General features: G+C 36.8%; 1 protein-coding gene across 2 annotated transcripts; it reads left to right on the top strand.

Annotated features, from left to right (window-relative positions):
• Window positions 1-26978: 26978 nt before the first annotated feature.
• Window positions 26979-113063, top strand: LOC150099852 (uncharacterized). 2 transcript variants are annotated; one of them, XM_090404377.1, is made up of 3 exons: window positions 26979-27140; window positions 64404-64662; window positions 112587-113063. In XM_090404377.1, the coding sequence occupies exons 1-3, from the start codon at window positions 27069-27071 to the stop codon at window positions 112814-112816; spliced, it is 561 nt and encodes a 186-aa protein (XP_090260503.1). In that variant the 5' UTR covers window positions 26979-27068; the 3' UTR covers window positions 112817-113063. The 2 variants fall into 2 exon arrangements, with proteins under 2 accessions (XP_090260503.1, XP_090260504.1); XM_090404378.1 differs by lacking the exon at window positions 26979-27140 and adding an exon at window positions 27215-27401.
• Window positions 113064-134227: the final 21164 nt, after the last annotated feature.

Below are 134227 nucleotides of genomic sequence, written 5' to 3'. Positions count from 1 at the left end.
TGTTGGGTGGCTGACCCCATATTTTAAGCATTTAAATTCAGTCTTGCACATTTTTAGGGCGTGACCAAATTTCTGACATCTATGGCTTTGCCCTGTTGAAGCCCTTTTCCTCAATGTCTCTACAGTAATTTTCAGTCGACAGATGGACTTCAGATCATAAATATGCTTGCAGGTTTGACTGATCGATACTAATACCAGTGGCATTGGAGTCCTGTCTCTCCTGGTCATTCTGCTGACCTTTACGGGTGGTAAATCTTGCTGGTGTAGATCTGCAGTGATTTCTTCTGTGGAAACATCTTCAGATACACCTCTACTCAGTACTTTGACGTTTTTTTCTGATCCTAGTGAACAAGTGTGGTGAACAATTGAATACCTCTGATATTCAATTCAGAGGTTAACCGTCGATAATAAATCACTGTCCTGGGTTGGATTTTAATACCGTCTGTGACATTTTTCGCTTGGCTGTATTAGATCTGTAAGTTGTACATTGTAGTCCTTAGCGACATCCATTTATTCTTTTCACGCAGAATAATCGCGGGTATCTTTTCCCTTGAAGAGCATGGAGAGACTGGGACATGGCCATCTTCTTCCACTTCATCCGCATTGGGTGATTCAGAGGCTGCAGTTTTGCGTTTTTGGCGAGTGCGAACCTGCTGATAATCGGTGTAGTCTGTAGGGGGAATATCCTCAGCAGTTGTTGCTATTTCGCTAGCGCTGTCTTGAAAAAGTTCTAAGAGTTGAGAGTCATCTGTATCAACTTCTTTTATTTCATGAACTACAACTTTTCCTGGCCATTTTGTGTGAAGCAGATTACCTACATGTTTAAATATTGCCAGAAGCTGTTTAAAAATAAGATCTTCGTACGGTGCATCCATGGTTAGACCCAAGTCTTGTTCTGTAGAGCAGGACATATCTTTCCGTTTCCACAATAATAAGTAGACAGTTTCTAATGAAGTGAATGAAGCAATGAAACAATGGCGATACTAAGAAAGCCTAGCGTATCGCCTTTGTTTTGAAATTTGTTAACTTACCTACGTAGATGATTTCTTTGGTGTATATAAAAGACCTCTTTGAAAAATAAACCGATTGTTTATAGTAGTAAAACTATTTACTACTAGTAAATTAACTAGTCAAAATTCCTTAAATCACATTTTACATCAACTACCCACACTAGACTGCAGTGGACGTCAACCTTTTTAATATCATCTGTAAGTATAATAATCATTACGAAATATATATATATATATATATATATATATATTTTTTTTTTTTTTTTTTTTTTTTCAGAATTCATTTTTATTCGGTTGGAATATTATTCAAAAAGCTTTAATGACTGTTACCGAGAGATATAAAGATGACGTGGTATATTTGAAAAGATACTCCTAGTCTACTAGTTTCTTTGAATAGATCAACATCTTCAGGCATCACAATCAAAGAAATATAATATATAATCTTTATATATTTTATATATATAATATATAAAATATATAAAGTGACATGTACTGTATAAGAAGAGCTCCTGATTGGGATAAGTTTTTTAGGAATAATTAAATATATATGGTAATTTTTTGAATAATAGAGGCTGTAAACGTTGTGCGCTACCGGTTTTATTAATGTGGGGAATTTTTTTGGCCAAAACTTAATTACGAAATCGTTATTATTATACTTAGCAAAAAATGGCGGCGGCATTGTCATTCCATGACTTTAATTTAGATTGCAGTCGTTTCGTTAAGTGTAAGGTCTGTTACATGTATTCTTTCGATTACATAAATGATTTGTGGATATTTAGTGAGGATGGAAGGAGGGTGTGTGCGAAGTGTGACCTGCACGAGGAATTGATGAATACAAATATGAATTTGATGACAGAAAGTCATCAAATTCATATTTCATATTTTGTAATTTGTTAGTAGCGAGATTTTGGCGGAGAAAATCGGTGCACGTTTGAAAAAGAATGATGGTGAGGAAGACAGGCGAAAAAATGTTTAAAAATCAGTAAAAAAGAAAAAGAGCGATTTCAAAACCGTAACGGATTTTAAAAGGGACGAAAGTGAGGTGAGAGTGGCGGAAGGAAACGAAATTGAGAGAACGATTGAAAATAGAAATGGCGTGACGCAGAAATCGAAGTGAAAAAATCGAAACAATGGATGATAGCTCAAAAAGAATGAACGATAGCGAAAGTTCGACGCATGTTGGACTGAAAGAACAGAAACAAAAAAGATGAATGAGTGTGAAAATAGGAAGAATGATAGCGAAAGTTGGACTCATGTTGGACCGAAAGTAAGGAAACAAAGAAAGAAGAATGAGTTGAAAAATAGGAAGAATGATAGCGTAAGTTGGACGCGTGTTGGACCGAAAGTACGGAAACAAAGAAGGATGAATGAGAGTGAAAATGAGAAAAGGGGGTCGGGAGTTAGAAAGATTGAATGATAGAGAGAATGTGTCGCGACATTCGGAAATTGAATTGGATTGGATGAGGCAAGAAATGAAATGCATGCGGAATGAAATTAAGAAAATTCAGGTAAAAACTATTAAAATAAATAATGATGGAATGAAAGAGTTAACGAAAGATGAGCGAGTGGCGTTGTATGGCGACTCCATTATTAAAGGTATGCTGGAGCATAAAATGCACAAGGTATGTTTTCCAGGTGCTAAAATGAGTAGAGTGATTGAGGCATTGGATATGAGGCAGGAGCGAGCAAAAGAGTTAATAGTATTAATAGGAACAAATGATTTGAGAGAGGACAAAGAATGTGTCAGAATGGATATCAGGAGGCTGCTTAGAAGGATAAAAGAGAATAGTGTGATAGGAAGGGTAGTTAGCATGTTGCCTAGGTATGACTGTGGTGAAATGAGGCAGAGAGCAAGGATTATGAATGATACGCTGGCTGAAATGTGTGAAGAGACGGGACAAAGTGAGCTGTATGGGAGAGATCGACTACATTTGAGTGGTTATGGTGTGAGTCGCTTGGAGAGGCTGCTGCTGGAAGGTAGACAAGTGAATAGAGAGAATTAATCAGATCGAGTGGGAAGTGATGTGGGATGTGGGAGAGTAAGACAGGAGAGATTGAAGAGGTGGTTATGAATGGGGAAGTGAGTGCTATGAGTATAGATAATGAGAGCATGGGTGTGCAAGAGGAGCATGGAAACGGGGAGGCTCAGGGTGGATAGGGGTACACAGCATGAGAAAGCTGGACACTCCAAGAGGAGGTGAGCATGTGCAGGCAGGAAAGGAATGGGATGACCAGGGATCAAGAGGAAACAGTTGGAATTGAAAAGGGTTTTAAAATGAAGAAGCAGAAAGGGAAATGGCCCCAGCCGAGCATGGAGAGATCACATCGAGTGAGTGGTAGTATCAGTGGAACGCTGTAGATCCAGAAATGAGCTGTTGTGTTTGTATACAAATGCTAGAAGTATAAGAAACAAGGCAGGTGAAATGGTTGCACTAATTGCGTCTGTGAACCCAGAGATTGTCGGAATAGGTGAGACATGGTTAGATGAGGACGACATCCTGACAGGAATAGAGATGGAAAGGTATGGTGTGTTTCGTGAGGACAGAGGGGGTAAAAAGGGAGAGGGAGTACTATTGATGATAGAGAAAGTGTTATGTCCATATAAAGTGGAGGTGCAAGAGGGAAATGGTCTCACTGGTTTTGAGGCAGTATGGTGTGAGATAGAGGTGCATGGAATCAAATACTTGTGGGATGTTGTTATAGACCAGGTAATGTGGATGGTGGTGATCATCAAATTAGCCAAGTAAATAAGAAAAGGGTGATTTTAATTATGGCAATATAGACTGGAATGATGAGTTAGCAACTGGAAGTAAAGAAAATGACTTTCTTGAGTTTTTGAGGGACAACTACCTCAGACAGGATGTGTCAGAGGGCACACGAGGATTGAGGGTCTTGGATTTGGTAATCTCATCAGAGGATGTAATTGTAAATGAGGTGTCAAATCCAGAGCCGGAGCTACGGTCTTTGTCGCCTGCATGCAATGTCTATCTAAGCGCCCCTGTAACGATCCGGGCATATGTCGTTCTTTTACGATAATAAAAATTTAAATTATTTGAAATTTCTTAAATAAATTTTGACAGAACAGCCACACGTTGGTCGCTAAATGTAACGAACCTGGGTTGTTGACTAGGCAGGATAATCGCTAAAAACCTGAATATTCAAAAAATTCTCAAAAGTTAAGCAAATTTTGATAAAGCTACTTCACTTTGATGGTTGAATATAATGATACAGGGATTATAGCCTTCTCACCGACCTGAATCGCTAACAAAATTAGAATGAATTTTAATTAAAGTTAAAATTTATTTGAACTAAGGTTTAAAAAATTCTTGCATTTTACTAAATTCTTAGTAACTTGTAAAAATTTTTTAATAATATTTATAAGTGGAACTATCTTTTAGGAAAATAAAAGAAGCTCAAGATAGATGAGAAAATAAGAAAAGAATTCAGAAATAATTAGAACATTTAATATAAGTATTCAAAAAATAACATCTTCAGAATAACAGAAAAATAATTAAATTACATTAATATACTTGAAATTTTTTAAATTAAAAATTTAGGGTTTTTGATTTCATATTCACAAAATTAGAAATAATGGTCTTTACGTCTAATTCCGCACATATATCATTTTCAGTAACTATTAACGTCTAACTACTAACTATTAACTAATCTAACAAGCCTTTTTTTGTGATATATATGTTCCCAAGTAGGTTTTAATCAATTTCAACTTGGAAAAGGAACGTTCACCGCTAGCTACTCTAACAGGTAAGGTTAATAGTATTCTTAAAGCAATTGAAAAGTTAGGGAAAGATGAATTATTGGACACAATAAAATTAAGAATATCGAAATGGTTTTGAATATTTAAATTATCCTTCCGAAAAATATCCTGGAAAGCACATAACTCGTCATATAGTTCTGTTGCAGTTACGTCTTTATTGTTGCCGTCCTTCAAGATAATCTCTAAATCGTCACAATTTTTTCGTAAATCTTCGTTATTAATTTGTAGTAATCTATACAAGAAATCGAAATTATCATAATATGTTTTTAGTTGTTCAAAACTTCTATTAACGAACACATTGCAACGTCTAGAAGATTATAAAGCACATTCACTCTAAACGTATCTTCTGGCGATTGTGGCGTTTCGTCATGAAGCTCGTAGTCAAATTGTCCTGTCTTCTTTCGTCGTTGGATTTCCGTACCAGTTTTAAATTCTTGTTCTCCGTCCACCTCTTCATCAGTTCTTTTGCCGTTTTAGAACTTCTTTTAAATTTGTATCTGATCGATACTCTTTTAACAATATTTTTAAGTTTTCGATAGATTCTAAAGCAAGTGTAATGTTCATATTTTTGTCTTGAAGCATTTTACTGGCAGGGTTTATTCTGTTAAGTAAATCATGCTCAGTTATAAGAGAGCAAATAAATTTGTAGTTCTTTATTTTAGCACATAATGTTTGTGCTTCCTACTGAGTTTCCTTATTGAAATTTTCATTATTTAAAATTTCAAAAAGTGCATCGTAAATTTCTCCTGACTGATATCGTAAACGGTGGATTGCATTAATTTTACTTTCCCATCGCGTTTCCGATGGCTGTTTCAATGGTAATCTTTTTACGAACTCAGCATGAAGGATATTTCATTCTCTTACATAAATTGGGCAATCCTTTAAAAGGATTGCCCAACGTTTGTAAGAGAATGAAAAAAAATTGTATATTTCTTGAATAATTGCAAAGAATCTAATTGTATCTGCATTCACTTTGGCTGCATCGTTAATGATTAAATTTTGAGTATGGGCAGCACATGGGACGTAAAATGCTCGAGGATTTTTGTTCAAAAGCAAATTTTGGAGCCCATATTTTTTCCATTTCATATTTTCCCCATTGTGATACCCTTGACCTCGAATGTCTTCAATGGGAATGTTCCATTTTTCCAGTTGTTCCATTATTGTTGCACATAAACCACGTCCTGTGGAATATGATATATCTGCAAAACCTAAAATGTTTTCCTGATCTTGACAATTCTATTGTCACAGGAAACAAAGCGAATAATAATGGTCATTTGTTCTGTTTTATTTACATCAGGTGTGCAGTCTAAAATTTAAAATAATATTTAGATTTTCGAACTGATAATAAAATTGTATCTCTGATTGCGTTACTTAAAGTTTCCAATATTTCATTTTGACTGTCTTTACTCAAATAGTGTACTCTATTGTTTCGTTGAAGGGTCCTTTCAACATAATTTTTCATAACGGGATTAAACTTCGGAAACAGTTCAACTAATTTTTAAAAAATTGCAGTTATTCCTTTCATATAATTTATCAGATGATCCGCGAAAAGCAAAATTTTGGCTACCTAGGAATTTTATAATTTCAATCAAGCGTTCTAAAACACTCGTCCAATGTTTCTTTTCCATTGAGTCTGGCAATCAACAGTAGTTTTATTTTTTAAATTTTGATCAAGTTCCTTCCATTTTAAGAAATTTTTCATGTGAGTTAAACTAGTCTCATGTATATGCAAAGTTCTACTTACATTTTTCCAATAGTTATAACCTTCTACAAGACTACTTGATTCAGTATGTGCGAAAGGTTTGCAACAAAAGCAAAAAAACAGAATTTAAAGTTTCGGAATAAATTAGCCATGTTATTGGCGGGAGCTCACCGTTTTCCATTTTTCTATTATAATACGTGTCCCCAAATTTATAACCATACGTATCTCTGGGATATATTATTTTTTTCTTTTAAACAGGCCCATTTCATTTAAAACAACTCGTAATTTTTCATCAATATTTCCTCATTCACATGGATCTTCTAAATTTACAAAGACTAACAATGTGTTAGTTTCGTGGTCAACTACAACTAAATCTTCTCGTAACTGTTTTTCACTTAAATCATTCATCTTGTTATCTCGTTCAATAGTTGCAATGGTGTTTTCATGCAAACTGGATGATGTGCACGGTTCTTCAACTCAGATTTCTGATGTATCGAGTTGGTTTCAAAACACCCTAACAGAGTAAATGCTGTTAGATCTGCATATCCAGGGGCGTTAGGTAGCAGCCCTACCACTGGACTTACCCAGCGACAGGTTAGTAACCTGCCCTGGGGAAATTCAAAATACTTTCAAGTTTCATGCAAAGAAAAGCTGGACGGACTGTGAGGAAAAAAAAGACCACAACCCAGGAAACGGTAAACGAAATTGGAAAAAGGAACACATAATGAAGATTGCAACATGGAATGTGAGAAGCATTGCACACAAAGAAGAAGAACTTGATAAACAACTAAACCAAGCTAACATAAAGATATGTATAGTAACAGAAACAAAGAAAAAACAAAAAGGTACAAAAGAAACAAACAACTATATACAAATCTACAGTGGGGTAAAAAAAGAAGAGAGCAAAGCAGGTATAATGATTATGGTACATAAATCCCTAAAGAACAATATTGTATATTACAACTATTTGAATGAAAGACTAATAGGAATTAGACTCAAGACATTAAGAGGCCACATAACAATAATTGGTGCATATGCACCAGAAGAGGGAAAAGAAGAAGACAGTAATATATTTTATAAAGAATTACAGAATGCCATAGATAAAACAAACAAAACTGACTATTTACTGCTAGCAGGAGATTTAAATGCCAGAATAGGAAACAAAAAATACAAAACAAACACAGGTAAATTTGGCGAAGGTACATGTAATCAAAATGGTCGCAGATTGCGCGATTTTGTTATTTATAATAATATGAGAATAATGAATTCAATGTTTAAACACAAGGAAATACATAAATATACTTGGTCAGCTAGAGGATACAAATCAGTAATTGACTACGTTATCACAAATTTTAAATTAGCGGAGTTAATTTTAGACGTAAGAGCATATCGGGGCTTTGAATTAAACTCTGATCATTATATGGTATCAGCAAAAATTCGTTTTAAACCAAAGTGGCTAAAAACACATAGAATTGAAAATTCTAACCAGCCAAACTACAAAATTTCTTCATTACAGGATCTTCAAGTTAGACTACAATATTAAAAATGCACAAACTTAAAAACAGAAACCACACATGAATCAAGTGACATAGAAGATGAATGGGAAAATTTGAAACAAATTCTCACAAAAGCAGCAACAGAAACCTTAGGAATAAAGCACAAATGGATTAGAAAAAGAGGACTACGAGACTGGAACAAAGAAATAGAAAATATAATAAAAACCAAAAAGGACAGTTACCAGAAATGGCTAAATTCCAAAACAATAGAAGCAGAAATAGAGTATAAAAGAAATAGTGCAATTGCAAAACGAGAAGTAAGGAAAAAACATAGAGAAAGATGGAACAATTTTGTAACAGAACTAGAAAAGGATTTATTTAAGCCACAACCCAAAACCCATAAAAAAAAGAAAAAAAAAATCAGCTAACGCCTTTTTATTCCCGTATATACGGGAGTAGGCGAGGCCATTTAGCCCTATCTAACTTTTGGAGACTGAGTGGGCAGTTCGATCTCAACTGGTACCCAATCAGAGACAGATGGCCCAAGGCTATCACTAATTAAGCGGTACGCAGTAAAGAGAGACGGCTCAAATGTGCCGCCATCTCGTGGTCTCTAACCCTAACACAATATATTTAATGTCTGAAATAATGTGGGTTCTACGGTCGATTTTCTTGAATTTACAGGACGAAAAACCCGAGTTTCCGGGAGGAAAAACCTGCTTGCCCGTGCCAGAGATCGACTAACTCGGGAACCGGTCGAAAAAAGGCTTAGAAAAATTTCCTCTAGTCGCCGACTAGACTCGAAACCAAGACTTCCTTCGTGCGGCCTAGCGCGGTGGTGTGCAAACGCCACATCCACTGAGCTACACAGGCCCAAAACCTATAAAGTAATAAAATACATGAATAAAGAAATAAAAGAAAAGATAAAAATACAAACAATAGATTTAGAAAAATGGGTGGCCTATTTTCAAAATCTCTGGACAGATGAGAACAATGAATTAAAATTTTATAAGACAAAGAATGACCTAATAGAAAATATCACAATGTTTGAACTGAAAAATATAATAAAGAAGATGAAAAATAGGAAAACGCCAGGAGAAGACAATATAAATATAGAACTATACAAAAATGCAGGTGAAAAATTTAATGCAAGACTTTTGAAATTTTTTAATATGGTTTGGATATCCGGAAAAACCCATAACTCTTGGAAAAAAGCACTGGTCATCCCAATCTATAAAAAAGGAAATAAAGACAATTGCAATAATTATAGGGGAATTAGCGTGCTGAATACAGGATATAAAATATCTGCAGGAATATTAAAAGAGAAATTAAGCAGCATTGTAGAAAACAAATTACTAGAACAAAATGGCTTCCGAAAAGGCCGATCCTGCATAGATCCAATTTTTACTTTAAAATTATTAATAGAAAAGAGAAGAGAATTTCAAAAAGAAACACATGTGGCGTTTATTGATTATGAAAAAGCGTTTGACAAAATTAGTCGACAAAAATTGTTTAAAACGTTAACCGATTTAAACATACCAAACCAACTTTTACAATCTATTCAAGAAATATATACAGGGAATAAAATAGCAGTTAAATTAGAACACACCTCAGAATGGAAAGATATATCAAGAGGAGTACGACAAGGATGTACCCTCTCACCTCTGCTTTTCAATATATATATAAATGAAATATTAACAATCTGGAAACAGCATAACCCATTTGGTATACAAATGACCCCGCAAATGAGGATAGATACACTACTATTTGCAGATGATCAAATAGTATTAGCTACATCAGAAGATGACTTACAAAGATCATTAAAATCATTAAATGATATCTCAAAGCAATATAATATGACAATATCCAAAGAAAAAACAAAAATAATGGCATTCAAAGGAGAAAACCCAATAAGAAGTAAAATAGTGATAGATAATAAAATACTAGAACAAGTAAACACTTTCAGATACTTGGGATGTGATCTATCATACGAAGAAGAAAAAGACATAGACACTAAAATATCAAACTTTGTCAAAGTAAATGGCATAATAAATAGTATATTTAAGCCATCCCTGGTACAAAAACACACTAGAATCAGACTATATAATGTCTTGTCAAAACCAACTCTACTATACGGAAGCGAAACATGGACCATGAAAAGGAAAGATGAAAAACGAATTCAAACAGCAGAAATGAAGTTCCTCAGAAAAACAGCTGGATATACCAAGTGGGACCACAAAACAAATGAAGAAATCTTACAATCCCTAAAAATCAAACCAATTAATTACTACATAAGACAGTATAAACAAAAATGGCTAGATCATTTAAATCGAATGGACAACAGCAGACTACCAAAAATATTATACAGATACAAAATAAGTGGAAAAAGAAGAATCGGAAGACCAAGAAAGAGATGGCATGAGACCGGAACAGGCCACATGGCCTATATTCCATGACAGGAAGAAGAAGAAGAGATTAACAAATTTATTAAGAGACCCAGTTTGTTTCTTAACATCTGATTCTTTCGCAGCATGACGCTTACGATTTTGTGCACCGAATAACTTTTTTTTTTAATTTTTGATTCCATTTCTATTTTATACCTACAAGAAAGTATTACACAACACGACACAGAGACGAAATAATAGTCCGCACTGCGTTGCTGTCAGTAGCCTACTGAGATGCATACCATATGATTGGTTAACTAGCAACAAATATTTGGTGCGAAAATTCGTTTCTGCACATAAAAACCGTTCACCGTTTCACTTTAGATAGACTGCAGTAGACACAACTCTGCAGGCAAGCATTTAGCCTGCTCTCGCTGCAAAATTGTAAACAGTCGGCTGATCAAAGAGGTAGCAATATGCCATTTTTTTTAATTTTTATTAGGTGTATCCTGCCTTATTTATTTTAATATTGATCATTCTAAGAATATTTTGTTTTCATGATAAAAATTTTGTTTCATAAAAATTAACTTATTAACGGTGCCCCGGTGGCGGCGCCCGAATGAATCGCATGCACTGCATGCCCGCGTCCACCGGCCCTGGTCAAATCATCCACCAATTGGTGACAGTGACCATGAAGTGATTACCTGGTTGTTGCCAGCAATACGAGGACCTCTGTGAGAAAAGGGTATATGTGGAACTACAAGGGGGATGATTATGAAGAGCTCAGGAGACAGCTTGAGGGTGCAGCATGGAATGAGGAGTTAGCTGGAAAAGATATCAATGCAGCTTGGGGGGGGGGGGCTTTTCAAAAACTGTTTAGTAGATACAATGTCTAAATGTATTCCAAGGGTGAGAAGGTTAAATAAGGTGGGTGTCAGATGGATGAATAAAGAGATTAAGCATGCAGTACAGAGAAAAATGGCATTGTGGAGGCAGCATAAGAGAAGTGGAAATAATCAATTCCATGAGGTCTACAAAGAACAAGCAAGGTGGGTGATTTGGTTGGTGTGGGTAGCTAAAGAGAGGTATGAACAGCAGTTGGCTAATGAAGCCAAAAAGAATCCTAAGGAGTTCTTTTGATATGTAGCCAGCAAAAGAAAGAATGATTATGGAAGGATGACATTGATTGGAGAAAATGGTATAAAGACAGCAGTTGCAGAATGTGTGGTGGAGATACTTAATGAGCAGTTCATAAAGATCTTCCAATCTTGTAAATGTGACTTCATGGAGGGATTGAGAGCAGTTGATGATGGGGAGGAGAGACTAACTGTAGGTGAGCAAAAGGTGTATGGGGAGCTCAGTAAACTAGATGTTAAATAAGGCTGAGGGACTTGATAATATATCACCACGTATTCTGAAAGAATGTGCCAGAGAGTTGACACCTGCCTTGACATATTTTTTTAATATGAGTCTTGCACTCGGTCAAGTTCCTAAGGAGTGGAAGGAGGGCAAGATTGTGCCACTGCATAAAGGAGGTGATAGAACTCAAGCATCAAACTATAGGCCTATCTCTGTGTCAGGTGTTGTGGTTAAGTTGTTGGAGAAGCTTGTGAGAACTAGGATACAGAGTTGGGTTGATAACAATGGTATAATCTCTGATGGATAACATGGATTTGCTAAAGGGAGGTCATGTTTTAGTAATCTACTTACTTATTACAATAAAGTGACTGCTTCCTTGGACAGAGGAAAAGGATACGCAGTAATATACTTTGATTTCGCAAAGGCTTTTAATAAAGTACCTCATGATAAGTTGACAGTCAAACTAGAGCAGATGGGGTTGGATATTAGATTAGTGCATTGGATTGGAGACTGGCTATCTGATAGGTATCATCAACTTGTGTATGGGCTTGCGATATCCAGGAAAAGGAAAGTCACTAGTGGAGTACCTCAGGGGTCTATTTTAGGGCCAATACTATTTATCTTGTATATTAATAATATTGGCGAAGATTTGGATGGAGATATTCAGTTGTTTGCAGATGATGCAAAGTTGGGACGAACCATACAGAGTAGTGAAGATGTTGTGGCCTTGCAAGAAGACTTGAATAAATTGTGTGATTTCGCACGGAAATGGGGATATGAATTCAATGTTGCAAAATGTAAGGTTTTAAAATTTGGAAAACAAAGATGGGATGCCGAATTTATGCTTGGTGAGAATATATTGTTGGAGGTAGAGGAAATAAGAGATGTGGGGGTGATAGTGGATAACGATATAAAATTTAGGGGACACATCGCCAAAATTGTGAAGACAACACAAAGGCTTCTGGGAATGATGCAGAGGACACTTACGTGTAGAAGTAGGGAGATTCTTGTTCCGTTGTATAAGGCTTTGATTAGGCCACACATGGACTATTATGACCAGATTTGGTCACCGGGTTTTCAGAAGGATAAAGAGATGTGGAAAGGGTCCAAAGGAGACTGACTAAGGTAGTTTCTGACCTCTGGAATGTCGAGTATAAGGAAAGATTCAGGAGATACAATTTGTAGAGTCGGGTGGACAGGAGGAAGATGGGACATATGGTAGAGACCTACAAGTTGGTAAGGGGTTGTTATAGGATCAATGCTGGAGAAGTTTTACAGAGTATAGTGGGAGATCAGGGGAGAACCAGAGGTCATCCCTGGAAACTCTATAAGGAGGGTGTGAGTAGGGGAGTGAGAGGCAGGTTTTTTTCGTGCAGAGTTGTGAATGATTGGAATGCCTTGCCTGAGAATGTGGTGTCTTCAAAGAGTTTGAATGTTTTTAAAACATGGTATGATGAGCTGTGTGTGTGATAAAAGAACCTCCCAGATGAATCTTTGACTTCATGAGGTCTTGGGGTGGTAATAATAATAATAATAAAGATTTACAGAGACTTAAAGCTTTTTTGAAAAAAAATGTTATATATACTGTATATATATATATATAAAATCAGCTAACTCCTTTTATTCCCTTATAGGGAGTAGGCGACGCCTTTATACCCTATCTACCTTTTGGAGACTGAATGGGTAGCTCAATCGTCACCGGTAGCCAATCAGAGATAACTGACGCATGTCTATCACTAATTATACCAGCCACCGATGAAGAGGCTGGCAAACAAGTGCTTCCATCTCTTGGTACCTAACTCTAACAAGATATGTTACTGTCTGAAATAATATGGGTATTACGGATAGTTTTTTATCCCGCAAACTTTCTTGCGTTTAGGGGATAAAATCCCGAATTTCCGTGAGGAAAAACTCGCTTGCGCGTGCCAGATATCGACTAACTCTGGAATCGGCCGAAGAAAGGCTTAGAAAAAGTTCCTCCAGTCAGCGACAAGACTTGAACTTAAGTCTGACTTCAGGTGACCAATTTATATATATACATGGAAGGATGACATTGATATAATATTAACAATGGCTTCTCTCCAAAGAAGATTGACAAATTTCTTTCCCCCAGGCACTCAACTACTGCTGAAGATCCCCCTCCCCCAAGAGCCTTCAACTCCTTGCCTTACATCAGCTCTCTTTCACCAAAACTGGCAAAGATCCTCAGGAAATTTAACTTCAAAACGTGCTACACTACGCTTCCAAAACTTCGTTCATTACTTTGCAAACATAAACAGAAACATCTTCCTACTCAGTTTCCAGGAGTCTACAAGATTTTGTGTGATTGCGGAAAGCCTTATTATGGACAGACTGCCAAATCCATCCTTCTGCGTTTGGATGAACACCGTAGAGATATCTCCTATAATAGGACTAGAGCTAGCGCTCTCTCTAGCCACGTTCTCTTTTCTGCTAACTCAGACGAAGGCCGCCAGCACATTGTAAACTGGACTCAAACTGCTAATATCCATGTGTGCTACGATGAACTCGAAAGAAAGATTGTTGAATCAAGAGAAATTTCTCTAGATTCCTCTCATATCAACAACAGCCTGAGTTACAATCTCTCGGACGCACACGTTGCTTCTGTTCAGTACTGGCGCACTCGCGACAGCTCGTAGTATTCGTTTGTATGGAACTCATACTTGCATTTTTTCAAACATGCTACTGTTTTTCACTTGTTCTGTTAATACAATTTTAAGTCTCTGTAATTTTTTATATATTTCTTTGAGTATGATACCTGATGATGTTCTTGTAACGAAACTAGTAAACTAGTAGTATCTTGTTAAATATATCTTGCCATCTTTTCTCTCGGTAATAATCATTAAACTTATTTTATAATATTCCTACCGAGTAAAAACGAATTCTCCTAATATATATATATATATATATATATATTCTTCTATATATAACCTATTCTTCTACACGGCATGTTCTGCCGTGTAGAAGAATAGGTTAACGATGAATATACGAAGTGCGAAGTTGCACGCACTGACATGAGATAGTAATATATTTTCTTGTACTTGGAAGGAAGAATTGGAAGTGAGGCTTGAGATGATACACGATGAAGTATTGGCTCCAGCAGTTTCTAGAAGGAATACGGACTCCGTGAGGTGTAGTGATATTTGGATAAGCTTTTATAATAGCAGCTTGCATCTGTTGCTATTGCTTTTCAGTTTTTGGGTTCTTCATTGTATGGCTTGTGAATGTTTTCCACTTTAGGATATAGGGGACGATGTCCCCTATGATTCTTATTCCTGCGCAGTTCCATGTAAGGAAAAGAAATGGCTGACCTGTTGTGTGATTCTTATGTTTCTGTTCGAAAATAGTGGTTCTGTATGTACAAATGTCTCTGTTGATCCTGTCAGTGTGTGATGAAGTTCTGTGTTTTTCCACCGCTGTAGAGCATCTATGTAAAAATGAGGTAGTTTAGGGGATGGTGCAGAACTGGCCATTCTAAGGTGGTTACATAAGTATGATTGCACTGAAGTATCTTTAGGAGGAAGATTATCCTAAAGGATCTAATCTTGTTTTCAAGGAAATTCAGGTCTTGGTATTCTGATATGTTGCCCAATTGCTATTGCTCCAGAGGAAACATGTGATTGCCTTTTGAATGTGGTCGAAAATTCTTGAGGGGTGTGAGTATTTTGAGGGTATGACATAACACACACGCGCGGTTATGGTTATCTGTTAATACTCTTCCTCTAAGTGAAGACATGGAACGAATGCTGTTCCATTTTCCTAGCACATGTTTAAATGGGTTGTGCATCTGTGTCCAGTTCAGGTTATTATATATTTTGGTGGTGGCAAGCTTTACACTTAACTATGTTTGTCCTTCACTTAACCAGGAACATCGAATCGGAGAATCATTTCTAGCCTTACATCTGTCTGAACACAAGCCCGTGAATTTTGCAGAGTTAATTTGGCTCCTGAGGCTGGTGCACAGAGTCTGTGTGCTTCCTCGGTTACTGCCAATTTTTCTTCATTTCGGACTCTTACAGTGACGTCATCGGCATATGCTGGTAGGGTTATTATTTGATGTGGCTCTATTATGCTGGTTCGTTTGGAGATGGTGTCGTATACTCTTTTGAGAAGGGTTCTGTGGTCAGTATGTATAATTCTGCAGAGAGAGAGAGGACATCCTTGCTCGATCTCTCAAGAGTATGACAAAGTCCGAGTGAGCCTGTTGTTGATTTTTAAACAGAAAAGTTCATCATGTATAGCAATTGCACTGTCTGTTTCAATGAAGAGAGAACCATATTCTAACGCTTTTAAGACTTCATAGAAGCACTCGTTATTTATTCTGTCGAACGCCTTCTCTTGATGAAGTCTGACGAGTGCTAGGTTTTTATGTTGGCTGTTTGCAATGCAGATGAGATCTCTTATTAAATGCAGGTTATCATGTATTGATCTTTCTGAAACAGAATAAGTTTGATGTTGGCCAATAACTTCAGGCAGTGTCGTCTTTATTCGGTTTACTATAACTTTGGAAATGATTTTGCAATCGGAATTAATTAGTGAAATGTGACACCAGCTTCGGATATCCGTATGGACTCCCTTTTTTGGTATCAGTCGTGTTACTGAGGTCGTGACTGATTCTAGGAGCCCATTGAGGTTGGCTTCTTGCAGTGTTTTGAGAAGTGGTCCGAGTTTATTCTAGAAGACTTGGAAAAACTCTCATGTGAATATATATATATATATATATATATATATATTTTTTTTTTTTTTATTAAGCTTGATAAAATATACATTGGAAGATAGGCAACAAAAAGGGCTACTTACATATTATAATAATGTACATTACAGAGAAAAAAAGATTTTCTTTTTAGATATACAATAGAAATGAGGGAAAAGATACATTAGTAATCGACAGGATTTGTCTTTTCAGTAAGAGTCAATATTACAGTTCAGTATCACTTTTAGTTATTCTTCAGCTGAAGTTTATCATAGTCGGCAATCCAGAACAGGGTACCAGTTAGATTCCACTCATCTATGAATTTTGGGACAGTTTGTGTTTGATTGTAATTAATCAAATTCCAGTGAAATGTAATTAATGGTAATTAATTGAAATGTAATGGTAATTAATCTAATTCCAGTGAAAGCTTGCTTTGTAGTTTCATACGTAGGGAACATATGAGGGTTTGCTTCGATTCAGTGATGGATGGGTGCTGGTTATTTCTTGTGCACTTTAGTTAGAAACTGTATATGACGGCCCTAGCGCAGGTGAAGTGTGTCTGTGTTCTTCTCGTGCAGACTTTCCCAATTAAGTAGGATCACTTTTTGTAGTGAGTCTCCTCCACAACCTCCTCTCTTGGATTGGAGCAACATCCAAATTCTTCCTGAAGTCCTCCTCCACTAACTCCCTCCATCACTTCTTTGGCATCCCCAAGCTTCCTCCTCTGTTGCACATCCATCTGCATGACATTTCTTCCCACATACTCTTCCTCCCTCCTCATCACATGACCTAACTATCTCAACCTTTCCTCCTGTATCTTTGCTTCTAAGTTAGTAACTTTCACTGTTCCCCTTAGATATTCATTTCTCTGATGATCCTTTCTGGTCCCACCGCACATTCAACAAAGCATTCTCATCTCCATCCTGCTGATGTTATTTTTCCTCAGGGCCACAGTTTCCATAGCTGATCTCACTACTGTCCTGTAGATTTTGCCTTTTAGATTGATCGGCACCCACTTATCAGATAACACTCCAGCAATCTCTCTCTCCAGTTCCTCCATCCTGCTTGTATCCTGCTTCCCACTTCTTTCTCAACCTCGCCATCCTCTTTCATTGTTGAACCTAAGTATCTAAAGTCTCTGACCTTCCTGTTGATATTTCCTTTCAGCTCCAGATCTGTCTCCTGACTGCCATCCACTTTGCGACACATATACTCTGTCTAACTTCTGCTCTGTGTCATACCCCTCACTTCCAGTATTTTCCTTCAACTTTCAGGTTAAGCTGCCACTTCTCTTGATTCTGCACACAGTACGATGTCATCTGCATACAACATAGTCCAAGGCGCGTCTTCTCTCAACTCCTTTGTCACCACCTCCATCACAATATTAAATAGGAACGGACTTAATGTTGACCCTTGATGAAAGCCAACTGTCACTTGAAAAATTTTTCTGTTTCTCCCGGGCAGGTCCGAACTCTTGTCTTCACATTTTTTTTGTACATCTCTTGCACCAGCCTTAAATATTTCTCTGGTACCTTCTTGTCCCTCAGACACCTCCAGACTTCTTGTATTGGCACTCTATCATATGCTTTCTCCAGATCAATAAACACCAGATATAGCTCCCGTTGCTTCTCTCGAAACTTTTCCATCATCTGTCGTAACCCAAAGATAGCATATGTCGTCGATCGACCAGGCATGAAGCCATATCAGAGAGTGGTTTACTCGGGAGTAGAGTCCACAAGACGGCCTGTGACTAGTGGTGTGCCACAAGGATCTGTTCTTGGACCACTGCTGTTTAATTTGTTCATAAATGATATAGGAAATGATCTGAGAGGAACAGTACATTTGTTTGCGGATGATGCGAAGTTGGGTAGGGCAATAGTGAATGCAGATGACGTCAAAATTTTGCAGGATAATTTGGATAGATTGGAGGTCTGGGCTAAGGAGAATTGATGTCAGTTTAATGTGGCAAAATGTAAGGTTATGCATTTTGGGATGAAAAGATTGGCGGCAGTTTACTGCATTGGTGGAACCCTGCTCCAGGAAATTGATGAGGCACGAGATTTAGGAGTGTTGGTGGACAAGGAATTGAAATTTAGGGGACATATTGCAAAAGTGACCAAAATAGCTCATCAAATCACTTGGTTGCTGAAGAATACGTTGACAAGCAGAGACAAGCAGGTTATTGTTCCTCTCTATCGAGCCTTGATAAGACCCCATCTAGACTACTACTGTGCTCAGATTTGGTCACCTAGGTTTCTTCTTGATGGGGAGGAGGTGGAGAGGATCCAGATGCGAGTGACCAAGATGATAGCAGGTCTGTGGAATGAACCGTATGAGAACAGGTTGAGGATTTGTGGGTTGCAAAAATTGGTTGATAGGCGGAGGAGGGGAGATATGATTGAGACATTCAAATTACTGAAGGGTTTCTATAAAATTAATTCAGAAGATATTTTTGAGAACAGGGCCGGTTGTGGGAGGACTAGGGAACATCCATGGAAACTGGGCAAAAGTGTGGTTAGTAAAGGTGTTAGAGCTGGGTTCTTTACTTTTAGAGTAGTGAATGAGTGGAATGCGCTCCCTGAGTCTGTAGTGGATGCTGTGACAGTGAATGAGTTTAAGGCGAGGTATGATAGATACTGTATGAATGTCAGATAGTTGTGATGAATATGATTTGGGGCCTCCCTCGATGAGTCTCATGACTCCCTGGAGTTGCCCGTAATAATAGTAATAATAATAATAGTAATAAATTGCACCTTTGCAATCTCCACATCCTTCCTCAATCTTTCATCAAGAACCCTCTCTAGTTTCATTGTGTGGGACATCAACTTTATTCCTCAGTAATTCTAAAAGTCTTGTGCATCCTCCTTTCATCTTGTAGATGGGAAGAAGGGTACTTTCCCTCCATTCCTCGGGTATATTTTCCTGTTGACAAACTTTTATTAACAGGTCCCACAGCAGGTCAATTCCCTCTTCCCCCTGTGCCTTCCATGCCTGCATTGAGATCCTGTCAGGGCCCACCGATTATCCATTCTTCATCCTCTTTATAGCCTCCTTCACTTCCACTCTACTAATGTTCTGCATCATCCCCTCATAAGGCTCCACATCTTCTCTGTGAGTCCATGCATTTTCTTCATTCAAAAGCCCTTCAAAGTATATTCTCCATCTGTTTCTTATATCCACAACCCACCGTAATACCCTTCCTCCAGAGTCTTTGTCTGCCTCACATGTACAATGTCCTTTGATGCCTTGTTTCTACATTTTCCCAATCGATAAATCTTTCTCTGTCCTTCCTTTGTTTCTAATTTATCTTAGTATTTTGATATGCCATGACCTTCGCCTGTGCAACAACTCTCTTGGCTTCTCGCTTTTTCTCTCTGTACCAATCTTGACTCGTCCCACTTCTGCTTTGCCTTCCTGTTAGCCGTCACTGCTTCTTGTACATTATTATTCGACCGCCAACTCTCTTTCTGCTCTCTAATCTTTCCAGATGTTTCACCAAACACTTCAGTTGCAAAGCTTAGAATTGCTTTTGAATTATGTCTCACCAATCTTGTTCACTTTCTAGTCTATCTGAAATCCTTTCTAACACCTTCTCCCTAAAACTGTTCCTCACACTCTCTTCTTAAGCGAAACCACTTAATTGTCTTCCTCCCACAGCTTCCAAAGGTTGTTAACTTCGACTCCATTTTAGAGTCTGCGCATGGCAGCAGGTGTTGCTGTGCCCCTTGATCTGTTGGGATTACCTTATAATTTGTTACTGCCTTAAGATATTTTCTTATAGTCAAAATGTAGTCAATCTGAACTGTTGTTGCCACTTATAATTGTTATCAAATGCTTTTCCCTCTTACAGAAATAGGAGTTCACATTGCCACATCACACGCTGCTGCAAAGTCCAAAATCCCCTCTCTCTCCTTCCTGGTTCATCATTTCACTCCGTGGCTACCATGCAGTTGAAGATGCCCTTAACGTAAGGTGGGAATCCTATGGGCTTCTTCCTATCTGGTTTGATGTGTGGAGAAGTGACTGATGATTTTTTGAGTTGTTTTAGGATTTTATCCATTTAGGATGGCTGTATTTTTGATTACTTCTAATTCCTGGTTTAAAGATTCTTCAGAGGAGAAGAATTCGTGTGTTCTGGAAACTATTGATTTAATAGTCCCAGATTTCTGAGATGGATGATGAGCAGAAGAATTGTAAATGTAGCGACCTGAGAATGTAGGCTTGCGAAAGACAGCCGTGGCGATGAAACCGTCTTCTTTTTTTTTGGATGTGTAAATCCAAAAAGGAGATACCCTGTGGAGATTCGTTTTCTAACGTAAAGTTGATTCGATGATGAAGAAGGTTAATTTTATATAGAAATAGTTGTAATTCATGTTCGGGATGATCCCAGACTGCAAATACGTCGTCGACATATCTTAACCAAATTTTTGGTTTGGGTTCAAAGTTGAATATTTTTTCTTCAAGGTGTTCTAGAAACGAGTTTGCAAGGTTTGGTGATAAAGGAGATCCCATTGCTGTTCTTTGTTGCTTGTAAATTTGACCTTTCCAGGTGAAGTAACCTGCTGCCATAACAAACGTGAACAATTCAACTGTATCAGACGGAAAATTTTGAGTTAGTAATTCTATTGTTTCTTTATGGGGAATGTTTTTGTGAAGAGGGAGACAATGTCGAAGCTGATTAACAAGTCAGTTTTTGATAGTTGAATGTCTTTAATTTTTGTGTGAAACTCAGTAGAATTTTTGATTTAAGAGACTGAGTAACCTATGTGAGGGCGGAGAAGGTTTGATAAGAATCTTGATAACTTGTAAGTTGGACTGCTGATGCAGTCTACGACAGGTCTAATTGGAACATTAGTTTTGTGTAGCTTAGGTAAGCCATAAATTCTAGGAGGTCTTGCATAGTATGTCTTAAGTTTTTTGATTGTTTCTTCGACCAGTGTATTTAATTGTCCAGAGAGAGGACATTCTTGCTTGAACCCCCTGGATTATGGAAAAATGCGTTGAACCTGTTGTTGATTTAAACAGAAGAGTGCATTTCTGTATAGCAATTGGTCTGTTTCAATGACGAGAGGACCATAGTAGAATAACTTTAGGACTTTATAAAGATACTCGTCCTGTACTCTTTCGGAAGCCTTTTCTGATCAAGACTGATGGTAAGTTTCAATTTTGGATGTTTGCGATGTGGATGAGATCTCTTATTAAATGGAAGTTATCATGTATTGATTTTGATGGAACAGAATATGTTTAATGTTGGGCAAATGCTTCATGCATTGTTGGCTTTATTCGGTTTGCAATGACTTCGAAAATGATTTTGCAATCGTTGCAAACTGACTAAAGCCAACACTGCATGAAGTGCTTGTCCGACATCACACATATTCTGTTCTAGGAAGATCAATACATGATAACCTCCATGTTTGTGTGATCTTCCTTCTATGGTATCAGTCGTGCTACTGAGGTCTTGACCGATTACTGCACTTTTGACCAAGGAAACTACAGACTTCAATTTGCAGATCATCGTACCTCATTAACAAACAAACTTCACACACTGGTAAACAATAATAAACTCATTGACGTCTTTCTGCGTCAACATCCAGATAAGACATCCTACACGTGGAAGTCAGCAATCACAGCACCAGATAGCCCTTTCTGCTAAGCTAGACTGGACAGATCTACATTTCCAAACACGCTGTTGCTCTAGTTAGAAACATCTCACACATTCCTTCCTACATCTCAGATCATTAGGTAAAGGGGATAAAAATCCCTTATTGTTTTTCAGCCAGTATGCAAAACTATAAGATCGAAAAACTACAATCTAAACGTTTCATGCCGACGAACTGTCGGCGGATCCAAGCGTAAGTGACCACTTGGTAGTGCCACACCAAGGCAACTCGATGCAAAGGTGGCGCAAGATCCCTCACTATTCTTGATATTTTCTCATAATGTAAAAACACACAGCTCCTAGGAGATCTAGTACTGCTTTACGTTATGAGGAGAGGTCACTACCCAGACCGGTTTCAACCTTTTTTGAGGTCTCATCAGTGAGTAGCTAGACCTAGTTGATATCAAAGTTTAAGTGAAAAGAACTTACATACCTTTTAAACTTTGATATCATCTAGATCTCTAGCTACTCACTGATGAGACCTCAAAAAAGGTTGAAACGGGTCTGGGTAGTGATCTCTCCTCTTAATGTAAAGCAGTACTACATCTCCTAGGAGCTGTAGTACTGCTTTTTTACATTATGAGAAAATATCAAGAATAGTGAGGGAGCTTGCTCCATCTTTGCATCGAGTTGCCTTGGTGTGTGCACTACCAAGTGGTCACTTACACTTGGATCCGCCGACAGTTCGTCGGCATGAAATGTTTAGATCGTAGTTTTCGATCTTAGAGTTTCGCATACTGGCTGAAAAACAATAAGGGATTTATATCCCCTTTACTTATCAACCTCGCTAGAAAAAATAGCCGTTTGGCTTTTATCTCATATCATTGTTTCATCAAGCTGCAACTTTCATTATCGTTGGAAGCATCCAAATCAGGAAGTGTTTATTGGATCTTTAACAATACCCTCCTGAAAGATCCAGAATACATAACGAACACTCAGGCTTTAATAACTAACCTCACTCACGTGAATCGGGACACAGAACCAATAAAAACATGGTGGCCCTACCTAAAATCACAAATAAAATCCTTTACGCAGATCTACAACGCGAGAAATGTCAACAGAGGAACATGAGCATTCGATAACTCAAAGAACAGCTAGAGTATCTCCCAGAAGAAAGGCCTGAATATCATTCAGCCCTCCTACCCATGTAAAGACGCTTACAAGAATCCGCAAAGGGTGCCCTACTTAGATCGCGGCATACGCAAAGAAATCTTTCAGATGTAACCATAAAATATTTTTTGTGTATGCATCTCCGCTACAAAAATATCAGGCAGCAAACTGCATCTCTGCTATTAGACTTCAAGATGGCCGAATCACAGAATATCCATGTAAAATCACTTCCGAAATCCTGCAATATTACAAGTATGCATAGAGCTCTAGAGGACACATCCCTTCATGCCATTCAGGATATACTGAAAGAAACAAAAAGAATCTCTGCAAAAGATCGAAACCAATTAGAAAACCAAATCACTCTAGATGAACTGAGAACTGCATGCACATCCTTGCCAAAGAACAAATCTTCTGGCCCTGGTCGTCTCACAACAGAGTTTTCCCAAGTCTTCTGGAATCAACTCTGTCCACTGCTCCTTAAAATATTGCAAGAATCCTTCCTCAATGGGCTCCCAGAATTCGTTAAGAACTCAGATAAATAGATGTAGATAGATAGTAAGATATATGCGTATGTGTGTGTATCTTTATATATATCTTCATATATATGTTTCCAAGCACGTACATAGAAGCAGTTAAATCTAAACTGACACGCTTTTAGAAAGATAGCAGAAATACCACTCGAATCTAAATAATGCTTAATTTATTTTCTATGACAATGCTGCCCTTGCTGGTCCAGTGAAGGTTACAAAAAAGTATGCTCAACTGCAATTGTTCAGTCTGGTATCCATTAGCACATGAATACAATAGAGACGTGTTTGGTTCTAAATAGCGTTGATCAGTTTGATTTATTTCACGCTCATATATATTCTTCGAAAAAAGCTTCTATAACAGGTACATCGGATAAAGGATTAGTTCGTTATCATCATCGATAAAAAGAATGCATGGAAGATACTTTTTTTCTTTAGCAACATTATTTCGAAAGAATCTCTCAATTTAGGCAGATTACTGTTCTTCATTTCTTCTTTTTCAAGTGATGTGTATATAATATACACATCATATAATATTCATCATATTATATACATGATGTGTATATAATATTCATGTACTTTATCTCCAAATTAAACAACAGTGGTTCAAGCATAGAGCTCTGCAGCACAGCACTGCTCTCCTGCCTTATCATTGATTCTGCCATTCGATATACTCCTTTTTTTGTATTTTCCAATAGCCACCCTTTCATTCATATCAAGAGTTTCATGTCCCTCTCCATTTGTTACAGTTTGCCTAATAGAGTTCCATGTGGTATCACGTTCAATTCCTTTGCAGAATCCAGCAGTATCATCTAGAAGCCATTCTCTTTAACCAACTCAGCTGTAATCCTATTATAAAAAGTAAGCGGATTATTAAGTCATGACCTACCCTTCACAAAGCCATGCTGCACCCACTGGCAGATTAATGATAGTTGGGACCCCTAGGCAAATTATATTTGGGGCACCCAAAAATAATAATGATAATAATAATAAATAAATAAAATAAAAGTTAGGTGGCAAATAAATGAAATTTTGTACTTTTGAATTTCTTAAACTTCTGGATGTATCTGCCTATTAAAGGAAGATAAATAATAAAACGTTTTATTTTTATTTTTTTATCAGTTTTTTTTACATTTTTACAAAGTATTTTTTTTTACTTGCAGTACACTCAAATAATGAAAACACGAAAAGTCACACTAAAAAGTTATTTTTGAAACAATCACCTCACTCTTACACGATTCAATAACAAATGAAGTTAAGGAGCAACCAGTCGAAACTTCCTATCTCGGCAATGCAATCAGTTTTTGTGACTCGAAGCTGTCAACAGAGTCGTGAGCCGACATTGGTAATGCCGTTTAATTTAAAGCGTAGATAGCGCCCATTGTTCAAAATACGTATTAAAACGTAATAGTTGGTTTGAAAAAAATTTGGCTTAAAATAATCAAGATTTTTGTGATGTTTACTGAAAACATTAATCTATCTTAAAACACTATAGGAAAATGTCTTGGCTTGGGAGGCCCAAAAGCCTGGGCCCCTAGGCACGTGCCTCATTGCCTTAATAGGTAATCCGCCACTGGCTGCACCTCATAGAGCATCATATTCTTATACACCCATTCCTGAATTCTCTTTTTGTCAACGTTACCAAAAGCAAAGGATATGTTTTGGCCTCCTGCTCTGTCGAGACTTTGCCAAAGCTGAGATAAATTAAACATCCTACTCAAAGGCATCAAGAGTTATCTTTTCGCACATTCTCTTAAAATGTGAGTCAATATACCATCCGATCTCACAGCTGTATTTGCATTCAGATTCTGCAATATACTAAGTACTTTGAATTCATTAATCTTTTGCACACTCTCTTAAAGTGTGACTTGATATCCCATCCATTCCCACAGCCGTATTTTCATTCCGATTCTGCAATATACTAAGTATCTTCAGTTCAACAATCTTTGTTTTCCCATTGGTCTGTCACTTCGGCCATAACAATATCTTCACCAGTATGATATACCCTTGCAAAAGGGTCACTCAGTAGCTCAACAATTTCGTCTTCCTCTGTGTTATCTCTAGTCCATCTGTACATATTAAAGTTATCCTCCCATAGTAATTCTTCCTTCTACTTGCGATATACTCTTTGGGATCTTTTTGTGCCTTTTCGTCTTTTTTTTCTCTCATAATCTGATTTTAGTATTCTCATTTTCTGTGCTCTGCTGATCTCTGCGAAGGTTTCTATATGAGGCCTTTCATATCATAAGAAAGTTAATTGGAGCTGAAATAAGTAATTACTTGGTGTTTCTTTCTTTGGTGCTTCTTGATTTTTTTCTGTGTTCTTTCTCGTGGGAGTCCTGTTTATCCACATGGAAATGTGGTTAGCATCCATAGGCTTCTAGAAGAAAGACCATTCTAATTTGGATTATGGGTACTCACCAGGACTGCTTCTAGTCTTTGTGACCAAGTCAGATTCTAATATTAGTGACTAATCAGATTCTCCTCTCTCACTTTTTCTAAGACTTTCATCGGCTGGTTCCAGAATTAAAAAACTTTTGATACAAACATGGATTTTTTTTCCTCATGTAAAATCGGATTTTTAATTCAGATACACAAGAAAAATCATAGAACTCACACTATCTCGGACAATGACAACGGTTTCTTTTCTGAGAGTGTCGCGTTGTTAGGTAGTTTTTTCTTTTCCAAGAAACTTATTTTTTAATATCGCTATTCAAGTAAATCGGCAGTATAACTCACTCTGTCTTAGACAATAATATATGGAGTGAATAATATATAGCGTGACAACCAAATTGCACGCATAGTTTTCCGTGATCTCATCTTTTGATGCCAAGTAAATTCATTGATAGGCTATTTGTGGTTCTCTATGGATGAAATTTGGTTGCTACATGTTTCCCATAGATAGCCAAGCTTAATCAACTTCGGGGTATAAATAACTTTAGTGGGATTATTTATTTTAAGTTTGGCAAGTTTTTATAATTTTTTGTTGAATTAACGAGTTAATTAATTTATTGATTAATTAATATATTATTTTCTAGTTAAGGAATATTCACGTGTATATTAATGATGGAAGTTTTTTTCACCTGGCTATGTTACCAATTATAAATTTTGTGTAATCCTTGATCCAAGTATAAGCAAACAAAGTTTGCGCCTGAAGTATTTTCAGGAGCAAACTTTGTTTGCTCACACTTGGATAAAGGATTAAATCAAATTTATAATTGTTCACGTGTATATTCCATAAATTATTATTTGTGTGTATATTTAAGGGATTTATATTTCATGTATGTTTAAAATGCTATGCAGAATTAAATAGAAAAGAAAAGGGAAATAATGAAATGATAAAAGACGTGAGAGAGGGGAAAATGGGGGGAAAGGAAAGAGACGATTGTTTAGAATTTCTGAAAGAGGTTTATTTATTATTATTTTATTTATTTATTTTTGTTGTTGTTATTGATTTTTGTGATAGATGTGATTGTTTTCTCGATGTGTGAATGCTTTATCAATTATGCTTTTGATGTGTTTACAGATATTTTGTTTCGAGCGTTTCAGTTCGTTATTATTAGTGTTTATTTCCTTTTTCATATGGTAAAGGAAATATTTTCATTTTATGTTTGATGTTGCCCATCGTTACTTCGTTTCTGACTACGATTCATCATTGTTGCATATTTGTAAGATTTGTTATTTTATATTTTATTTATCATAACAAGTTCGTAACAACCAGTGTATTATTACTGTTATTTTTTTTTACTATTCATTTATATTAATACGAGTTTGTTAGTTTAGACAATAGCCTGGAATGCAAACGGCTTGAGAAATAAGATCCTAGAACTTCAAAATTTTGTCCACAGACATCAGCCAGATGCCCTTTTACTAAATGAAACGCATCTAAGACCTGCAGATAATCCCAAAATTTATGGATATCAATCGTACAGAACTGACAGATCAACCCACAGAGGTGGAGGCACGGCAATTTTCATCAAGAATTTTATCTCTCATCACTCCACAAACATCCCTCCTACCTCCAATGTTGAGGTCACTGGCGTTGAGATTCTCACGAGTTCAGTAGGCAAATTAAAAATTTTTGCAGCATACCATCCCCCACAAAAATCATTATTATTTTCGGATTTGAACGCCTTATTTCATACTGGAGAGCCTACCATTGTGGCAGGTGACTTAAATGCCAAGCATTCTACCTGGAATAGCCATTCCACCAACAAAAATGGACAGATACTACAGAACTATGCTGATTTCAACAACCTTCATGTAATAGGTCCTGCTGATCCCACCCACCACAACACTTAGGTAGGGCTGATGTATTGGACATAGCCATACTGCAGCACATCAGACTCCAATACAATTTAATGACAATCAATGATTTATCATCAGATCATAACCCAAGACGGTTAAAATTAGGAAATCTTGAAAAATTATCCCCTCACTCATTTATTCCTTGGGAAAGGCTCTCCAAGGTGCTTCCAAAATATATTGGTCCTGTTCCCATCATTAAATCAAAAGAGGAAATCGAAACAGCTGTCAAAAATCTAACAGAGCAGATTACAGCAGCCTGTGCAGCAGTTACTACCCCTGCAACTACCCACAAATCCAACCACTTACCTGAAGATATTATGAATCTGATTAGGAAAAAAAATAAGGCTAGGTAAAGATACCACAACACCAGGGCACCACAAGACAAGCAGATCTTAAACAGGTTCAATTCTGCAGTGAGAGATGCACTCGCAGCTCATAGAACTCAACTCTGGGAAGAAAAACTGACTTCCATCTCCACTGACAATCACTCTGTATGGAATCTTATCTGAAAGATTAAAAACAGAAATAAACCTCTTCCCCTCTTCAAACAGATTCAGGTCTCATCCACACTGATGCTGATAAAGCTGAGGCAATAGCAAATCCTCTTGAAAAACAATGCAAACCTTCATACGACCACCTTGATATTAGTCATATCTACAAGATCCACCGTAACGTCAGATATTCGCTCAATTCAGCTCTCACACATTCTACTCAAATTGCACCCACCTCACCTGCTGCAATATATGCTATTATTCAGAAATTCAAGAATAAAAAGGCTCCTGGAACCGATGGTATCTCCAACAAAGTTATAAAACTTCTACCTCGTAAAGCTATTGTTCATTTAGCAAATATAATCAACTCCATCCTTCACTACAAATATTTCCCTTCCTACTGGAAATTGGCATACATAATACCAATTCATAAACCTGGAAAAGATCCCACTTTGCCTCAAAATTACAGACCAATCAGTCTCATCTCTAATCTCGGAAAAATTGCCGAGAAGGTAATTCTTACTAGGCTTCAAGATTCAGTACTCCAATTAAATATCCTGCCTGAGGAGCAGTTTGGCTTCCGACAGTTGCATAGCACCACACAACAAATACACAGATTGGTGGAGCATATCATCACAGGTTTTAACTGGCATCAATGCACTGGGGCTGTTTTCCTAGACTTAGCCAGTGCATTTGACAAGGTTTGGCATTATGGTTTGCTATATAAACTAATATCATCCGGTGTACCAATCGGAATCATTCAACTCATCAAGGCATACCTCTACGATAGGCGCATGCAAGTGAGATTAAGTGGAGCAGTCTCTACACAGAAACACATCTTGGCTGGAGTTCCACAAGGATCCTTACTAGCACCAATCCTATTTTCCTTATACTTGCATGATATACTACACAACCCATCATCTTCAATTAAAGCTCTTTACGCTGATGACAGCGATATTGGCCAGATCATTAAAGCCTCACCTAGCCATCAAGAAACTGCAAGAAAACCTACTGCAAATTGAACAATATTTTGCCAAATGGCGACTCCTGGTGAATCCTCTGAAGAGCGTAGCCGTCCTATTCTCTAGAAGATCAGTGCTTCCTAAAGAAGATATTCTCCTATTTAACACAAAAATTCAGTGGAAAACAGAGATCAAATACCTTGGTGTAGTACTTGACAGAAAACTGACTTTCAACTCCCATATCAAGACTCTCTCTGTGCAAACACATCAAAAACCATAGCTCAGCTCTACCCGTTAATTAACAGAAACAGCAAGCTGAGCACCAGAATCAAACTTCTCATATACAAACTGATGGTTCGTCCAATACTCACCTACGCCTCACCGGCCTGGAGCCATACTTCAAACTCGAATATTATCAAATTACAACGTATTCAGAACAAGTGTCTTAGAATGATCCTGGGCGCTCCATGGTTCATCCGAACTGTCCAACTGCACCGGGACATGGAGATCCCCTCTATTTATACTTTCATGCAGACTATAGCAACCAAATTCTTCTCAAAAGCAACTGTGCACCCTAACAGACTGATCCAACTGGCTGCTGACTATGATGCAATGGACTATTCTAAGCACAAAAGACCTAAAGCCAACCTCAACCCCAACACTGAGGATTAATCTCCTAGCCCACTCAGGGCGAGCAATTAGCTCATAAACCCTCTCAACTCACAGTCTCTATTAAGATAGCCGGGAATATGAAAAGCTTTTGCTTCACCTGTTAAGCCAGTAATGTTAATAGTTAATAGTTATTTCTCAGCCGGAGTTTTTTCTTCTACCATAAAACAGGCAGATATGTGCGAGACACGTGCAGAAAACAAATATATTTGTGTGATGGATTAATGTAATGGCCAACTATGATGATGCCTGGAATCTCATGGAAGTGCCATAATTCATTGCTATTCACAAAGTGTAATTAGTGACAAAGATACTTGAATGAAAATTCTTGAAATGATTTTAGTATTTGGTATATTGTTCTTTCTTGTGATTTTGATTTATCAGTAAATTTTACATTTAATTAGTAGTTGAGTACCCTCCCTGGATGAGTATACTTGGAGACTTCATATAATAATAAACATAAAATACTAATGAATATTAACCTGCTTTCAGAGTGAAGATTTATGCAATATGAATTTAATAACTGTAATGATTTAATAATTTGTAACACCCTACAAAACAAAAAGAAATTCTATTTTACATGGCAATTGCATGTACCACCAGGAATTTCTGCCATGAAACTTGTTGCAGTTAAGAAAACCGTGATTATCATTTTTTTTATTATTATTATTATCATTGCGGGTATCTCCATGGAGTCAGTAGACTCATCGCTGGAGACCAAACTATCAAAACAATATCTATCATATCTCTTCTTGAATTTATTTACAGACAAAGAACTCACAACTGAATCAGGCAATGCATTCCACTCATTCACCCCCCTCCAGGTGATAAACCTCGTTCTCACACCCTTGTTAACCACACTTTTCCTTAATTTCCAGGGATGACCTCTTGTTCTTCCATCACTTTCACCCAGCTGAAACATTTCCCCAGCATCAATCTTATAAAAACCTTTTAGTAATTTAAATGTTTCTATCATATCCCCTCTTCTCTGCCTGTCAACCAACCTCTGCAATCCACAAGCTCTCAATCTATCGATGTAGGAAGCATTTTTACGTCACTCACCAACTTACTCACTCTCCTCTGAACCCTCTCCACAACCAAGGAATCCGGGTGACCAGACCTGAGCACAGTAATCCAAATGTGGAAGTATCAGTGCTTTATAAAGGGGAATAATAACCTCTTTATCTCTGGATGTTAGCGTGTTCCTCAATAACCAAGTAATCCTATGTGCAATCTTGAACACCTTAGAAATGTGTCCCCCCCCAGAACTTCATCTCTCTATCCACCAACACCCTTAAGTCCCTAGCCTCAACAATCTCTTGGAGTACCATTCCATCAGTATAGTACATAGCTGGTAATCTTTTAATCCCAAAATGCATAACTTTACACTTTTCCACATTGAACTGACAGCCATTACCTTTTGCCCATTTTGCCAGCTTATTTAAATCATCCTGCAAAACTCTCAACATCAACTTGATTGTGCTACCCAACTTTGCATCATCAGCAAACAACTGAATATCTCCCTTTAAGCCATTTCCTATATCATTTATGTACAAATTAAACAACTATGGTCCAAGCACAGATCCCTGAGGCACACCACTGGTCACCTGCCTCATCGTGGACTCTGCTCCTCCATATGCCATCTTCTGGTATCTCTCCCTGAGCTATTCTCCTATCCATATCATCAGTTTAGTATCCATTCCCATCTGCTCCAATTTGAGCAACAGTATTCCATGGGGTATCCTGTCAAAAGCCTTAGCAAAATCCAGAAGTACCACTGTGTAGCCATTTCCTTTGTCTAACTCAGATGTCTATTATAAAAAGTTAATAAATTGCTAAGGCAGGATCGACCTTTAACAAAACCATGTTGGCCCCCATAGAGTATTATATCCTGATCCACTCATTCTTGAATTTTGTCTTCAACAAACTTTTCCGATACTTTTACCACCACTCCCGAGATGGTGATTGGCCTGTAATTAACTACCACAGTTTTAGAGCCACCTTATGATATTTGCTTTTATTCTGATTTCATTGTGTGTGTGAGAGAGAGATTAGATCTTATATCCAGTATAAATATATTGTATGTATATATTATTATATACATGCAATATATTTTTATTGTATGTATATAATGGCTCAAAATGGTGCGTTCACTAAAACTAGGAATGTTAGAACCCTGTACAAAGCAGGTAAGCTAAGAAATGCTATTCATTAAATGAAAAGACTTGAAATTGAGATTTTAGGAATGAGTGAAGTTAGGTGGCCAGGATCAGGCAAAACTCAAGTTAATGACATGTCAGTGTACCACTCTGGCAGTAGTGAAAACAACCGTCAAAATGGAGTTAGAATAATATTAAACAAAGATTCCAATAAGTCACCGTTGAGCTTCATCCCATACTCAGATAGGATGATGTTAACTAAAAGGTCAACCACTAGATATTAATCTTATACAGGTCTATGCCCCTACTGCTAACAAGAGTGATACTGAGATAGAAGAATTTTATGACTAATTAAAAGAACTAATGAAAAACATTTTGTTTGTAACATTCTTGATGTATGGAAGCGTGATTGCGTTCTTGAAATCTTGCTTTTGTGAGATGATTTTAGGAGGTGTGTTCAGGATTTTTTTGATAGTCTTCGGTTCATAACCATTTTTTTTGAGGATCTGTGTTAAATGTTGAAGTTCTTCATTTCTTTGTTTTTCTGTGCTTGAAATATTATAAGCTCTGTCCCTCAAGGTTTTAATTAAACCTATCTTTTGAGAGGGGTGGTGGTGTGAGGCTGCATTAAGAAATCTTCCTGTGTTGGTGGGTTTTCTATAGATGGAGAAGGATAATTTATTATCTTTTTCATTGATTTATATTTGGATATCAAGAAAGGGAAGTTTTTTATGCTCTTCTGGTTCCAAAGTAAATTTTATGTTATTGTGTATATTATCAAAAAAATCCTGAACACGCCTCCTACAGTCATCTCACAAAAGCAAGATTTCAAGAATGTAATCACACTTCCATACATCAAGAATGTTACAGACAAAATGGCCAAATTACTAAACAAACATAATATCAAAGTGGCTTTTCTACCTTTGGAAAAAATTTCAACATCTCTACATCCCTCAAAACCTCCACATCATCCTTTAAAAAAACCAGGTGTATATAATATTCATTGTTCCTGTGGCATCTGCTATGTAGGCCAGACGGGAAGATCAGGGGAAATTCGCATGAATGAACACCAAAGAGACATGCAAAAAAGAAGAAAAAACAAATCAGGCTTAGCATACCATACAACTTCCAATGGTCATAATATACTCTGGCAAAAAACAAACATGTCTTACATTGAAAAAAAAAATTGTTTCATAAGGAAATTTAAAGAAGCTACAAACATGCTTAGAATTCCAACGCAATGCAACAGAAACCAGGGTCTAATTCTACACCAAGTTTGATCAGCATTCATAAAAAATATACCCAAGTCAGACCTCGGACAATGCGAACGTGAACAACACAACACAACGCAACAGCATCCAGCATTGTTCAAACGTAGCATTGCACTGAATCTACATTCGGATATTCAATTTAATGAACAGTTAGACAACCGCATAGAATGAAGTATTTTGAGTAATTTCTCATTCTGTGTGTTTTTATTTTTTGTTACCTTTGACCCCTGAAGATGTAAGTCATACGACTTACGAAACTTGTCTGGTTGTTTTTTATTGTTATTTATCATAATAAATGTGGTCCAATTACCGGAATCTTTCTTATGAATATTCAGGATCTTTAAAATCTTCTGGAACTAGTGAATGAAGAGAGTGAAAAAATGGGATTAAAAATAAATATCATCAAAACTAAATTCATGGTGATAAGCAAGAAATCAATTCTTAATTCATCACTTTCTTTAAATGGGAAACAAATAGAAAGAATGGCAAAGTTTAAATATCTCGGATGCTGGTTAAATAAAGAATGCAATCCAGAAATGGCAAGAAAAAATTTTCTCCTGATGAAATCAACACTGTATAACTGCAACTTAAACTTAGAGCTTAGAGTACACATGGTTAAATGCTATGTATGATCTATACTTCTGTATGGTGCAGAAACTTGAACCTTGAAGACAACATCAATAAAAAAAAATCGAAGCCTTTGAGATGTGGTTATACAGACGAATGTTAATAATCCCATGGACAGCAAAAACGTCCAATCAGGAAGTACTGGAACAAATGGGGAAATCACATGAACTTTTAGATACCATAAAAAGAAGGAAACCTGCATATTTATCATAATAAATATGCAGGTTTTCATTACCTACTTCGTAATGAAAAATATAAAATACTTCAATTGCTTATAAAGGGGAAGATAAATGGAGGAAGAGGACAAGGAAGACGAAGAAAATCTTGGCTGGCAGACATCAGACAGTGGACTGGCATGAGCTCTGAGGGACTGTTTAGAGTGGCTGAGGATCGCTCAGAATTTGCCAAGGTGGTCTCCGATAGGAGATGGCACTCAATGAAGAAGATATTATTATTACTGTTATCATCATCTTCGGATCTTGGTCTCTCTGTCACAATCATGGATCATCATCATTATTAATATTTGACCTGAAGGAGGTCAGAGACTCATCGTAAGAGGTGCATATTGCACACAAAGCTCATCTAACCGTACCTTAAGTGGAAGCAATATGTCTGCATTCACAACACAATCAGTCAATGCATTCTGCTCACCAACCATTCTCCATGTAAAGAATCTGCTCCTCACTCTTCTGCTTACACATTCCTACATTCCTTATGCAGTTTCCAGAGATGGCTTCTTATTCTATCTCCCTCTTCCATTCTATGAAAAATGTCTTCCATGTCAACTTGATAACAACCTTTGACTAGCTTATATGTCTCAATCACCCCCCCCCCCCTCTCTTCCTCCTATTCGCAAAGTTTCACAATTTACATTTTCTCAATCTGTTCTCATATTTATTCCACACTCTAAAGACCACTGATCACCTTTGTGAATCTTCTCTGGACCCTTTCTAACATATCCTCTTTAACAATGAAAACCCAGTGACCAAATCTGTATACAATGATCCATATGAGGCCTAATGAAGTCCTTATACAGTGACATCATAACCTCTTTATTTTTGCATCTCAAGGTTCTCTGCATCACTGACTTTATCTGATGTGGTATCTTCACAACTTGTACAACATGGCCCCTGAATTTCAGGTCCTCGTCAACATTGCCACTCCCAGCTCTCTCATCTCCTCTATCTCCTTTAAAGTTTCCCCACCCAGTGTATACTTTGCATCACATCATTGCTTACCAAATTTCAGAACATTACAATTTGCAATAATGAACTGATAGTTCCACTTACCTGCCCATTTATGCAATCTATTCAAGTCCTCCTGTAAGGCTATAGCATCTGCTTGACTCAGCATTGCTCTCCCCAGTTTTGCATCATCAGCAAACAGCTGCTTATCACCAGTTAAACTCATCCCAATATCATTAATATACAAATTGAACAACAATGGTCCCGAAACTGATCCCTGTGACACACCACTAGTAACTTTGCTCTTTCAGGTTACTGCACCCCCACTATACAACTCTGATACCTATCTGACAGCCAGTTACTGATCCAACTCAGAAGTCTGTTATCCACCATCTGTTTCAATTTATTTAATGGCTTGTATGACTGTCTATCAAAAGCTTTTGCAAAATCTAAATATACCACTGTATATGCATTTCCTCTGTCCAAGACATTTGTCACCTTGTTATAGTACATAAGTAAGTTATTAAAAAATGATCTCCCTTTAACAGCTGATAACCACAGAGAATACTGCTGTTATCAACCTATTTTATCCTACTTTTCACTCATCTTCTAGCACCATCACCACAACTTCAGATATACAAATTGGTATATAATTTGTAGCCACAGCTGTATTGCCACCTTTATGCAGTGGAACAGTTTTACCTTCTTTCCACTTCCTTGGAACCTGTGTGGTTGTAAGACTGTTGACAGGTATGCAAGGGAATGACTTCTTTTTCCACCCATCTCTCACCATTCTGTGAAAAACCTCTTCATTGTTAATCTTATAAAAATCACTTACCAACTTAAATGTCTCTATCATGTTTCCTCTTCCTCATATTGACTATATTCTGCAAATAGGATTTATTATTATTATTATTACCCAAGACCTCATGGAGTCAAAGACTCATCTGGGATGTCCCTTTATCACACACACAGCTCATCATACCATTCTTTGAACACATTCAAACACCCTGCAGACACCACACTCTCAGGCAAGGCATTCCAATCATTTACAACTCTGCACAAAAAAAACCCTGCCTCTCACACCTTCTTTATACAGTTTCCAGGGCTGACCTCTGGTTCTCCCCTTATCTCCCACTATTTTCTGTAGAACTTCTCCACCATTGATCCTATAACAACCCCTTACCAACTTGTAGGTCTCTATCATATCTCCCCTCTTCCTCCTGTCCACCAGACTCTGCAAATTGTATCTCCTCAATCTTTCTTTATACTTGACATTCCAGAGGTCAGAAACTACCTTAGTCAGTCGCCTTTAGACCCTTTCCAATATCTCTTCATCCTTCTGAAAACCAGAAATTTTCTCAACCTTTTTTCATGCTCAACATTACCGATCCAAAAAACCTTAGTCAGTCGCCTGTGGACCTTTTTCAGTATATTTTTATCCTTTTGAAAACTAGATGAACAAACTTATTCAAATAGTTCATATATGGTATAATCAGGACTCCATACATTGAAACCATAATTTCCTAAATTTTCCAGGCTAGTATCCTCATCATCACCATTGTGCAATCCTCACAATTTTAGCAGTGTGTCTTCTAAATTTTAGTCCCTATCCATCATCATCCTCCAGATTTATTATTTTTTCACCTCCCCCAATATATTCCAACCAGTTGTATACTCTACATTCCATCTTTGTTTAATAACCTACATACTGCTGATGTTGATATCAGCATAGAAAATCAAAATGAAAATAATCTAGTACCCCCCAATAATGCGAGAAGAATTTGATAAAGCACCGTCCGAAACGAGTAAGGAAAAAAGTCCAGGGTAGACGATATTCCTATAGAACTGCTACAAAATCTAGGTGATGAGACAAAAACCTTACTCTATCAATTAATAGCCCAAATCTATGATAGAGGAGAAATATACCAAAGGAGTTTATGAAATCAACCATAATACCAATACTAAAAAAGAATAATGCAAACAAATGCAGCCAATTTAGAACAATAGCTTTAATCCCACATGTTAGCAAAATTCTGCTAAAAATTATTCAAAATAGAATTTATTCAAAAATAGATTGTCTATTGGATGAAGACCAATTTGGATTCAGAAAGAATAAAGGAACAAGAGAGGCAATACTCTAAGAACAATAATAGAGAGAAGATTAGACCTTAGTCAAAATACTTACATTTGCTTCCTTGATTTAGAGAAAGCGTTTGATAAAGTAAACCAGCAAATACTCCTAAATTGTCTAACTAATATCGGCATAGATTTGAGGGATAGGAAAATAATTTATCAAATTTACAAAAATCAAAATGGACAGATTAAAATCAATGATAAGGAGAAAATAATAAATACAAGGAGTGGAGTAAGACAAGAATGTATACTTTCACCACTTTTATTTAATTTATATATTGGAAAGGCCATTCAGGAAACTAAAGATAAAATAAATAGTGGCATAAAGCTAAATGATGAGCAAGTCGTGTATAAGATTTGCTGATGACATAGCCCTTGTAGCAGAAAACAGAAGAACGTTAAAAACAATACTAGAATTACTAAATAATAACCTTGAAAAATATAAAATTAAAATCAACACAGATAAGACTAACATCATTGCTACAGGCAAAATCCCCATCAATACAGAGCATATAGACATCAGCGGGGAACAAATAAAACAAGTGAAAAGCTTTAAATATTTAGGAAGCCTATTAACAGAAGACGGCAGAACAAGAGAAGACATAAGATCAAGAATAAACAACGCAAAAGCCCAATTCTCTAAGATGAAAAGCATTTTAACAGGAAACCTCAACCTACAATTGAAAAAAAAAATTAGTAAAGACATTGATATGGAGCATTGCACTGTATGGATGTGAAACTTGGATTCTAGACAGAGAAGATATAAGAAGATTGGATGCTTTTGAAATGTGGTGCTGGCGCTGCATGAACAAAATAAAATGGACAGAAAAAAAATCAAACGAACAAGTCCTGAGAGAGAGATAAACGAAACAAGAACTCTAATTAAATCGATCAAAATTAGAAAGGATAGGTAGTTTGGACATATACTTCGACATGATGGACTTGTGAAAAGAATAACTGAAGGCAAAATAGAGGGGAAAAGAAGAAGAGGCAGACCAAGGAAAAGCTTTCTTGACCAAGTCAAAGACAGCACGGGTTTGAGGAATTACCAGGAGGTTAAGAAGAAAGCCAATGACAGAGCAGAATGGAGGAAATTGCTGCTGAGCTAACAGTCCCAAGACTGATGCAACTGATGATGATGACATACTGCACCATTAAACTGGCATTCCCAATTTTGATGCCTATTCATTTGGTCTATTAAAGTGTTCTTGTAAAGCCACAACATCTACTTTACTCTTTATAGTTCTTTTATTGGGAAGAAGTGTAAAGTTCTTCCCCCATTCCAACCTTCCCTGAACAGACTCTTGTGGTGCTCCACCAGTGACTTTTTTCTTCTTGGATATTGCTTTCCCATATACAACTTGCAAAATACCCATCAGATATCAGTCTTCAATCTATTGCAATAGTATGTTATCCAAGACCATCTGTTCCAGTTCAACTGTCAACTTATCACAGTCTATCAAAAGCTTTTTCAAAATTTAAGTGTACCACTGTGTATACATATTTGTTCATGCACTTGTCACTTTATTGTAAGTAGTTTTTTCTTTCATAGTTAAATGGTTATGAGCATTCATTATAATAAAATTATGCAGCCAAACCATGCCACCCCTCAAGGACAATGCCAGTTCTGAAACTAGTTCGTTACTAACCTCTCTGTATGTCAAGGAAAATGTCAACTCTCTTGTATGTTCCCTTAAATCAAGAAGTGATATACCATTGTTCCACAGTCTTATTAATATGAAGTTTACTCAGTTCCCTATATGCCTCCTGCTTTCTTAGTCAGTCTCTCCTCCTACCTTTTTACTGCACTCTAACTGTGCATGTCTCATCCATAAGTTTAGGATAACTTTATGACCTGCTCATTTAATATATTGACCATATCTTTTTATAATCCTTTTTACCATTTTCACCAACCAGTATTATTCTTGCATAATCATTCTTTCTTGTGCTGGCTACTTATCAAAAGAACTCCTCTAGGCATTTTTAGCACTGTGTTTAGCAGTTTTGTTATATCTATTATTATTATTATTATTATTATTCAGGCCTCCATGGAGTCGAAAGACTCATCGTGGGAGGTCCTTCCTAAGAACATAAAATCTGTCAAGACTCATCGAGGGGAGATCCCCCCCTAAGAAACACAAAGTCTATCATACCACTCCTTAAACTCGTTGACCGTTCTCGCTCTCACCACTCCATCAGGCAATGCATTCCACGGTTCAACCACCCTCCACGCAAAGAAACCACTCCTAACCCTCTTGCTCACAGTTTCCTTTTGTAACTTCCAGGGATGGCCTCTTGTCATCACTCCTTCCTGCTGTTCAACCAAGCGAAAGAACTCCCCAGTGTCAACCCTGTAACCACCTCTCAACAGTTTAAAAGTCCCAATCATATCACTTCTCCTTCTTCTATCCACCAAACTCTGTAGTCCACATTCCCTCAGCCGATCCTCATAACCAAAATTGTACCGTCCTGAAACCATCTTTGTCATCCGTCTTTGTATCCTTTCCACAGTTAATTTATCCCCTTCAAATCCTGGAGACCAAATCTGAGAACAATAGTCCAAGTGTAGTCTGATCAGAGACTTATACAACGGAACGATAACCCTCTTATCTCTGCAGGTCAGTGTCCTTCTCATAATTGCAGCAATCCTCTGTGTTACCTTTACCACCTTTGCAATATGTCCCCTAAACTTCAGGTTTCTATCAACCATCAACCCCAGATCTCTTGTCTCCTCTACTTCCTCCAGCATAACTCCTCCCATAGAGTATGCTGCATCCCATCGATGTTTCCCAAATCTCAAGACCTTACATTTTGCTGCATTAAACTGACACCCCCATTCATTTGTCCATCTATCTAGCTTATTCAAATCCTCTTGCAGGGCTACCACATCTGCACTATTACTAATAATCCTTCCTAGTTTCGCATCATCCGCAAACAACTGAATATCCCCTTGCAATCCACTGGCAATGTCACAGATATAAAGGTTAAACAGTATAGATCCTAGTACTGACCCCTGTGGGACCCCACTTGTAACCCTCTGCCTCCTTGAAACTGCTCCACCATACACAACTCTCTGATACCTATCAGACAGCCAATCCTGAATCCAGTTGACCAATCTGACATCCAGACCCATGTGCTGCAGCTTAAATATCAGCTTATCATGTGGCACCCTGTCAAATGCCTTTGCTAAGTCTAGGAAAATTGCAGTATATGCCTTTCCCTCATCTAATGTTCTTGTAACTTTATTATAAAAGGCTAGCATATTGCTAAAACAAGAGCGCCCTTTCACAAATCCATGTTGACTCTCACAGATAACATTACCCTCATCTGCCCAATGTTGTATACGGTCCCTCCAAGATCTTAACTACTACTGATGACACACAGACTGGCCTATAATTAGACACTTCCAGTCTGTTACCACCCTTATGCAATGGCACTATCTTACCTTCCTTCCATTCCCTGGGCACCTTTGCCGAAGCCAGACTTTCATTGAAAAGCCAGGTTAAAGGCACTGTCAGTTCCCTGGCACAGTCTCTCAAAACTCGTGGTGAAATACCATCCAGTCCCAAAGCTTTACTGACATCCAGAGTACTCAGTATCTGAAACACACTCTCCTCCTTTATACTCTACACGTAACTGATTGTTATCACTGATCTTATGCTGCCTCCAGAATGTATGCTTAATCTTTTTGTTCATCTATTTCATGCCTAATTTATTTAACCTTCAAACTCTTGGAATATATTTTGACATTGCTTCCACTACATAGTTCTTATTGAGTAGCACCCAAGAAGTATTGATCTCCTTGCAACCCAACTATTCATTCATTGATAAGGTTACAAGTTGAACTTTTAATAAACCCCAGCCTTGTTATTCATCATCTTTCTACAATCATTACTTTCTCCAGCAGCAGTAGCAGCAGCCTCTCCAGATGATGTATACTGAAACCATTCCAATGTAGTCCATTACTTTTATACATCCTTTCCTCACAGGCTTTGTATAGCTGACAACCAACCAGGTAGTCACTTCACGCTTACTATCACCGACAGGAGGGAGATTCAGCACCTCATTTATGACATCTTCTGATAAGATGATCAAATCCAAGTCCTTTGATCCTTGTGTGCTATCTTGAGAAATTCATTTTCTTTATTTCCAGATGCTATCTTGTTATCTCAATGTATAATACCATAATTAAAATCACCCATAATCATTACCCTTTTCCTATTTATTTATACATTTTGCTGTCACTGTCCTCCACATTACCAGGTCTATAGCAACATCCAACAAAGTATTTCATTCTTTCCATCTCTACCTCACACTATATTGCCTTCAAACTACTGCCATTGTTTCTCCCCTTGCATGTACACAATTCCCTTTGTGTCATTAACAGCACTCTACCCCCCCCCCCCCCAGATGTCTTACTTATTCCAGAAATTTTTGTATGAATCAATTCATTCAATGCAACAATTTCATTCCCCTTATTTTGGAAATTTCTAGCATTCTAGCATATTTCTGGCATTCCTTTTCCAGTTGTACAGATCCTGCAGGCAGAGATACTGAAACATTTGCCATCACTAATGACCTTACACAAATTGTTCAAAAGCCGACCAGAATACCAGATAACCCGAACCACTCCCCAAATACCCTAGATCACTCTACCCCCTTCCTTACCAGTGATCCCTCCAAATATGCAGTGAATGTAGTGAGTCCCCCCTGGTAATTATGTCCACAACCTAGTGCTCATCTCCTCTCGCATGCAAACGCTTATACAGTCACTTCCACACAAGAGTAGTTTGGCATTATAACAGTGCCAATTGGGACAGTCTCCGAGACGATTATTCTTCATTCCCATGGTTGGGTTATTGTTTCCAGTCTTCCAGTTCAAACATATCACGAAAGTAATCCTCACTGGCATGAAAACATACATTTCCCACATTACTCTGAACTGTTGTTTCCTATCCCAACCCTGGTTCTCCAAAAGATGTGCCAAGGCTGTACAAATGAAAAATCAGGCATACGACAACTGGCTCAAATCCAGAACCCCATTCTCCTTCAATGCTATACTGGAGCCCGAAACAGATGCAAGAAAATTATCAATGCTAAAACAGAATTAGAATGGGCAGAAAGCAGGAAGGTTGCAGCCTGTCCAAACGGCAGCCATGTGTTTTGGTCTCTCGCCAAGGCAATTGGTCGTAACTTTTGTCCTACACTATTCCCACCCCTATAATACCCAGATGGCTCAATTGCAGCATCACAACAGAGAAAGCTAACCTCCTGGCTTCACACTTTGCCTCTAATGCACACATAACTGACAATGGTAAATGCCCTCCAGTCATTCCAACTGCCCAACATACAATGCCCCCTGTATCCTTTTGCCAAAAAGAGATCATAAACCTGTTGTCTAAATTAGACACAAAAAAGTCACCTGGCCCTGCTGGCATTCCTCCAATTGTATTGAGGTTCTGTGCACCAGAACTGACTCCTATCCTATGCCATCTGTTAATACGTGCTTACTCCACTGGTGTATATCCCAAAGCCTGGAAACTGGCCTATATTCAACCCATTCCTAAAAAGGGGTGACAAATCACTGCCATCTAACTACCGCCCATCTCACTCACTTCAGTCATATCCAAAGTGAAAACCGTCAATTCTCAGCTTCTATTCTACCTTGAGGGTACCCAGTTATTAAGTGACCACCAGTCCGGATTCCATCGATGCTGATCAACAGGAGATCTACTCTCATACATCACCCATCGCTGGACAAATGTCATGGAGAAATTTGGCGAATCCCAAGTATTTGCACTTGATATCTCTAAAGCCTTTAACTGGGTCTGTCACAAAGGCTTACTAAGCAAACTCCCATCGTTTGGACTGTATCAGGACTTCTGCAGATGGATTGCCAGCTTCCATTTCTGGACACATACTATGTGTGATGGTAGAATGTTCCCTATCCTCTCACCACCCAACTAATGCTTGGGTCCCACAAGGTTCAGTTCTCTCACCTACCCTCCTCCTTCTGTATATCAGTGACCTACTTCAGTTGACCTCCAGCCAAATACACAGTTTTGCAGACAACAGCACATTGCACTCCTCCCTTTCATTTGACTAACCCCACTCTACACAACTCACAGAGCATCAACCACCACTGCCCTTAATTCTGGCTTCCACGCCATCCTCCAATGGGGCTCAGATAACGTTGTCAACTCTAATGCTAGTAAAACCCAGTTCTGTCTTATTTCTCACAAAAAAAGAACCATTTTTCCCCAGCATTATTTTTGATAACACTCAAATTCCCAGACAAGATGAGATTTCTCTTCTCAGAATTACCCTGACATGAAGCCTCTCCTGGCATAAACACATCACAACCATTGCATCCTCAGCTTCCAAAAAACTAGATTTTCTCTTTCACTCAAGACATTACTTCACCTCTAAACAGCTGTTTAGAGGTAACGTAACCTTATGCAAATCACAAATCCACCCAGCTATCAAATACTGCTCTCACATTTGGAGTGGGCTCCCAAAAGCTCCCTCAAAATGCTTGACTTAATACAGCGGAGAGCAATTAGACTGATAAATGACCCATCTCTTACCAACTCACTACTCTCACTTTCACAAAGACATTTGGTCTCTGCAGTTTGTATGTTCTATAAATATTTCCATGGGAAATGTTCATCTGAAACAGCATCAATAATTCTTCCACTCTGTACTAAGCCTATTGGAACACATACAGTTGCTGCCCAACATCCTTTCACAGTTCACCTTGAAACCCACAGAACAAGTTTCTTTTCCTCATGTTGGAGGCTTAATGGAATGTATACAGCACTCAAAGGATTAACACAGGTTTAATACTTCCTATATTTCGTCCTAGTCACTAGGACATCTTCGGGGATTACAAAAACAACTAATGTAACATGAACACAAATATCATACAATACTGAGCCTAACCACGTGGGTGACACTAAAGGTCATATCTAGGTGGAGCGCCCTCTAAGGGCGGTTGTAGGTGGCCTGGAATGTAAGGTGGGACCTCTGGTGATGTGTTTCCCAAATCTTCGGAAGCTTAATGCAACCGTATTTATTAAGATTTGGTTGATTTCTCAGAGCTGCTGCTGCTTCTAAGAATAGTCTCTTTCTTGAATTTGCTGTGGTGGAGCATGGTGGTTTTCTTCCAACAGACCCTGTGGGTGGTGTCCAAGACATGGTCAGCCAAGCCTGACTGACCATAGTTGTGTTTACAGATGTAAGACTTGTGTTCCTCCAGGCAGATGGATGCTGATCTTCCTGTCTGTCCAAAGTATGCCAGGTTACAGGAACAGGGTACTTTGTAAATTCCAGGCAGAGAGAGGAGGGAGTTGATCTTTAGTAGAACGGATAAGGGTAGCAAGTTTGCGGTGGGGCTTATATGCTGTGTGTAGGTTGTACTTTTTTAGAATCTTGGCTATTTTTTCGGATGTGCCACGGATGTAGGGTATGGTGATGGCATTTTTAAACTCTTGTTGACGAGAAGGACGGGGAATGGGGGAGGAACTGATTTTTTTTTTTTTTTTTGATACTGTGATCGCTGTAGCCATTGGAGAGGAAAGTGCTGTGTATGTGGTTAAGCTCAGTAGTGAGGGCGGTTCCACTGGAACAAAGATTGTTAGCTCTCTTGGTAAGAGTTTTAATAATGCCATATTGTTGAGAGGGGTGGTGGTGGGAGAGTTTGTGAATGTATCTGCCTGTGTGTGTGGATTTTCTGTATACATTGAAGGCAAGTGTACCATTAGGCAGGCGTCTAGGAAGGGTAAACAATTGTTCTTTTCCTTTTCCATAGTAAACTGAATTCTTGGATGTAGGCTGTTGAGATGACTGAGGATGGAGTCTAACATGTCTGGGCCATGAGGCCAAATAGAGAACACATCATCTACATATATCTCCTCTTTGTTTACCAATATTCCCTTAATTGACACGTTATCTCTTTTATTAAACGTTTTTCCGTCTGACATCTTAGATCTCTTTTCCTTTGCCATTAACTCTGGGTATTTTTCTTGGAAGAACAAAATCTACAAGCAGATAGAGGGAACCGCCATGGGTTACCCCCCCCCCCCCTGCCAATTTTTATATGGAAGATTTCAAAAAACGAGCCATAGACTCAGCCCCACTCAAACCTTCTGTCTGGCTAAGATATGTAGATGATATTGTCTCTATTTGGCCTCATGGCCCAGACACGTTAGACTCCTTCCTCAATCATCTCAACAGCTTACATCCAAGAATCCAGTTTACTATGGAAAAGGAAAAGAACAATTGTTTATCCTTCCTAGACACCTTAGTTACATGCCTGCCTAATGGTACACTTGCCTTCACTGTATACAGAAAACCCACACACAGGCAGATACGTTCACAAACTCTCCCACCACCACCACCCCTCTCAACAATATGGCATTATTAAAACTCTTACCAAGAGAGCCCACAATCTTTGTTCCAGTGGAACCGCCCTCACTACTCAGCATAACCATTTACACAGCACTTTCCTCTCCAATGGCTACAGCGATCACAGTATCAAAAAAATTAACAAGTTCCTCCCCATTCCCTGTCCTTCTCGTCAACAAGAATTTAAAAATGCCATCACCATACCCTACATCCATGGCACATCCGAAAAAATAGCCAAGATTCTAAAAAAGTACAACCTACACGCAGCATATAAGCCCCACCGCAAACTTGCTACCCTTATTCGTTCTACTAAAGATCAGCTCCCTCCTCTCTCTCTCTGCCTGGAGTTTACAAAGTACCATGTTTCTGTAAGGTGGCGTACTTTGGACAGACAGGCAGATCAGCATCCATCCGCCTGGAGGAACACAAGCCTTACATCTGTAAACACAACTATGGTCAGTCAGGCTTGGCTGACCATGTCCTGGACACTGCCCACAGGGTCTGTTGGAAGAAAACCACCATGCTCCACCACAGCAAATTCAAGAAAGAGACTATTCTTAGAAGCAGCAGCTCTCAGAAATCAACCAAATCTTAATAAATACGGTTGCATTAAGCTTCCGAAGATTTGAGACATTCATCACCAGAGGTCCCACCTTACATTCCAGGCCACCTGCAACCGCCCTTAGAGGGCGCTCCACCTAGATAGGAATTTAGTGTCACCCATGTGGTTGGAATTAGTATTGTATGATATTTGTGTTCATGTTACATTAGTTGTTTTTGTAATCCCCGAAGATGTCCTAGTGACTAGGACGAAATATAGGAAGTATTAAACCTGTGTTAATCCTTTGAGTGCTGTATACATTCCATTAAGCCTCCAACATGATGTCCTCAGCACTTAAGCACAACACATGATTTCTTTTCCTCCTCCTTCATCCCTGCTACTGCTGTACTGTGGAACAGTTTTTCCCCGATATATTTCCCAAGGAATATAAAATACAGGCTTTTAAATCAAATGTAAACAAGTTTTTCTTTTCCCAAGCCACTATCCATATACAGTACTAATGTACTATAGGTTGACCAACCAACCTCTCGTATATGGGCCCAACATAAAAAATAAAAAATATACAAACATAGCAGTTCATTTCTTTGTGTAGAACAAGTTCCACTGATACCATTTAGATGTGGCCGTGTGACTCTTCCATGCCTTCCCCTCATACTTTCCTCTCTAATTATCCATCATAGACCCCTCCAGATTCAAAATGCTCCTCTTCCAGCATCAACATTTTTCATGCAGTTCCCTTCCCCATTCACCCTGACACCACCCATATCTCTCGCACTCCTCATTATTCTACAATCATGCTACTCACTTCCCTGTTTTTATAAGCACTTTTTCAATCTCTCCTTCCTATGTTTCACTTCGCTTCTTTCCTACTCTCATTCCTTTTCTAGTCATTACTTTAGTAGTCATCTGGAGAGGCAGTAGCAGCCTCTCCAGATGATGTACACTGAAACCATTCCAATGCAGTCCATCACTTTTATACAGTTCCATTCATCTGGCTAATTCATCACACACATTTACAAATTGCACTCCTTTTGCTTCACATATTTCTGCTGACATGCCATTTGTGATGTTTGCTCTCTACCATAACTCATTGCTGTCGTATCTAGGCAATGACTGGCTACCTTTTCTACTACACTTTCATCTTTTATTCTCCTTAACAACATTACTTATATTTATTCTTACATTCTTCTTATTTTCATCCAAGTCATTCATTCCTTCTGTCTCCACCAACTTTCTTATTTGCTTGCTCCTCATATCCAACACATCAATCACTATATGTTGAAGGTTATTTTTTACTTGGCTATACTATTATTATTAATAATAGTATAGCCAAGTATATTATCAAGTTATTATTATTATTATTATTTGACACCTCCATGGAGTCCAAAGACTCATCGAGGGAGAGTGTGCCAACAGCATGAACGATTGTCCCCCATCCAACTAATAACTGCACTCAAACTTACTTAACTGAGCCATTAGTAGCAGAGGCTTTACCAATCGACCAACCTTTGCTGTCTCCACCAACTTTCTTATTTGCTTGCTCCTCATATCCAACACATCAATCACTATATGTTGAAGGTTATTTTTTACTTGGCTATATTATAAATTAAAGATGCTAAGAAATTGTATTCTTGGTTTAATCCTTTATCCAAGTGTAAACAAAGAAAGTTTGTGTGTGAAGTATCTTCATGACTGGGCTACTTCTATATAGAGGCTAATGATTTCATATTAATTACCTTAGTATCCCATAATGCAAAGCACTTACTTTCATATACAAACAGCAGTTCATTTCTGGGTGTAGAACTTGTTCTACACCCATAAATGTGTATAATGCTATGCATTATCAATTGGTGGGAGCCAGGCCCAGAAAGGGCACCATGGTTAAAGTAATGCAGAAGTTATATATTTAATATATAATTTCGTGGCATCTTTAATTTAAATCAGTCACTAATCATTCCAGAAAACAAACCATATGCATCCTCTTGTTCCCCACACTTCTAATAATTGAATCACAATTCAAAATTATTCATTAATTCACATAGGAAGAAGAGGGGGAGATATGATTGAGACATATAAGCTGGTCAGGGGTTGTTATCAGGTAGACATGGAAGAGATTTTTCATAGAATGGGAGAGGGGAGTAGAACAAGAGGCCATTGCTGGAAACTGTATGAGGAGGGTTGCAAGCAAAGGAGTGAGAAGTAGGTTCTTTGCATGGAGGGTGGCTGGTGAATGGAATGCATTGCCTGAGTGTGTTGTGGATGTGGACACATTGAATCAGTTTAAGACATGGTTGGATGAGCATTGTATGCAATAGTGAGTACCTCCCACGATGAGTCTCTGACTCCATGGAGGTCAAATGTTGATAATAATAACTCTTTCATATAGCTATCATTCATTCTAGTCTTCTTTACTCTTTCATATGTATCTGTATTCTCTTCATTTCACTATGCATATGCCTCATCTTCACCAACTCTGTTATCAAACATCATCATTATTATTATTATTACGTGACATCGCCAAGGAGTTGAAAGACTCATCGAGGGAGGGCACCTACGCTACAACTTTCCATCTCTACCACTCAATTCACCAACGGCATGTACTGCATTGACAATCACAAACATCCATGTCCATGGTGGGATTCGAACTCGCAGCCTTTTGGCTGGAGAGCAGATGTGCTAACCACTCGGCCAACCAGGCCAGCTATCATTCACTCTCAGTAGCTTTCCATTGAGATTTGGTAATCTCTGAATATATTCAATTTATGTACTGAATGCAAAAATGTAAAGCAAAATTACAGTACTTGTTGGCTGCTTACTTTAGTTTAATTATGAATTAGTTTAATAACTAAATAACATTATGCAAAAAGATATTAGTATTAGTAAAATGAGAAATGAAAATTTATGAAACATTTTTTGGAAGAATAGGAAGGTGAAAAGAGGAGAGGAAGTTGTGTTAATAATGGTAGTGAAATTGCAAATAATAATATAGAGATTTTGAAGCTGTTTGGTATGAGTTTGAAATTTGACTGTGAAATGTTTAGACAAATTGATTGGATATATAAAAAAGGAAGGTGATCGTAATGGGTAATTTTAATTATAGGAATGTGGATTTTGAAGGAACAGATGGGAAAGTCATTTGACAGGATGTTGTGTGATAAACTGATATTTATGATAGAGCACATGGGTTTAGATATCAGGTTAGTAAATTGGATTGGAGATTGGCTATCTAATAATATCACATAGTCGCTTATGAGGGAATGGTATCGATGAGAACACAAGTGTGGGGTTTCAGAGGACTGGTCTGTGGCCTCGGCTGTTTGACTTTTATGTGAATGACATTTACATCGGATTGCAGGGAATGTTCAATTATTTGCAAATGATGTAAAGCTGGAAAGAGCTATTAGCAGGGCTCCAGAAATCCACTTGCCACAGGTGAGTTATCAGAAACAACTGGCAAGTGAATTTTCAGCCTTCATTCTAAATGCGTACAAAATGTATTGCCTTTTTTTCTGGCATAATTTGCACTTTTTTTTTTCTTTTCATTTTTAAACATCTTATTCGTTATCAAGTTATTTGATCACAAGCAGCTTCCAATGAATGTAATAAAGAAGTCTTGTTTTCATCCAGGAGACAGTGTCTTATGTAAATTTAATAAAGTAATTTCTTCATAGACTGCTTGCACTTGTCACCACAAGTTAGTTTTGCTCTGTTTTTTCTCCCTGAAACTCGGGTTTTTCATCCCGCATACAGACAAATTGGCCCTTTAGAACACACGCAATTTACAGACAAAAAAAAAAAAATACTAGCTGTGGTGGTGGTTGTGGGCAGTAGATGGCGTTGATGTAGGTGATTGGTAGTAGAGGGTCAGTGCAGTAGTGGAGACGGAGTGTTGTATTATTATTATTTGACACCTCCAGGGAGTCCAAAGACTCATCGAGGCAGATTGTGCCAACAGCATCGAATGATTGGTCCCCTTCCAACTACTAGCTGCACTCAAACTTACTTAACTGAGCCATTAGTAGCAGAGGCTCCCGCAATGAGTCTTCGGACTCCTTGGAGGTGTCACGAATAATAATAATAATAATAATAATCTAAAACCTACCCAGCATCTGCAGATTAATTTTCATTTGTTTCACTGCCAATTTGAATTCTCTCATGTAGTTGTAATTTGTATTTGATCTAAGCTTATTTTCACAGTTCACAACATAACTTGATGTAATATACTTTAATGTACATGATGAAAAGGCTTTTAATAAAGTTATTTAAAAAAAAATTGTGTTGTTAAGACAAGTCAGGTTTTTGACAAAGATCACATTGTTGACATTACATTGTGAAAAGTTAGTCTGGCTTCATTGCCAGTGGCGACATTTTCTGTTGTTTTCATAAAATCAAACTTATTTGATTTTCTATTGAATTATTTTATGAATAATTTATATAAATTCACCTTCATTATGGACAATAAATAAAGGAAATTATGCAAACTACACTTTTTTTTTTGCAAAGTGCAGAACTGAAGGGGAAGGACTAGAAAATGTTAAAAAAAAAAAAAAAAAAAAAAAAAAAAAACTGGAGAAAAGAGTTCTGTTCTGTTATTAACTAAAATCAACATGCTTTCAAGACAAATGGCTCACGAAATTCAAGTGGTTATGCTGAAAGATGAAATTGCATACTGTAATGTATAAAAATATCCTGGACCTGCTGACAGGAACTCTAGATTACTGCAAGCTTTTTGAGTGGAGAGATTTAGATTTCATGAGAAATTTTATTTTCACAAAAAATGCATGACAGACTTGGCAATAAATTACCCAATGGGGGAAAACCCACCTCTAATTGTTTCCAAAGAAAGATGTCTTCTGTGACTGATCACAGGACATAGTGGAATTGTTCATTGAACACTTTATTGGAGTATTTCATCATGGAGGAGTAAATTTTAATACTAGAGGAATAGGGCAGGTTCGAGGTTTAGAGGTGCAAGAAGAGAGTGTGTTCCAAATACTGAGTATTCTGGATGTCAGTAAAGCTGTGGGACTGGATGATATTTTACCATGAGTTTTGAGAGAATGTGCCAAAGAACTGACAGCTCCTTTGAGCTGGGTTTTCAATGAAAGTCTGGCTATGGGAAAAGTGCCCAGGGAATGGAAGGAAGGTAAGATAGTGCCATTGCATAAGGACGGTAGCAGACTGGAAATGTCTAATTATAGGCCAGTTTGTGTGTCATCAGTAGTTGTTAAGATCTTGGAGGAATTAGTGAGGGATTGTATACAGCATTGGGTAGATGAGGGTAATGTTATCTGTAAAAGTTAACATGGATTTGTTAAAGGGCACTCTTGTTTTAGTAATATGCTAGCCTTTTATAATAAAGTTACAAGAGCAGTAGATGAGGGAAAGGCATATACTGTCATTTTCTTGGATTTAGCAAAGGCATTTGACAGGGTGCCACATGATAAGCTGATATTTAAGTTGCAGCACATGGGTTTGTATGTCAGGTTGGTCAACTGGATTCAGGATTGACTGTCCGATAAGTATCAGAGAGTTGTGTATGGTGGGGCAGTTTCAAGGAGGCAGAGGGTTACAAGTGGGGTACCACAGGGCTCAGTACCGGGACCTATATTGTTTAACCTTTATATCAGTGACATTGTCTGCGGATTGCAGGGCGATATTCAGTTGTTTGCGGATGATGTGAAGCTGGGAAGGGTTATTACTAATAGTGTAGATGTGGTCGCACTGCAAGAGGGTTTGAATAAGCTAGACATATGGGCAAATGATTGGGGGTATCGGTTTAATGCAATAAAATCTAAGGTCTTGAGGTTTGGGACACATTGATGGGATGCTGCATACTCTATTGAAGGAAGTAAGGGAGACAAGAGATCTGGGATTGATGATTGATTGAAACCTGAAATTCAGAGGACATATTGCAAAGATGGTGAAGGTAACACAGAGGATTGCTGCAATAATGAGGACGCCGACCTGCAGAGATAAAAGAGTTATCATTACATTGTATAAGACCCTCATCAGACCACACTTAGACTATTGTTCTCAGATTTGGTCCCCAGGATTTGAAGGGGATAAATTAACTGTGGAAAGGGTACAAAGGTGGATAACAAAGATAGTTTCAGGACTGTACAATTGTTAGTTATGAGGATCAGATGAGGGAATGTGGACCTCAGAGTTTGGTGGATAGAAGAAGGAGAGGTGATATGATTGAGACTTTTAAACTGTTGAGAGGTGCTTACAGGGTTGACACTGGAGAGTTTTTTCGCTTGGTTGAACAGTGGGATGGAGTGATGACAAGGGGCCATCCCTGGAAGTTATGAAAGCAAACTGAGCAGGAGGGTGAGGAGTGGTTTCTTTGCATGGAGGGTGGTTGAACCATGGAATGCATTGCCTGATAGAGTGGTGAAAGCGAAAACAGTCAATGAGTTTAAGGAGTGGTATGATAGACTTTGTGTTTCCTAGGAAGGACCTCCCGCAATGAGTCTTTTGACTCCATGGAGGCCTGAATAATAATAATAATACATTGTTGAACACCTGAAGTGCCTTTTTAATACAGCCTATTATAAGTCTAAATTTAATAAACACTTTACTATTTGCAAAAACTTATAGGCTCAGTAGTAGCATGGTATCAAAATTTGTGTCAGTTACTTCTGTAGTCTTTAAACAAAAATTAGGTAAGGAAATCAAAGACTCCAGTAGTGAGTCTTCTTCAATATTTCATATGAGGAGCAACTTGTCTGTTATATCAGATGCATAGATATAAATTATATAAATTGGAAGAAGCATTTGTTTGCATGATTTCTCTCCAAAACTGAACTGCACTATACTTTGATAGATGAGAGTGAAATGAACATGTTCTTCTTCTAATTGAAGGCTAGTAATTGATTAGCAGGCAGTGGAATAGCATGGGTTTACTAAGGGGAGGTCATGCTTTAGCAGCTTACTCACATTGTGTAATAATGTTATCACTGATTTAGACAAGAGAATGGATACACTATGATACTTTTGATAAATTATGTTGCATAAATTGGAGTATAAACTATTGGATTATAAACTGTTGGTGTGGATATGAGGATGGCTGACTGATAGATATCAAATAGTTGTAAATGGGGGTTTGTTCCCAATTTGACATGTCATATGTGTGTGGCAAAGATAGGTAGGATAAGCAGGAGTGCTGTTGATATGCAGTAGTTGAATGATTTGAATAGGCTGGAATTGTGGGTATGTGAAAATGGCTGTCATTTGAATGTTAATAAAAATAAAGTATGATTCGATATCCAATTTATTGGTGGGATTATGCTAGAAGAAATTGATGATGCTAGTGATCTTGGAGTTTTAGTAGACAGGATGTTGAAGTTCAAGGGTCATGTAGCAAAAATTGTTAATACAACTTAGAGAATAATGGCAATGCTGAATAAACCTTGACATGTAAAGATAAGGAAGTCATTTTGCCTCTTAATAAGACCTTGATAAAATCTCACTTGGACTATTGTGCACAGGTCTGATCTCCTGGTTTCCATGTTAATTCTGATACAGTGGAGAAAGTGCAAAGAAAAATGATATCAGGATTGTGAAATACTAATTATGAAGATAGATTGAGTATTTGTAGGCTGCAGACACTAGCAAACAGGAGAAAGAGAAGTCATATGATTGATATTTCAGTAGACAGAATTTTTCATTTTATGGAGGCTTTGGAAAGGATGCAAGGACATCCATGGAAATTGAGAATGAATACTGTCAAGAAGGGGGATGACTAGGGCTAGATTTTCCTCTGATAAGAGTAGTGTGTGTGATTGAAATGGATTGTTGTTGAGTGCTGTGTGTGCGAGTAGCGTGAATGAATTTAAGAACAGGTATGAAAAGCTGATGTGAATAGTATGGTCTTCCTCGATGAGTTCCTGACTCCCTCCAGGGATCAGGAACTTGGAGACTTTGTAAGTTTCAATCATATCACTCCTCTTTCTCCTGTTTACTAGTGTCTGCAGCCTACAAATTCTTTATCTGCCTTCATAATTAGTATTTCACAATCCTGATATCATTTTTAATACTCTTCTTTGCACTTTTTCCATTGTATCAGAATCAACACGGAGACCAGACCTGTGCACAGTAGTCCAAGTGAGGTCTTATCGAGACCTTGTGAAGAGGCAAAATAACTTATGTTTACATGTCAAGGTTCATTTCAGTATTGCCATTATTCTCTGAGTAATAATAATCACTTAATAATAATAATAATAGTAATGATGCAAGATATGATAACAGAGTTGGTGAAGGGAATTAATTAACGCCATAGGCATCAAAGAAAACTGCAGGAATTATTTCATGCTATAGACATCAAAGAAAACTGTGGGTTATAATAATTGCTTAATCATGTCATCTTTGTGTAGAAAAAAGTGGTTCATTGCTTTTAACACACACACATGCACACACAGACAGTTGTGTAGCGTGTGATATTGGTAATAATAAAATGAACAGCAACGCATAATACACTTGACATTTTTGCAAAATCATTATTCTCTAGTATATAAACACATGTTGGCCGAGTGGTTAGCATATCCACTTTCCAGCCAAGAGGCACCGGTTCAAATACACACACACACACACACATGTACACCTTTTATCGTAATTAGTATGGGTAAGTAAAAATTTTTTTGTGACCACTAGATTTAATTTGCATTTCTGGAGGCCTGGTTATTAGAAATAAGGCTGATGACCCTCCAGAAGGATCTGAATAAGCTGGACAGATGGGCATATGACTGAATCAGTTTAATGAACTGAATGTGTAAGGTCTTGAAATTTAGGATCTACCACTGGGAGGCTGCATACTCTGTTAGTGGAATTATATTAGTGGAGGAGGTAAGGTATCTTGGGGTGATGATTGACAGAAATTTGAAGTTTAGGGGACCTACTGCAAAGGTGGTGAAGGTAACCAAAAGGATTGCTGTGATACTGAGCATTGACCAATACATTGACCAACAGAGTTGCGAGAATTTTGATGCTATCATATAAAGGCCTGATCAGACTACATCTTTTTTTATTGTAGTTTGATCTGGATCATCAGGATTTGGAGGGGAATATGTTAATCTTGGAGATGGTGCAGAGGTAGATGAAAAAAATGATATTGAGACTGGTGCTAACTATGATGACAGACTGAAGATATGTGGATTGCAAAGTTTGATGGTTAGATGATGATGAAGTAATACGATTGAGACACAGAAACTGAGGACATTTAAACTGTTGAGTGGTAGTTGCAGGATTGATAGTGGGGAGATCTTTTGTATGGTACAACAAGGAGTAAATGGGAGTCACTTTTTCCACAGCGGTTGGTTGGACTGTGGAATGCATTGCCTTATTAGAGCAGAACAATGAATGAGTTTAAGGAGTGGTTTGATAGAGTTATGTGATCTAAGATGGGTTTCTCACAATGAGTCTTGCTACTCCATGGAGATCCTGAGTAGTAGTAGTAGTAATAAATTTTGCATGGTTAGATGATGTAATAGCTGCATGCAATTGATGCAACACGAAGTTTTTGGGTGTTGAATATGATGATATCCTCGCAAAATGTGGTTGAGAATGAGTTATTGGAACTGCTACAGGTTGGTGAGTGATCATGAGGTACTGGTTTGGGAAGTGGTCAAACAGGAAAAGATTAGTCAGGACAGGATATGTAGAATTATAAGGTGGGTGATAATTAGAAGCTGTGAAGTCGGCTGTGGAGAAAAGAGATTGAAAGAGAATTTTGGAATTGATTAGAAATCATCTGACCCAAGCAATGTGCAACAGTATACCAAGAGTTTTAAGAATAAATAGAGCAGTAGTTGAGCTGGATGAACAGTGAAATCAGTATGGGAAAAGATGTTATGGAGGAAGTACAAGACAGTTAGCAGTAATCAGATGCACGAGGAATATAAAATATATAAGCTAGCATTTTATATTGACAAGCATGTTAAAGAAATTAAAAAAAAAAGTGCAGTATGAGGTGAGATTGTCCAGTTCAAGGATAATTCAAGAGAATTTTGCTGTTATGCAGCAAGTAGTGTAGTGTTAGCACTGCACACTTGTAAATAGATCACCTTTGGTGATATGATGGTGATCTATTTACTCAGCAGTCACTGTAATTATAAAAAGTAAAAGGACAGATATTTTGTACATCGCTTATAGCACATCAAGTTGAAAGAACAGGAAAGGCTGTATGTAATTTATGTAGGCTAAAGCCAACATAAATGACTTATTGTTGCCCTGAAGCTAAAAGAAAAAATAAATGTGAAAAATAACTTTACTGACTATAGACAAGCTTTAGTGAATGTAGATGATACCCTTGTTTCAGAAACCGATGAGATTGCTTACATAATGAGTGTTCACTTCTCTAAGATCTGTCAGCCAGGTATATATAAAATAGTGTGCAGTGCTACCACTACATTGAATGAAGAGACAGAGGTGCATTAGAATGAGGTTCAAGAGCTGTTGCATAACCTGGATAAGAATTCAGCAGTTAGGAATGGGATATCAGCACATACACTAATGTAGTGGGTCTTAACCTTTTTAGCGATCGGCACCCCCTTGAATCTAAAAATAAGTTCTCACACCCCCTTGAAAAATGTGTTTCTATTTCTTTATTTAGGAAATTACATCTATTGCAAGATAATTTATTTATTGAAAAATAAACACATACATTTACATATACATACAAAACAATATCTCAATTTTTAATGGCTATGTTGTTGTTGTTTATTCATAATAATACTTTTGAAGCGAGAATCCTTTTTTGAAAGAGCCACATGTAAGTCATCACTTGCATTTAAGCGATTTCTGGCTTTTGTTTTTGTGTGCAAAAGTGATGAAAATCGCATTTCACACAGGTAGGTGGCAAATGGTAAAAGTGTCTGCAATGCTGCTTTTGCCAGCTGTGGATAAGGTTCTAACTGTGTACACCAGAATTGTTCTAAGTCCATTTTTTTCAAATTCCGTTTGAATACATGCATTGGCTCGTATTTCAATAAGATCGTCTTTTATTGAATAGCTGTTGTCCATCGAATCTGGGTCAAAATTTAGAAAATTCTCTCTCACCCGTGGAAATGCTTTCTCGCACCCCCAGGGGTGCACACACCCCAGGTTAAGAACCACTGCACTAATGGAATGTTCGTCTGAATTGGCTATGCTCTTGACATGTTTGTGTAACTTGAATCTTTGTTGAGGAAAATCCCACATGAATGGAAAATTATGTACAATAGTTCCATTGTACACATTGTACAAATGTGGTGCAAAAACCAATGTGTCTAGCCAGCAGACACATCGGTTTTTCTTGGTGTCTCTGGAGTGGTGGTGAAGATTTTAGAGAAAATGGTAAGAACTCGAATACCTAAGTTTGTGAACAGACAAGCTATACTTTACAAAGAACGGCATGGGATTAATAAAGAGAAGACATTTCTGAGTAATTCGCTCATATTTTATAATAATGTTATGACTGAATTGGATAACGGAAAGTAATATACTCTGACACTGTTGAACTTTGTTAAGGAATTTAATTGGATACCACATGAAGGCTGTTACATAAACCAGAGAATATGGAATTGGAATACAAATTATTGACTTGGATAGTGTGGGTGGCTGACAGACAGATATCAGAAAGTGGTATGGTGGTGGTGGTGGGGAGATGATGTGAATCCACCAGAATTAAGATAACCAGTGATGTACTTGGAGCAGAGAGGTCAGTCCTTGGACCATTGCTGTTCAATCTATGAGGGTGGTCTGAAAAATTCTCTGCCCCGACCATAGATGACAACACTATCGACAAGATTTTTTTTTTCTAAGTTGGTACATCTGTCATAAGCATCCATGTTGAAATTGCAAGTTATTCTATCAAGTAGTTTGTTTTATACAGCTGTCTGAAGCAAAAGTGTTGTCTGAAATGGATAAAATTGAGTATCGTGTGGTTATTAAATTCTTTGTAAAAGAAGGTTTAACTGCAAAAGAAATTCATTTGAAGTTCATAAAAGTTTATGGGCACTCTTCTCCTTCATTTTTGACAATTAAGAAATGGGCTGCTGATTTTAAATGTGGCTGTACCAGCCTTGAAGATCCATGTGAAGGACATCCAAAAAGTGTAACAACACCAGAAATCATTGATCAAGTGCACGATACAGTATTGGATGACCGGCGAGTCAAAGTGCGTGAAATTGCTGAGACTATAGGCATTTCAAAAGAACGTGTAGGATATATTTTGCATGAAGAATTGCAAATGAAAAAGCTTTGCACGAGATGGGTGCTGCACTTGCTCACAGCAGATCAAAAATGCATTCACATGAAAATCTCTGAACAGTGCTTGGAGCATAACAAGAATAAAACTGATTTTGTGTGTCAATTTATTACTATGGATGAGACTTGGATTTATCATTACACACCAGAATCCAAACAGAAGTCAAAACAGAAGCCAGTTGTTCAGCACCAAAGAAGGCAAAGTCGGTTCCATCAGCAGGAAAGGTTATGGCATCTGTGTTTTTGGATGCTAAAGGCATTTTGTTTATTAATTATCTTGAAAAGGGTAAAACAATAAGTGAGGAATATTATTCCGATATTTTAACCAGACTAGACAAAAAAAATTCCTGAGAAAAGACCCGGTTTGCAGAAGAAAAAAAAAATCATCTTTCATCAGGACAATGCACCTGCCCACAAAGGTGTTTTGGCAATGGGAAAATTAAGGGATCTGCACTATGAATTGTTGGAACGTCTACCCTATTCCCCAGATTTGGCTCCCTCTGACTTCTGCCTCGTCCCAGAACTAAAACTCTAGGGGGGGGCGTATTTTGCAGATCTTACTGAGAACCACTACAGGGACAGGATAATGGTGCTGGAGCATCACTAGAATAAATGCATTAGTCTTAAGAAAGATCATGTTGACAAATAAAAGGAATTTTGAAATTATAAATTCGGTTTTTCATTGTTAGGACCAGAACTTTTCAGACCACCCTCGTTGGGAAGTACCTAAGATGAGCTGTTCAGTTGTTCACCGATGATGCAAGCATGGCTGTCATTTCAGTGTTATTAAGCGTAAAGTTATGCACTTTTTCTTGATGAGATTTCCAGCAGCATATTTTATTGGTGGGATTGTGCTACAAGTAACTGATGAGGCTAGTGATCTTGGAGGTATGTCAGATAGGAATTTGAAGTTGAAATTTACATAGCAAAAATTACAAATACAATTCACAGGATAATGGTGATGTTTAAATAAACACTGATATAAGGATGGTAAAGTCATTTTCTCTCTTTACGAGGCATTAATATGACCATATATACTACTTGATACGACTACCGTGCACAAATTTGGTCTTGAGGGGTTCAGATGGGATAAAGAATGTGTGGAAAAGGTGCAAAGAAGAGTAACAAAGATAGATAATAATAGGATTATGGAATGTAAATTATGAAGATGGATTGTGTCTGCAGGCAGACACAATCCTGATGATAAACTTAAAGAGGAATAATACAGAAGACTATAAACTTCTGAAAAAGTGTTATAGGATGTTGACTGATGAAGATGTTCATTATATTAAGGTGGTGAGAGCACAAGGGGACATCCATGGAAGTTAAGTTTATGTGCAGTTAAGAAAGGGGCAAGCACTAGATTTTTCTCTCATAGAACTGTGAGTGGAACAGTTTGCCTGTCAAAGTAGTGAATGGATCTAGTGTGAAGGAGTTTAAGAAAAGGTATGGCAACTGATGTGGGTGATATGTGGTCTCTTTCGATGAGAACTTAATTCCCTGAAGTTCTCAGATAATAATGACAATAATACTACATTCAAATAATAGCTGCAATTTAGGTGCTAGCACTTGTATGCAAGGTCTAAAGGATTAAAATATTTCCACTTCCATAGGTAGTGGAAATGTTTATATATTGTAAATAATCTTTACTAGAATGAGGGTCTTCATTCCCCACTCGACTGTAAACCCCCTGATCTCAATCGAGGCAGTGGTTTTCTAAAAAAAAATTACCTTTTGCAGTTCATAATAAAAAAAACTGCAAATATTCAATGGCATATCAAAATCTGTAGCTTGTTTCTTGGTCCACACTACATCCTGAAGCAAGTGTAAGAACATTCACAAATCCAAAACAGACTTCTTTGAAACTAAATGCAATAATTTTGTCTCCTGTTTAACTGGCAGTCATGTTTTCTGGTCCTTTGCTGAGACTGTTGAGCAAAACTTCTTCCTGTCCTTATTCCCACATCTCTCTCTCTCTTTTTCTAATATCCTGATGATACCATGGTAACATTACCAGCCTGTTTGGTGTAACTTCTGCTCTTCAAAGATAATGTAGACCCCTTGGCATCGATCATTCCCTCCAACTCTTGTATAGACTAAGACAAAGCACCCCTACAGTACCATGAATGGCTCACGTTATGCCTCCTTTGATCTTTCGTTAAAAGGATGGTAGAAAAATCTTCATTAGTCTTGATATTAATAGGTCTCTTGGTCCATATGGTATTCCCCCAGCTCAACATTTGTATTTCAGAATTAACATCTATCCTGTATTAACTGTCATACCCATTTTGGCATTTACCCAGCCATGTAGAAGTAAGTCTTTTATTTAATTTATTTTTTTTTTATTTTGTGACACCTTGAAGGAATCCAAAGAATCATCGAGGGAGGGCACCTACTCTACAACTCTTTGTCTCCACCAACTACTACACCAAACTGCTACTACCATCATCATTTACTCCAACGTCATCTACCACCCACCACCACCACCATCACCACTAGTATTTTTTTTGTCTCTAAATTGCATGTGTTCTGAAGGCTGATTTGTCTGTATGTGTGGTGAAAAAAACCCGAGTTTCCCGGAAGAAAAATCCTGCTACCTCCATACGAGATCCGCTAACTCTCCTTCAATTGAAAAAAAACTCATATGAAGATTCCTTCCATCAGGATGAGAATCAAACTTGGGCCTTTTCCATTCGAAGGGCACAACATACTGTCATTCTTCCTATTGTGCTACATCCATATTACTGAACACTGCCTGATAGGTCTTCAGGTAGTGAAGAAGTTGGCTGTAAATGACCTTCTCTATCACTTCCAGTACCGGGGTGAAAGCAACGGTAACATAATTGAATGACCAACTTTTATCCTACATTTCTTTCTTTAGGAACAAGTTGGATAAAGGCTTGTTCAGTTCATGTCAGTTTTCTTGCATGAACTGAGCAAGCCTTTATCCAACTTGTTCCTAAAGAAAGAAATGTAGGATAAAAGTTGGTCATTCAAGTATCTTACCGTTGCTTTCACCCCGGTACTGGAAGTGATAGAGAAGGTCATTTACAGCCAACTTCTTCACTACCTGACCTATCAGGCAGTAATATGGATTATGCTATTCTTGCTGTATAGCAACTTCCTCTCTATTCTTACCTGCCTTTGGACAGAAGCCCTGGAAATAATAATACTATTATTATTATTATCATCATCACATATCATGTAAACCTCCATGGAATCAGATGACTCATCGTGTTATTATGACTCATCGTATTAGTGGGAGATCTACTTAACTAATTACATATTTATCATATTAAAGTAAGTTTCATGCCTTGCACATGTAACAAAACATAGAATTTATTCAAAAACTCCAATATATTTCATCCAACATTAGGTGGACATCATCAGGGAGATACTGTTAACAATTCAAAAGATGAATCAAAACAATGAGTCATAAATCATGAGTATATTATTAATATGTCTCGGTCGTGTCTATATTATTATGTCTTGGTCGCAGCTGAAGTATATGATATTACACTATTAGAGTTCAAAAGAACAATTGCAGTAAGTTGTATAATTTAAAAAAAATATTTAAAATATTAATAATTAAAAAAATTATGAACATTTAATAGTAATCACTTCGCAAAACTTGGATATTGGCATACAGTCTGATTGGTCCAGGTTCAGATGATTTCTTAGTGTTTCATAGGTTTCAAGAAAAAGATGATCGAATTTGAACGTTATGGAGTGAGAAAGTTTTGTCTGGTTCCAAAGAACTCTGTGCCTGGTGTCAATAGTGTGAGAAGCAGTGCCAGACTCATTAGATTCCAAAAATGTAATATAGTCTTGATGTTCTTCAGTTCTGATCAAGGCAGAATGACCAGTTGGTGCAAAATAGGAAAGATGACATGAGTGGGGCACTTGATAGACACCTGGTAAGGAAAGAGGTGGTAATGTATCCTCTGTTGATGGTAGGAAGGAAGACAGTTTCTGAGCTGGTTTGAAAAATTTTAAATTTATGAAGAAACTTTGCTATACGTTCCGAGGTTCCTTTAAGGTAGGATATTGAAATTCTTTTTTGGATTGTGGGCTGGTAGAAGTAATGATACTTATCATTACTTTTTTGAATAGTAGTTTTGTTGTATCCATTACATATCAAATTGCTTTCAGTTTTATTCAGTTCATCTAACAGAAGGGCATCAGAAGAGCCGATCCTATGAGCTCTGTGTACAAGACTCTTGATAATACCTTTTTTTTTTTTTTTTTGATGAATGAAGGTGGGAGGATGAGGTAATGTATCTGCCAGTAAATTTGGGCTTTCAATAAACTGAAAATTCAAAAAATTCAACATGAACTATAAGATTATGAATTATTATGGTGTCCAAAAAGGGCAGTTGGTTATTGGATTCATGTTGAGTAGTGAACTTGATACAGAACTACAAGGGATTTATTTTCTCTGTTGAAAGTAAAGTAATTCTGACTTATTTTTTTGATAATGCTCCTTGCTAATGCTTCTGCCTGGTATCTCCACTTGGGCCTGGCTCCCACGGAAGAGACCTCAATAAAGGTTGAAACTAGTCTGGGTAGTGGTCCTTAATGCATCGCATTATGCATATCCACAAGGAGATGTGTTTTGCATTATGGGAGATACTGAGATAGGAGTGATGTTAGCTTGCTCCACCTTTGCAACGAGTTGCCTGGTGTTGTACCACCTTACCGCAGTCCTGAAGATACTTTCAGGCACAAACTTTGTTTGCTCACACTTGGATAAAGGATTAAACAAAATTTATTATAATTCTGACTTAGTGTGGACCAGATTGCAAATATATCAACAAAATGTCACCATATACAGTATCAAAGACTTCTTTTTCTAGATAATCCATGAAATAATCAGCTAGGGCTTGTTCCTACCATTTGTTTGAACAACTTATTATGCCATGTAAAATAGCCTGTGTTGATAGTAAATTTAAACAGGTGACAGTGCCTTCTGGCAAGACAGATTGTAAAAAATTGTAAAAGGCAGTAATGACCACCCAGTGATGAAATTCATCTTCCACCTAAAAACAATTACAAAAATCCATGCACATAGTACGATATGAACCTGCATCCTGCAGGTGTGCTTAACTCTTCAACCAAGCAAGCCAGTGACTGTAACAAATATATTTACATACTTGAAAAATCTGGCAAATATGTATTTACTGAATCTGGAAAATGTACATCCACTTTTGCATGCCTAATGATCATGATATAATGGTTGAAATATAGTTCTAACTGAGCTTAATTAAAGTTCTTTTGTTCATAAAATGTTGCATTATTCTATTAAATCTTCCAACATTCGAGCCATTCACAATTTATAAGAAAACAATGAATAATATAGCTAAATTCATTTTTCCATTATTACAAAAATCCATGCACATAGGTACGATATGAGCCTGCATCTTGCAGGTATGTTAACTATTCAACCAAGCAGGCCAGTGACTGTAATAAATATATTTACATATTTGAAATGGTTGAAAGTTTGTTCTCCAGGATATTAGATTGTTTGAAATGTATGAAATCTGAGGTTAATTTACAGTAATTTATTATTCTGAGTATATTGTAATATAATTGATTACCTTATTCATTCTCATTTCCTTTTTTTTATTTTATTTTTTAAATATACATTAGGATCTGAATTCAGGCTTCATAATGGCATTTCTGGATGATATTCGAAATTATTTCTCAACATTTCAGCTGAGGGCTACACTGGAACAATATGCATCTCTTCCTTTACAGCAGGAGTGCAAAATCTTCATAAATGACCATCCTTTTATAGCGTTCAGTGCTCTTGTTATAGCAGGACTGTCTGCTGTTCCTATTATGACTTTTGTATGTTTTGTTATGGCAACATTATCACTGTCATTAATGGGGTTTTTGTTTGTTGAAGGTAAGAACATATAGGATAAATTATAGCAATTTCTATAACAAAATGCTATGCTAGAAAATAGAGTAAAAAATATCAAACTGAAAAAAGCAAATAATAATATTTTTTGGTTTACCGATCAAGTGTTGATCAATTTTATTAACTGAACCAACTAGTTTCGCCACACTTATCTGTTGGCATCTTCAGGGCTTACATAGAGGTTTAAACAATCTCACAATTATGCGTAACTGCAAACTGACAAGAATAACTGTAAAAAACTGACTAGAATAATTACAAATAAAATAGTATCGAACGTGAGTGAAACACGTATCGCATGTACAAGATCAGCTAGCTGTTGCTGAGGAACTTTCTGTAGTTTGTATTAAAGTTCATTTCTTCCGTTTTTAAGGTTCTGATTAGGGTTTTCCATATCTCTGGGAGTATTAGGCCTTGATTTCTGTTAAGGCTGACAGTAGAACGGGCGACTGTGGCTGCCTCTTTGAAAATTCTTGAATGGTAATCTTCCTCTATGTAAGGGGAACAGCTTTTGTCCCACTTGATGACATGGTTAGTTGTAGAGAAATGAGACGATAGGCCAGAAATGTCCTGTCTGTTGTTTTTGACATAGCCAATGTGCTCCTTTTTCCTGATTTCGAGGCTTCTCGAAGTCTGTCCGATGTAACTAGAGCCACATGAGCATGGAATATTATAAACTCCAGCATATTTGTAGAAAGGATGGTTGTCTTTTGGAGATCTTAGTAGTTTACTAATAGATTCTATTGGTTTGAATGTTACTCTTATTTTATGTTGTTTGAGGAGATTGGCGAGCTTGTTGGAGATGCCACTTGCAAACGGAATTGCAATCGTTTTTATATATTGAATATCTTCTTGTTCTCTTTGTGGTGGTTCAGAGAAAAGAATTTTATTGACTAGTCTTCTTGGATATCCGTTCAAGTACAAATTGTTGGAAATAAATTTTAACTCATCTTGAAGGGTCTTGTTGTCCGTTGTGATGCGAATCGCTCTTTTCTTTAACATGTGTACAATGCTGAGTTTATGTGAGATGTGGTGGGAGGAGTTGAAATGTAGGTAGCGACCTGTATTGGTTGGTTTTCTGTACACCGATAGATTTATACTGCCGTCAATTTGTTTTTTGATTAAGATGTCTAAAAACGGTAGTTGTTTTACTCTTTCAAGTTCCAGAGTGAATTTAATAGAATGATGGAAGGCATTGATCTTTTTGAGAAAATCATATATGTCATCTTTGTTATTGTTCCATACGATGAAGATATCGTCCACATATCTAAACCAAATTTTAGGTTTAGGAAAAATTTGCGATAAGATTTTGTTTTCTAAGTCTTCCATAAAGAGGTCAGCACATGAAGGTGAGAATGGGCTCCCCATTGCCAAGCCTGTTAATTGTTGATAGATCTTATTTTTCCAAGAAAAGTAGTTGGAGTTTAGGCAGTGAGCAAACAATGAGGTTATATCTTATGGGAACAAGGTACTTAAGATGTCAATGACCTCTACTACAGGAATGTTTGTAAAGAGATCATAATACTTAAAGCAGATAAAGGAAACAGTACTGTAATACTGAACTCAAAGGACTATGAGGACAAAGTCAACCATCTACTATCTGACTTGTCTGTATACCGTCTTTTAACAAAAGATCCAACATTAAAAAACCACAATGATACCAATGAATTACTACGCAATTTATCCAACTGGCCAACAGACTTTATTAAAAAACTAAAATCGATGCATCCTTTAACTCCGAGACTCTATGGTGTGCCAAAAGTGCACAAAAATGGTATTCCTTTACGCCCAATCGTTGATGCAATCAACTCTCCTTCCTACTTATTGTCAAAACATCTCTCGAAACTCTTACACCAACACATCCACAACTCATAGAGTTACATTAAAAACTCCGGACATTTTGTGGAAAAGTTAAAAAAACATCAAGAATCAAGATATCGGATAATGATCTTCTAGCCTGCTTAGATGTCACCTCTCTCTCTTTACAAACGTTCCTGTAGTAGAGGTCATTGACATCTTAAGTACCTTGTTCCCACAAGATATAACCTCATTGTTTGCTCACTGCCTAAACTCCAACTACTTTTCTTGGAAAAATAAGATCTATCAACAATTAACAGGCTTGGCAATGGGGAGCCCATTCTCACCTTCATGTGCTGACCTCTTTATGGAAGACTTAGAAAACAAAATCTTATCGCAAATTTTTCCTAAACCTAAAATTTGGTTTAGATATGTGGACGATATCTTCATCGTATGGAACAATAACAAAGATGACATATATGATTTTCTCAAAAAGATCAATGCCTTCCATCATTCTATTAAATTCACTCTGGAACTTGAAAGAGTAAAACAACTACCGTTTTTAGACATCTTAATCAAAAAACAAATTGACGGCAGTATAAATCTATCGGTGTACAGAAAACCAACCAATACAGGTCGCTACCTACATTTCAACTCCTCCCACCACATCTCACATAAACTCAGCATTGTACACATGTTAAAGAAAAGAGCGATTCGCATCACAACGGACAACAAGACCCTTCAAGATGAGTTAAAATTTATTTCCAACAATTTGTACTTGAACGGATATCCAAGAAGACTAGTCAATAAAATTCTTTTCTCTGAACCACCACAAAGAGAACAAGAAGATATTCAATATATAAAAACGATTGCAATTCCGTTTGCAAGTGGCATCTCCAACAAGCTCGCCAATCTCCTCAAACAACATAAAATAAGAGTAACATTCAAACCAATAGAATCTATTAGTAAACTACTAAGATCTCCAAAAGACAACCATCCTTTCTACAAATATGCTGGAGTTTATAATATTCCATGCTCATGTGGCTCTAGTTACATCGGACAGACTTCGAGAAGCCTCGAAATCAGGAAAAAGGAGCACATTGGCTATGTCAAAAACAACAGACAGGACATTTCTGGCCTATCGTCTCATTTCTCTACAACTAACCATGTCATCAAGTGGGACAAAAGCTGTTCCCCTTACATAGAGGAAGATTACCATTCAAGAATTTTCAAAGAGGCAGCCACAGTCGCCCGTTCTACTGTCAGCCTTAACAGAAATCAAGGCCTAATACTCCCAGAGATATGGAAAACCCTAATCAGAACATTAAAAACGGAAGAAATGAACTTTAATACAAACTACAGAAAGTTCCTCAGCAACAGCTAGCTGATCTTGTACATGCGATACGTGTTTCACTCACGTTCGATACTATTTTATTTGTAATTATTCTAGTCAGTTTTTTACAGTTATTCTTGTCAGTTTGCAGTTACGCATAATTGTGAGATTGTTTAAACCTCTATGTAAGCCCTGAAGATGCCAACCGATAAATGTGGCTAAACTAGTTGGTTCAGTTAATAAAATTGATCAACACTTGATCGGTAAACCAAAAAATATTATTTACTAATTTATGATCAAGAAAATAACCTTCATGATGAAAAAAGCAAAGTTGTTTTGGTTGTTTAGAGTGAATAAACAGAGCTCTTGAGCTCTACATTCAGTACATCCACATGAATAATAATATATGATATTGCTGATTTTTTTCTTTTAATGTTTATTCATTCTAAATATTTCATTTTATTATTAGTCATTAGCAATCATTGCACAATCATGATAAAGCAGTCAAGTTCAAAAAGTTGCTCACAAATAGATTCAGAAGCATCTGCAACATAATAGAAAGAATCACATGCTCTTTGGTTGTAAATTGAATTTATTTAAGATAATTTATAAAGGCTTTCAACATAAAAGGATTCCTAGTCTCCTCTAGAGGTCCTGATCAATATTCTCCCCCTAAGCTATGTGCACATGCACAGACACACCAGTCAAAAAGGAAGTGCACCCACCTAGTAACTGCATGCACAAAATCTTTGCTTTCGGAATTTCTAATTTGCAGTCAATTTCTGAACACACCATAAAAAGGAATTATATGATAAAATTTATTGTGTTTATATATGCACTTATATATGTACTCTTACAGATGCATCTTACTGTTTTCCACACTAAGTGTTATGTAAATCTCATTATCCAATAGACTGAATGAGGAAGGATGTAGGCATCTGGAGAGATTGCTGTTCTGAACGAGTCAGTGTGTCCCAAGAAGGATGATAGCAGGGGTGGCCTCTTGTGGGAATGGATACTTGGGAGAAGGGAGACAATGTCAGGTAACACTGAGCCCAGTGGAGTCTAGAAGGGATAATGCTGGGTATAGAAACAATGGCATTTATATGCTTTATACTAATGCCAGGAGTATCCGGAATAAGGGAGAGGAATTGGTGGAGCAGATAGCATCAGCCTGGCCAAAAATTATTGCGATCACTGAGACGTGGTTGACAGAAGGGGATATAACAACAGGAATAGAAGTCGCTGGGTATAGCATTTTTCGTCAGGATAGGAGGGGAAAGCGTGGTGGTGGGGTACTGCTTATGATAAGTGATGACCTATGTCCTCTACGAGTGGAGAATTTGGAAGGAAGTGAGACAAATGATTTTGAGAGCGTATGGTGTGAGGTAGAGGTAGGCAAGACAGGATATTTAGTGGGGTGTTGCTACAGACCCAGGAGCACAGAGGATGGGGACCAGGAGATGTTTAGACAGCTAAGTTTGGCAAGTGCAAGAAGAATGATTGTTATGGGAGATTTTAACTTCAGTAGTATAAATTGGAGAGAGGAAGATGCATGTAGCAATAGGGGAATGGAATTTCTAGAATTCTTGAGGGACAAATGTCTTAGGCAACATGTAACAGAGGGAACAAGAGGTTCAAAAGTTTTGGATTTGGTTATAGCATCAGAAGAGTTGATAATAACTGAGTTGACGTCTCTCCCACCATTTGGAGAGAGTGACCATATGGTGTTGACTTCGAAAATGAATAGACATGCAGGAGTATCAAAGAGACGGGAACTTATGTGGAATTATAAGGCAGGTGATTTTAATAGTCTTAGACGTCAACTTCGGGAAGTTTCATGGAGGGAGGAATTGGAATGCTGGGATATTACTAGTGCGTGGGAAATTGTGAAAGAATATTTGTTATCAGCAATGGTAAGTTGTATACCACGAGTGAAGAAGAGGACGCAATTTGGAGTAAAGTGGATGACAAACAATATTAAACAGGAATTGCATGCGAAAAAGAGGCTATGGAAGAGATATAAGGAGACAGTGAAGAGATGCATGAGGAATATAAGACACAGGCCAGAAGAGTGACTAGTGTGGTAAGGAAAGCGAAACTGGAATATGAGAGGAGATTGGCCCTAAGATCCAAAGAAAATCCTAGGGAATTTTTTAGCTATGTGGCCAGTAGGAGGAGAAATGACTATGGAAGAATGATATTGTGGGATAAAAATGGGAATAGAGTGACTGATGCAGAGGACATAGTGGAATTGTTCAATGAACACTTTATTGGAGTATTTCATCCTAGAGGAGTCAGTTTTAATGCTAGAGGGTTAGGACTGGTTCGAGGTCTGGAGGTACAGGAGGAGAGTGTGTTTCAGATACTGAGTACTCTGGATGTCAGTAAAGCTGTGGGACTGGATGGTATTTCACCACGAGTTTTGAGAGAATGTGCTAGGGAATTGACAGTGCCTTTAACGTGGCTTTTCAATGAAAGTCTGGCTTTGGCAAAGGTGCCCAGGGAATGGAAGGAAGGTAAGATAGTGCCATTGCATAAGGGTGGTAACAGACTGGAAGTGTCTAATTATAGGCCAGTCTGTGTGTCATCAGTAGTTGTTAAGATTTTGGAGAAAGTAGTGAAGGACTGTATACAGCATTGGGCAGATGAGGGTAATGTTATCTGTGAGAATCAACATGGATTTATGAAAGGACGCTCTTGTTTTAGCAATATGCTAGCCTTTTATAATAAAGTTACAAGAACATTAAATGAGGGAAAGGCATATACTGCAATTTTCTTAGACCTGGCGAAGGCATTTGACAGGGTGCCACATGATAAGCTGATATTTAAGTTGCAGCACATGGGTCTGGATGTCAGATTGGTCAACTGGATTCAGGATTGGCTGTCCGATAGGTATCAGAGAGTTGTGTATGGTGGAGCAGTTTCCAGGAGGCAGAGGGTTACAAGTGGGGTCCCACAGGGCTCAGTACTAGGACCTATGTTGTTTAACCTTTATATCAGTGACATAGCCAGTGGATTGCAGGGGGATATTCAGTTGTTTGCGGATGATGCGAAGCTGGGAAGGATTATTAGTAATAGTGCAGATGTGGTAGCCCTGCAAGAGGATTTAAATAAGCTAGATAGATGGGCAAATGAATGGGGGTGTCAGTTTAATGCAGCAAAATGTAAGGTCTTGAGGTTTGGGAAACATCGATGGTATTCTGCATACTCTATGGGTGGAGTTATACTGGAGGAAGTAGGGGAGACAAGAGATCTGGGGTTGATGATTGATAGAAACCTGAAGTTTAGGGGACATATTGCAAAGGTGGTGAAGGTAACCTGTGGAAAGGATACAAAGACGGATGACAAAGATGGTTTCAGGACTGTACAAGGATAGTTACGAGGATCGGCTGAGAGAATGTGGACTGCAGAGTTTGGTGGATAGAAGAAGGAGAGGTGATATGATTGAGACTTTTAAACTGTTGAGAGGTGGTTACAGGGTTGACACTGGGGAGTTCTTTCGCTTGGTTGAACAGCGAGAAGGAGTGATGACAAGAGGCCATCCCTGGAAGTTACGAAAGGAAACTGTGAGCAAGAAGCTAAGGAGTGGTTTCTTTGTGTGGAGGGTGGTTGAGCTGTGGAATGCATTGCCTGATGGAGTGGTGGGAGCGAGAACGGTCAGTGAGTTTAAAGAGTGGTATGATAGACTTTGTGCTTCTCAGCGGGGGACCTCCCCTCAATGAGTCTTGACAGACTTTATGTCTTAGGAAAGACCTCCCTCGATGAGTCTTTTGACTCCTTGGAGGCCTGAATAATAATAATAATAATAATAATTTCTTTTAGAATCCAGGAAATGATGGACTCAAAATCAAACAAAAAAATATATTATGTGAGTGGTCTGAAAAGTTCTCGGCCTTGACCATAGATGACAAAACTATTGTCACGATTTTTTTTTTTTCTAAGTTGGTACATCTATCATAAGCATCCATGTGAAATTGCAAGTCATTCTATCAAGTAGTTTGTTTTATACATCTGTCTGAAACAAAAGTATTGTCTGTATCCCTTAAAATGGATAAAATTGAGTGTCATGCGGTTATAAAATTCTTTGTAAAAGAATGTTTAATGCCAAAAGAAATTCATTCGAAGTTCATAAAAGTTTATGGGCACTCTTCTCCTTCATTTTCGACAATTAAGAAATGGGCTGCCAAGTTTAAATGTGGCCATACCAGCCTTGAAGATGATCCACATGAAGGATGTCCAAAAAGTGTAACACCATCAGAAATCATTGATGAGTGCACAATATGGTATTGAATTCCCAGCGAATCAAAGTGCATGAAATTGCTGAGACTATAGGCATTTCAAAAGAACGTGTAGGATATATTTTGCATGAAGAATTGCAAATGAAAAAGCTTTGTTCAGGATGGATGGCACGCTGATCAAAAATGCACTTGCATGAAAATCTCTGAACAGTGCTTGGAGCATTTTAACAAGAATAAAACTGATTTTGTGCATCAATTTATTATATGGATGAGATTTGGATTCACCAGATCTCATCCATTGTAATAATATCATATAGAATCCAAACAGCAATCAGAACAGTAGACAGAAGCAGGTTGTTCAGCGCCAAAGAAGACAAGGTCATGGCATCGGTGTTTTGGGATGCTAAAGGCATTTTGTTAATTATGAAAAGGTAAAACAATAATCAGGGAATATTATTCCAAACTTTTAACCAGACTAGATGAAAAAATTTGTGAGAAAAGACCCGGTTTGCAGAATAAAAAAATCATCTTTCATCAGGACAGTGCACTTGCCCACAAAGGTGTTTTGGCAGTGGGAAAATTAAGGGATCTGCACTATGAATTGTTGGAACATCCACACTATTCCCTAGATTTGGCTCCCTCTGACTTCTGTCTCTTCTCAAAACTAAAACTCTTCCTCGCTCGTCAGCATTTTTCTTCAAATCAAGAGGTGATTGCAGCTCTAGAGGGGTATTTTGCAGATCTTACTTAGAACCACTATAGGGACGAAATAATGGCTCTGGAGCATCACTGGAATAAATGTATTATTCTTAAGGGAGATTATGTTGAAAAATGAAAATAATTTTGAAATTATAAATTTGTTTTTTCATTTTTAGGCCGAGAACTTTTCAGACCACCCACATATATATTTATTTATTTAATGAAACTAAAGAAAACTATGTACATGGTAAATAAAATTAAATTAATAACTGTAAAACTATTTGGATCCAAGGTCTTCTGAATAAAATTATACTTATGAGATCATCCCCTTTATCTTTAGAAGATAAATTTATTTTCTTACTGACTCATTCTATTAATGGTTTAATTTACATATACTTTTAATTAGTCTATCAGAACAAACATTTTGTTATTCACAAGAAATTTCTACGAAAACATTTTTTTTTTATTTTCAAATATAAAACTTCTTAACTTCCATATATTATTCCATTCATCCTCACCGTTTCACTGTAAATTCAAGATTCCAAGAAATGATGGCCAGACCCAGAAGCTTCTGGATCTGGCTTCCACTGAGGTATCATCAGTGGGAGCTGGAATTTAAATCAGAATCCAGGGTCTGAATAGTGGCCCTTCCCATAATGCATAGCATTATACATATCTGTAAGGATATGTGCATTGCATTATGGGACACTAAGGCAGTTGATACAAGTAGCCCAGTTGTGAAGTGACTTCACGTGCAAACTTTGTTTGCTTATTCTTGAATAAAGGATGGAACCAAGAATATAATTTCTTGGCATCTTTAATTTATAGTATAATTATTATTATTATTTGATGCCTCCAGGGAGTCCAAGACTCATCGAGGGAGGGCAACTACTCTACAACTCCACCACCACTCAACCTCATCCACCAACGGCATCTACTGTCCACCACCACCACCACCACTACTATTTTCACAGACAATTACAAACAACCATGCCCACGGCGGGATTTGAACCCACAGTCTTTTGGCTGGAGAGTAGGTACGCTATCCACTTGGCCAACCTGGCCAGCTAATCAATTAATCAAGTGAAAAAACGTTCAACAACTGTTTCACTGTGTCAAAGAAAAATCGTTTTTGTTATTACTTTACAAACAAAATGTATCAAAGTAGAGCTCGTCATTAATGCCACTTTACAATTTTACATTTCTTTAATTCCATCACTTATACAGAGAAAAATAATTTCTATCACTGCTGTCCTTGAGACAAGAAGAAACTTTCCATTTAGTGAATGGTGAAATTTTGGAGGTTGATATAAATGTCTGTCTAATATCTCCTTTTATTACTATTCACATGTTGACAATATCAATTTTTCAATCAAGTGTTTCTCCTTGCTAAGATTCCTTTTCAGAACCTTTTATTAATACTTTCTTGTGAAGGTTTTCAAAAACTTCCTGGAACAGAATTCTCTGGTCTGTTCAAGTCTTCTATTCTCTCTCTCTCTCTTGTTACTCCAGTTTCAAATACTCTCTCTGTCGTCAGCTGTCAATCATCCATCAGTTTCCTCAGTGAGCATGCACACATGTACAATTAAGAGGCTAGCGAGAATTCAGGAATGGCTGACAAGTTGTTAGCGAAAGGGGAGTGTTATTATGATGAAAGACAGATATCATCATACACTTAACAATTGGGAATTAGAATAAAGAATCATTGAAATTATTTCAACCATCATAATCTGGTAAGTACATAAACTCAAATACCTGAACAGAAATATTTAACTTTTCTTTAACATAAATTCAATTTTTTATTGGTATATCACAAGTACTGATCATAGTGGTTTCAATGCCAAAACTAATAAGAGAAGCAATGTTAAAAGATTCATGATTGTAAATTATGATCATTTTCTTATAGAGTGCACATGTCCAGTGACTGCACACACAAAACGTTTGCTTTCAGAATTTATAATGTGCAGTCAATAATTTCTGAATGCACTATAAAAATGGATTTTGTGATAAATCATACTTGCCACTCATTTTATCTGGTTATATATATATATAATATCTCCAATGTCTCGACGCCAATATTACTCCAAATACATTCCAACTTAATAGACTCTAAGTAGCCTGTGCTGTGTAGGTTAACTGATGCTGACATCACAAGTTGCAGAGGCATATTTGTTTAGAGTGTCTACTGTCTATGCACTGCAGTCACTTGAACTTGTGCAAATGGTGATGGATTTTTATAGCTTCACAGATTTAAGTAAATTAATTTAGTGCTCACAGTTCTGTAGGTAATAGCCAGATGAAAAGAGGCAAGATTAATATTATTAATCTTAATTAATTAATATTAGAAATATGACATTTTGACGGTTTTGGTATGTTAAATCTCTGAAATGTCACTGTCAAATTAAAGAGGAAGAACTGAAGGAGTAAGCATTCAGGCATTACTCTTATAGAAATATTTAGCATGCAATGTACAAGATCGTTTAAGAAAGATGTTATTACGAATTTTAGACATATCAAATTAAAAGTTTATTGCCTGTGACTTTTGCTTGAGTTTGAGACTATAACCTTATGCACAAAATGTTTTCATGCACATATGAGGCAGCAAAACTAAGAGGGAATATTGGTCCTGGTCTCTAGGGTTACTGAGTTTCAGAGGACCCCCTAATTCCCAAAACTGACTTATATCCCCTTCTCTTCTCACACAATGCAAAACACACTGGCCAATTTCTATGGAGATCAGATTAACTTCCTTCTCCTAATGTAAGTTAGGTTTTTAAATCTATTGCAGCTTACATTCTGCTGTAACATTATTTTAATGAAATAAAAATGATGAAATATAGTTTATTGAAGCTATAAAAACTAGTTTTTCTGTAGTGTAATGTTAATAATCTCACAAATTTAAAGCAAATGTATAGATGAAGTGTCCCAGTCACTAAATAATGATATACTATGTTTTTTGAAAATGAATGTAATAAACAATATCCCAGCAGTCTGATTTCAGACTATTTTGTTTGCATACATGTTTGCAGCTCCTATATAATAGATTTTTTTTCCTATTATTTATTGAATGTTTTCTTTTAGATTAGTTATTGTATTTTTATTATATTATTGTGGTTTTTACTGATTTTATTGTATTTAGTACATTTGTGAAAATATTTTAAGATTTGATAAATTAAGATAGTTTTTAAAAATGATGCCAAAAACCCAACAGAACAACAATAGAGCAGAGTCAACAGCTATGGATTAAGGTAACATGGAACCCAAAAATGAGAACCTATGTGAATGACAAATGAAGAAAAATTAACATATGAAATTTCCATATTAAAAGGAATTATTTGGAAATCAACCAGGGAATTAGAGAAAGCAGAGCAATGTTTAAAAGAACTAAAACAGGAAAAGAAAAAATAAGAAAAACAATAAGAGGTTGGAAAGTGCATTTTTTAAGTTATCAATGAATAGTAATAATAATCAGGGGGGCTCCTACTTGCCGCAGTCAAGTAAACAAAAGAGTGGTGAGTGGATTTTCGGGCCTTGTTTTTTTTCTATTTAGAGCAAGAAAAAAAAAAGATTTTGAATGCATTTGCATTCAATATATATATATATATATATCCCCCTTTTTTTTTTTTAAAACATCCCATTCACCATCAACTTATTTGAATACAGGTGACTGCCAAGAAATTCATTAGACAAGCTATATTTCCAAATAAATCTTCTGGATCTGAAATTCTTAATTCGAACACTATAGCAGTCTCTTTTAAAAAATTGCTGAAACAGTAGTAATTTAAGTTACCAGTTTTTCTCTGAAACTGATAATGGAAGCCAATCATCTTCACTTTCTTCTCTCTATTTATTATTATTATTATGTGACACCTCCAGGGAGTTCATGGACTCATTGTGGGAGTGCACATTATTCTACTTCGCTAAATACATCTCATCCTCTCCACTACTACTTAATTCTCCAACTATGATGCTACTTCCATCCATGGCATCTCTTGCCCATCATCACCAACAACAGTATTTTTTGTCTGTAAATTGTGTGTGTTCTGAAGGCCGATTTGTCTGTACGTGGGAGGAAAATCCCGAGTTTCCAGGAGAAAAAACCCTGCTACCACCGTATGAGATCGGCTAACTCACCTTCAACTGAAAAAACCCAGATCAGGATTCCTCTCATCACAACAAGAATCGAACCAAGGTCTTTCCAATCAAAGGGTGCAATGTTGTGCTGTTCTTCCAATTGCGCTATGGTGGCGTTTACCTTCTTTAAGATTGATAACGTTATTTTTCTTTCTCTATGAAATTTTTTTTTTCATAGAAATTAAAAACTCAACCTGCCATATCTCCCAATAGTTGTTCTATTGTCATTGTTGTAACATAACAATCGACAACTTTTAAACATTTTTCTTTCTATATGAAAGACTTCATAAATATTCACTTTTGAATATCCACTGATAATGTAAGCCAATCAACTTATTTTCCTCACAGCAAAATTGTAGGGTACTTTTCACTCCATGTACATTATGCGACACACTTCAGTTTTCGCTTCACTCATAACATGATAAAAATGAGCTGCCATTATGCTATAGTTACACCACTTTATTTGAAAATAGTAAATCTTGCACGTATAGCAAGTATGTCCAAACACCTACCATGAGCCACAGAAAATTCTGAAGAGCACTGTTCACATTTCACTTTGTCAGTATGACCACAAACTTTTTTTCAAAAACGGATAATCCTTTTTTAATTCATCCGTAAACACACAGTTTCTTTTTGGCATTTTGGGGTTAAATTAATTTAATGAAGTAAAAAAAATCACAAACAACACCCGAAAAGAAACACCTACTCACAATCTAAACTCAACTAAGATTGTGCATGCTCAACGATGACTTGCGATGCAGCGTACAGGCCAGAATCAAAGTGGGATATTCGTGTTGCCTAATTGCCATTTTCCGAGGCTGCACTTTTTGTACTGCGTGTATATTCTGCACTTTTAAATTTTTACCAAATAACTGGGACAAAATGACAAACTGGCTGGGACCATACCTTCAAACCGGAACGTATGGTAAGCCTACCATTAAGGATTATTATTATTATAATTCATGCATCCTCCATGGAGTCGGGATACTCATTGTGGAAGGTTTATTCAACTGACAACATATTTATAATACTGAATCATAAAATGTTTAACACTCCTTACATCAACACATTTTGGTAATTGTTCCTTCACTAACAATTCTTCATGTAAAAAACCTACTCCTCACACCCTTCTTCACCACATTCTTACATCACTTCCAGGAAGGGCCTCTAGTTTTTCCCTTCTCACCTACTCTTTTTATAATCTCATCTGGATTAATTTGATAAAATCCTATTACTAACTGAAATGTCTCTTTCATATCACCTCATTTCCTCCTCTAGACCAAACTCGGCAATCTATATGGGCTCTGTGTTTGGGCCATTGTTGTTTAATTTGTATATAAATGATATAGGAAATGGCTTAAAGGGAGATATTCAATTGTTTGCTGATGATGCAAAGTTGGGTAGCGCAATAAAAAATCAAGCTGATGTTGAAAGTTTGCAGGATGATTTAAATAAGCTGGTAAAATGGGCAAAAGATAATGGATGTCAATTCAAAGTGGAAAAATGTAAAGTCGTGCATTTTGGGATTAAAAGATTACCAGCTGTGTACTACATTGATGGAAAGGTACTCCAAGAGATTGATGAGGCTAGGGACTTATGGGTGTTGGTAGATAGGGAGATGAAGTTCAGAGGACCCATTGCTAAGGTGTCCAAGATTGCACACAGGATTACTTGGTTGTTGAGGAACACGCTAACATCCAGAGATAAAGAGGTTATTATTCCCCTTTATGTTGATATTTCCACATTTGGATTACTGTGCTCAGGTCTGGTCACCTGGATTTCTGGATGAGGAGGCTGTGGAGAAGGTTCAGAGAAGAGTGACCAAGTTGGTGAGTGATGTAAAAAATGCCTCCCTACATTGATAGATTGAGAGGTTGTGGATTGCAGAGATTGGTTGATAGGCGAAGAAGAGGGGATATGATAGAAACGTTTAAATTACTGAAAGGTTTTTATAGGATTGATGCAGGGGAAATGTTTCAGCTCTGTGATAGTGATGGAAGAACAAGAGGTCATCCTTGGAAATTAAAGAAGAGTGTGGTTAACAAAAGTGTCAGAACAAGGTTTTTTGCCTGGAGGGTGGTGAATGAGTGGAATTCATTGCCTGACTTAGTTGTGAGTTCTTCGTCTGTAAATGAATTCAAGAAGAGATGACAGATATTGTTTTGCTAGTTTGGGTCTCCCACAATGAGTCTACTGACTCCATGGAGATACCCGTAATAATAATAATATTTCTTCAACCTCTCTCTCTCTCTATCTCGCTGTCTATTGCCAGCATTAAGTCCTGATATTGTCTTAGTTACTCATATCTGGATCCTCTCCAATGGTTCCGCATGACATTGAAAACCTGACAACCAAATTTGAGCACATTAGTCCAGATGAGGTCTGACCAGTGCTTTACACAGTTCAGTCCTTGCAACACTTGCAATATGCCCACTAAGATTTAATCTGCCATCACTCCCAAATCCTGCAACTTATCCACTTCCTCATTATTTAGTTCTATATTAATCTTACAATAGGCTGGTCTGAAAAAGTTCTCAGCCTCGACCATAGATGGCAACACTATCAGCAAGATTTTTTTTCTAAGTTGGTACATCTGTCATAAGCATCCATGTTGAAATTTCAAGCCATTCTATCAAGTAGTTTGTTTTATACAGCTATATAAAGCATAAAACAAAAGTGTTGTCTGAAATGGATAAAATTGAGTAACGTGTGGTTATAAAATTCTTTGTAAAAGAAGGTTTAACTCCAAAAGAAATTCATTCGAAGTTCATAAAATTTTATGGGCACTCTTCTCCTTTGTTTTCAATGATTGAGAAATGGGCTGCCGAGTTGAAACATGGCCATACCAGCCTTGAAGATGATCTATGTGAATGACGTCCAAAAAGTAACGACACCAGAAATCATTGATCAAGTGCACAATATGGTATTGGATGACCGGCGAATCAAACTGTGTGAAATTTCTGAGACTATAGGCATTTCAAAAGAATATGTAGGATATATTTTGCACGAAGAATTGCAAATAAAAAAGCTTTGTGCAAAATGTGTTCTGCGCTTGCTCACAACAGATCAAAAACGCACTTGCATGAAAATCTCTGAACAATGCTTGGAGCGTTTTAACAAGAATAAAACTGATTTTGTGCATCGATTTATTACTATGGATGAGACTTGGATTCACCATTAAACCAGAATCCAAACAGCAGTCAAAACAGTGGATAGAAGCAGGTTATTCAGTGCCAAAGAAAACAAAGCCGTTCCATCAGCAGGAAAGGTCATGGTATCAGTGATTTGGGATGTTAAAAAGGCATTTTGTTTATTAATTATCTTGAAAAGGGTAAAATAATAACGGGAATATTATTTCAATCTTTTAACCAGACTAGTTGAAAAAAATTGTGAGAATAGACCTGGTTTGCAGAAGAAAAAATCATATGCACATGCCCAGAAAGGTGTTTTGGTAATGGGAAAATTAAGGGATCTGTACTATGAATTGTTGGAACATCCACCTATTTCCTAGATTTAGCTCCCTCTGACTTCTCTCTCTTCCCAAAATTTAAACTCTTCTTACTGATAGAGTTTTTCTTCGAATCAAGAGTTGATTGCAGCTGTAGAGAGATATTTTTCAATTCTTACTGAGAACCACTACAGCGACAGGATAATGGCGCTGGAGCATCGTTGGAATAAATCTATTAGTCTTAAGGGAGATATATGTTGAAAAATAAAAATAATTTTGAAATTATAAATTTGATTTTTCATTGTTAGGTTGAGAACTTTTCAGACCACCGTCATGTACATATATATATAGTACATACTACATATGTAATAGACAATGTATTCTTTAAAAAAAAAATATTAATTGTACTTTTCTTACAGCATACATTTATCAACAAAATAAACGGGCAATTATAAACACAAAAATGAAAATTCGCACAATCTAATTAAAAGAATATTATTTTTGGTCTCATAGTATATGTTACTGAATGGGAAGGATATAAGAACAAATGATTGAGCTCAAGAAGATGATGATAGGATCAAGAAAGCGATCTGTAAGAAGGTGTGGAAGGAATATTACAGAGTGAGTGGAGTTATGAAATATATAAAGTGCAAACCAGAAAAGTTAAGAGTATCGTATGGAAAGCTAAGATGGAGTATGAAACGAAATTGGCTATGCATTCTAATGGCTACCCAAAAGAATTTATCATTATTCCTTCAAGTAAAAGAAAGAATGAGTTCAGAAGAATAACTTTACCGAATGCTGACCCCCCCCCCCCCTTGTGTCAGAAGCAGGTGTGATTGTTCAAATAATGAGTGCTCACTTCACCAAGATCTATCAACTTGGTGTCTGATATCACTTAGTGTATGGTGACTTCCACCACTGCACTGGATGAAGAGATAGAGCTGCATGAGAAGGAGGTTCTAGAGCTGTTGCATGACCTGGATAAGAATTCAGCAATAGGGACAGATTGGAAATCTACGTTTATACCAAAGGAATGTTCAACTGAATTGATTAAGTCCTGGACATATTTTCATAACATGAGTTTCAGCTCAGGAAAGATCCCATAGGAATGGAAAGAATGAATGAGTTCTGTTTGTACAAGGGTGTTGCAAAAAGTGATGTCTATCAACCTATCAGTATCTCTGAAGCATGATGGTGGATGATTTTAGAGAAGTTGACAAGAACTTGCATGATGAAATCGGTTAACAGAAGTTATTATGGGTTTACTTAAAGGGAGGTCATGTTTCAGCAATCCACTCATATTTTATAAAAATGTCATGACTGAGTTGGATGAAGGTAATGGATATAATATGATACTGTTGGACTTTGCTAAGACCTTTGATAGGATTCCACATGAATATAAAAATGTCATGGCTGAGTTGGATAAAGGTAATGGATATAATAGCATGCTGTTGGACTTTGCTAAGTCCTTTGATAGGATTCCACATGAGAAGAATCCTATCCTGTTGCATAAACTGGAGAATATGGAATTGGAATATATGAAGTATTGGTTTAAATAAGTGGTTGGTTGACAGACAGATATTAGAAAGTAGTATGTAGAGGTATGAATCTGCCAGATTTAATGTGCCCCATGGATCAGTAGTTGTAGCATTGTTGTTTAATTCATATATTGATATTGGGAAGGGCCTGACAGATCTTCAGTTGCTTGTTGATGATTCAAAGATAGGAAGAACAATCAGAGAAGCTAGTGATATACAGCATTTACAGGGTGATTTGATTAGGTTTGAAATGTAGGCAAACAGTAATGACTATCAATTCAGTGTTAGTATATGCAAAGTTATGCACTTAGTGTGATGCAATATCCAGTACATATTATATTCGTGGGATCATGCTTTGAGTAACTGGTGAGTCTAGAGATCTTGGAGAGTTATTATGGATAGGATTTTGAAGTCAAGTGTCATGTATGAAAATTGCAAATACATCTCAGAGAATACTTATGATATTGAAATGAACATTGACATATAAGAATATGGAAGCGTTTGCCTCTTTACAAAGCTGCACCTAGACCATGTGCAGATTCAGTCCCCCCTAGAGTCCATCGGGATAAATAAGCTTCAGAGAGACAGCAAAGAAGAGTTATGAAGATGATATCCGGATTATGGATTGTTTACAACAACAGACCAAGAGTGTGTAGACTGCAAAACCTTGAAAAAAGGAGAAAAGGGGGTGATATGATAAAAGTCTGTAGTAAACTTCTGAGAAAGTCTTATAGGATATCAGTTGGTAAAATTTTCATTATATTGAAGGTTGGGAGAGCACAAGTGGTCAACCATGTTAGTTGAGTTTATGTGTGGTTAAGATAGGGGTGAGAGCTAAATTTTTCACTCATAATACTGTGAGTGAAACAGTCTGCTTGTTGAAGTAGTGAGTGCATTATATGTGAATGAGTTTATAGGTATGATAGCTGGTGTGGATGACGTATAGCCTATCGAGACCTTGACTTTCTGGAGGTCTAATAACAATAATCAAATTAACACATTCTTCTTGTCTCAACTCAGCAGAATGAACAGTTGGCGCATAGTAAGGACATGCATGCAAGGCATTCTATATACACCAGGAAGAGACAGATGCACCTTGTCTTTAGGAAAATAAACAGGAAGCTGGTTTTTGAACAGGAGAGAAGTGAAAAAAGAATTTCTGTGAAATATGAGCAGTTCTTTCAGAAACACATAATGAATAGTTTTCCAACAAAAAAAAAAAATTTTTTTCTGCTGATTATTGATCTGACACTTTTTTTTTACTAATTTGGGTGCGCTGATTTCAAATATCAAATCCATTTTTCTCTATCACATCAGGTTTTTCCTCTATGGCATTTTCTTTTTGTTAATTTGTAAGTTTTTGATAGTTTTAAGGAAGCAGTACTATTTAGAGGATCAAAAAAATCGATTTTTTAATATTATTTTCTGAAAGTATGTACTTTTAAAAATCTGTTCCTAATTTTTTATCAAGAAATACGAAAAATTCCCGAAGATATAGCCTGTTATTCAAAGCGGTGTGCAGATCAGAATCAGAGCGCTCACCGCTCTCGCTTGTTCGTAAATGAATAAATGCGTAAGAACCTGCAACGGCATGTACTGGCGTGTTGAATGTGAGAGAGGCTGATAACCGACCTAATACATTTAGGTGATGAAAAGTAGGCGATGACAACTGCCTTAAACAAATGAATGCTATATGCGTCATAGCAGACAAAGAACGATGATAATCAGTCGATCGTTAATCGATCGTGAAAGTATGTTGAGTGCTTATAACGTTTCAATAAAGTCTCTGGTTTTTTTTGTCTTGTTAACTGTATATGTTAGTTGGCAGTGAAGAAAATACATCATGTCTACTACTCGAAATTGTGTTAATAGTGTAGATTCCTTCTGCTACATTTGTGGCAGCTTTACTGTTCCCTGTCAAAGGACAAATATCACTGATTTTGTTAAGAAAGTGTACTTTGCATACTTTGAAGTAAAAGTTGCAGATCAGGACAAGTCATGGGCTCCAAATAAAATATGTAAGTCGTGTAGAAAATTTACGACAGTGGAGCAAGGGAAAATGCCAAAAATGAGCTTTTGGCATTCCAATGATTTGGCGTGAACCGAAAAATCACGTAGATGATTGCTATTTTTGTTTAGTTCAGACTTCTGGTTATAATAACAAGAATAATTCATTAATAATTCATAATTCATTCAAAGCGCCAGTATGTGCCGTTGCAGGTTCTTACGCATTTATTCGTTTACGAACAAGCGAGAGCGGTGAGCGCTCCGATTCTGATCTGCGCACTGCATTGAATAATAGGCTATATCTTCGGGAATTTTTCGAATTTCTTGATAAAAAGTTAGGAACAGATTTTTAAAAGTACATACTTTCAGAAAATAATATTAATAAATCGATTTTTTTGATCCTCTAAATAGTACTGCCTCCTTAAAACTATCAAAAACTTACAAATTAGCAAAAAGAAAATGCCATAGAGGAAAAACCTGATGTGATAGAGAAAAATGGGTTTGATATTTGAAATCAGCGCACCCAAATTTAAAAAACAAGTCTCATATAAAAGTCAGCAAAAATTGTGTTGGACTGTGTAATTGATATATTGTAGACATTTAATTGAAATGTCAATTTGTGTGCACTCATAAACAGATTGACGTGACTCTGAAAATGATCATCAGATATTCCTCCTTTAGGATCAGTAATATTCATCAGTGCATCAATTTACCATGGAAAAAGAAAACGATAATTACTTTGCTTTTCCATAATAATAATAATAATACAGTAGTCTTTCCATAGAAACACTACTGTATTATTATTATTATCATCATCATTATTAATTGATGAATAGTTCATCTTAGAACTCATCTCATCTAGCTATTAAGCATTTCACCAAGCTCTATCATTTCCACAATACCTTTGTGCTTCTCTTTGAACTCATTCACTAACAAAGTACTCCCTGATGACACTGACAACCAAAAGCAAAAAAATAGTCTTCACACCCATGCTGACATCATTGTTACTCAATTTCCAAGGATGACTCCTTGTTCTCAATATCACCTCTCACTCAATATCACCAAGTTCAAGATTGGTACTGTCAACATAAGAAGCCTGAATGGCAAAAAAATCGAGCTAGCAGAGGTGTTGATCTGGTACTTAGGGGTGACTGAAACAGAAAAGACAAAAAGGGTGAGATCTTTCTGAGCAATAAATACAAAATGTTATACTCAGGCAGTTACAATGAAGTAAAAGGAGTAGCCATAATATTCAACACTGAATATGAGGCTAATATTCTTGAATGGCAGTCATTTTCAAGTAGAGTGATGTGGACAAATATCAGAATGGGGAACTGGATAATGAGACCTACTTGTAAGCATGGTTCCACAGAAGGTTCTACTAAGGTAGAAGTGGAGGAATTTTTTGAAGCTTTAGAGAAAGCAACTGAAACAATGAAAAAGGTAAAGTTGGTCCTTGTTGGGATTCTGAATAGCATAGTAGGAAATGATTGTCAGACATACAAAAATATTTTGGGAAAATTTGGAGAAAAAAGCAAAGCCAATAATAATTGCAAATACCTGTTGGATATTTCTGCTTAGGACATGAACTGGTTATCACTAACACCATGTTCTAACATAAAAATGTGCACAAATTCACATGGAGAGAAGAGGCAAGGAATATGAAAAGTCTCATTGACTGTGTTATTGTTGATAGTGATGTTTTCTTCCTGGTGAAGGAGACTAGAGTGTACAGAATATTGGAATTGCTCAACATTTATTCTTGAGCAGGATAAAATTGAATTTCATATTGAAAAGAAGACCATGTAAGAAAGTTTTAAAGCAAATAAAAGTTGAACAGCTCTTAGATGTGAACTGTATACTAAAATACATAAACATTATTCAAGAAAAAATGAAAGAGTTCGAGAACAGGAACTAAACCTTGGAGATTCAGTGGCAATCCCTGAAGAAAACATTGATTGATTCATCCATAGAGGCATGTGGTGAGATTGTCTGCAAGGATAGAAAAATCAGAACGCCATGGTGGACACAGGACGTTAAAGAGGCAGTGAAGGAAAAGAAGAAAGCATATCAAAAGTTCCTGGCAAATAAGTCAGCTTGTGCTCTTATAGAATACAGAGACAAATGTAAGAAAGCTAAACAAAAGTCACAGGAAGACTTTGGTAAGAACATAGAAAATAAATATCAAGAAAGTGGCAAGATATTCTGGATGTTGTTGAAGAAACTCAGAAATGGAGGAAAGTGGTATTAAACCTGATATCAAAATTGGAGATGTTAATGTTAGTGCTTTGCTCTATGCGGATGATGTTATACTTCTAAATAAATCCGCTACAAGTCTGCAAGATTCCCTGACTAAATCGAATAACTGTTGTAATAGATATGGTTGAAGGTCAGCAATAACGAGACAATGAAAATAGGCAGAAGCATTGAAAATATCAACTGCATTGTGAATGGAGAACCTATAGAACAAGTAAAACATTTCAGCTATGTAGGCCCAATTTTTAGTGAAGATGGTAAATTAAATATGGAAATAGGCAATAGAATCAACAAAGCTGGTATGGTAGGAAGTCAACTGAATAAATTTATATGGAATAAGAGAGAAATTAGTCAAATCACTAAATTAGCTGTATTCATGACAGTGTTCAAACCAATTTTAACTTATGGATCTGAGAGCTGGGTTAGAAGTAAAACATTTGACCAAAGACTGGATACTGCAGATATGAGAAGCCTGGGAAAGATTAGAGGGGTGAACAGATGGTATCAATGACAAAATCATATTAAAAATAAGGATATTGGGAAAGAACTTGACATTGTTAGCATCCAGAAATGTGTTAGCAGAGCTAATCTTAGGTGGTATGATCACTTAAACAATGGGAGAGGAAAGATTAGCAAAACAATTGTTCTCTGCCAGGTTGGCAGGAAAAAGACCCAGAGGAAGACCAAGATATAGGTGGATTGATACAGTAAAAAGTGCCTTAGAAGACAGAAATATAAGATCTGATAATATTGGAGTCTTGACATTTAACAGACTGATTTGGAGGAAAATTGTAGATAGGAAGTTAGTAATAATGTAAATTTTTCATTTAGTACTATCATATCTTGTACACCCTTTGAGGGTACATGTCAGGAACTTGATGATGACTCCTTGTTCTCCTCCTATTAGTCATGTAGTGAAAATTTTCCACTCCTTCAATCCTATAACACCCTTTTAGTGTATATCTCTATCATGTTCCTCTTTTTCTGCTTATCAATCTATTTCTCTAACCCACAAATCTTCAATCTGTCTTCATAAGGAGAATTCTGTAGACCTGCCATCATCATCAGATAATGCTGTGAGGTATTTTATAAACGTTTGCAATATACCCTCTGAACTCATTCTCCCTTAATTACCAGCATTCCTAAGTTCCTAGCGTCATCATTTTTTTGCAGTCTGGTTCCTTCAGTGCAGTATACAATTGAGAATCTGTACATCAATGATACATCAATGATATTGGGAAGGATTTGACAGATGTGCTTCTCAGTTAGTATGTTAACACAATTTTTGATGTCTTTTACTCTTTGCAAGACTTCTTCCACTGCTAAGTTATAATAATAATAATAAATACAGCTATTTGCTGATGATGCAAAGATAGATAGGATAATCAGGGATACTGCTGATTATGCACTACTTGCAGAGTGATGCAGAGTGATTTGAATAAGCTGGAATTGTGGGCATGGAAAAATGGAAGTCAGTTCACTCTCAGTAAATGTAAAATCATGCACTTTGGCATGATTATATATCCAGTGTTGTTTATATTTGTGGGATTATGTTAGAAGAAACTGACCAGGCTAAGGATCTTGGAGTGTTAGTAGCTAGGAAATTGAGTTCAAGGGATATAGCAAAGATTGCAAATATAACTCAAAAGATAATTGCAATGCTGAAACAAACTTTGACATGTAAAGAAAATGATATCATTTTTGCTTCTTTACAAAGCCTTGATAAGACCTCACTTGGATTATTGTGCACAGGCCAGATCTCCTGGTTTCCGTTGCAATTCTGATATGGTGGAGAGAGTGTGCAAAGGTTCATGTTAAAAATTATATCAAGATTGTGGAATACTGATTATGAAAACAGATTTAAAATTTGTAGACTGCAGACACTAGCAAACAGGAGAAAGAGGAGTGATATGATTGAGAAGTACAAACTTCAGAAAGGGTTATACAGGATTTCAGTTGATGAAATTTTTCATTTTGTGAAGGATGGGGAAAGGACTAGAGGGCATCCTTGGAAGCTGAAAATGAATTCTGCTAAGAAGGGGGTAATGGCTAGATTTTTCTCTCATAGGGTGGTTTCATGATTTGAACGGATTGCCATTGGATGTGGTATATGCAAGCAGTGTGAAAGAATTCAAGAATAAGTATGATAGCTGGTGCATGTAATATGTTGCCTTCCTTGATGAGTCCCTGACTTCTTGGAGGTCTCTCTTAATAGTAATGTTTTCTTCCCAAAATGCATAACCTTGCACTTTACCATATTAAAACGACATCCATTCTTCTTTGTCCATACTGTTGATCTGGAGGAAACCATCCCCCGTGTTTTCTGACTCCATTATATACCATGCTGGAAGAAAGAGCTTGAAAATTTGCTAGCTCTGCATGCGGAATCTGGTTACCCACTAGTGGCTGAAGAACTAATAAAGCCCCTAGACAACAATAGAAGAGATTGGAGGAGCAGAACTTACAATAAAAAAAGTTCCAGAATTGACTCCAGACTAGGTTGCATCCCATTTATTTTCAACATCTAAGATCAGTCTGATGACCTTCAGAGAGGAGTACATACTCTGAGACACAACTTAGCTTCAAGCCCTGAAACGTCTGTAGCCCAATCACATCAGAGGAAATCCAGGAAGCTCTATCACTCACCATGAATGGCAAGGCCACTGGAGTCAATGGCCTCCTCCCTGAGTTGCTTAAACACCTTGGCCAGTGTGGAAAGCATAGCTATCAGTCCTGTTCTCCATCATCATCATCATCTCTACTGGAGAATTACCAGCACTTTTGTCAAGAATCTAAGATAATTGTGGTTCCCAAGCCAGGGAAAAGACCCCTAGCTGTGTTGGAAACTTTCTCCCATTTGTCCTTCTATGCTGAACCTACAAACTTCTAAAAAAAAATCATACTGAAAAGGATCTCCCCTGTTCATCAAGACAGCTCTTCTTAGAGAGCAAGCTGGCTTTAGGTCTGGCAGAAACTGTTGTGATCAAGTCTTGACTTTAATTACTCAAATGAGGCTGGCTTCCAAAAGAAATTAAAATCTGGAGCTGTTTTCATTGACTTAACATCAGCCTGGATACAGTGTAATCTGGTCCAGCACTTCCAACTCACGATATATGGAACCAACAATGGGCTATGAACTTGCCAAGAAATGGCTGTCTTGTGAAAGACCCCCTGCAGCCTCAGTCTGGCTTCACTCTTCCTAGAAGGTTATGGACAACTATCAACAGAATTAGAGTGAATCAGGGCAGATGCAGCTATCTCCTACATCAATGGAACATAGCAACAACTCTTACTGCGACCACACCCATATTCCAAAACTATCAAACATTATCATCAGCGACTGTCCCCTTTGCCGTTTCCACGGCAATTTGCAGGAGATACATGAAGTGTCAAAGGAGGCTCTAGAGTGGCTTTCAACATCGAACTATAGCTGAACTCTGCTGTAATAATTGTTATGTTCCATTGAGTCATTTTCGACTCCTGGTGATCCTATGAACATACATTCTCCATTCAGGTCTGTCCCTGACCATCTCTTTCAGGATTTCCAAGCACACTCCAGTTGCTTCTTTAACTCCATCCACCCATCTAATTCTTGGTCTTCCTCTTCTCCTGCTTTCATCAATTTGCAAGCATCAGCATCTTCTCCAGACTGTCATTTGCTCGCATAATATGTCCGAAGTATGACAATTTTTGCTTTATGATCATAGCTTCGAGGGAGCAATCTAGCTTTATTCTGTCTATCACTGATTTATTGGTTTGCTTTGCAGTCCATGATATTCTTAGTAAGCATCTCCAAACCCATAATTCAAATGCATCTATCTTCCTTCTTTCACTCTTTCTCAGGGTCCAAATTTCACATCCATACAGTACCACAGGAAATACCATTGCTTTCACGATTCTGATTTTGGTTGCGAGGCTAATATCTTTATCTTTAAAGATCTTGCCAAAATTTGCCATTGCTTTCATTTCAAGTAATAATCTTCTTCTAACTTCTTCAGTACAATAACCATCTTTATCGATTCAGGATCCTAGGAACACAATTGTTAACTGCTTCCATTTTCTCCCCATCTACTTCAAAATAATTTAAGTTCACATGTTGCCATAACTTTTGTCTTTGAGGTTAAGTTTAAGACCAAAGAAGACCAAAAAAAAGAAGAAAGTGCTAAATATCTTTAACTTTCATAATAAGTTCCTCCAAATCTTCTTTGCATTCTGCTAGCAAGGTGGTATCATCTGCATACCTCAAATTATTAATATTTTTTCCATCAATTTTAATTCCAACTGAAGACTCCTCCAGCCCTGCCATTCTTAAAATGTATTCGCTGTACAAGTTAAACAGGTATGGAGATAAAATGCATCCTTGTCACACCCCTTTACCTATTGTGAAATATCCCTTGCTTAATGCGGCGAAATTAATTGTGCCAAGAGTTAAATTAATGCGCCTTTAAATTTACCACGCAAAAACATGCAAGCCTCGTGGCATGAGCATGATGACGTCATTCCTCTCACACAGCCCTGCTCCCAGAGCCTCAATGCCAGCCAGTTACTTAGCTGCAAGCATTAAGAGTGAGTGTATTACAAGCTCGTTGTTCTGCTGCACTTATTTACAAATTACGTTCTTCGTAAATTTTACGGTCCATTGATCATGTCGAAGAATAAGAGCAATCCTACAGCAAAATCTTTTAGCTATCAAAAAAGAAGAGGAATGTAATTACCTTGGATGCAAAACTTGATATAATTAAAAGATTTAGACGTGGTGAAAGTAAAAGTAAGATCGGAATTGAATTTGGTTTCACCGAGTCTACAATGCAGACTATTTTATCCAAGGTAATGAGTATTGCGAGCAAGGTAAAATTGCATCTGCAAGTATGCAAAGCACGCATAACCGAAGTGCTATAATGGTTGAAATGGAAGATCTGTTGATTATTTGGCTGGAAGACTGCAATAAAAAGATAATTCCAGTTAGTGCCTATAATATCACCGCCAAAGCTCTAAGCCTGTTTTCAAAACTTAATGAGACTAAATATAAAGAAAATTCAAAATTTGCAGCTGGCAAGGCTGGCTTGAAAATTTTAAATCTAGGGCTAGACTAAAGAATGTGAAAATAACAGGTGAAGCTGCAAGTGCCGATGAAGAATCTGCATCCATATTTCCTGCTGAGCTGCAGAAAACTATCGAAGAAAATGATTACGATTACCGCCCAATGCAGATGAAACTGACCTCTATTGGAAAAAAATGCCATCTAGAACTTTTATATCAAAAAAAGAAGCAGCCTGGCTATAAAGTATCAGAAGATTGTTTAAACTGTTATGCTTGGAGGGAATGCTAATGGAGATTTTAAATTGAAGCCGCTGCTTGTCTATCGAACTCAACTCAAGGACTTTAAAAGGATGTAAAAGAACTCTTTACCTGTAATTTGGCAAGCGAATCAGAAGGCTTGGGTTACCCAAAGGCTATTCGAAGATTGGTTTAAGTCTTATTTTTGCCCAGCAGTTGAAGCTTATTGCAAGAGAAATAACTTAGCTTTCAAAGCTCTTTTGCTTTTAGCTAATGCAACTGATCATCCAAATTCTCTTAATGATCTGTGTGAGAATGTGAAAGTTTTGTTTTCCCCACCAAATACATCATTGCTACAATCCATGGACATGGGTGTCATTGCAACTTTCAAAGCCTATTTTCTTAAAAAGACATTCTCAAAGGCAATAGAAACAACAACGGGAGAAAATGCGATTACACTCCAAGAATTTTGGAAAAAAGTTAACATTGAACACTCAATTGAAAACATGATTAGTGGGAGCAAGTGCTTCTAGCTGCACGAGAGCTGTTTGGAAAAAACTTTTGCTAGAATGCGCTAATGACTTAGGTGGTATTCAAAATCCTGTGAACATGGTTGAAGAAATCATTGCAATTGGTGAAGACCTTAGTTTTGATGGTGTTGATGCAGAAGATGTTAAAGAATTATTGGATTCAAATTCAAAATATTTCAGTGACAATGATCTTCTTGAAATTGAACAACAATGCACATATGAAGACAACGACGAACAAATGGAATGTGAAGATTAGCTTTCAAAGGAGATAACAATCAAAGAACTGGATGGAATATTTCGCAGTTTAGAATCACTTAAGCAGCAAGTAATGGATATGGATCCAGATGTTAATTGAAGAATGCTTGTCTAGAGAGGCATTTTGCTTGTTATCGTAGAATTTATGGCGATAAGAAAAAACTAAAACTGTTCAATGACTCTTGATAACTTCTTTTGATAAAAAAAAATTGCAGTAACTAACTTAGGTGCAAACATTTATTAAACATTTACTTTGCATTCATTTTTTATCTTTCCTAAAAGAGTATCATATTAAACAAACTATAGTACAGTAATCGATCATGGACAAATTGTACTTTTTACCATTGATTATTATATTTGATTAATTATTATTATTATTATTGTTCTGGGCAACTCCAAGGAGTCGACAGACTCATCGAGGGAGGTCCTAACATCATGTCAAGAACAACTATTTGACATTCACACAGCATCTATCATACCTTGCCTTGAACTCATTCACGGTCTTAGCACCCACAACAGACTCTGGAAGCTTATTCCACTCATTCACTACTCTCCAAGTAAAAAACCTAGCGCTAACACCATTGTCAACCACACTCTTGCCCAGCTTCCATTCATGGTCCCCTAGTCCTCCCACCACCAGTCATATTTTCAAAAATATCTTCTGGATCAATCTTATAGAAACCCTTCAGTAATTTGAATGTCTCAATCATATCACCCCTCCTTCGCCTATCGACCAATTTCTGCAACCCACAAATCTTCAACCTATTCTCATAAGGTTCATTCCACAGACCTGCTATCATCTTGCTCACTCGTCTCTGGATCCTCTCCACTTCCTCCCCATCACGAAGAAACCCTGATGCCCATAACTGGGCATAGTAGTTCAGATGGGGTCTTATCAAGGCTCGATACAGAGGAACAACAACTTGTTCGTCTCTGCATGTTAAAGTATTTTTCAGAAGCCAAGTGATTTGGTGAGCTGTTTTAGTCACTTTTGCAATGTGCCCCCTAAACTTCAATTCCCTATCCACCAACACTCCTAAATCCCTGGCCTCATCAATCTCCCGGAGTACGGTTCCACCAATGCGATATACTGCTGCTGTTCTTTTCACCCCAAAGTGCATAACCTTACACTTTGGCACATTAAATTGACATCCATTTTTCCTAGCCCAGTCCTCCAAACTATCCAAATCGTCCTGTAAAATTTTGACGTCCTGTGCACTCATAATTGCTCTACCCAACTTTGCATCATCAGCAAACAAGTGAACACTTCCTCTCAAATCCTTTCCTATATCATTGATGAACAAATTGAAAAGCAGTGGTCCAAGAACAGAGCCCTGTGGCACTCCACTAGTCACAAGCTGTCTTTTAGACTCCACTCCTGAATAAACCACTCTAGTATCTCTCCTTCAACCACCCTCCTATCCATCTCACCAAACCTATATCTATCCCCATCTGCTCCAGTTTACTGATTAGGGTTCTATGTGGTATCCTATCAAAAGCCTTAGCAAGGTCCAGTAGTATTACTGTAAACCCATTATCCCTATCCAGTTCAGCTGTCACTGTGTTATAAAACGTGAGCAAGTTACTGAGGCATGATCTATCCTTCACAAAACCATGTTGTCCCCCATACAATATCCCATTTTCATCTATCCAATCCTGTATTCTTTTCTTGACTAATTTCTCTAAGACCTTGACAATGATTCCTGATATGCTAATCGGTTGGTAATTTACAACAGCAGTCTTGGAACCACCTTTATGCAGTAGAACTATTTTCACCTCTTTCCACCCCCTCAGGACTAACCCAGACCCGAGACTCAAATTAAACAAAATGGTCAAGGATACTGACAATTCTTTAGCTGCTTCTCATACAACACAAGCTGGTATACCATCCAATCCCACAGATGTATTGACATTGAGGTTATGCAATAGACTACTCACCTCCACTTCATTCACCACAATTCCCGTATAATCTACTGGTACATTCGTTTCTGCAATGTCACCACCTGGATGATATATTCTTGCAAAGTGCTCTCTCAGTAACTCAACTATATCAACTGATTCAGTTACCTCCCTACCATCGGCATTCTTTGAAATCATTCTGCCATGTACATTTTTTCCTTTTACTTGCTACATATCTAAAAAACTGTTTAGGATTCTCTTTAGCCTGCATGGCTAATGTTCTTTCGTAATCCTTTTTTGCTTTTCTTACCACACTCGTTACCCTTCTGGCTTGCGCTTTATACCGTTCGTGTGCCTGCCGGTCACCTTTCTCCTTAAATTCTCTCCATAGTTGTTTCTTTTTTTGCAGCTCAAGCTTAATGGTGTTATTCATCCATTTAACCCCTAGTTGATTTATTATTCGGACTCTAGGTATACAGTCAGCCATTGCTTCATGCAAACACTTCTTAACTACCTCCCATGCTCTATCGACTTCTAGTCCTTGCAGTTTTACATGCCATGGCACCGAACCAATCAAACTCCTAAGCTTGTCATATTTTCCAGCCCGATAATTCCACATGTACCCTGTCTTAATTGAAAATTCTACACCTTTAGCCACCTCCCAAGTCAAGACCCTGTGATCACTCTCACCGATTGGTGGCAGTGTGGTCATGTTTGTTACAGCCAAATCCTCAGATGTAATTACTAGGTCAAGCACTCTCTGACCCCTAGTATTTTCAATTACATGCTGTCTCATATAGTTATCCCTTAATAATTTAATAAAATCCATTTCCTTCCTCACGTTTCCTCTCCTCCTTCCAATCTATGTTACCATAGTTGAAATCCCCCATAATAATTACCCTCCTTCCACTCATTTCATCAATTTGTTTATGCATACTATCTCCACCATGTATTCCATCACCTGGTCTATAGCAGTACCCAATTGTATATTTAGTTCTGCTAGCCACAATCAAATGGCCTCATATGTGCTCTTTTCTCTATCCTGCAATTCAACTTCTATTCTCCTTGACTGCAGCTCATCAGCTATCATCAACAATACTCCTCCCCCCATTTTATTCTCCCTGTCATTCCTGAACACACTATACCCATCACATTCAATCCCACTAGCTATATCATCTACAGTCAACCATGTTTCACTAATACCAATAATGTGTGGTCTGGAAGTGCCAGCCATGGCCAAAAACTCTTCCTTCTTGTTCCTAATACTCCTAGCATTAGTGTACATGAATTTAAGACCCCCCCATTAGCCCCAACCCTACCTTGATGCCTTATATTAACCATTCCACTCTGATTTGTTGTCCTTATTTGCTCTGGCATATTATATTCATTCTTACATTCAACTGCCTCCCTAAGGACTGTATATCTACTCCCCCCCCCCCTTTAATAAATCTAGTTTCCCTGAATTTGCACATCCACCACATTCAGCAACACTTTCTCAAGTCTTCTTACACCATAACCATTCAAATGCAAGCCATCCATCTTATATAGATCCTTTCGCCCATCGAACTCACTCCACACATCTACAAATTCCACACCACTCGTCATACATAACCCACGCATAAAGTCATTCGCAATTATGGCCCTCCTTTTAAACATTTCACTGTCATACCGTGGCAAAAGACTAATCATTCTAACTCTCTCATTTTCTTTTGCTACCTCAAACAATTCATTCAGGTCTTCTATCATTTCCATTTTGTCTCCTTTCAATTCAATCGTACCTGTGACAACAATCATTTCTTTCACCCTTTCCTTTTGCTCTCTATAGACTCAGTTACATCCTTTATGGTCGCACCAGGTTGGTACGATTTTGTCAAATCCTCTACTATCACACCTCATACTAACGAGTCTCCATACGGCACTCTATCCTTCATTTTGTTCATGTTCACACTCATACGTCTATTTTTCCTGTCATACTTTTTATTATTGGCTGGTTCATTCAGTCGACTTTTGCTCATATGCTCTAGCTGCTGTTTTGCCCTTTGTATCGCACCATTCAACAACGCGATCTCACTCATGACTGCAAGGTACCGAAATCTATATACTCGCGTGTGAATTCTAGATTAATGTATATGCCTAAAACCTAGGAATATTTCCCTGAGCGTGAGTTATATTCTCGTTATAGGAAGCTGGCTGGTGCAGTTAAAATATAAATTTGCCAATTTCTGAAGAGGAAATATCTCTAGGAGCCAAACCGGGTTATATATTAATAAGAGAGATAAAATTAAGGTAGAAGGATATAGAGAAGACTGGATCAATTTGGATCATACTTAAATACGTACTCTAATAAGGAAACAAAAATAGAAGGAGACATAACACCATTAAGAGTTTCTTGAAAAAGATACCTTCTGATTGTAGTGTTATCCTTGCAGCATTTAAGAACATTTTCAGTTTCCCTCTTGATTGAGTGCTCTTACAAATTGCATTAGCATTACGTGATTGTTTCTCACTGTAGAATCCTGTTCCCTTTTGAATGTTAGTACTGTTTTGACCTTTATCAAACTGATTCAGAATTTCCAAATTTGCCTCTGAAGAAGGGGATTTCCTAGGACTTTTCTGATCCTGTTCTTCTTCTTTTCACTTTCAGTTTCCTTTGTTTTTCTCTCTTTCTTTGACATCTTGCTCAAAGGGTGCAGGAGTTTTTGACAGATAATGATTAACTGCATAGACCAGTAGGCCTGTAGGAATGCAAAATGGACACCAAGCCACTGAGCACAAGGGACTGAGGTAGAAACAGGACACATGCTCAGAAGCTTCCATGAGCTTGGATAGGAAACAGCGATAGTGCTTATGTGCTGAAAAGAAAACTGTATGCAAAAATGCAGATAACAAAACCATGTATCACGATGCAGAACCATGGCATTGCTCTGAGCAGTCTCCTAAAGTTGTTGTAATTACCACCTTTGCAATTCCACATATATCCCTTCTTAATTGTCTCCATAACTGAATTCCTCTCCCACAATAATAATTACTTGTTCTTCATTGACTGAGCTTATTTGCCAATGCATACCAGCCACACTGTCTTTTGCATCCTCATCCCACAGCAACCTACATGGTGATTATAATTAAAGTTCACAGTTTGAAAGGCTCTAACTGGGTAACTACTCAGCAGAACAATTTAATACTTACATCAGCGTTTCCCAAATTTTTCCTATGACAGAACACTTCATAAATCCTGAAATTTTAATTTGAACACCTTGGTTAGATTCACAGCATTTAAAACCATTCCAGGCTCATATTAATATTAATTTTGATAATTTTTCATGGAACACTTATTCACTTTCCGCTGAACACAATTTGGGAAACCCTGACTTACATCATGATGTGTGCAGGAGTGGAATTTTATTTCGTGCAAAAACCAACATTAGTTTTAAAAGTAGTCACTAGCGTGAATATATGGTGCTGCAATACATGTAAATTACATATGTTATTCCTGATATGCAGTGAAACAGTGCGACTGTACCATTTATGCAAATCATAAATGTCCCCAATGAAGTATGCTTTGAAAGAAGCTTCTATAAAAGCAGGTATCTGCAGAATATGCCAGTTCATTGCCTACGGGCAGAAAATGTGTTAAATCACAATGTCACCATTACTGAAGGTTCATGCACTTCTCATGAAGTTGTTTTATCAAAATAATAGCTGTGCCTTTATGATGTAAAAAGTTCAGAACATTAAAGGGATTAAAAATGGGTCCTGTGGCTGCAAACAGTTACACAAAATGATCCAGACATTTGAAGAGACAGGTTCCCTAGATGTCAAACCTGACAGATGATGGAAACCCATTGAACAGCAGACAATGGAGAAAGTAACCACAGCATTAGAGGAATAAAGGATGGCAAATGTCAAAGGAAGCAGCAGCTCATGGCGTATTGCACAGTCTTTAGAGAAACCCGTAAGCTTAGTTCACAAAGTTGTAAGACAAATTCTGTGCTGTTATCCTTATAAGATTTCCCACGTTCAGCAGTTGCTTAATCCTGACTTGGGTGCATGAGAATGTTTGTGCTGCAGTTTCTTGTTTGGACTAAACTGGACAATGACTGGGCATGTAACATTTTCTGGACTGACGAAGCTCACTTCCATCTGGACTGTGCTGTGAATATGCACAACTGCAGAATTTGAGCAATATTGAACCCCCCCACATGCAACAGATTTCAGTTCATTCTCCTAAGGTCACCATTTGTTGTGGTTTTGCAGCAGAACTCATTATTGGACTTTTCTTTTTCGAAGAGCTCTATTCTGGTCTTGTTACCTGCACTGGCAAGCGATATGCATCTCTCTTAGCCAATCACATGATTCCAACAGCTTAACAGTATCACTTCCTGACTTCAATAGTTTTTATGCAGGATAGTGCCCCTCCTCACATCGCAATCCCTGTTAGCAGTTGTTTCAGACACATTTTACTGAGAACAGAATCATCAGGCTACAATTTTCGTGGGGATATCTCAAAAATGTTTATTGTGGACCTCAAGATCAGCATTACATGCCATATCCACATCATTTTGAGTGAAACTCTACTTCATGTGGTTAAGCATGCGGTTTTGCAATTTCAGCATGTTGCCGACAGAGGACAGCATATCGAATGTTGTGTAACCAAACAACGTGCTGCGTGTACCTTATGTTTTGTGATGTTTGGAATTACCCACTATGGTATTGCAGCACCATGTATCGCCCTATTGGCAATGAACTTGCAGCCATAAAATACTATTACAGCCATTCAGCAGAAGTTCAGAGAAGTTGAGGCATTGCATTCAAGGCTATTTGGTAAGATAGAGGCCAGCAACATAAAATACAGGGTGATTATAATTAAAGTTGATATTTCAAAAAAAATATAACTGGGTAACTACAGAGCAGAACTATTTGATATGATGACATGTGGCAATGGAATTTTATTTTGTGCAAAATCTACCGTTAGTTCTAAAAGATGCCACTAGGGTGATACTTGGCACTGCAGTACCACCCATACCACTATATTTTGGCTGCTGGCAGTAATACTCCTCCCTAGACTGTTGCTCTTGCTTTCATCCCTGAAAATACTCTACCCTTACTCATTATAATTCCAATACTGGCAAATATATCAACCTTCTCCTCCATTGGTCCATCTACCAGAATTTTGGTATCATTTAAATGCTCACTCATTGAGCCCATGTCATTTGTTCTGGTGAAGATCTCATAGTGCATGAATATGATTGTGTATGGACTTAGCATTCTTTAAATTGTAAGATAAATACCTAAACAGATTGTGTCAGAGAAGCCCTACATTGATTTTTGGTCTAAGAGGCTGGATCTTCAGTTGACTTATTCTTTGAATTCTAAAATATTCCATCTGAATCATTATGATATTTTACAACTTAGGAAAATAAATTTTAAGTTTAAATCCTCTAAAAATAAATCTAAATCCACTAATGCCTTTTATTCCCTTATAGGGATAAGGTGAAGTTGTTCTAGCCCTGTCTGACTTTTGGGGACCGAGTGGACAGTCCAGTCTCCACCTGTAGCCAGTCAGAGATAGCTGGCTGAAGACTATCACTAATTTTAAGCAGCATCCAGTAAAGATATGGGATTGAGTTTACTAGACAGGTTTTTTACTCCTGAGTTTTCAGCAGGGAAAAACCTGCTTGCCAGAGATAGATAAACTCAGGAACCATCTGAAGAAAGGCTTAGAAAAAGTTCCTCTAGGTGACTAGAATTAAACTTAGGTCTTTCTTTGGACAGCCTAACACTAATTTTAAGCAGCATCCAGTAAAGAGATGGGATTGTTACTGGACAGGTTTTTTACTCCTGAGTTTCCAGCAGGAAAAAACCTGCTTGCCAGCGCCAGAGATAGATAAACTCAGGAACCATCTTAAGAAAGGCTTAGGAAAAGTTCCTCTAGGTGACTAGAATTAAACTTAGGTCTTTCTTTGGACAGCCTAACAATGTGGAAGCAAACTTCACTTCCACTGAGCTACACAGGCTACTTGCAAGTTTAAGACATATTGAATTTTAACCTATAAACCATTTTAAATTAAGATCTCGTCTCTTATTTTTATATATATATATATGAGAGAATGATCATTAACTCGGTTAACACATATTTTTTAAAAAGAATTGAATGACTAGAACCGAGATTTAAGTAAAAAAGTTTTAATATAAAAACACAGCTGGTTTCGGCTTGTAACAGCCTTCATCAGGTGACATTATAAAAGAAAGAAAAAAGATAAAACACTGAAGCTTAAATAAACTATGAACATCATAGAGAGTCTCTATACATAATTGACATTAAATCGTTGTGGTTGTATTTAAAACTGTTCTTTCGTTTGTTGTATTGTTGGGAAAGTACATGCTAGTAGCATCTTGTGAATGCCTGTACATGATTACAGCTGAATGACTATCTGGGAGGTTGTAGCTCAAGTTATTATTTAGATGAACAGGATTGAAGATGATTTCCCTAGATTCCACGATTTTTCTCTCCAGTTCATCATTGCAACAGAAGATGTTAGTAGATTTTTCCCAGCAGACTTTGTGACTTTGGCTTTCATCATTAAGATTAGCCGAGAAAAGGATATGACTTGATAATGCACTGGCTCGCTGTCTCTTGTAAGTAATCTCCCTCGTGTTCTTCCATATGCAATTCAACAGATTTGTCTGTCTGCCCAAAATAAGGAATATCACAATCACACAATATTTTATATATACCAGGGTATTTGAGATGATGATGAGAAGGTTTTGGGTGGCTTATTAAGAAACGGATCTTTGGAAGTGGAGTGAACAAGGTTCTGATATTGTATTTTCTTAGAACTTTTGCTAATTTATGTAAAACTGTACTTATGTAAGGAATGGATATATTGCCTTTGAATCTATTTGTTTTTTCTGAACGATGTCTAGGAGGATTAACCCTGCAGAATCTTGCTGTACTCAGTGGCAGGCAGATCTCCATTTTTTGACACCTCAACAGTATGCAGCAGTCGTGAAGCCCTCAATTTCTAACCTGTGAATATCATTTCTAAGTTCTAGATAAGAAATTCACTGCATTCCACATTTTGACAGTATTTAGCAATAGATTAGAGCATACTGCTATTTGATATTCCATCCATAGTAAGTAGAAGGCAAGCCAACCATTATTCAGAATGTCTGTACTAATGGGGGGGAGGGTAATCTACTTTAAGGCTTGTTTTGGTAATCTTTCTGTTTTCATTCTTTGAACGTGTTCCATCCATCGAATATAACTCGCCCTCGCATATGACTCGCACCCCTGTACCCTGATTTTACTTTATGATAAAAGAAATTTAAAAGTTTTGCATGTACTGTACATTGCACACGAAAATAAAGTTTAACCACTTTCGTGTCAGAACAATAACTCGCTCCCTGCAGTAAACAACATGCCTTCCCCAACTGCAATTGGAGACAACTGGTATAAAAACGGCACTAACTTATGAATCACATGTCCCCTCCCACATTAACCATGCTGTTTAGACTTAAGCAAACCATATGTTTCACCGGCAAACACAGTATCCAACTAAAATCTATTGTTTTTAGTTAGATATGTGTGAGTGCCCCACTAACTCAAACACAAAGCTGCAATAAAATTTGTAAACGTGTTAAAACTAAGACATATAGAGTGAATGTTGTTAAGAAAGTTTCAGATATTATGGAATTTGGTTGAAGAAAATTAGCGTTTCAGCTCAAAAATGTCAACTTGACTTTGTTTTTTGGTAATGCAATCTTTTGTTAATACCGCACCAATCATATCCACATCTTCATAGCTGTTCTATCTCTATGCCTACCATTGCTGCCTATTTCACGTTCTCCTTTCACTTCTCAGACATTCGTGAGGGGTGTTCATTACGTATCTAAAATCTTGTAAATTACTTGTAATTTTTACTTGGAATAATGGGAAAGAAGATGACGCTATTTGGATAGATGACTTTGACGATGCACACAAGGAAACCGCTCTGGAGGCTGGAAGTAGCTATAACAAAGAGGAGATTCTTGGTAAGTCATCCCCATTTTCAGTTTTTTTTCTGAAAACTTTAGTTTCTAAAAATCCCCGCATATATCTCGCACCATGATTTTTTAACTTTAATTTTTTTGGGGAAAAAAGTGCGAGTTATATTTGAGTAAATACGGTATCGATTTATTCGTTTTCATACGACATTTATAGTTAAAATATGTATGCAACGACCTGCTATAATATAATTGCAGTAATAAAAATTTATATCGCAATTTTAATGTTAGATCCGTTTATAATCAATCGTAAACTATATTTATGCTTTCATTGTTAATTTTCAGTACGCTGCTGGTAGCGTACTGAAAAAAGTTGAATTCTATTGGCTACCAGCTGTTCATGTGACGTGCAACATACACACTCATGGGAATTCAACTATGAGTTTATAATTGCCTGCTACAGTCAATCAGTGATCTTTGAAGTCAGTCCGCCGAACACGATTCAACGACAGTCTTGCAGTGAGAGAATCCCTTTTATTATTATTTTTTATTTTTATTTGCAATAGTATCGTGCACTGGTCTACAGTTTTTGCGGTTTTATTCAAACAATTTTATAAAAATTGTTAATAATATTAATACTATATTTATTCACCGATGCAATGTCGCTTTCCAAGCCAACAAGAAAAAGAAAAATTGCTGATGAGAGGAGAAAATTTCAAGAAAAATGGAATTAAATTACTTCTGCACTGAAACATAGGACAAAATTGTGTGCATTATTTGTAACGAAACAATTTGTGTCGCCAAAGAATATAATATAAAAAGGCACTACGATAAAATTCACAAAGAACAATATTCACGCTTTGAGGGTAAACTGAGAGAAGAAAAATTAAGAAGTATGAAGAATTCACTTCAAAGTCAACAACAAGTATTTTCAAAAATTATGAAAGATAATGAATCAGCAGTGAGAGCCAGTTATGAAATCAGCTATTTATTGGCGAAACATTCAAACCTTTTAGTGATGGTTCCTTGGTTAAGGAATGTATGATAAAAGCCGGAAACGTATGTCCCAAAAATGTGCAAGTCTTTCGCGATATTTCTTTGTCCGAAAATACTGTGATCGAAAGAATAACCGAAATGGCAGATAATCTGCATGACCAGTTGCAAGAAATATCCACAAACGTACAGTGCTTTTCAATTGCACTTGACGAAAGTTTTGATATTCACGACGTGGCTCAAGTTGCTTTGTTTCGTCAAGCTTGCGATGACAATATGAATATTACTGAAGAGTTCTTGGAAATGATTCCCATTCATGGAACCACTACAGCGGAAGACATTTTTGAAAAATATCAACTTCCTCTAAACAGGCTCGTAGCAGTGACAACTGATGGTGCTCCAGCAATGACAGGCAAAAATAAAGGTTTTGTATCAAGACTTGCAGCAAAGTTAAAGGAAATGTATCCAGACATTCCAAAACTGCAATCTTTCCACTGCATTATTCATCAGCAAGTCCTGTGCTCCAAAATGTTGGAAATGAGCAGCGTACTTAAGCCTGTGACAAATACCGTGAACATCCAATCCAGAGGCCTCAATCACTGCCAGTTTGCACAATTTCTAAAAGACTTGGAGAGTGAATTTGAAGGGCTACCTTATTACACAAAGATTCATTGGTTAACTTGTCATAAGGTTCTAAAAAGCTTTTTTTAACTTTTAGAGGAGATCAAATTGTTCCTAGAAATGAAAAATCATGATGTTGCATTTCTTAATGATCAGACATGGGTACAAGATCTGGCATTCTTAGTTGATATTACAGGACATTTGAATGATTTAAATGTCAGACTTCAGGGGAAAGATCAGTTAATAACACACATGTATGATGCACTGGCAAGTTTTAAATGTTAGTTTTGTTTCCAAATCATTTAAAAGAGAATATTCTAAATTACTTTCCTATGTGTGTGCAGTTGAACAATAAGAATCAAAGTTTTATCTTTTCTCAGTATTGTCCCAAACTAGAAAAGATAAAAGAAGAATTTGATAGGCGATTTAAAGATTTCAAGGAGCAAGAAGAAGTTTTTTCGCTTTTTACATATCCTTTTTCCTTTAATTGCGAAAAAGCTCCTATTTGTATTCAAATGGAACTTATTGATTTCTAAAATGATTCCATTCTAAAAGCGAAATACCAAGAAGTTGGTGTACCAAAAATATACAGTTATTTAGGTCAAAAATATCCGGAAATAAAAAAAGTTTGCAGCAAATATTCAATGTTATTTTGGAAGCACCTATTTATGTGAACAATTATTCTCATGTATGAAAGGTAACAAAACAGCCCACAGATCAAGATTAACCGACGTCAACCTTTCTGCCATAATGATGGTCGTATGCTCACAATCTTTGAGTCCAAATTTTGACAGGCTGGTTAATAATAAATGTTGTCAAGTGTTGGGAAAAAAATAAAATACTGAAATTAAATTATTATAATTATATTATGCAAGTGTATATATATATATATATATAGAAGTATTTTATTTCAATGCAAACACAAAAAATTTCAAACTAACAAGACGCTCTGTAAATTTTTGTGATGGTTATTAATGAGAGTTTATACTTTTTTTTTAGAATGTATAAATATATAAATATTTGATTTATATAAATAAAATTTAATTTCGTTTTAATTTGGATTAAATGCTATCTATTGTAAATATTAATATAATAAAAATATTCTTTATATTTTTTTTTGAGTTGTCATAATCATTATAATATTATTTTATGTCTTGTAATGCTTAGAATAAATAAAATTTTTGTTATTAATTTTCAAATTTATTTATACTCATTTTTTCACTTCCCTTCAATTCTAATTAGCGCAGGTTTTTTTAGTCAAATATTTTTTGCGGCCCACTTGAGATACAGTTTTATAGCAAATGGTCTGCAATCTAATTTGAGTTTGACACTTCTGGCCTAGAGTAATAATAGAGGGGCAAGAGAAAGTCTGAAATATTAGGGTGTAGAATGATAGACGGTTAGTAGAAGTAGAGAAAAGGTTTCAAATTTTTTATATCATGTAACCAGAGGCTGTTTTTCACCCACATCACACTGATGAACAACCAAAAGGCCTATATGATGATACCCCTTCAACAGCTTAAATGTCTCAATTATATCCCCATTTGCCTTTTATCCACCAACTCTGCAGTCTCTGTGTCCTCAGCTATCCTAATAATCAACATTATACAGTCCTGATATAAAATTTGTTATCCATCTCTGCACCCTCTCCGAGGTTACAAAGGACAGTGCATTTATTCCTTGTGGTTAATATTCTCCTCAATGTTGCCTCAGTTATCTGAGATGTCTTCACAACCTTTGCAGTATATCCTCAAAACTTTAAATCTCTTCCAGTATAACTCCACCAAGTGAGCATGAAGCATCCTAACTGTGGATCCCAAATTTTAAAACCTTACATTTAGTTCCATTAAATTGACATACCCATTCATTTGCCCACTTTTCCAGCTTATTCAGATCCTCTTGAAGAGCCAAAACATCAGCACTGTTACTAATAACACTCCCAAGCCTCACATCATCTGCAAACAACTGAACATCTCCTTGTAGTCCTGTGACAATATCATTGACATAAAGATTGAACAGTAATTATGCCAAAACTCCATATGGAACTCTGCTTGTAACCTTCCTACTCCGTGATACTGCATCGCCCCCTCCCCCATATACAACTCTGATATCTATCAGAGAGCCAATCACCAATCCACGGACCTGCTATCCAAACCCATATGATGTAACTAAAAATCCAGAAAAATGCCCTACCCTTATCCACTGCTGTTGTTATTCTGTTATAAAAAGTAACCAGATTACCAAAACAAGATCAACAAATCCATGCTGGCCTGCATGAATAATATTACCCTCATGTGCCCATTTCTTATCTATTTCACCAAAATCTTAACAACTGCAGTAGAAATATAAATAGGCCTATAGTTTGATACCTCAATTCTACCACCATTCGTATGCAATGGTACTATCTTACTCTCCTCCCACTCTCCAGGAACCTGCCAAATCGCAACATTTTCGTAAACAGCCAAGTTAATGGCACAGTAAGTTCCATAGCAAATTCTCTTAAAACATTGTGAAATTCCATTTAGTCCCTGTGCCTTATTGACATTTATGTACCCAGTGTTTGGAATACATCCTCTTCTAACCATATCTTCTTATATTCCTCATGCAACTGTTCTCCACTTCTCTCTTTATGTGCCTTCCATAATCTCTTTTTCTTCTGCAATTGACCTTTTATTCCTTTTTTGTCATCCACTTAACTCCAGATTGCTTTAGCTTCTTCACTCGAAGTACACAATCTGCCATTGCTGTCAACAATATTTTCTTAAGTATGCACTAATGACCTCTCTTCCTTCAAGTTCTTTCATCTATTGTACTGCTGAAAGTGGGTTTCTAAGTCAGTGATAGTCGCCTTATAATTCCACATAACTTCCTTCTGTTTTGACACCTCCACATGCCTATTCATTCTCCCAGTCAGGATTGAATGGTCACTCTCACCAACAGGGGGCAAGTATGTCATCTCAGTCACAATCAGATCTTCTGATGCTATTACCAAATCCAAAACTCTTGATTCTCATGTTCCTTCTACCACATGCTGCCTAAGACAGTTGTCCCTTAAGAAATTCAAGAATTCAATTCCCTTATTACTCTGCATACTGTTTCCTCTGCTTAGTTTACATCACTACATTTGAAGTCTCTCATAACGATCACTCACTTTGCACTTTCTAAACTTATTTCCCTAAACATTTCCTGCTTATCACCATCTGTATTCCCTGGTCTATAGCAAAATCTCGCTAAATATCTTGTCTTATAAACATCTATCTCGCACCATTTACTCTCAAATCCATTAGTGTTATTTCCACAGATTCTCCACCCTGAGAGCACAAAATTAATTTATCATGAGTAACACTCCACTACCGTGTTTACCTTACCTATCTTGCTGAAATATGCTATATCCTTTGATTTTTGTCCCTGTTTGAACATACTCCTCAATTAACCAAGTTTCACTGATACCAACAAACTTTGGAGAGACGGCATTCGTGAGTCAAGCGCAGTGATATGTATAAGAAGAGTTCCTGATTGGGATAAGTTTTTCTAGAAATAATTAAATATATATGCATAATTGTTTGAGTAAGAGAGGCTGTAAAAGTTGTGCGCTACTGGTTTTATTAGTGTGGGGGATTTTTTTTTTGCCAAAACTTAATTACGAAATCGTTATTATTAGACTTAGTAACCTGCAAAAAATGGCGGTGGCATTGTCATTCCATGACTTTAATTTAGATTTCAGTTGTTTCGTTAAGTATGAGGTCTGTTATATGTATTCTTTCGATTACATATAATCGAAATCGGGGTGTTTGGAGGAGTAGGTTTTTTACATGGAGAATTGTCAGTGAATGGAATGCATTACTAGGATGTGTTGATAATGCAAGGAGTGTTAAGAATTTTAAGATTGGGTGTGATAAACGTGTTGTCAGTTGAACGAACCTGAATTAATGAGTCTGCCGACTCTATGGAGAATGTAATAATAATAACAATATCTCATTCCATTTATTCTTAATGCTTGCTCCTAGCATTTGTATACAGAAAAACCAGTGCATTGCCAGTATTCTTATAACCATTATTACTCCCTCCCCCAACATACTCCACCTGGCTCTGTAATATAGGTGTACCCTCTCATTTTGTAAGTCACTATCTCCACATGAGCCATCCTACCAGGTTCCACCTATGCAATTCTAGTTTCCCTGGCCTGACACACTCCCTTGCCCAGAAAACAACAGTCTCTCCAAATTTCTGCATCTGTCTTCATTCTAATGTAATTCATCTCTTGCATACAGCCCTCTCCTCAAATGTACTTCATGTATCTACATATTCCAGACCTCTCTTCCACTACATGCTTGCTATCATCTCATTCATTATCACTGCTTTTTTCCTCCACTCCTCATTATCATACAAGATCAACACACTCGCTATCTTTCCTCTGACACATTTCCAGTGCACGATGTCTAACATCATCTTCAAGCTAGATGATTAACGCTTCCTCTCAGGTCATTCATCCCGATCATTACTATCATCTCCTCTACACTTTCATCCCTATTCACTGCCATTGCCACACTCTCCATCATTCCACCAGACAAGTATTCCTCTGCCACAGTACTCTGCACACCCTCCAAATCATTGAATCTCCATATATGACACTCCAAACAGATTAATTCATCCTTCTCTCACTGGCATTCCTGACTCTTATGGCTTCCAGTCTCTCTCTCTCATTTCTCTCCCACTTTCCCTCCTCCCTCTGTCCCTTTCTTCCACACTCTACTGGCTTTCTTCAATTCCCCTCTCTTCCGCTGTTTTACTCAGTGAAATTATCTAAACATTGCTTTATGTTGCTGTTATAATGTTATAAATTGTGTTCTGATAATGTTATGAAAACGCTTTTGCAACTTTTTTTGAGAAAAATTTTTAAATCTAGTAAATTTCATTCCAATTAAAAAAAATTGGAAAAAAATGTAACAAAACATTTAATTGAAAAAATTAAAAATGTCTCTTTTGGGAATCTTCTGAAAAAAAAACAGTATAATTAACACATAAACGCAACACTATCCATTACATTTTTAAAAATTATTAAAAATCTCGAATATTATAAAGAAAAGTTTATTGAAAAATGTTTTCTTTCACATGTTCTAAAACAAAACACAAGCTCATCTGTGGAATCACTGTTTATTAATTTGAAAAATGGTGCTGCATTTTCATTAAGATGGGTAAAGAGATCATAGTTGTTCTTATGTTTGGAGAAAGAAAGTCAGGAAAAATTCCTCCTCTCTTGATGTTGTCATTGGTATGTCACACAGCAAAAAAATTTTGGATTCTTGATGTGGAGGGATAAAACCTTCTCATTCTTCAAGAAATTATCAATTTATACCTGTTTTCAGTTTATATTAGATGTGACACCATGTGCATTGCAGTTGGAGAATGTACTCAGTGGAGTCACACTTGGGCAGTTTTTTAAATTTTCATGTTAATGACATTGGAGATTGCTTTAATGGAATATTAACTTTGATAATGAATCTAAGCTGGGAATATCAACAGTAACTGAAGCTGGCACAAAGTTCATGGAATAGGATTTGAGCAGATAGGTAATAATGAATATCATTTCATAGAACCCACATTATTTCAGACAAATAATATACTTTGTTATTCTCTTTTCATCGGATGTTGTTTATAATTAGTGATAGTCTTGAGCCAGCTATCTCTGATTGGCTTCTGATGTAGATTAAACTCCTCCTCCCCTCAGTCTCCAGAAGAAAACAGCCTTGCCTACTCTATATAGGCAAGTAAAGGTGATAGCATATCTAGTTAAGGTTATGCATTTTTAAATTTGAGGGGAACATGCTATATATTACATTGATGAAACTATGAAGAAATTTCAGTGCAGAAATAATTTGATTATATTGAAAAAAAAAAAAAGTTAAAAACAACACAAAGGATTACTGCTGTTTGAGAAGGACACCTGTGAAGGGAGCTGTTGTTTTTGTTTATAGAATAAAGCTTTATTACTGTGATATCTTCATTTATGTGCTCTTTGATCACTTGGACATCTTTGGAAATAAAAAAAAGAAGTAGAAATTATTCAAAGATGGATAATCAAGAAAGTACATAGTACATATATTTGGTGTATGGAATGTTCATTGTGTGGTTAAATTGTTTGTAGATTACAGAGACCAAACAGACCAAAATGAATTAATTGCATTTATTAACATTAACATATAAGTTAAACAGCAGTGTTCCCAGAACAGACCCATGTGGTATTTTACTGGTGATCTTCCTCTTTTGGGATTCCCCCCCATACACAACCCACTGATACCTATCTGACTTATTAATTGCTTATCCAATCCCATCCATTTTGGATTAGTTACCAGCTTGTCATGTGGCAGTGTGTCGATGGCATTTAAAAAATCCAAGTATATCACTGTATTTGCATCTCTCCTTACTTGTAGAATGTAAGTAGATTGCTGAAACATGACCACACCTTAATAAACGCATGCCAACCATCTTAGATAGTACTGCTATTATCAACCCAGTTCTGAATTCTAGTCCTCACCAACCTCTCTAATTCCTTAACCACAACCTCAGACATTTAGGCCTATAACTTGTAGCCTCAGGCTTATTTCCTTTTCTCTCCCCTCTGTAAAGTGGGACAATTTTATCTTATTTCCACACCCTGTTGTTAATGTTAAACAATGGTACTATTAATTCCTTGAAGCATTCCTTCAAAACATGCAGTGATATATTGTCAAATACTGCTCCCTTATTAACATCAAGTTTACCTCCTACTCACTGACTGTCAGTCTCTCCTTCACCATACTCTTTATAATCAAGCTTCTCATTATGTCAGATTCATGAGGATGAAATATCTGATAAACTTCTCTCATTGAATACCTCAACTATCCCTTGTAGCAGTTATCAATCTACCATTGTTATCCACTAATGTCATCCTCGCATAATTTGGCCTGGTTGGTCAAGTGATTAACATACCCACTCACCAACCAATAGGCTGCTGGTTCGAATCCCACCATGGGCTTAGATGTTGTGATTGTCTTTAGGTGGGAGAGGAATTTCATCACCTACTGTGAGACCACTGCCTCATTTATTGGAAGCCTTGAAGTGGCTTGAAAGAATTTCATGGTTGGTCTCTAGAACAGGGTTTCTTCACTATATAAAAATTACAAAAAAATGCATAAAATTGATAACAATAGGGGGGGAAAAATCCATAGCCTACCCACAGTACAAAATGTGCTATAGGTTTGCTAATAATCTTTCGTGGATGGGAGCAACAGAAAAAAAAAGTATTCAGTTATTTCTTCTACTTGCCACAAATCAAAACAAATCCACAAGGATTTTTCTTGGGTTGATTGGCTGTTTTGTGTACTTTTGCTGTCTTTACCAACTCCACCTTCCTAGTCTTCTCTTTGTACTCTTCATGCCACTGACTGTTACCAATATTCACCTTGTGTTGTTGCCTCTACAATGTCTTATTCTTCCAGATATGCTTAATCCCTTTATTTATCCATTATACTCCTACCCTATTTAGCCTTTTCACCTTTGGAATACACTAAGACATTGCTGATGTCAAATATCTCTTGATCAGTGCTCAAGCAGCATCTCTCTCTTTCCTTTATGTCCAACTCCTATTTCATTGCTATTGCTCTCATTTGTCTCCTGAGTTTTTCATAAGCACTGGTCTTTATAGTTCCACATACATCCCTTCCTCACAGAAGTTCTTATATGACTTGCTACAACCCAGGTGAACACATCATTATCCCTCTCACCAACTCCAGGAAGATTAGACACTTCATTCACAATCTTATTCTCTGATGAAATGATCGGATCTAAGACTCTCAACCCTCTTGTGTCCTCTATTATATATTGCCTAAGATAGCTGTCCCTTAAGTATTTCTTGAGTACTTAAGTACTCAAGAAATTCATTCTCCTTATTCCCTGATGCTATCTCTTTATTTGAATCCGTATTGCCATAATTAAAATCACCTATAATGATGAGCTTTTTCTTCCTCACTAAGCCACTTAGCTTATACATTTCTTTTTTCTCTACCCTCCACATTCCTTTTATCTATAGTAGCCTAACTAAATATCTCATCATATCAGCTTCCACATCACAATATACTGCTTCAAAATCACTGCCACTATTTTTCCCCTTGAATTCAATCCTGTGTGGACATAATTCACCTGCTATCATTAGCAACATCTCTTACCTTTCCTTTTTATTCCAGTCAATTTATCATTCTCATCCAACCATATTTTACTTAATCCAACTATTTTCAGGTGAATAAACTCCATCAACACAAGTTTCATTTCTTATAATCCTGGCATTCATAAATAAGCATGGTAATTCATTTCTTGATCCAGCCCTGCATCCAGTCACTTTATCATTCTAATCTACCGATGTTTCACTTATTCCAACTATTTTTAGGCAAATAAACTCAATCAATGGAACAATTTCATTTCTTATGCTCCTAGCATTCATAAATAAGCATAGTGATCCATTTCTTGATCATACCCTTCGTGTAACTGCTCCATACCTGTTCTTGTCTGCTCACTATCATAATCCTTTGCCCATATATCCCCCCTGCTCCCCCAGATTCAGCTTCTCCCTACGCATCCCAGGCCATTCCATTCCTTTCCTCTGCTGACCATTTCATACATACATTCATTATTGCTTTCAGAATCATGAGTATATTCCTTGTGAAACTTTTTTCTACATACAGCACAAACTATCCATACTTAATTCAGCAAAAAATACATCCTATTAGATCAAAATGAATTGCATTTATTTTGTGCTCATTTTTATCCTGTTTTACAGTTACCAGTTAAAAAGTTAATTCGTTGTTGCACCCAACAGTGAATTAACTATTTTATTAAAATAAACTATTTTATTATTTTTTTTAGGAACAATATTAACATTTGGTGTGCTCATTCTGAGTGGAATACTGATTGCTATTGGATTCATAGCTGCAAGTATTACTGCATCTGTGGCATTTGTTTGGTGGTTATCAACAAAATTTCACTATGTAATTTGTGGGAAAAAACATTCACCCAGCATTAAAAATACTGCTTTAAATAACTTAAATAATGATGTTTCATCTAATAATGATAATATTGCATCTCGTTTTGCATAATATTGTAATTTTGTAAAATTCAAAGTAGACATTATTCTACTTTAAAATTAGCTTCGTTTAACAGTTGCAGGTATTCATAAGTATATAAAATTTATGTTTTTTGTATTTGTAAGATGATTTTTAAACAAAAAAAATCATTATTATGTTAGTATTTTATTATTGTTGCTGTTATTATTTTCATTACTCCTTTGGTTTGTATCTCTGGTGAAGCTTTTGAAAGTTCATTTGAATATAAGCATTTGTGAAATTTTAGTCCTATAAGTTTTTTTTTTTTTTTTTTTTGATCTGAGTGTAAATTTTAAAAATAATTACCATGTTTTTTTTAAAAGGATATCTACTTTTGCAAAATTATCAGACTTGCTTAGGTAATTTCTAATTATTATAATTATTTGGCTAAGATTATAATGGTGGAAAAGTTTGAAAATGATAATTTTTCATTACATCTTAGTCAGATTAAGTTTCTAACTGTTGTTTACAGTCCTGCTAAATGTTTTTTTTTTTTTAAAGCTCCAGCTCATATATGTTACGCTCGACAAACCTATGTGAGTGTAAATTAGTCTTTGTTATCATTCAGAGTGAAAGTGTTCTAGGTATATAGTCAAATATGGAAAGTGTGTTTGATTTCAGTCTAAATCTAGCTACCTTTGTCAGAGAGGGATGCAAGTAACTTCAGTATTAATTAAGCATAAAAATTGTGAAGAAATACATAACTCAAGGTAAAACAGTAATCAACATATCCTTAAGTTTTTGGAAGGCCAGTGTTTTAAGAATTTTGGCATCTGACTCATGTAGCTGTGCTGTTATATGAAAAGCATATCTTATTGAGATACTGTGATGAGAAACCAACCTTTTTTTCTATTATTATTAAATAGCACCAAAGCAAATGACGAGATTCTACTTCAGCATGCAATAATTATTCATATTAAGTGTTTTTCAGTCTTCTCACCAATACTTCATCTTCATTCTTTTTGCATGATTTTTGCCTTTCATATAGTGTCATAACTGTATAATGCATAATAAGACCATGTTTGAGCCATATTATTATCATTATCATTGCCATCAGACCTCCATGGAGTCAAGAGACTCATCGCAGGAGATCCCACTGTCACATGCACAGCTCATCATACCTTGACTTTGCACTTGCCACACTTTCAGACAGTGCATTCCAATCTTCTACCACTCTCTCAATGCAAAAAAATTGATTTCTCACTCCCCTGTTCATTCCTTCCTTATATGGCTTCCAGGGATGGCCTCTTGTTCTAACCTTGTCTCTCTCTCTCTCTACTCTATGCAAAATGTCATCCATATTAATCTCTTATTTACCCGTTACCAACTTACGTCTCAATCATGTCCCCCCCGCCTCCTGTCCACTAGGCTTTGTACTTTGCATTCTCTCAATCTGTTCAGAAGAAACTGACTTAGTCAATTGTTTCTGAATCCTCCCTAACAACTCATCATCATTTGCAACCAAATCGGCACACAATAATCTATATGGAGTCTGATCAAAGTCTTGTACAATGGAATCATGACATCCTTCATCCTTACTTCTGCATGTCAGGTTACTTCTACGTATAGCTTTTAAAACACTGAATCTTTGAAAACTTATGGGTATTGTGATTGCTATTTTACTTTGTATTCGTATATTCTGTCATAAACTCTATGTTTGTTTTTTAGTATCGTTCAGTTTCTTGTGTTTTGACCTGATTAAAATAGTTAACTTAACTAGGAAAATGTAGGAAAATGATCTAAAAAAAAAATGTTTCGACAAGATATGTTGATTCCTTTCCATTTTTGATGGTGGAAAGGTGAATTTTTTTAATGTAATATTAGGAACATGTCAAGGTATACTTTTATTATTACACGACACCTCCAAGGACTCGCCGTGGACTCATGATCAACATTCAAAGTATTCTCATATTGCATTAGTTATACTTCTCAGTTTTCTTCATATTGTAAATCAGTCAACCTAATTTGCACACAGCAGCCCAAATGGGATTTAATCAAAGCCTGGTATGGTGTTAAAACCATGTCCTCTTTATTTCTTCCTTCCACTGTCCTTGTGTTATCATAACAATGACTTGCAATGTGCTCTTCACATCACTAGCTCTGTGATCTCTGAGCTTCAATCTCTGTTGACCATCATCACTCCTAGATCCTAAATGTCATACTTTTCCTGGAGCAGATCAAGTAGTACATCATGCAGCATTTACTTTTTACATTTGGAAGGGTGTTGAAGCACTTAATGCCATTAAAACAAAAGTCTTGCTTATCTGTCCAGGCTGAAAGTCTAATTAGCCAACTGAACATTCCATTTCATATCACATGAAGTATTATTAACAAATAATTTCAACATTAACAGCTCAAGAACAAAATCCCTGGACATTCCATAAGATACTGTCATTTCCCTTTTCTGGAACGTTGTGCACATTACTGTTTATTTTATTTATTTAATTCTTTTATATGATAATCCCCAAACACTTATGAAAGGTCACAAGACCTATAACATTCAAGTGCCATGTGTGGGAAAGCGATTAAGGAGAATAATATAGCCTGTTGATATGTTTCTTAAAGAGTGGGAGGTTGTACTCAGCGAAAAAAACAGTATAGGGGAGATCGTTTCAAAGAATAGAGGTGGATGGAATGAAGGAAGCTGATGAGAACTTTGTTCAGTGGAACTGGATGGCATATAGGTGTTGGCCAGTGGCTTCCCTAGTTCTTACATGGTTAGAACAAAGTGGAGGAATGGCAGCAGCCAATGCAGAGGAGCAATGCCTATGCAAGTACCTGTAGAAAAGGCACAGCCATCGCTGAGTTAAGGGTCATTTATTAAGTAGATTTCTCTCTTCTGAATATCATCAAGAATTCTTAGGGAGGTCTTGGGTGTTCCACTCCAAATGTAGGGATAGGAACAGTACTCAAAGGTTGGTCATATCTGAGACTTATAATGTTAGGAGTTGAGAGGAAGAAAAATAATTTTAGAATGGAAACTTGCTTCTATCTGTAAATCTCTATTTATAAAGTCTAACCAACTCCATCTCCTTCACTTCAAAGTTCAAAAATATTACTAGTGAGCCTCCCTTGTCTCATTCATTTGTTACTTTATTATAAAATGCAAGTTAATTGCCAAAGCCAGACCTCTCTTCACATTTTGCAAGCCTGTGATAACCCTTATAAAGAATCCTATGCTTATTACCCAACCTTGTATTCTAATCATTACCAGCCTTTGAATTCAGTACCTTAATCACAACAGCAGAAGGAGATATTCATACTAGTCTATAATTGAAAACCTTTGTCATAATACCACTCTTGTTCTATGACATGATTTTGTCTTTTTTTAAAATCCTTTGGAACCTCTTTTGTAAGTCTTTTATTAAACAGTCACATTAAGAGCATTGTTGTTATCTTCATTGCACATTCCACAAAATATGATATCATTCAACTGCACAGTCTTATTAAAATCAAGATTGTCCAACACTTCGTTCACTTCTAATTGTTCTGTTTGCTTCCTTTTGGACTTTTTACATCATGACTTATATATATGAGTGAGAATGATAAGTATAATATAATAATATTTTAAATATAAATAAAACAAAAAAAGTTCTATATTGAATTAGTTACATATTTTTTTTTCTTCCTCAGCTATACGTTTATATATATATATATATCTTCACATCAGGAGGGAAATCATCATATAGTAAACTAATAATGTCAGATGGCAGAATGTTAATGCTTTCTGCCATCTGACAAAATACTAATGCTTCTTCCAGGATTCCCAAACCTGTCAGCCATTCCACTTGTCACAGGTACTAATCTTTAATCCTTCATGAAATTATTAGCTGGAATCAAAATACTTTGTATAAGTTATACACCCATTTTGGAAGGGCTCCTCGTATATGGTCTATGTAAAATTCATAAAGAAGGTTGTCCAGTAAGACCCATTGTGAATTTTATTGGCTCTCCCACATATAGAATTGCTAAATTTCTTTCACATTTATAAACTGTCCATATTGGACAGTCCAGCTCATTCATGAAGAATTTCACACATTTTCTTGAAAAAATCAAGAATTTATTATTATTATTATTATTCAGGTCTCCATGGAGTCAAAAGACTCATCGTGGGAGGTCCTTCCTAAGAACATAAAGTCTGTCAAGACTCATCGAGGGGAGGTCCCCCCCTCCCCTAAGAAACACAAAGTCTATCATATTCAAATACAAAAGTCAAATATGTTAGTTAGTCAGTTTGACATTGTTTCTCTATTTACCAACATTCTGCCATCTGACATTATTACTTTACTATATGATGATTTCCCTCCTGATGTGAAGATATTTGAATTTGCTATACAGTCAACTGGAAAAACAAAGATCTATAGACAGGTTGAAAGCATTCCCATTGGTTGTCCTCTGTTTCCACCTTTGGCAAAGTATTTTTTGAACTATCTGGAAGATGCCTTGTTCTCATCCATTCATCCCCAACCCTCTCTTTGGTTTCATTACGTTTATGATTTTTTTGCTGTTCTGAAAAGGAACTTACCACCTTCTGACATCAGATCAATAGCCTTCACCCACACATTCACTATGGAAAAAGGAAATGCTGGTAGTTTACCATTCCTGGACATCCTTCTTCTTACTTTCTTCAAAGTACCAGTCTCTGGTACTTTGTCAACCAGTGTTTATCAAAAACTTACATTTACTGGCAGATACATTCATCAAAAGTCTGCTCATCACACCTCTCAAAAAACTAGTGTTTTCAAGTCTTTAATTAATAGAGCACATAATATGTGCTCCACTTCTTCAAGCTTGCAACAAGAACTTCTCACTATCAAACCTGTATTGGAATTAAATGGTTACAGCCCTCAACAAATCAGTAGATAATTGACTCCTATCTTCCAATACCTAAGGATTCTTCAGCAGACTGCAGGATTCCAATCCCTTATATTTCTGGCATCTCTGTCCTATTATTAGAATTTTGAAGAAATATCACCTTATTTCCACATAATTTCCTATCAACAAAATTTCTCATCTGTTACCATCTACAAAAGACATACTGCCACCTCTCTCTTTAGCTGGTGTTTACCAGATTCTTAATTTGACATACTTTGGGCAGACAGGCTTTGGAAAAAAGAATAAATAAATATCAATACTACATTGAATACATGAAACCTCAAAAGTCTGGTCTGGCACAGTAACAGTATTCACACTAAACACTATTCTGTGGAATGAAGCTTGTCTTCTCCATAGAAGCAGTGTTAAAATTACCTAATACAAACGTCATGTGAACTTGAACCAGCCTTTGTTCTGCTCACTGTTCCTCCCTTCAATCAAAGTTCCTAAATTTAGAAAAATGCATTGAATGCTTGGAGCAGTACCTTGCTGCTATCGACAAAATATTCTCCTTCAAAATCCAATAAATTGAAACCAAGCTAGAACTGATCCACAATCAATGCTTAAACAAAAAATCACCTGCCACCAATACCAGCCAGCTTCATAGCCTAATCGCATCAACAATGCATGTCAATCAAGGCTGAAAATGAAAAAAAAAAAAAAATCCCATTATCCTCAACTTCCACCGAAAGCGATGATACATTGAAGGAAGGAACAAAACAAGGGACCAGATGACTTTCCTGTGACTGGTTTAAGTAACTTTTGACATACTAGCGAGTGCATCAGAACTAATGGCAGCTGTGAAGAACATCAAAATCAGTTTTCCCCAGTCACACATATGAGCATGGTCTGATCTTACCTTTACCCAGCATGAACAAGGCCAATGCCTTCCCAAACAGCTGGAAGAAAAATAAAGTGGCAATGAAACATGGTATATAATAAATTTAGTTTAATCCTTTATCCAAGTGTGAGCAAACAAAGTTTGCTCACACTTGGAAATAAAATATCTTCAGGACTGAGGAAAGGTAGTCACTACCTTACCTCAGTAGTGACTACCATACCTCAGTCCTGAAGATATTTTCAGGCGCAAACTTGGTTTGCTCACACTTGGATAAAGGATTAAACTAAATTTATTATAGTCTAACCAAGTGAAAAATAAACTTTGAAACATGGTACATAGACTACAAAAGAGGAATTCTAGTGCAAAAATCAAGCAGTGTTAACATCCAACTTGAAAACCAAGGTACAAATACTTAGGGAATGTGTATGACCTTCTCGGTCAACAATAAATCCCACAGAGGCTTTCAGATCCACTTTACAAATATACTTGGTCTCTGCTCCAACCTCAACAATGTCCACTTCCATCTTTAGTCTGCAAAACCTCACCTGCTTTCCTCACAAAAACCCAAATTTCAGACTCTCCAAGCACTACTCATCTGATTTTCCCCAAATATACACTCTTCTGCTCAAGAACAATGTTTGTACATATGTTTGCTCTGACATATCATGCCAGGGAGCATACAACTTAAAATCTTCCTATCATGATATACTTTGGCTGAAAATCTCTCTGCCCACTCTGTTAAATTCATTTGATGTCTATCTGTTTTTCCAGTGTCACCAACCACTCAGAACTCTTTGATTTCCTCTCTTTGAAAGTCGATGTCCTTCAATCCAACTTTCCTAGTGAGGTTATCTTCCTTGGCAATTTCAGTGTATACAGTAACAACTGGCCTTCCTTCTCCAACTGCACAGACCAAGCAGATAGAGATGTTGAGACATTTACCATCACAAATGACCTTATGCAAATTATTCATATGCCCATCAGATTACCAGATAATCCCAAACACTCTGGACCACTTCTTCATTAGTGATCCCTCCAAATTTGCTGTGAAGGTTGCATCTCCTTTAGGTAATTCAGACCACAATCTTGTGTTTATCTCTTTCCCATCGAGCAATACCCACACAGCCATTTTCAACTAAGAGACATCTGACATTATAAGAATGCCAAATGTGATGACCCCTGAGATTTCTCTGCCTCATTCCCATGGTTGGATTATTACTTTCAATCTTCCAACCCAAGCATATGCATCACTGAAGTAATCCTCTCCAGAATGGAAGCATATATCCCCATTCCACACTAATCTTCCATCCCCTAAATTAACCCTGGTTTTCCAAAAGATGTGTGAAGGCTGTACAGATGAAGAACCAAGCATACACAACTGACTATCATTAAGAACTGTGCTTTTTCTTACACCAAAGCCCAAAACAGCTGCAAAAAAAAAATCATCATTGTATCAAAAATCAATTTCCAAAGAGCCAAAACAGGAAACTTGCATCATGCACAATTGGTAGCTGTATATTTTGGTCTCTAGTTATATCTTTTGTCCAACACTGTCCCAAACCCAGATAGGTCTATTGCATCATCACTCACAGAGAAAACCAATCTCCTGACATCATATTTTTCCTCAAATGCCTGCATAGATGATTTTGATAAATGACCCCCAGTCATTCCAAAACTTCTACCACTCATTGCCTCCTCTGACATTTCACCAGGAAGGGATCAGAAAAATCCTATCCAAATCAGATACTAAATTCCCCTGGTCCTAATGACATTCCCCTCAATTGTCATGAAGATTTGTGCTCCAGAGTTGACTTCTATTCTATGCTGCCTGTTTATGTTTCCTTACTCCACTGGCATCCACCCTATACTCTAGAAATTAGCCCATCCCAAAAAGGATGAGAGATCCAATCTCTCTCTTATTAGTCCTCTCTAAAGTAATGGAGAGAACTACCCACAGACACCTTCTGTGCTATCTTCAACTAATAAGTTTCCGACCAAGTCTGACGCATCATCATCATGTGTCATCTCTGTCTGGGGTGGGGACTGACTACATGTCTCTCCATCAACTTTGTTGATGGAGAGACATGTAGTCAGTCCCCAACAAAGTCATCAACTCTCCATCAACATATGAGGAATGTGCCTCCCTTGCACATTCCTCATATGTCTGATATGTCCAGTTCTTAAGATTGCTGCTCCAAGTAATTCTTTGCATTCATCATTCCCTCTTTCCCTCTACCATTCCTTCCAGCACCACTTTTTGTAACTGTCATGTCTTAGCAAATGTCCGAAGTATTTGGCCTTTCTTCTTCTGATAGTTTTAAGAATTTCCATCATTTGTAGAACTTCTGCATTCATTTTCTTCTGAGTCCAATTATGATACTTTCATAATTCTTATTGAAATTCAGATCTCAAAAGCTTTAATTCTATCTTCTGCTTCCTGTAATATTGTCCATGTCTCAGTCCCATACAATAGTATTGTCCATATATAGCATTTTGTCAATATCCTCATTTTTAGGATCAAATCTGTCAGGATATTTTTCATTGTGTTGAATTTCTCTCAAGCTATTTCAATTATTCTTTTTATTTCTCTTGGGCTTCTTCCACCTTCTGCTGTTAAGGTGCCGATATACATAAATTTGTCTACTTGCTGAATGTCACCTATTTTGATTTCACTTTCAGGTGTTGTCTTTTTTTCAAGACCATGGTTATTGCCATGGTCTTGGTTTTCTTGGGATTAAATGGCAAACTATATTTCTCACTCATAACTCTTACTTTGTTGATTAAATTTTCTGCCAATAGAACTGTATCGTCAGCATATCTTAGATTGTTTATGTTCCTTCCATCTGTTGATACTCCTTTTATGTTTTCAACTTCCTTGCATATTTCATCAGTATATAAATTAACGAGTATTGGGGATAGTATACATCCTTGTCGTACACCTCTTTGGATTGTAAATTTTTTAGACATCTCATTATTAACTCTTATTGCTGCTGTTTGTTCCCACTATAGATTTGTTAACAGCCTTATCTTTTCCATCCATTTCTGTTTTACTGAGGCACTTGATCAGTTTCATATGGTTGTTTGAATCAAAAGCTTTGGTGTAGCCTCTATTTTTTATTCTAGATGTCTTTCTATTATTGTTCTTAAGAGTGAAAATACTATCTCTTGTTCCATTTTTTCTTTGAATCCAAATTGATTTTCACTATTTACCCAGTTGAATTTTCTTTTGTTTTTTTCTTTGCAGAATAATTTTTATCAATATTTTAGCAAAATAGCTCATGATGCTAATTGTTCTATACACTAAGCATTCTGTAGCATTGTGCTTTTTTGGAACAGGTATGAAGATAGTGTCTTAGGTCTTTTGGGAGATATCCTGTGTCGTAAATTTGGTTGCATACCATTGTCAAAGCATTTATGCCTATATCATTGAGAGCTTTTAACATTTCTGCTGTGATTTCATCACTTCCTGCTATTTTCTTGTCCTTTAATCCCCTTATTGCATTATATACTTCACTAACAAGAATATCAGGACCATCTGTGTTGTTTGTGTTAGGTTTTTCTTCTCTATATTCATAGTGTAGTTGCTCTATGCATTCCTGCCATCTTCCTAGTATTTCCTCTTTATTAGTGTTAGGTTTACCATTTTGTGCTTTTAAGATATTCCTCCCAGTGCTTTTCTTTTTCTTATATGTTAGTTCATTTATCTTGTTGTATAAGTCTCTTTCTCTGTGTGCATTAGCCAGTTTCTTCCATCTCTCTCTGCATTTATCTGTATACCAGGCTTCCTTCACTTTCCTGCATTATTTTTTGAGTTTGTTTATTCTCTTATAATCTGGTTATTCTTTAGTGGTCTCCTTTCTTCCATCATATTGAGTATTTCCCTATCATCCACAGTTTCCTTTCAGTTCTGTTTATCTTAGGTAATATCATTTTTGATGTTTCTGGATGTTTGTTCTGAACTCATCCCAGTTCTGTTGAGCTGTTTCCTTTGTTACACTTATGTTACTAAGTATATTATTCATATTTTTATTTAATTCAGGCGCAAATTTATCCTTTATACTGGTTTCTTTAAGAATATTGGTGTCATATTTTGGACTTGTCTTGCTCTTTTTTGTTTTCTTCTTTTTAAATTTTAATCTTGCTGTTACACTACTGGATTATGATCTGAGTTGATGTTTGCTCCCAGATATGTCTTGCTTGTTTAATGCAATTTTAAAATCTGTTCTTTATTGCAATAGTCGATTTGGTTTCTTCGTAGGCCTCCTGGACTCTTCCAGGTGTAAATTCTTCTTGGATGTTGTTTAAACATTTGTGTTAGTTATCACAAGGCAATTTTCTTCACAAAACTGGATAAGTTTGTCTCCTTTGTCATTTTTGTGACTCAGTCCATAATGTCCCATGAGTTTTTTCTAATCCAACTTTGACATTCATATCTCCCATTATTAGTAATACACCATCTGATTTTGTTGTGGAAATTGCCTCTTGAACTTGCTCATAAAATTCATTAATTTCATTCTTTTGGTGTTCTGTAGTAGGGACATATGTTTGATTATAACTATATTAAAAGGTTTGGCTGCAGTTTTCACCATTACTATTCTATCATTGATGAGCCAGTAGCCCAGCATGCAGTTGGCAGTGTTGTTCCTCATCACTATTGCTACACCATTAGTAAGTGATTGGCCACCTGAATATACAATTGCATGGTTCTTGTCTTTGAATTTTTCCAGCTTCTTTCCATCTTATTTCACTAAGTCCCATAATGTCTATTCTCATATTTTCCATTTCCTGGAGAAGGTTGTCAAGTTTTCCAGAGTTGTACAGTGTTCTGACATTCCATGTTGCTATTCTTATGATTTTACTTCTACATCTTAGAAAGGCCTCATCTGTTGATATCATCCCATTTGGGATTTGGATAACAGCATCATTTATTGCACTAGCAATACCTTGGCTTGATGCATTTTGAAACTCTTCTTCCCTGTTTTTATCTTGGGATGTAATAGTTGCAGGGGTCCCAATCATTACTCCATTGCTTTTCAAGTTCTTGGTGTGATTCATGATTGACTTAGGGTATAAGGAGAATGTGGTGAGGACCCTATCTGTTCCACATTATTGTATCTAGGCCACTCCTAATATTGCTCAAGTCCAGCTAAAGGACCTATTAAGTAAGCTTTCATCATTTGCTCTGTCCCATGACTTTTACCAGTTTTCTCACTAGATGCACATTGTTTGTGATGGTTGACAGTTCCTATCTTCTAACTATACAACTAATGTTGGGGTCCTGCACGGTTCTGACCTCTCACTCACCCTGTTTCTTTTATACATCAGTGACCTGCTCCAGTTGACCAGCAGTCCAATACAGTTTTGCCAGTGACATTATAGTACGTTCCTCCTCACTTGACAAACCTTGCTCCAAACAAACCACAAAAACTCGCTGAGCAACAACCTCTGAGCCTAAATTCTGATCTCCAAGCTATTCTTTGATGGAATTCAGATAACTTTATCAGCTTTACTGTCTACAAAACACAGTTCTGCCTTATTTCCCACAAAAAAAAAAAAAAATCCATATTATTCCAGCCTTACCTTTGACAACACCCAAATCTCCTTCTTGAGAATACCTTGATATCAAGACTCTCTTAGCATAAACACCATTCCATCCTTGGCATTGAAAAAATTAGGATTCCTCTTTTTTTCAAGGTATTACTTTATCTCCGAACAGCTATTAATTCTGTACAAATCACACATTCACTCATCCATCGAATACTGCTCATACATTTACTTCCTATAAAACCCTTTTAATAATAGGTAATTATTTCTGGGAAAACTCCCATGTTACTCCTCTTAAAAACTATTATTTTTATGGCTATTTTGCCTGCTTTTGTTTAGGAGTGCCCCTGTTTTAATGTCATTGGCTTTTTTTACTCAAGAATTCTTAGAGCATTGCAGATGAATTTTAGAGACAAATATATGTAGCATAATAGAAGAAAATTTGCACATACCTTTTCTTGAATATTGCTGCCTGTCTTCTTTCTGCGGTGTGCATACCTCTACTGTTATGGTGATGAAAGGGGAGTGGGGGGGGGCTTAGGCAGTGTGGGAGAATTAATTTGAAAAAACCCAGGTTTGTTGTATAATATATACATATATATTATTTTTAAGGGTGGGCAGAGCGCTTTTTTTGTAGGGTGGGAAAAAGATGAAAAAGGGGGCTGAAAGTAGCAACTGTTTTTTTTAGTGGAAGGGGAAGGGTTTTTGGGAAAGGGGGCCAGGGAGAGGGTTGACGGGGTGTGAGCCGTTTCGACTGTGTGGGTTGTTGTCTGAACTCACGGAGGAAGTGGATGCTATGTCATGTCGGCTTGGTGTTTCTGCCTTTGAAGTGTTTGTGTTAGCGCCTATTGGTCGGAGTTGTGACCTAATTGTAACCCTTTTAATAACTTATATGCTTCTATCTTATCAGCTAATTTTTGAAGCCCACAAACCTTCAATCTGTTCTCATAGGATGCATTCCACAGACCTGCTACAATCTTTGTCACTTGCCTCTGGATCCTCTCCACCACTTTATCACCAAGGAATCCAGACGACGTGATCTGTGTGCAATATATTATTGATGCCTAATAACATGGAACAATTACTTCCCTATCCCTGCTTGTCACTATCCGTTCTTCAAAACCATGTAATTTGATGTGCTGTTTTGGCTACCGTTACAGTATGCTCTCTAAACTTAAGTTCTCTGTCCACAATCACTCCCAAGTCCCTTGCCTCATCAACTTCTTGCAGTTCAGTTCCATCAATATAGTACACAGCATGGGATCTTAACCTTCTAAGTTCATCACTTGACACTTAACTTAAACTGGTAGCCTTTTAATTTTGCCTATACCATTTAAGTCATCCTGCAAGATGTCTGCATCATCTTCATTGACTATAGCGCTTCCCAGATTTGCATCATCAGCAAACGAGTTTTTATTTCCCATCATGTTATTTCCAGTATAACTGATGTACAAATTAAACAACAGAGAACTAAGTACTTAGCCCTGAGGGATGCCACTAATCTCCTGCCTTCCCCTGGATTTAACTCCTCCATAAACCATTCTTTAATATATGTCCATCAGCCATCCTCTAATACAGATCACCAGCTTCAGATCTATTCCCATTTGCTCCAGTGTAACAGAGTGCCCTATGGAATCCTGTTATATGCTTTTGCAAAGTTAAGCAGTATCACTGAATAAGCCTTTCCTTTACCCAACTCCACTATTACTTTATTTTTAGAAAGTAAGTAAATTACTAAGGCAAGACCTACCCCTCACAGAACCATGTTTCCCCTTATAAAGTATCAAATTTCTGTCCACCCAGTCATTCTGATTTTTATCCACTTCTCCAAAACCTTAACAATCACTCCTGATACACTGATTTGCCTATAATTTGCTAGTTCTGTCTTGGAGTCTCCTTTATGCATTGGAATTATTTTTCACTCATTTGGAACCTAACCAGAACTGAGACTTAAATTAAACAGCTTGGTCAGAGGAGGTGCTAATTCTCTTGCACATTCTCGTAACACACGGGCCAATATGCCATCTAACCCTATGGCTGTGTTTGCATTAAGGTTCTGCAATATACTAAGCACCTCTATTTCTTCCATCTCTAATCTCTCATAGTCAGTGACACATCTGGTATTGCAATATCACAACTAAGATAGGTACACCTTTGCAAAATGATCACTTAGTAACTCAACTATTTGATTGGTTTCTGTTGCATCCCTATCATCAACACTTTTTAAAATCATCCTTCCATAAGTATTTCTCCTTTTACTTGCCTCATAGTGAAAGTACTCCTTAGAATTTCTTTTGGACTCATCAGCTAGCTTCCTCTCATAATTAGCTTTGGCCTTCCTTACTATACAAGTCACCTTCCATGCCTGTACCTTGTAACCTCCCATGAGTATACTGATCACCTTTTTTCTTTATACTTCCTCCACAACCTTTTCTTTATCTGCAGCTCCTGCTTAATACTATTCATTCATCTTACTCCTACTTGATTTATCCTCCTTACCCTGGATACACAGTCTGATACTACTTAAATGTTCCTTGACAACCTCCCGTGCATTATACATCTCTCCCTCCAAATTCTCATACCATGGCACTGCTTACCCCTTAGCAGAAAATTCTGCACATCTGACATTCTCCCAGGCTAAGACCACATGATCACTTTCCCTAAGTGAAGACAGAGTGGCTAAATTGGTTGTTGATATGTTCTCTGATTCTATGACCAGATCCAGCACTCTCAAACCTTATGTCCCTTCCATGTAATGGAAGGGACATAAGGTTTGTGATCATTCCTTCTCCCAATCTGTCTTCATAGTTAAAATCCTCCATAATTATTATTTGACCTGCACTCATCATGCAAATTTGCCGGTGCATACCATCCACTTTCTCCCTTATACTCCCTGAATTATAGCAACAATCAATTATACACGAGGGTGGTTCCATAAGTTTCTGGCCTGACTAACTTTTAGAGGTGATAAAAAGAAATGACTTTGATAAAATGACCTTGGCTTTCCTCGACAGTACTTCGCCTGGTTTGCGCCACTCCATGGATTTCCTTTTGGAAAGAGGACCATAATGAAGGACACCATGGTTTCATCCCCAGCGACAATGGATTCCAGCACTTCTCTCTGATTCCCTTGGCAATGATCTAAAAACTTGTAGGAACAGGTCACATGATGCTCCTTCTGAATTGAGAGAAGTCGGGACACCCACCTCGCACCAACCTTCATCATGTGAAGTTTCCCATGAATGATGTGAAAGACAGTTGTTATAGAAAGCCCCAACCTTGCTGAGATTTCTTTGAACTTTAGCCATCTGTCATTGAGCAGTTCCTCCTCAACAAGAGAGAGAGAGAGATTTTCTTCAGTCACCACTTCCACAGGCTGACCGTCATGAGGATCATCTTCAAAGCTCTCTGTCTTGTCCTAGACGAAACTGTTTAGCTCATTCCTTCATGGTGGAATAATAAGAAGAAGCGTCCCCATAAACACCATCCAATTACTGTTTGAGCACTTGGCGAAAGCCTTTCTTTGGTAAAAAAACTTTATCACAGCATGGTACTCAATTTTTAACATTACCGTCACTTAGCATGTCACTTGTTAGTCACACGAATGCCTCCAACTGAATGATGCAGGTAGAGAGTTGAAACTGGTACACTACCCTCCCCATGGATTCCTAGTGCTATCTGTCATGCACTGCATTTTAAAACTGGTATGAATTTTGTATGTCAGGCCAGAAACTTTTGTAACCTACCTCATATTTCATCATGTTGATCTCTATCTCTCACCAAATAACCTCAGATGAACCTTGCCATGCATGTCCTCTTGAGGCACTTCTACTCTTTGGCTTCAATTCATTGGCTATCATTAGCAAAACCCATTGCCACCTCCTCCCCCCCCCAATTCTGATTCTCTGTCCTTCCTGAAAATATTGTGTCCCTTACATTCTATTCCTATGACTGTTGACTATATCATCCTTAGTCAACTAAGTCTCACTAATTCTTATCATTTTTGGCCAAGTTGTAAGTTGTACTGACTAATGCCAAAAATTCCTTGCACTTTTTCTGAATACTTTTGACTTTAATTAGGATACATAAATTGCAATACCTCCTTCATTCCATAACCTCCCTGTTTCTCAATTTAGTCCACTCTGTGCACAGTTTACTCTCTGATAACATTTAATCCCACATTCCCAGTTGACTGTTACCTGCGTTTTTTGGGCAGGTGATAGAATTAGCTGTTTTCCTTTATCAATACATGTTCTAAATGCCATGCACCCAATCTGTTTTAGTGTATAAACTGAATATTCAGTTTCATTTCCTTACAAACGTTTTTACACAATCTTGATCATACCATTTGCTGTCAAATCTTGTTATCACACTCATGATCTTTCCCCTGTTGCTCTTTGTATTCATTGCTATCATCAGGACTTTCAAATCATCTGTCACTGAAAATCTTTTGCTACTTAGATCATTTGTTCTTACTACTCCAATAATCTCACTCACTCTATTCTTCTGCAACTTCATAGCATCAATTATATCCCTAATTTTGACACCCTGGATAACATGCTTTAATGAATCTACCATCTTTCACACTCCTAATTATAGAATCTCCATACAGCACTATATCTTTTTTCTCTTTTTAATCTTCGTGCCTTTGCTGTTTTAAGGATACTGTGACATAAGACTGAATGATATATGCACGTAAACACAAGAAAGATATTTAATTAACCAAATATTTTGGTCTGGAAATAGCAGACCATCCTCAGTGGTATTACAAGAAAGTTTTTATAAAATACAAGCTAGAATGCTAACGATAGATCGTTAAAAATAGAACACGCCGCATGATGTTATATCACTAAGTATGAAACGGAATATTTTGAAGTAGAGACATGATTGGGGAACAAAAAAAAAAAAAATTAATGAGTAATCTTGATTAGACTTTCCCAGATTTTTGATATAGATATACAGTCATTACGATTCAGGTTGGGACGATGGAGCAAGACCTCCACGCTTTCCTTGAACAAACGTTCAAACCTATAACGGGATCTATGCAAGAGGCGAGTCCTGGACCAAAAGATGCTGTGGTCAGTTTCAATCCTGTGTTGAGCCAATCCACTTTTCAGGTTTGTTGTGAAGAATGGAGGATTGGTGTTCTTGGATTCTTTTTTCAAGAGAACGTCCAGTCTGTCCAAAATAGGAGAGATCACAGTTGCAAGGAATTTGATAAACTCCAGGAAGAGATAAAGTTGAGCGTTTGTCTTTAGGAGAAGGAAAATGAGAAGACAATTTGTTAATAGGTGAATACGTAGCTGTTAAATCATATTTCTTTAAAATTCTTGCAATAGGTTCTGAAATACCGGAGATATAAGGAATAGGTACTCAACGTATTGAAACTTTGTTGCTTTGTGGAGGATTATAAGAATTGAGAAGATGTTGAGTACTTTTTTCAGAAAAGCCATTGAGTTTCATGTGTTGTTGGATAGTAGAAAGTTCTTTCTGTAGATAATCAAAAGTAGAACAATTAGTTTTGGCTCTTCTGATGAGGCATTTTATAATTCCTGTTTTTTGACATGGATGATGGGCTGATTCTTTAAGAATATAATGACCTGTGAACATTGGTTTCCTGTATACTGTAGTTATAAGAGTATTTGAAGGTGACCGGATGTGGAGAACGTCTAAAAAAGATAACTGGTTGTTTTCTTCTATTTCCATAGTAAACTTTATATGATGATGCAAGTAATTGATACTGTTTAAAAAAGAAGGTAAAGAGTTTTTGCTGTGTGGCCAAATAGTAAAGATGTCATCTATATATCTTACCCAAAAGGATGGTTGAGCGAAAATAGATGAGAAAAGGACTTTTTCTAAATGTTCTAAATAAAAGTTGGCTAAAGCAGGAGAAAGAGGACTTCCCATAGCCGTTCCTTCTACTTGGCTGTAAAATTTATTCTACTAAGTGGAATGGAAACCAGCATTTCCAGATGCTTAACCTCTGATAACTTCTCTCTAACATCACTTATATCAGACAACGAATTAGATGGTTCAATTCCTGATGGCATTTAACCGTATAGCCAAATATGTAACTAAATTATTGAAATCTTACATTGGCAACTCTAATTCTTTTTTAAAATGAAATCTTTACAGTCCTTGAGAAAAAATAATCAACTCATTATCACCAAAGCTGACAAGGGAAAAGCAACAGTAGTTATGGACTCAGCAAATTACAGAAGAAAACTTTCTCTTTTGCTTCAAGATCGCTCCACATATCAAGAAATTGATTATAATCCAACCAACAGACAACTAAAGAAATTAAATTCTCTCTTAGATGAAGTCATCAGTTTAGATAAAGACACAATTGAAAGACTTAAAACTCATTTTGAAAGACTTCCTGTATTTTACGATCTTCCAAAAATACATAAGATTGACTATCCTCTTCGTCCAATAGTAGATTGTATTGATTCTCCTACTTACCATATAGCCAAATATCTAGCTAAATTATTGAAATCTTACATTGGCAACTCTAATTCTTTTTTAAAAAACTCCTTAGATTTCTTAGAAAAATTAAAAAATGTCTCATTACAACCTACAGATCTTATGGTTAGCTTTGATATAGAATCTTTATATACCAATGTACCTCTCAAGGAAATTTTAAAATTACTTGCTGACATCTTTCCTGAAGACATTATAAAACTATTCGATTTCGTAATACATTCTGGATATTTCGTATGTCAAAATAAATTTTACAGCCAAGTAGAATGAATGGCTATGGGAAGTCCTCTTTCTCCTGCTTTAGCCAACTTTTATTTAGAACATTTAGAAAAAGTCCTCTTCTCATCTATTTTCCCTCAACCATCCTTTTGGGTAAGATATATAGATGACATCTTTACTATTTGGCCACACAGCAAAAACTCTTTACCTTCTTTTTTAAACAGTATCAGTTCCTTGCATCATCGTATAAAGTTTACTATGGAAATAGAAGAAAACAACCAGTTATCTTTTTTAGACGTTCTCCACATCCGGTCATCTTCAAATACTCTTATAACTACAGTATACAGAAAACCAATGTTCACAGATCGTTATATTCTTAAAGAATCAGCTCATCGTCCATGTCAAAAAACAGGAATTATAAAATGCCTCATCAGAAGAGCCAAAACTAATTGTTCTACTTTTGATTATCTACAGAAAGAACTTTCTACTATCCAACAACACATGAAACTCAATGGCTTTTCTGAATAAAGTACTCAACATCTCAATTCTTATAATCCTCCACAAAACAACAAAGTTTCAATACGTTGAGTACCTATTCCTTATATCTCCGGTATTTCAGAACCTATTGCAAGAATTTTAAAGAAATATGATTTAACAGCTACGTATTCACCTATTAACAAATTGTCTTCTCATTTTCCTTCTCCTAAAGACAAACGCTCAACTTTATCTCTTCCTGGAGTTTATCAAATTCCTTGCAACTGTGATCTCTCCTATTTTGGACAGACTGGACGTTCTCTTGAAAAAAGAATCCAAGAACACCAATCCTCCATTCTTCACAACAAACCTGAAAAGTGGATTGGCTCAACACAGGATTGAAACTGACCACAGCATCTTTTGGTCCAGGACTCGCCTCTTGCATAGATCCCGTTATAGGTTTGAACGTTTGTTCAAGGAAAGCGTGGAGGTCTTGCTCCATCGTCCCAACCTGAATCGTAATGACTGTATATCTATATCAAAAATCTGGGAAAGTCTAATCAAGATTACTCATTAATTTTTTTTTTCTTTTCCCAATCATGTCTCTACTTCAAAATAATCCGTTTCATACTTAGTGATATAACATCATGCGGCGTGTTCTATTTTTAACGATCTATTGTTAGTATTCTAGCTTGTATTTTTTTAAAACTGTTCTTGTAATACCACTGAGGATGGTCTGCTATTTCCAGACCGAAATATTTGGTTAATTAAATATCTTTCTTGTGTTTATGTGCTTATATTATTCAGCTTCATGCCTTTTACACTCACTGCTGCTTGCTTTTTTCCCTGTTCTTCTTTCACATTCTTTCATACATCGCTCAACAATTTCTATATATGTGTTTCTGCATTTTTCGTTTCATGAACACACTCTTAATCCGTTACTAAATAATTTATCATTTTTCTAGTCAATAAAAGACATCCAACCGTATTGAAATGCTGCAAGATTAGCTGTACAAAATGGTTAGAATTTCAAAATTATGAAATATATTCCAGTCATTTAAAAATGTCAGTTCCTTTGGCCCAGGAGAATCTGCAGCACAGTTTACTCCACATGCCTCTATCAGTTACATTTGGGTATGGTTGTATAAAGAAGACATGCTTCCAATGAGACTGAATGCACTTAATTATGATGTCTTGATCCTCACTTAAACTTGAAACAGAGATAAACCAGATGGATCATCATATATCTCATGGATGCTTTGGTGTTTATATGAATCAAATAAAACAGGCAAAAAAATAGGTGATTAGAAAATGTGAAATGGTCTGTATATCTTTTGTTGCAACCTTGGTATCAGGTGCAAGAGGTGATATCATAGAACACAGGATGATGAAGATGTTAAGTAATCTGAACTGACATTTTAGTATTTTTAGCTACAGAAGAAATGGTAGATTCTGATGACTTTTCAAAATTAGAAAAATAAAGGATTATTATCATCATCAGGACCCAAAGTTTTGAGTGGCAGGTAAGTATTGACTAAAGCATCAGAAACTGGAAGAGACAGTACACTCACTGGTATGTATAAATTCTCCTGACAGTTGGTCTTCAGCAACTAAGTCAAGGCCATTGAAATTTGATGTAGGTGACCATACTCACTAGGCACGTCTGACTCCTTATCTTTCAATGACACTGACACTTGAGTTGTCAAATGATGTTTTCAAATATTCACCTTGTTTTATTCTACTAAGTGGAATGGAAAGCAGTGTTTCCAGATGCTTAACCTCTGATAACTTCTGTCTAATATCACTTATATCAGACAACAAATTAGAGGGTTCAATTCCTGATGCCATTTGACTCATTATAACATTGTGATTTAAGTCCATCACAGGTCTTTTTGCTGATTTCCCTTGTCGACTCTTATCTTTGTCTCTCTAGTTGACTGCAGTTTCTTCTGCCAGACACAATATGACAATTCATGTTCAGTTTCCCTGCTTCCTAATGATACCTGAAGCTCCCTGCTGTGTGCTTTTCACAGTATCATAGTACTTACTAGCAACTTCCAAAAAATCTAATTTTTAACAACTCCACAGCCTTTAACAATGATGAAGTATATTCCATGAAATATTAACTTCGCCATGGTGCATATATTGAACCATCAGCTTTAAGTCGGTAAACTTCATATCACTAAATGTCACAAGAGGTTGTTAACTTGAGTTCTTTAAAAAGAAATTCTAGAGAAGAGGACTGCTTGCAGATAGAGCTACTTTATGTACTTTATGGGTTTCCCTCGTACATTAATGTTACATCAACCAGATTTTCACTAGCAAGTAAACGATCAAAAGAAAATCCTGATACTTATATTAGGATTCCTTAAACCAGATTGAGCTGCATAGTATCATTTACACAAAATGTGTAAAATGGTTATATATAATGTATACACTCACACATATCTACACTACTGTAACATATTCCTACTGAAATGAGTTAGGCTTAGCTGCTCACACATTTGCTGCCATTACAATTTCATAAAGTATGTTGACCAAAAACCAATAGACAACTTACAAAACCTACATACAATGCTTAACCCAAACATCATAACATAAAAGAAAATACTCCACAACAAGAACATTTCACTAAATACATAAACAAATGCAGCACTAAATCAACTGTCAACCACATGTCACATCTCATGCATATGCCAACTATCCTCAATAATATTCCATCTCTCTCTCTCTCTACCAAATCCATTGAAACACATGCACCTATCACTCGATATCCTTTCATAGTCAAACTCCATACTCATAGAACAAGTTTCTCTACTTCCTCCTTCATTTCTACTGATGTTGCTATATTGTGGAACAGCCTTCCCTCCCATGTGTTTCCCAAGAAATACATTGTGCAGACCTTCATATCAAATATGAAAAATTCCTCATTTCCCTATTTTCTTCCATACATGGTACAAATGTAATAATGG

The sequence above is a fragment of the Typopeltis vanoorti genome, chromosome 14 (genome assembly GCF_054136105.1).
Source record: "Typopeltis vanoorti isolate ZY-2024b chromosome 14, IOZ_Tvanoo_1.0, whole genome shotgun sequence".
Lineage (NCBI taxonomy): Eukaryota > Metazoa > Arthropoda > Arachnida > Uropygi > Thelyphonidae > Typopeltis > Typopeltis vanoorti.
This window is presented reverse-complemented; position numbering and strand designations above follow the sequence as displayed.

What these genes read in the sequence shown, in the direction of transcription:
- LOC150099852 (XM_090404377.1), top strand. Translation starts at nt 27,069, where the DNA reads ATGATAAAAGACGTGAGAGAGGGGAAAATGGGGGGAAAGGAAAGAGAC. An exon ending in GTTTAGAATTTCTGAAAGAG is followed by an intron (nt 27,141 to 64,403) that starts GTTTATTTATTA and finishes AATATACATTAG; the next exon opens with GATCTGAATTCAGGCTTCAT. An exon ending in GGGGTTTTTGTTTGTTGAAG is followed by an intron (nt 64,663 to 112,586) that starts GTAAGAACATAT and finishes TATTTTTTTTAG; the next exon opens with GAACAATATTAACATTTGGT.